We start from the raw sequence: 144,179 nt of genomic DNA, 5'->3' as shown, positions 1-144,179 counted from the left end.
ATGGGAGAATGAAGAGTGCAAGATTTACCTTGGACTGAAACATTGCTCTATTGATGATTGTGGTAAGGGGTAAAGGTGGACTCAGGCTACAGTGATAACTTTTTTAAAATTACAAATGCATGAACCTATTGATCTGAATTGTAATATGAGAATATCAAAACATTATTTTTCAACAAATGTTTTGTTCCATTAGTATCACACATTATAGAAAAAAATAAAATCTCATCCTAGTTTAAAAATACATGGGGATTACAGCTCTACTATGTATCAGGTGTAGTTAACCTGGGGAAGAGATTATAGGTACAGACATTTTATTTTTATTTATTTATTTATTTATTTTTTAAATTTTATTTAAGGAGAAAAGAAAAAAAAGCAGAGAAAGGGTACAAGTTATACAGATTTACAGAAAAAAAATGAACAGTAGGAAATCACTAGTTAATGGATTACATATTGTCATCTTAGAAATAATTGTTCAAGTCACAAAATTAAAGCTTGTAAAGTGGACATTCCATCAATGATACTGCAAACAGTTCTGTTCAATGATCCAATAAAACTCTGTGATATCATTTTCTATCTTATACACTTAAATATACATGCAGTTATATAGTTTAGAGCACTTTCTTTTCTTCTCTTTTGTACCATGACTATTACACATTTTGGGTTTCATTGCTCCCACGGTTCTTATTACTTTTTTGGAAGAGAGTAAAACCAAATGTGACATAACAGAACAGAATCGGTCAAGTCAAAAGGGTGGACATAATAGATAATGTAAAAACATAATACAAGGTGATCAACAATGGATACCATAATGGCTCCCGCTATCTCTAATAGAATTGCCTATATCGTTAGTTATAATACAATTGAACAAAACAGTAAAGAATAAAACCGACAAAACCAAAACATTGGAGACATTGTAGGGCTTCAAAAGTAGATAAAAGTCAACGAGAATGGGCGTTATAATGAATCTCATTATCTTCACAGCTGATGCCTAAACTTTCGAACCTGATACTATCCAGCAAAACAGAATAGGGGAACATCAGTTAAAAAACAGATGGTGAGAGTAATACAGGGCTTTAAATCGAGGTAGTGGAAAGTCAAAGTGGGTTACTATAATATATCCTGCTATTTTTTTCCTTTAATTAAAAGGATAAAGATAAAAAAGTAAATAATGGAGTGGAGATTGAGACAAAAGAGGGCATAACAACGAAACAGCGCAGATCAAAACATAACCATTTAAGCAGAATAGTGTTTCACCACCAGATAATCCTAACCTAAAAGTAGTTACCATATTGTCTCTTTCCTCGAAATCCTTGAGAACAACCTCGTATACTGTAGCATTAAGTACATCAAAACAATGTAAAACCATTCAAGAGAATGACAGCACCACAGAGTATTTAGAATCGACTAACAGAAAATGAACAATGGTCTCTGTATAATCTCCTTGTCTTTAAAAGGTTTTTGCTTATACTATCGTACATAATAAAATCCAATAAGATACAACCTATTTAGACCTTTGGAGACAGAAGGACAAAAGCTAGATGAGACTTCAAAACAAGATGATACTAAATCAGTATTACCTATTAAGATGTCATTTTCTCCAAAATAGCTGTTCCTATCATCCAATCTTCTCTGCCTCATTTCTATTGAGCTCTTTTTCTGGCAGTAGCTGTCAGTTTGTCTTCTTCATTTTGTTCTCTGCTCCATTCGTTGTGGCCTCTCTGCCATTATTTCTGGATTCTTTGTATTTTTCTTTTTTTAGAATATCCTGCAATACTCTCTGTAGAGTTGAACTGGTGGTTGCAAATTCCCCCAGTTCCTCTTTATCCTGGAAGCACCTTGTTTTTCCATCAATTTCCAGGGACAGTTGTGCAGGATATCTCAATCTTGGCTGGAGATTATTATCTTTCAAAGCTTGAATTATTTCCCCCCACGCTCTTCGTGATTTGATGGTTTGTGCAGAGAAATCTGCTGTAATTCTGATGGGTGTTCCCTTGTAAGTGGTCTGTTTCTTGTCTCTGACAGCTTTTAATATTCTGTTCTTGTATTGAATTTCTGGAATTTTTATTATTATATGCCTGGGTGTTGCTCTGTTTGGGTTATAGGTAGCTGGGGTCCTGTATGCCTCATACATCTGAGTATCTTTACCTTTTGCTAAATTAGGAAAATTCTCCTGGATTATTTCTGTGAGTAGCTTTTGTATTCACTTGTTTGTGTCCCTACTTCTTCTTTTATGTTCTTAATCCTTAAGTTATGAATCCTCTTATCATCTTCTTGTCTTTGTATTATTGCTGTTTGTTTCTTTGTTATTTTTAAGAAGTTTTTCATTTCATTCTCCCATATTACAAGTCTGCCCTCCAGTTCAGATAGTCTGTCCTTAGTTTCTTTCAAGCTGTTATGCCAGTCTTCGATAGACTTCTTAGTATCTTGGTAATCTCTTTGAACCTGCTTCACGTATTCTATGCTTTCTCTGTTTTCTCCATCAAACAATTCTCCCCTCTTTTTCTATTCTTCCATTCCACCATCTGTTTTTTCTTGGGTGATGCTTAGCATTTCTCTAACTATTCTGCATACTTCTAGCTTCAGGTCGTTGATAACTTCATTCCTGAATTGGTCTATGAGGCTCTCTATATGGCACTTTATGTCTATTGGTGCGGTGTCCGCTATTGCCTGTTTCTCAGAATTGGGGGCCGAGGAGCCTTTCTTGTTGCTGCCTCTTCCCATATTCTCTGTTCCTTATATATGCAAGCTTATATAAGAGGCCCAGCTTCTCTCCCAGTCAGCCACAGCCTGATCGAATTGCGCCGGTTAGGTGTTCCCGCTCACCGCTGCGCACCAGGGAGTTACGGACCAGGCAGCTTATGTGGGACCCGCCCCTCCCAGCCACCGTCAGGCTCTGGGATCTGGGTTGGGACAGCCTACCGGGTCCGCCGGCAGCGTCAAGCAGGCCAGGCACTTTTCACCAATCCCGTCCGAGAGGGGGATGTGTGGCTGGAGTCGCCATCGCGCCCTGCTCCCGCAGGACTGCTCGGGCCCAGAAAGTCCTCTGCTGGAGTCAAACTGTGGTAGAGTGTCAGTTTCTCTCTCTCACCTCACCACAAGTCAGTGCACGCCTCCCTTCCCGTCCTATTTTCGACTCCGTTCGCAGATTGCCGTTCTCAGAGCTTCCGCGTGTCTCTCTCCTTGCCGAGCCGCTGTAGAGGCAGCCAGCCACCACGCGGCAGGAAACCCAAATCACGGCTTCCAATGGTGCGGGGTCCAGCCTCCACACCGAGGCTTTTCTGTTCCTGTTTTAGCACCAGGACTGCATTCCAAGTTGGTTTCTCTCAGCCCAGGTCATTCCTGAGTCAGCAGAGCATATCTCCACCTTCTTATATCTCCTTAGTCTGCACCATTCCTGGCTTCTGAGCCGAGTCTTTTAGAGAGCCTCCGGTAGTTGCTGTTATCTGTCTGCCATGTTCTCCCGGAAGTCCCGACATTTTATTTTTATGGTCCTTTTAGAGAGAACTAGAAAGTTGCCTTAAAAAATACTGTTGGAATTAGGTCTGTGTGAGGGATAGCTGTAGGATACTTGAAAAAGAAATAAACAAACCCTGGAAATCTAGAAAGGAAATACTCCTGTCCCAGGTTCTTTAAACTGTTTTTTCCTTAAAATTCCAGTCCTGGATATGGTGGCCAGAGCCATCTGCAACCGTGCACACCTAATTGCACAGCTCTGTGGGGCTCTAAAATTCAAGAAGAGCTTGTATTTCTATAGTAGCAAATTATCAAGTCAGTGTTTATTTTAAATCACAATAAAATACTTAAGGTCCGTTTGTATCTCTTTTTTTATGGTCTTTTTAAAAACTTTAATTGACTGTTTTGACAACTTATTCTTTTTTTTTCCCAACTGTCATTTCATTTAATGGTAGATAATGATAATTTGGTTAATTCCAAGAAAAAATTATGACTTTCACTCTTCCCTCCTAGATTCTCAGTCTTCAAAAAATTAAACACTTTTTGTGACTTAATTGTAAATTGACATCCAGTTGACATTTCAGTTGTAAGAAAATGAGAGACTGACATTTCAGTTGTAAGAAATAATGGAGAGAGATTTGTATACCTTTTACATGGTTTTCCGCTGCAATTACATCTTGCAAAACTGTAGTAAAATATTGCAACCAGGATATTGAAAATGAGACAGTCAGAAGACACAGAATATTTTATCATCATATGATTGCTCACATTGCTCTTATAAATATACCCACCACCCTGTTTCCCTCTCTCTCCTTAATGTCTGACAACTAATATGCTCTCCATTCTTTAATTGTCGTATTACAAAGATTTTCTAAATCCAATGATACAGTAATGTAAACTTTTGGAACTGGCTTTTGCACTCAGCTTATCTTTCTAGCAAGTGTTCTAAGTTAACAGATATAACAAATATTCATTCTTATTTATTGTTGAACATTAGTCAGTGATATGATTATACTACAGTGTGATTAACATTCATCTGCTGAGGGTGCCTTCACTTTTTTAGTACTAGTCTATTGTGAATAAAGTTGGTCTAGACATTTACAGACAGGTTTTGTGTGAACATATGTTTTGACTTTTCCAGGACAAAGACCAAGAGTGTAGTTGTTGAGTTATATGATAGTTTTATGTTTAGATTTTTAGAAACTGTTAAAATATTTCCATATAAATGTACCAATTTATATTCTGCAATGTATGAAAGAGCAGTCCATATTCTTAACAGCATTTACTGATGTCACTAACTTTTATTTTAGTTATTGATAGATATTTAGTGTTATCTCACTGTAACTTTAGTTTTAATTTCTCTAACAGCTAATGATATCAAGTAATTTTTATCTGCTTATTGTCATCCATATGTTCTCTTTGGTGAAGATCTGTTTGTATTTTTCCCCATATTTTAATTGGATTTTTGATATTTTTGCTGTGGAGTTGTAAAAGGTCTTCATTTTAGATATGAAATCTTTATAAGATATGAGGTTTATAAATATTTGATACAGTCTGTAGTTATCTTGTCATTATCTTAACAGAATCTTTCATAAATCAGAAGCTTAAAACGTTTATAAAGATCAAATTATCAATTTTCTAATTATATTTTTTTATATTTATTTTGGTTACTCTTCTTTCATTGCTGGAACAAAATACCCAACACGCGAAATGAAGGACGGAAAGGTTTAGTTAGCTCACTGTTGAGGCAGTTTCAGTTCGTAATCAGCTGGGTCCGAGGCAGGCTGGCACGGCACCAGGGCAAAGCTTAGAGGCAGCAGCCAGAGCAAAAGGGAGAGAGATAGAGCACGTGTAGCGCTCAGAATCTCCTTGCCCTCCTTTGCACAGGATGAGGGTATTTATAAAGTTAAGAATTCTGGCTTCCTACTGAGTCTCTCAGTTAAACTTCTCAAGCTGACACAGTGTATCAACCATAACAGTTACTTTTCTTTTTTAAAATTTTTATTTTAAAGGGGCTAAAATTAAACACAACAAAACAGAACAAAATAGGACATAAGAAAGCAATGTAAGAGATATAAATTTCAAAGCTAGATGACCTGAGATCTTTACTATCTATCATAATGTCTCTTGTTTTCTTCCAAATAGTTGTCTGTGTCTTCGCATACAGAGAATTTATATAAAACAGCATAGTATAAAACTGATCTGAACTGAATGAGAAAGGTGTTTTAGGTCTTCAAAACCAGACAATAAGGAAGTTGCTAATGGCTGTCATATAGTCTCTCATTCTCTTCAAAATAGCTGTCCATACTTTTATGTATATTGAAGTTCAACAAAATAAAACATGTGGGGGTGGAGGAGTTGCTTAGTTTCCTGGCACTCCAGGTCCCAGCTTGGCTTGGGTCCCAGTAAGTGTTGGAGGCTCCCATCCTGGGCCACTGGGCCCTGCCACGCTCAGTCACTTACTGAGGAGGGGAGGGGTTGCTTGGTTTCCCAGTGCTCAAGATCCCAGCATGGCTGGGTCCCAGTAAATGCCAGTGACTCCTGTCCTGGGCTGCCACAGCCTGCCACACTCACAGCTACTCACTGTGGGGGAGGGGTTGAGGGGTTGCTTGGTTTCCCAGCACTCCAGGTCCCAGCACAGCACAGGTCCCAGTAAATGCCGATGTCTCTCATCCTGGGCCACCAGAGCCTGCCATGCTCACAGCTGCTCACCACAGGGGAGGGTTGCAAGTTGTTTCTTTCTAATGAATTGACCATTTCACTGCCCAAGTTCTGAAATAGCCAACAGATCATAGAAAGACATCTCTTTAGGCTCCTGCCTGAAACCAACAGCATCAGGAAGCTGCCAGCCTTGATTCAGGGCCTGAACAGTTACTTTTCTTGATGAGACAAAATAGCTGACACAAAAAGTTAAAGAAGGAAGGCTTTATTTGGTTAACAGTTTGTAGCAGTTTAGTCCATAGTTGTCAGGCAGAGTGTCCTGGCAGAGACACATCGGAGAGGAGAAACAGTTCATGGCAGGCAGAAGGCAGAAGGCACCAAGCAGAAAGCTGTAAGTGACAAACAGAAACCTTCTTTCTGTCCCTTGTAAATGGTATACTGGTTACCCACCCATAGGACAGGCAGCAATCATACTCAGGTGGAGCAGTTTTAATACTAGAAAAATACCATGAGTCAATCTCAGCATCACATTTTTGATCCCACAATCATACACCCAATATTCAGTCACCCATGACCATATGAGGCTTTGGGAGGATATCCAGACACAAGCCATGACAACGTTTCATGCTTCTGAGGTCAAATCAAAGAACTCTTTACCTAATTCTAGACCCTGAAAATTTCCTATGTTTCCTAGAAGTCATAGTTTTGTATTTTATATTTTAGACTATGATCAATTTTGAGTTAGTTTTTATAGAAATTGTAAGACCAAGTTCAATTTTGTTAACTTGTGAATGTTCATTAACCAAAGCACCAGTTTTTGAAAAGGCTGTTTTTCCTTTGTATGTTGTATTGCCCTTGTACCTTTATCAAAAAATCACTTGAGCATTGTTATAGTTAAGGTATACTAAGTAATAGATTTAATACAGGGCACATAATTTATAGGATTGTTTTAAATATTCACCCAAATAATCAAATGCAAAAGAGTACAGGACATCTGTCTACATACTAGAAACTCAAAAAATATAGCTGAGAGCCTAGATCCCCTGGACAATGCCCTACATGAATCCAGCTGAAGACCTAGAGTCTACAAAAATGTTGCATGCAAGTCTGTATCAAGGATCTGAACTGGGAAGGCCCAATGGTCAGTGGTGGAGGCTATAAAATCTGTGTCAGTAGGATGCAGGATCTGTCCTCAGCAGGCTGAAGGATCTGCACTGGAGCCAGGAAACGATTCTCAAGAACAGGATCAAGTTCCCCCAAGAACTGCAGCCACCCTCAGTGACAGTAGGACCCCAAGCTCTTCCAATGATGAGAAAAACTGAGTTCATATCAGGAAAACCAGAATGACAGACTTCTTCAGGAGAATCAGCAGCTCAACATCTTCTCTCCAATTCTCTTTTTTATGCTGGTGGCAACAATCCTCGGGTGGGCCATCCACACCCAGCACCATGATGACTGCTGACTCAGTTTAGCTGGTGTTACAAGTTGACCATTACTTAATCCACCACAAGCGTACTTGTGTGAGTTATTTTTTGGGTTCTCTGTCCACTGATTTATATATTTATCTTCTAATTTCTCAAAATATTTATTACTGTAACCATATACTATATGGTGATACCTTGGTTCATGAACTTAATTCTTTACACAATTCTGGTTGCAAACTGAACTGAATAAGTAAATCAAATTTCCCCTTAAGGTCAACATTGAGCCTAACCAACGAACTTGATTCGGTTCTCTTTCATTCTGTTTGCAACCAGAATCATGGAAAGAATTAAACTTATGAACAGAGATAACATTGTAATATAAAACTTGGAACATTTTTTCCTTCCCACTTGATACTTATTTCCAAAAATAATTTAGTTATTCTAGCTTCTTTGCCTTTGAATATAAACTTTACGGTAATTTTGTCTGTATTTATAATCAATCTTTGGATTTTGATCAGAATTATGATAAGTTGGTACTTCAACTTGAGAGCATTGACATCTTTACTATCCCGAGTTTATTAATCCATGAACACAGTATTTAGTGTTACAATACAGAGTCCAAAGAGCTTCCCACAGAGATAAGAAATTTAAACTCATCTTAATCATAAATTAGGTTGCAAATTCTTTGATTCCCATAGCAGAAAAAGAATTTTCAGGATGTGTCGGTAGGAGTGTAAAGGAATTTATTAGGCAGAAATTTAAATTTAAAAGTACAAAATCTGAGAAATAGAGTGTGGGCCCTTAAGAGAGAGCCACTTATGGATCTAGAGTTGAATATATGTAAGGGATTTTTCAGAGTGTCTACAAGATGCAGGATCCAGGGTGCATATTTGTACATTTGTACATTGTACATTTGTCTGTCAGGTGACACAGTTGGCAGGCAATGTTTGAATGCAAACCATTTACATGTGTTTCAAATTGAGATATACTGCCCACCAATTTTGGTGTTGCCTATATATGTTGTTGTATTTTTGATTTCTTTCATCAATATTTTGTAGTTTTCTACAAAAATTTTTCAGACCTGCATGTGTTTTATTGGATTTACACCTAAGCATTTTTTAAGTGATTGCAAGTAATATTTCAATTTTAATCTCAGTATACACATATTTCTTGATAGTACCAAGAAAACAAGTGATATTTGTATCTTTAGTTTGTATCTTGTAACCGAGCAGAACATTATTTGCTAATTTTTTTTGTAGTTTTGAACTTTTCTATTTAGATTTTATGTCCTAAAGATAAGGAAATTTCCTCTCACCTGATCTGTATGTCTTGTAGTTCTTTTTCCTTGCTTAATTGTCTTACGTAGACCTTTCAGAACTATGTTGAATGAGCCATAAGAGTGTATATCCTTGCAGGGTTCTGAATCTTAGAAAAAGAAGTTTTTCCATTAAAGATAATGTTAACTCACCATATTACTGAATTTCTGTTGGAACACTGAATAGCAGGTTTGCTGCTATTTATGCTTTGATTTTTTGACTTTGGCAACTATTTTTTAAGACAACAATGATTAATGTATCAACTAGCGATTTTAAGATTTTTTTTTGAATTTGGTATTGTTCTACCCTTCTTTTCTGTTTTTCTATTTTCTTTTCTTTCTTTGAAAAAAAGAGAACAATATGCAATATAATAACCATTGTTAAACTTCTTTCATTCTGTTTTGAAAACCTATATTGTTATTGTTTTGAGTTTGCGGTTAAGTCTTTTGCTTTTTGTTTTTCTTTTCTGATTTATCTCTTTTTAAAACAAAAAGATAATGTTAACTCTATGAATATTTGACATTAATATTCTAGATACTTTTTCCAGATGCTATTAATTAAACTGAAGAAGTCTGTTATTTATTTATTTTAATGGGTATTGGATTTTATGGGACACTTTCTCAGTTTCAGCTGATAAGATCATATGATTTTTTTTTAGCTCAATAATGTTGTGGGTTAATCTGAACCAGCCTAGCATCTTTGGAATAAACCGCACTTGGTTAATGAATAATTATTTGTATATATTGCTGTATTTCATTTATTGAGGGCTTTTGTGTGTATTCTTGAGGGATATTGCTGTGTATATTTATTGGGGGATTTTTTTGGTAATTTTGAAGTAGGATAGAAGACACAAAAGATAGGTAGAAATGAGACATGGAAATGTTAACTAAAAATTGTGCTTTTAATAAGACTGCAACTTTCAGGACCCAGCTGAAATTCCCAAGAGGATCCATAGTGGCATTAATTTGGTTCAATTTAGGCTCCTTTCCTATCAGGTCCATGACACTCAAAATTCCTCAGAAATACTTAAAGTCTGTAAATTGGCTTAATGGAGAAAGTAAAAAGCAGATCTGATCATAAGATAATGGAACATGTTGGTAAAACCCAAAGAATGATTAAATTACCTATAAAAAAACCTGGCAAACCAACAACAAAATTTCCCATACCTAGAGAGTGGGCTAGATCCTTCTAGGGGGTGGGCCACCCTTTTCCAGTGTTTTCATTCCTTTGAGAGAAGCACAAATGTTCTCTGTTCCAGGAAATAATGCATCTCATTTCTCTGAGTGCCTGCATTTCTCTCTTGAGTGCATCCTAAAATATCTGTTTAATAAACCTTTCCTGTGCCTCCTGCTGATGCATCCTGAAAATACTTTTTCCAAGATGGGAGTCAGTGAACCTGCACTTATTCTACAAAAAGGTGGGTTACATTCCTTATTTCAGCCTCAGGAACCTTTCAGACCAAGCCTGATGACAATTTCTTAGTTTTTGATGTCAGAGTAATACTGCTTTTATGAAATGTAATGATAAGTGCTTCCTGTTACTTAAGTTTTTTGAGTACCTCATACAGAATTTTAAATCTCTGGTCAAAGTATCTGGTAAAAGTCTCTAGAGAAACTATTTGGGCTTGGAGATTTTTTAGAGGTTATAAATTATGAAATCAATTTCTTTGATAGTGATAGGGCTACTGAATGTATTCCATAGTGGCATACAAAATGGCCCAGGTGTGGTAGTTTGTGTTTTAAAAGAAATTAGTACATTTCATTTAAATTGTCAGATTTGTTTGTATAGAACTTAAAATATTCACTTATCATCTTTTTGATGTCTGCAGAATGATAGTTATTTCTTTGTTCAATTTGGTTTATCCATAATGCTTTGACTTGCTCTGTGTATAACCTTTTTAGTGGTAGCTCAAGGTATTACATTAAACCTATGTAAAGTATCAGTCTATTATGTTTTTATTTTACTAATCTTAGTGCTACATAGAAATCTTGCTTCCATTATACCTCTTTATGCTCCATTGTTATAGCATACTTTCACTATAATCATTCAGAACCATGTTAGGTAGTGCTATAATATTGCTCCAATCATAATTTAAAAAACCAAAGAATGTAGTAGCCGCCCATTGGCAATAAAATGGGTTAAAAACTCTTAACCTTGTACTCTCCCCGTCTTTAGGTAAGAGGGTGCTAGTGAGGATGACAGAAGTCTCTCCAGTTGAGATCAAAAGATTGGGTCAGGTGTTGACCTTTGATGTGTTGGGAGGGATGTAATGGAAAAAGATCAGTCTTTTTTCAAACTGGAGAAGGTTGGAAAGCGAAAAGGGAACATTAACTCAGGTGAGGCCTTCTGCTTCTGCTACTGCTCCTAGAGGTAACATGGCAGAACATGATGTGGGTGGGGATTGGGTCTGAGGCTCACAAAGGCAAGAAGAATGAGTAACAGGCAGAAGAGGAAGTTGAGGCTGAAAGCTACGGGGAGAGAGCCATGAATGAGGCTTAGGAAAGAGGAGGTGGCTGGGGTTGGGGCACAGGTGTTGACCAATCAGCCAGGTCAAAATTTTAGGACAAATCAGGGTTGTTGGGCACTGGGGGAGTGGTCAGTTCATAAAGAGAGTGTGTAGGGATTTAGGGGCTCTTGGATTTGAATTGGGCTGCTAGAATATGAAAAGTAGGATGGTTTCTAAGGAGAGACCACAACATGTAAGGGAGGACCAAAGTCTGCTTCCAGTGATTGTTACATTTTTCCAGGTCCAGTGACTGCAAATCGGGCTTAATCCTAGGACTTTTAGGGTCCAAGGGGTACACTGTCACTACTGACTTACAGGGTCCGGATGATGGGAGGAGACTATCTGCATACTAGAGGTGAAATACTGACAGTGGATACAAAGCAGGTGGGGACAGGCTCTGGAGGAAAAAGAGAGTCGGTCCGTCCGTCCGTCACACTCCTGGACTTCTGCACCAACATGTTTAATTAAAGAAGACCTGTGATGAAACCAAAAAATACAATCAGTCACAAGAAAGTTTAAATGTTTGTTACCTTTGATGATCTGACACCTGGCTTATGAATCCGGAATTTGGCTGTCAGCTATGGGTGTTCAGGTTCTACTTATGGGGCTCAGGGTTTAGCGGTAAAGCGATTGGGCAGGAAGGAACAAAGCGGTGTCACCTGATCATAACTGGGTTAAGTTTTGTTTTGCTAGGTTAAGGAAAACATTCTACCATTTGTGTCGCAGGCCCCAAAATGGCGTCCTCTGGCCAGGGTTAAGTTTTGTTTTCCAAGTTAGGCTTCTCTTTTCTAAAAACTGCATGGCCTATATGTCGGCCTGAAGTTGAAGGACTGATGAAATGGTTTTGTTAAAGTTGTATAATTTTAAAACTCAATGAAGGTGCTTTGGAATATCTGCATGGTGTTGAACATCTCAGAAAAAAGTGTTCTTTGGAAAATTTGCTGTTTAGATCCTTTTTCAAACTCTTGCATAGATGCCCTGATTTCTCCCCCTATTTTATTCCCTTTAGAAAGTTGTGCGCTGCCCCCTTTTCAGTATACCTTGATCTAAATAAACTGTTATCTTTTCCACATTTCTTATCCACTGGTAAAATTCTTTTTACCACCTGAGCCACCCACTGGCTTCTGTCACTAGCCCTGCTTCTTGTGGCATCTAGCACAGCAAAGAGGAAGCTGGGCATGGTGGCACACGCCTCTGATCCCAGCACTCTGGGAGAATGATTCTGGGTTTGACCCAGTTTAAGAAACTTAGTAACCTATTGAGATCCTGTCACAAAATTCTGGAAAAAAGCCTAGAGATGTAGCTCAATGCGAAGACAGTGGCTTCAGTCCCCAGTACCTTAAAACAAAACCCCAACCAAACAATAAATTTGGGAAGACAAAGAAATTCTACTATTTATACTCATATTTTGGCATACTGTATTTTTTTCCCGGATGTTTTTCTATTACTTCCTGTTTATATAACTTCTTTTTTTGGTATTTGTGTTAGAGGGGGATTGCTGGGATAAATTCTCTCAGGTTTCTTTGGTTTGATAATGTCTTGCTTTCCTATTCATGATGAATATTTTCATGGATTATAGAATTCTAGGTTGGACTGATCTTTTTTTCGGTATTTGAAAAGTGTCCCACTTTCTTGTAATGTCCATGCTGTCATTTGAGTAGTATCGCCCCAGAGGTAAGATATAATTTGTTCCTTGTTCCTTTTATTTTTATTTTAGTTTAGAAATTTGACTAAAATATGTCTTGCTGTAGTGTTTGCTTAGATTGTAGATTTATATCTTTTGCCAAATTTGTTGTTATATTAGCCATTATTTCCTGGAGTACTTTTCAGCCTAGTAGTCTTTTTTGTCTTTTTCTAGGACTTCAATAAAAACTATGCTAGATACCTTCCCAGTTAACTTGCTCTCGAGGTTCTGTCTTTTCAGTCTGTTTTCTCTCTGTTGTTCAAATCTGGTATTTGTGTTTTTCTATCCTCCATTTTACTGATTTTCTCTTTTGTTTGCTTTGCCTTGCTGCTGAGCCATTTGTTTATTTTTATTTCAGTTACATTTTTTTTAGTTCCAAAATTTTCCTCTTTTTTTTTTGGTGGGATATCTGTTGTTTTATTTTTTTAAGTGGGTTTATAATTGGAATGATTTCCCACTGGCTGCTTTAAAATGCTTATCAGATAATTCTAACATTTCTGTCCACTTGATGTTGGCACTTGTCATTTTTTTCATTCGGTTTGACATGATGGTTTTGGGGATGATATATGATTTTTCATTTTGAGAATTTGGTTGCAAGACTCTGAGTTTTACTTTAACTCTCTGTTTTTGTTGACTTCCTCTGACTGTTCTAGCATGCGGAGTGGAGCAGGATCCTGACTTGTTACTGATGGTGAAGGCAGAGTATGAGGTTTCCTACTTTATCTCTCTTGAGACCTATACAAGGTTTCCTTCTTACTGATGGTGTTGGGGTACAGAGAGCTCCAATTGTCTGTTAAGCCTCTTCTGCAACCATCCCAGCCAGGACACAGAGGGAAAATGTATTACTGCCAATTGGGGTGGAAGTTCTACATGATCTCCACTGAAATTTTGGAAGGGGCAACCTTATCAGTCTATTGAAGGTAAATAGATGGGGTGTTTTGCAACTTTTATTGTTAGGGGGGATTAATTCTTCAGGACAGTGGTGTATATTGCTACTTCCATCTGCGTTGAAGTCTCTGGTCCAGTGACAACCTGTGATTATCAGGTCTGTGCGGGTAAAGCTATGTTTTCCATTTAACACGAATATATAATTCTTCCAGCATTCTGTCACTTCCTTTGATGTTTTAACCTTCCTTAGGAATACAGAAAAATTTAGAAGTTCTTCCATGCTGTTTTGGGCTGGGAAACTTGAGTAGTTATTGGAATAGTATGGTAAAAGCAGAAAAATAAAAATTATAAGGGGAAGTCTCAATTTAAGTGATCCATAATATATATGAGATATAATGGCCTATATAAGACAGAAAAACTATAAAGCAAGTGTCAAAGTTTTAGAAAACATTGAATCTTTTCATTTTAATGAATTATCTTTGCAATGAGAAAAAATAAAATTATGCATAAAAATGTGGTTTGTATATGACTGAAAGGCAGCAAAATATCTAAGATGGCCAAATTGAATTATCATCCATATCTCTGCATTCTACTGGTGGGTCAGTGATATTTTAAATGGATAATAAAATTAAAGCATAAACAATTCTTAAATAGTATTGATTGAGTGGAAACTTTGTATTCAATCTAGGGCAGGGCAGAATATTAAAAGCGAGGAGGCGACTAGATAAGAAAGAGTTGAATGAGGGCATGGAGGGAGTCACCCCAAGGAAGACTGTGGCGCAGCTCTCTGCAGACAAAGGGCAGGTTCTGCCCGATACAGGCTCTGATGGGGGAAGGGCTCTGGGGACTGATGTGAGCTTTATTTTGTGACAGTGCAGCGGATTGGGTAAATCTTTACATGTATGAGCTTTGGCAAAACCTTTTGGGAGGAAGAAATCATAGAGGCTTCTGGGAAGAAGGAGGTGTACATTATCATGGCACAGTTTTAAACCATCGCCATGATGATTGTGATGTCTCTCAGATGGGGGATTTATCAGTACAAAATTATGTGTTTATAAGTTTATTTTAGTAATATCAAGTTGTTGTTAACCTATGTTGCTATTATCATCAAGATTTTCATATAATTTGTTGCCCTGTTGAAATGATAGTAACCTAAATAGTCAATCAAAATTTAAAGCAATATTTAGATCAGGAAATATACACAGATTTTATATATCACCTTTAAACATTGCAGTAATTTTGCCTATATATGTTATTATGCAGTGAATCAGTTAGGAGGTTCATCAAAAAGTAGAACCAGCAAGAGGGGTGTGTGTGTGTGTGTGTGTGTGTGTGTGTGTGTGTGTGTGCATGTGTCCATTCTATCTATCTATCTATCTATCTATCTATCTATCTATCTATCTATCTGTTTCTGTTGCTATGAGACTTGGGGCGTGGCTATAGCAAGTCTGAAGTTCACCTAGCAGGGTTTTAGGTGGCTAGAAGTCTCATAGAGAAGCTGCAGATACAGTCTGCTGGTTACATTCTTTTCCTCCCAATCTTATCCACCCCTCGTCAGTGAACATGTTGCTCATTCTATAGAAAACAAAAACACCTCCACCTTTTCTTAAGGCATTTTTAGTAACTGAATCAGGCTTACTGAGATCTCTAGGATAATCTTTCTTAAGGTAAACTGATTATAGCCTTTAATCATATCAACAAACTACCTTCACGGCAGCATCTAGATTAGTATTTGATTGAATGAGGGTTATAGCCTACCCAACTTGACACATAGACTTGCTCATTCGGTGCTGCAAATAGGGAGTGTATTTTATTTTATTTTAAAGAGGAAAGAAACCCAAGGAAAATGAAACAATAAAATCAATCAAAATAAGCCAGAATAAGTGATACAGGACTTCCAAACCTTTTGAAATCAACAATAGCTACCACAGTGTCTTTGTTGTCTTCAAAATGGCTGCAGATAGCACCTTTGGATATATTAAAAGTTGAACAGAACAGGATAGAATAGAAACAACAAAAGCAAAACAATGAATGCAATAAAGAACCTCAAAACAAGCCATAAATACATAATGGCTTCCATAACATGCTTTGCTATCTTTCAAATAGCTGCCTCCTGCCATCAGAGTTAACATAAACCAAACAAAAGAGAATAAACACCAACCCAAAAGAAAAAAAAAACAATGAAAATGATACAGTTTTGGGGGTGGGGGAATCTCTTCCCTGTACCTTGTGATTCTCTCCCTCTGCAGTCCGCACATGGCGCTGACTTGTGCAGCTTGGGTCTGGCTCTCTGCAAGCTGGTAGCAGCCCTGGAAAGGTGCTGGTATTGGGGTGGGGATCTCCTCCCATGGGTCCTGGTTCTCTCCCTCCACAGTCTGCGAATGACGCTGACTCACTGCAAATGTATTTTAATTTAGTAATATACAGTGGTGTCTCATATTGCAATTGTCACCATATCTCAAAGAAACATTGTATATATATTGGGATAAATAGTATAAATTTATGCATTTTTGCATTAAGCTAGACAAATCTTTTTATCTCAGCGCTACTGACATTTTAATTCAGAAAATTCTTTGATATGGAAGGCATCATGTACACTGGAGGGTGTTTAGTTCAGTAGTAGCTTCCTATGATGTAACAAACAAACACACTTCTGGACATTACTAAAAGTTCTCCAGTTGGTGAATTGCTCTGTTTGAGAACAACTGAGTTAGACATATATGCATCTCAAGAATAATACAAATTGCTTCCGGGAGAACATGGCGGACAGATAACAGCAACTACCGGCGGCTCTCTGAAAGACTCGGCTCAGAAGCCAGGAATGGTGCGGACTAAGGAGACATAAGCAGGTGGAGATATGCTCTGCTGACTCAGGAACGAACTGGGCTGAGAGAAGCCAACTTGGAATGCAGTCCTGGTGCTAAAACAGGAACAGAAAAGACTCGGTGTGGAGGCTGGAACCGCGCCATTGTAAGCCGCGATTTGGGTTTCCCGCCGCGCAGCGGCTGGCTGCCTCTACAGCGGCTCGGCAAGGGGAGAGACGTGCAGAAGCTCTGAGAACGGCAATCTGCGAACGGCAGGGAGGCGTGCACTGACTTATGGTGAGGTGAGTGAGAGAAACTGACACTCTACCACAGTTTGACTCCAGCAGAGGACTTTCTGGGCCCGAGCAGTCCTGCGGGAGCAGGGCGCGGTGGCGACTCCAGCCACACATCCCCCTCTCGGGCGGGATTGGTGAAAAGTGCCTGGCCTGCGTGACGCTGCCGGCGGACCTGGTAGACTGTCCCAACCCAGATCCCAGAGCCTGACGGTGGCCGGGAGGGGAGACGCATAGGCTGCCTGGTCCGTAACTCCCTGGTGCGCAGCGGTGAGCGGGAACACCTAACTGGCGCAATTCGATCAGGCTGTGGCTGACTGGGAGAGAAGCTGGGCCTCTTATATAAGCTTGCATATATAAGGAACAGAGAAGAAGAGGCAGCATGGGAAGAGGCAGCAACAAGAAAGTCTCCTCGGCCCCCAATTCTGAGAAACAGGCAATAGCAGACACCGCCCCAATACACATAAGGCACCATATAGAGAGCCTCATAGATCAATTCAGGAATGAAGTTATCAACGACCTGAAGCTAGAAGTATGCAGAATAGTTAGAGAAATGCTAAGCACCACCCAAGAAAAAAACAGGTGATGGAATGGAAGAACAGAAAAAAAGGGGAGAATTGTTTGATGGAGAAAACAGAGAAAGCATAGAATACGTGAAGCAGGTTCAAAGGGACTACCAAGATACTAAGAAGTCTATCGAAGACTGGCATAACAGCTTGAAAGAAACTAAGGACAGACTATCTGAACTGGAGGGCAGACTTGTAATATGGGAGAATGAAATGAAAAACTTCTTAAAAATAACAAAGAAACAAACAGCAATAATACAAAGACAAGAAGATGATAAGAGGATCCATAACTTAAGGATTAAGAACATAAAAGAAGAAGTAGGGATGCAAACAAGTGAACTACAAAAGCTACTCACAGAAATAATCCAGGAGAATTTTCCTAATTTAGCAAAAGGTAAAGATACTCAGATGTATGAGGCATACAGGACCCCAGCTACCTACAACCCAAACAGAGCAACACCCAGGCATATAATAATAAAAATTCCAGAAATTCAATACAAGAACAGAATATTAAAAGCTGTCAGAGACAAGAAACAGACCACTTACAAGGGAACACCCATCAGAATTACAGCAGATTTCTCTGCACAAACCATCAAATCACGAAGAGCGTGGGGGGAAATAATTCAAGCATTGAAAGATAATAATCTCCAGCCAAGATTGAGATATCCTGCACAACTGTCCCTGGAAATTGATGGAAAAACAAGGTGCTTCCAGGATAAAGAGGAACTGGGGGAATTTGCAACCACCAATTCAACTCTACAGAAAGTATTGCAGGATATTCTAAAAAAAGAAAAATACAAAGAACCCAGAAATAGTGGCGGGGAGGCCACAACAAATGGAGCAGAGAACAAAATGAAGAAGACAAACTGACAGCTACTGACAGAAAAAGAGCTTAACAGAAATGAGGCAGAGAAGATTGGATGATAGGAACAGCTATTTTGGAGAAAATGACATCTTAATAGGTAATACTGATTTAGTATCATCTTGTTTTGAAGTCTCATCTAGCTTTTGTCCTTCTGTCTCCAATGGTCTAAATAGGCTGTATCTTATTGGATTTTATTATGTACGATAGTATAAGCAAAAACCTTTTAAAGACAAGGAGATTATACAGAAACCATTGTTCATTTTCTGTTAGTCGATTCTAAATACTCTGTAATGCTGTCATTCTCTTGAATGGTTTTACATTGTTTTGATATACTTAATGCTACAGTATACGAAGTTGTACTCAAGGATTTCAAAGAAAGAAACAATATGGTAACTACTTTTAGGTTAGGATTATCTGGTGGTGAAACACTATTCTGCTTAAATGGTTATGTTTTGATCTGCGCTGTTTCGTTGTTATGCCCTCTTTTGTCTCAATCTCCACTCCATTATTTACTTTTTTATCTTTATCCTTTTAATTAAAGGAAAAAAATAGCAGGATATATTATAGTAACCCACTTTGACTTTCCACTACCTCGATTTAAAGCCCTGTATTACTCTCACCATCTGGTTTTTAACTGATGTTCCCCTATTCTGTTTTGCTGGATAGTATCAGGTTCGAAAGTTTAGGCATCAGCTGTGAAGATAATGAGATTCATTATGACGCCCATTCTTGTTGACTTTTAGCTACTTTTGAAGACCTACAATGTCTCCAATGTTTTGGTTTTGTCGGTTTTATTCTTTACTGTTTTGTTCAATTGTATTATAACTAATGATATAGGCAATTCTATTAGAGATAGCGGGAGACATTATGGTAACCATTGTTGATCACCTGTATTATGTTTTTACATTATCTATTATGTCCACCCTTTTGACTTGACCGATTCTGTTCTGTTATGTCACATTTGGTTTTACTCTCTTAAAAAAGTAATAAGAACCGTGGGAGCAATGAAACCCAAAATGTGTAATAGTCACTGTACAAAAGAGAGGAAAAGAAAGTACTCTAAACTATATAACTGCATGTATATTTAAGTGTATAAGATAGAAAATGATATCACAGAGTTTTATTGGATCAATGAACAGAACTGTTTGCAGTATCATTGATGGAATGTCCACTTTACAAGCTTTAATTTTGTGACTTGAACAATTATTTCTAAGATGACAATATGTAATCCATTAACTAGTGATTTCCTACTGTTCATTTTTTTTCTGTAAATCTGTATAACTTGTACCCTTTCCCTGCTTTTTTTTTTCTTTTCTCCTTAAATAAAATTAAAAAAAAAAAAAAAAGAATAATACAAATTGTTTGTTTCAAAACTTCCCTCTGTACTCAGAAATGCTATGGATTAGAAATAGGAAGAGAAATTAAGAAAACAGTCACTTGACAAAAACAATTCTTTAGCCTGAAAAAAATCTATTGCCCTTGGTAAAGAAGGATTTGACAAGATAATTCATATTTTTTTGTAAGTAGTTGACTGCTCAAACCTTCCAAACGTAGGAGATTCAAAAAACAATTTTTATTATAGAATGAGCACAGTACTCATTGATTAAATAGGTGTTTTTTCTTAATTTCAACTTAGCAAGAGGTAAATTGGAGATTTTATAGTATCAAAGACAACAACTATCATAGGAACCACAAGAATGAAAAGGCATTGTTTGGCTTTACAATACTATCAACTGATTTACTGTAGTCTGATGACTTTAACAGTAGAAATGATTCTGTAATTCTGCTTTTTTGATAGTTCTGACATGCCAAAGTCATAAATGAGCAACAAAGATAGGTTACTGTATTGATCAGGGTTCTTTAAAGAAACAGATTAAACAGGATGTGTATACACCAGTTCCTTGGTATATGTAAGGTAACTTCTATAACATCCTTTGTATAACATAGTCATATTTGTACATAACTGACATGTATCCTCCCAAATACTTTAAATAATTTCTAGATTACTTATAGTATCTAATCAATGTAAATCCTATAAATATTATACTGTACTGTTTAGGAATCATGACAAGAAAGGAAAGTCTGTACATGTTTAGCATAGACAATTTTTTCCAGATATTTTTGATCGACAATTGGTTGAATCTGTGGCTTGTGGATATAATGATTTGATAGTATAGCACATTTATTTTTAGAAACTGGATCATGCAGTTTTGGAATCTGGAAAGTCCAAGATCTGCAGGATAGGGTGGGTGGAGGTCTTGGTTACTTTTCTCTTGTTGCTAAGACAAAACTGATCGTCAAAATTTGGGAAAGGAAAGTTTATTTAGCTTACAGCTTTTGGAGGTTTCAGTCCATAATTAGCTGGCTTCAAGGCACGGCACTGGGGCAACATTTCAAGGCAGCAGCAAGCAAAAGCAGCTAGAGCAAAAGCGGATACTAACAAGCCTCTTCTCTCAGGCTACCCCTGGCCAGGGCCAGCATGGCACTCACAAACTCTCTCTGCCTTCCTCTTGCACAGAATGAGGATATTTACAAAGTAAGGACCCTGACTGCCTGCTGAGTCTCTTAGTTAAATTTCTAAACTTCTTAGGTTGACACAGGTACCAACCATAATGGTGGCCTATGCTGCAGTTCAAGTCCAAAGGGCTGTCAGCCACAGGATTCCCTCTGGAGAAAAGTCAGTCAGTCTATCCATATCTTCCCTTGATTAGATGAGGCCAAACTACATATGGAGGGTAATTTGCTTTATTCAAACTTGCAGATTTAAATGTGAATGCCATCTGAAAACACCTTCACAGAAATATCCCAAATAATATTTGACCAAATATCTGGGTTTCATGGCCCCATTAAGCTGATTTATAAACTGCACCATCACAATCATGTCATAGTAACTTTGTTATACTTTGTTAAGTATAAAGTTTGCATTGTGGGCTAACTTAAATTGTGGGATGAGCGAAACTTCATTCTGAATAAGTTCTGCCACTTGGGTAATTCACTTTTCTGAATCTCAGTTCTTCATCTTTATAACAGAATGGGCAGAAAAATATTCACCTGTTAGGATTGTTGTGAATAAGTGACTATGATGATGTATATAAAGCATCCATCTTCCTGCTGGGCTTCAGGCTATGTTTTTCAGTATTAATACCTTCATTTTCTTTCTTGAATGCTAGGAAATTGAGTTAGGTCTTGTACCCTTGATCAGCTGGGGTTAATGTATGCAGGAATTCTAATTTTGGCATCCTAGTAAATTTAATGTGTGTTAGTGCTGGTCACTGTGATGGAAGGCATGCAGCAGAAGCTGGACTTCTCAGTGATGTCTTTATCACATAGGGCTAGGTGTCCATGCTGCTTGCTTGGCTAGGTCTAGATTGGTCAAATAAAACATGGATCTCACTTAAAAAACTGCAGAATTCTCATAATGATTTGCTTTGGCTTTGATTCAGCAAATTTATCAAAACTTGTGAATGTTAATGAAATGTATGGAAGAAAAACTGATTTGACAGCCTCTACTTCATAGGAAACTCAAGAAATTGTATAGCATTCTGAAGACTCATTTTAAAACAAAGTTTCAGTCTAAGAACTGCTTAACAATTTCTGAAAATAGTTTTTATTTTTGTTTTCGTTGCATTTCATCCGCCCATTGTGCCTTTTAGAATGTAAATGTATTGCATTCCTGTAAAGGTTCTATGGAGATGAGAGGCATTGAATTTCAAACTTTGGGAGTAAATTCCATTAGTCCTATTTTATATTTTGTTGAATAATGACTGAGTTCCACACAGGAAAGATACAAATTCCTTTTTATCTTTGTATTCCCAACTCTAAAACAGTCTTGCTGGTAGGGGACAGCTTCACATTTTAATAAATGAAAATAATAATAATAATATATAACATTTATTGAGTGCCTGATATATTCTAGGAAGTGTTCTGGAAATTTCACATTTAGTTGATGTGGTATCTTGTTATGCATGGGGCTAAAAGGTTTTCTGAGAAGCAAGTGTTTGACTGGGAAAACTGGAAAGACCCCTGAGAAACTTAAGCTATTGGTTACCTTTTCCAAATCACATACACTGATTCTTAAAATCTGTAGTTCAGAGCATCAAGTATTTTAAAAGAACTGTCCTCAAATTGACTGTCCTTAGTAACACAGCATCTGTATGTCTTTGATAAATTTCTTACAATGCACTGCTTCTCTAAAGTTGATTTTTAAATTCCAAAATCTGTGTTTCTTGGAAGTGTACCATAGGCCAGAATTACAAGCACTACATTTGCTTCTTTATTTGTGATTATAATTACTTTTTGTCAAGTTTCTCAGGTCTTTTAATATATTGTCTCATTTAATTCTGACAACCACTGTTTGGGTTAACAATTATTATTTTTGATGATCAATAAGGAAGTTCAAGGAAGTAAAATCATCTACTTTAATTTGCAACTACACGCATGTTACATGGCCGGGCAATGAACAAGCCAGTTGCCCTACTCCTGGGCCTTCGAGGCTGCACAAACCTGACTCACAGGTAGTAGAGCGGTCTGCTGTGAAAAGCACGTGTCTAAGACTTGTGCTTGGACATTACCGACATATACAAATGGTGCCTCAAACTAAGGTCCCACTTCTGGGCTTCTCTAGGTGAAGGGAAGATACTGATCTTGTGATCCCTAATTCAGTGAAGGCTCCATTAGGTTCTCCCAGCTGTGCTCTTCTTTTTCTCTCTCTCTGGAAACCAGAGAGGTCCTGTGTTCTCTAGCTGAGCAGGCATGTAGCTGAGCAAGCATGTAGCTTGTGTAGGAGGTAAAGATCCCTGCAGCCACTGGTTCAGATGGTTCCGATTACTTTGAGTTTTCTGAGAGAGGTGAAATGCCCTATAACAGCCCATAAATTTCCTTTGTACTAATGTACAGTCTTTGCATTCAAAAGAGCTGGAAGATCACAGTCACTAAATTTGTTTGCTGCTTCTTAGTCAAGTTCTCCAGGTCTATGACCATCATGTACAGAAAGTGTGGAGTGGAGGCCACTGAACATGTCCCTGCTCTTGGATGGCCTGTGGACCTGACCGCCAGCCTCAGGTGGCTGCTGTAAGCCCATCATTGCATGTGTGCCCAAACCACACTTCCCACGGATGCTCCTAGCCAGGGACCAAGTGTGTCAGCGACAGTGAGATGGAGAATTTTTCTGGAGAGTGACTTAGTTTTAAAAACTTTCCTCTGGCATACCTCAAATCTTAGAATTTTGGGGCAGGCTGAGGATTTTCTCCCCAACTCTCCTGTCTTCCCTCCAAGGTTCTCCATGCCTCTGCAGGCGCACTTCTCCTAGAAGACATTACCCCCAGTATATTTCTTGCACATCTCTACCCATCTTGGTGTTCACTTCTCAGAGAAACTAAACGAACATATGCTGGTTCTTAAACAGTTATTGCTTCTGGCTTTAAGGATTTAGGCAAAATTTTAATTGGAGACAAAAAAAATTCCATTTAACATCTTGCTAATGGCAGATATCTAAAATCAAAACTTTTGGAGGAAGAGGAATAGATTAGAATAGTTGAAGAAAGATTATTTTAGTGTAGATTCCTCATATAATTTCCTAGGGCTCTAACTCACTTTACCTGTATACATGGGAATGACACAGTCATAGAAGAGGATTTATTTGGAACTCTGAGGCTAAACTTATGACTCTTGGATTTTTTCTTTTCTTTATTGTAATGGCCTTGAATACATGTTTTTATCTCTCCCCATTATGTTGTCTTTATTTTGAAAAATTATTTTATTATACCTGAAGAAAATTTCTATTACTCCCATTAAACAGATGATGAAACTAAGGATGAGGGAGAATTTAAATTGCCCAAGTTAACCTGGCTAGGACAAAACAGAATCAAAATTTGAATAGAAGGGATTGGAGGCTAGATTTTTTTTACTCTTTTCATCTATTTAGAACTACATTCAGTAATCTTTTACAGTTTTTTCAATTATTTAATTTTATGGATTTGTACCCTTGAAATTAAAAAATAGCATTTTGTCTAAACCCATATTTTAACTGTGCTTACATATTTTCTGTTAGTGAAGGCAACTGTCTTATTGGACTATTTTAGTTTATTTTTCATTGGTTGCTTTACTGAGGCTCATCAAATGTGTTTGCCTTGCAGAGCTAGAGTGGATTAATCCTGAATAAGTAATTTGGAAATGTTTTTATTCATTCCTATGGAAACCATCTATTTGGATTTTCATACATCAAGATCATAGAGATTTGTCCCAGTCCAATTGCACTCTTAGTCACAGCAGCGTCGGCTTACATATTAAGGGCACAGCTTTGCTCTGATGGCCCTTCAGAAATCTATAACTGGTGTGGAACACTGACACTAACAGAATGTGTCTTTTGAAGTCCTGCGAGTTAGGTTTCTACAGATTAGTGGAATCTTTCTTGATGAAACCAGACCATCGGAATTTATTAACACTGTCTCTGCTGCTGCCTGCTCAGTTTTCACATTACCCACTGGGTCTGCCGCTGCTGGCATTTTAGAGGGTTAAATTTGAATCTGAGAATAATTGAATGTGTTAGGGAATGTATACCAGGGATGTCTTGACTTTTTTTTTTAACCCCTCAATAGGATTTAGAAAAAAAACATACTTGCTTTTTAGAGACAATCCTTATTTTTTTATTCACAGAATATGTCTTTTACTTCCAACATTATACTTTGACCTCATCCCCCCAGTTTTAAGGCTCTTCAGGCTATGGTGTGTTCCTTCTCAAGATTTCTGGAAGGGTTGTATGTTTGTTGGGGGTCATGAGTGCAGACTTCTGTGACTATACCATGCTTAACTGAAGTCTAAGTCACACTGGAATCTGAAGCTTGTGTAATTTTTTTTAGGAAATAGAGCCTTCATCTATTTTTCTTTCCTCATTTTTACCTTTCAATATAAACTATTTTTCTACAAAATCATTTCTTAAAACATTAGTCAGGTACAATGATTTATGATATGTAAAAAGGGATCTAATATGTGAAAAGGTTATATTATGTTTTTATCAGTCTCATGAAGTAGTTAATGTGGGAAAAAGTTATGTCTATTTTGATAAATTTTGTTTCTTCCATCTTTACATTATGCCTAGTGGCCTAACTACATCAGCTTTTTAAAGATACATCTTTGCATTTGAAATCTGTCTCCTGTAAGGGTCATATAATAAGTGTTTAAAAAATCAGTCTGACAATGTTATTTCTTCTGTCAGCATATTTAATCCATTTATCATTAATAAAATTACTGATACATTCTGGTGTTCAAGTCCCATTTTATTATATGCTTCCTATTTGGGGTGTTTTATGTTCTCCTTTTCTGATCTTTCTTGAATTAATTAAATAATTACATTACTTCATTTTCTATTTTATTAATTGTACATCACTATTATTCTGATAGTGGTTAACCTAAAGATAACAACACGCATCCATGCTTTACAAAATTTTTCTTTTGTCTGTTTCCATATATTTGTAAAACTTAGAACATTTGTATTCCTACTATTACTCTTTTGACGTTTAAGTGTTTCTTTTTACACATTAGTTGGTGATGGATTTTCACTTTTATAAGAATTCAACAATTTTACAAGAATACAACAATTATTTTATCAAGCCAACATTCATCTATAGTGATGCTTGTAGTTTAGTTCCTGTGCTTTTCCTTCCCTACTGTTTGTTCCATGTTCACATCTGTGATCATTTTCCTTTTGTCTGAAACATCCCCCTTTGGTGTTTCTTTGAGTGCATTTCTACTGCTAATGAACTCTTTTAGCTTTGTCTGCCTGAAACTGTCTTCTGTTCATTTTCAATTAGGAAAGAATATTTTCACCAGATATAGAATTGTGGGACAGTTTTTATTTTCTCTGAGCATTTTGACAGTGTTGTCCTAATGTATCTGGCTTCTATCATTTCTCTTAAGAATTAAATTGAAAACCACTTTGTTACAAAATTGAAAACAATATGACTTATTTCCCACCAGCTGTTTCTGAGAGTCCTTTCTTTGGCTTTCAGGAGTTTCATTAAAATTTTTATGTTGTATATTTCAGGAATATACTTTGCATTTTTCTTTGTCATAATCCTGCTTTGAGCTTCTTGAATCTGTGTATCAATGTCATTTAGTAGCTTTGGAAACTTTTGGCCAGTATCTCTTAGAACACTACTTTCTAATGATCTCTTCTTTTTTGAGCTATAGTGATACACTTTGAGCATATCTCAGAAATTTCTTTCATTTCAATGTCTTTTGTTTGTTCTTTGCTTTATTGCACTTTATTTTGTATATTTTCTATAAATTTTTTTTTTCAGTTTACCAATCCTATGCTCTGTTGTACTATCTTCTGCTAACATCAATCGTTGAAATCTTGATGTAAGATACTACAGATTTTAGTTCCAGAATAAATATTTGATTTTTTATTTATTTGTGTACCTTTACTAGCATATTTGTTTATTTTCTACCATAAAAATCTGAATCAGGAGTAGGCCTATTTCTATTCTTTGTCATTTTGTTGATTGTAGGTCGTATGATGAATTTGTGACATTTTCAGCTCAATGCAAAGCTTTGTATGAAAGAACTCTAGGCTTCATATGATTTCATTTTCTATCAGAGAAAATTTCCCTTATTTTCTATGATGCAAGGTAAGGAGGTGATCATATCAGTTCAATCAGGGCTTGAGTTTGGTACTTTTAAGTAACCTACAGATGTGATTTCTGGTTTGTCTCTCAGATCCTTCCAGGGTTTGGTCAAAGATCTGGTTTTTGTCTTCTCTGATCTAAAGTTTACAGGAAATTTGCATCTTTCTTGAGAGGTTTTCAGCTCAACCCTTCATCCTCTTAGTGCATAGAGCTTTAAAGTTTAAAACTGTCTTGAGGCAGTGAGTAATTCTGCTTTGGAAGCTGCTCTCTTTACCTTACAAGTCTAATTCCTAAGCATTTAAGGTTGTTGAAAATTTTTTTTCTGCTCTATGGAAGTTTTTGGTTCGGGTATCCCTCTTATAGAATTCTAGAATTCTAAAAGTTGTGTTTTTAGAAAGCTGACAGTGTTTAAGGCCCCTTAAGTTGTTATTTTTGTCCCATTTGTTTTGCATGACATGTAAAACTTGCGTGTTTCTCTTTCTCATAGAGTGATCCTCAGCTCAGCCAAAGCTAATCATCTTCTGGGCAGATCTGGAAAAATATTCTAAAAAAATTAGTGGCTATCATTAGCTCATCTCTGAACAATGTTCCTCTTAGAAATTTACATAAATTTAGCCTTAATTGTTTTCATAACTCCCCAATGTCTCAAAATATGTAAAAAACAACTTATCTTCACACAGAGGAAAATTTGGACTTTGTTATAACATCATTCAACACATTAATCTGGAGATGATTACAGTAATATCTTTGATCTAGCATTTTGCCATATGAAAATGGCATAGTTATTTTTTTCGGTATTTTTAAGGATTAATTTTTAAGCATTAATGGAAGCAAAAAGTTCCATTGATTTTTCTACCTAGTCCTAAGGAATTATGTTAATATTCTTTATTTGCCATAATCTTTTCTGATTCCCTTGATTGGATGTACACTCAACCTTTCTAGGATTCTTACCTAGTCTTATTTGTATATTTTTATTGTACAAATACCTTGCATTATGATTACTTATGTATATTTATATTATTTGCAGGGCACAACAAATACCTTTGTCTACAGTGGAAGGAATAAAAAGGCTGACAGCATAACACTGAGGATCCTGTACTTTTGGGGGGATAACAGGAGAGGTATTACTTGTACGTGGCGAACAATATTTTCTGAGCAGGCAGCCAGAGCTACATTAGTACTATCCCATTTGTGTGTTAGCGCAGCAATTTTTCGTAACAATAGGGTTAAAAATTCTGGCTTTCAAAGCCATTAACTGGATATGCATAGTTAACATAACTAAGGTAGCTAACTCGCACATACAGACCCTATAAGAAAGGCTGTGGTAGAGTTTGCGATAGTGGCAGAACAGAGAAAATCTGTGTACAACTTACACTTTCAAGACTTTAGAAATAAAAGTCACAAATGATGCTGCTCCTTCAGGAATTCCAATACTTTTAAAATCAACCATCATTCATTTACTGTGCACCACTATGCATAAGACACTGGGTAAAGGCAACATTTCAACATTGCTCACTTTATACCAAGAGTCTCTGGGACTTAAAAGAAGTCATAAACACAAGTCATCATCAATGTAAGAAAACATGCGATAGGTGCTATACGAAAGTAAGCTCTTAAAAGTTTGAGCAGATGACCATCCTAGGGGTGGTCTAGCCAATATTTTGTCATCAGACCTCATGTAGCTTATTTAGCTTCAGGAGATTTGACTTTAAAGTTCTTTCTTTTCTCTCTTTCATGTGAGTTGGATTAACTTGACCATTTATGTTAGAAGAGAAATTAATATATTTATTATGGCACGTCATCTCAGATGGCTTTAATAGTCTGAATTGGTTATAAGAAAAAATTGTAAGGCAAATAAAGACTTTTTTGACAATCTGCATGAATACCATGTGGCCTGAAGAAGTATCTTGGTGGTCTAAATCCATTCACAAAGAAAGTACAACTTATTACAATTACTGTGAAAGAGCCTCGAGGTGGAGGAGTTGCAGCATTTCCCATCAGAAATGTTAAGTGAGGAAAAGGGCCAGAGATGAGCTGCATAAGCAATCTCTGGAGAGACAGAATTTTCATACATGTCGAAGTGTTATGGTGAAATAATTTGAGTAGCTGGGTAGGACATAAACTGTGGAGTGAAATTGGTGGGAGGGAATCACAAAGAACACATAGGAATGCTGTTGGAGGAATATATGTGAGTTAAGAGAACGTAGCCCAACATTTCCCAATGTTTGGATGTTCTGTCACCATACTGCTCAATTATTAAAAATTACGAGAAAGGTACCGTCATCACAAGAAAGCATGCATGTGAAATAATATAATAAAAATTTAAAATTAAAGTCAGTTATATAGAATGCAAAAACTACAAATGAAACAGACTGAAAAGAGCTCACACCAAAAGATAAAGTTGTGCTGGCTGGGAGACTAGTGGTGATTTTTTTCCCCTCTTTGGACTTTAAAAACTTTCTGTAATTATATGCATAGATAAATTTAAAAAATAGTACTTTTATTCAACAAACATGTCATGACTTTATGGTGGACTCATAGGTATATTACATGTTATCTTTAACCTCAAGGAACCCTAACTGAAGTAAGAAGGAAAAACATAAAATCTCATAAATAGTATGGTTTTGAAGAGCAGAGGAATTTGGATGACACTCAAGTAGGTCTTGTGTGATTGTAAAGGATTAACAAATGCAATAGAGTTTGAACTGGACTTGGAAGGGATTTTAATAGTTTTGAACATAAAATGACATTCTTTGGGGAGAAAATGCGTAAGCAAAAGGGAGAAGACTTCAGACACATAGCTGTATTTGTGGAACATCGCCTAATGACAAAGCAGGAACGCAAAATATGACTTGAAAGTGAGGTTAACGTTGGATTTTATGGCAACCTGCATGCTAGGCTAAATGTTGGACTAGTATTTGATATATGTGTTTTATGAGGTATAACTTGTTTTCAGATTGTTTACATCCGGTGTTCATAATGTTTTGAAGAAGAGATTATTTTCCCAGACACACATGACACAACTGAATTTGGAGAAACTAAATGATCCTCCAAGATCACAGAGAAAGTCCCTCTAATCTTCCTGGTTATCCATTCATTCTAATAAAATACCATTTGTTAGAATACATCATAATTGTGCATTTTTTCCTCCAACACATTCTACTTATGCTTAGAAAAAGCAGTCAGCCAGAAATACTATATGATTTGAAATGATTGATTTAAGAAATTTCTTTGTATGCAGATGAGTACGGTGGTCTGAGAAGGACCTTAGATTAAAGGCCTGGTACAAATTCTAGGTTTGCTCTCTGTAAGCTTTTTAACCTTATGAAAGAGTTAGCTGGGCACAGTGTCACAAACCTTTAATCTCAGTACTCGGGGAGAATGAAGTAAGATTACAAGTTTAAGCACAGCCTACACAATTAATCAAGACTTGATAAATTAAATTTACATAATAAAAATTATTAAAAATTAAATAATAAAAAAAGGATTGAGATGTAGCTTAGTGCAAAGGTCTTAGATTGAATTCTCAATACCACTGGGGGACATTTGATACTCTTTCTGAGCGTTAAGTGTCTTTACCTTCAATATTCTGGCTCATATGACAAGAGGGCTCTTGCCCGGTGCAGCATCTTGATACTGAACTTCTCAGCATCCAGAACTATGAACCAATAATTTTGCTTAGTATAAATTACCAAGCCAAACTACTTCAGTTAAAACAGCACAGGTGGACTAATATCATCTGTCTAAGAAACTCCAACCAAGGTGTGGTAAATCTTTGTTACTCTACTGACAGCTACACAAACCAATATACTATGGGGCTGGGCATTTTCTTCTTTCATCAATCATTCTGCTGCTTTTATTGCCATTTTATTTGTCACCCATTATATTCTGTAGGTCAGTTTTTCTAGGAAGTCAAAATTGATCCAGGGTGATCAGTTCCATCTATAGGGACTCAGCCTAACTATATACAGTATATATTAGCCAGCATGAGTACGCTCTACTCATCTCATTTCAGTTGTTTTTATCTTTAACCTTTAACAACTGATGTCCTAATTTTATATTGCTTGATTTGTGATTGTTAACTATGAAATGGTGTGAAAGCATGTAGAAACTATACTTCAAATTTTGAGTTTTAATTTTTCCCCAGGTCAGGGATCTATAGTGATATTTTTTTTATAATTCTGGCCAGCAGAAGGCCCTGTAGGTCCTAGTCAATCACATGATCATGAAGCAAACAACTGATGCTCTATATTGGGTTGCTCAGCTAGGATGTTTGGTAGGTAGAGAATATTAATTGCATTTCTAATTTACAGTATTTTCAACTAACAGTGGGTTTATTGGGACACAGTTCCAACATAGGTCAAAGAACATCTGATTATTTGTCTCAAAGAACCAGATTTAATCAGAAGTCTGACATTTGTAATTATACCCTTTGGGATGTGTTCAACAAATACTTTATACCGACCATGTTGACAATGATGACAACTTGTAGAGTTGTACATGTTGTACAGTGGGGAAAATGTAAAGTTAGCCAGCATAGGACAGATCCTCATTTTAAGGGCACAGATGCAGCTTAATTAATTAAATAATCTGGTGCCTATTCCTGTTCACCTGGACATAAACCATATTCTTAGAAAGAATTATCTTTTGTATTTGGCTTTTTCAGTATATTTTCTCTTTTGATCCCAAATTCTTCTAAGTGTTAACTAACTAAAGATATAAAATATGTAGTCTGCCTATGGTCTTAAAATAGGAGGCTCCTCGAAATTTGATAATTTCCTTAGCAACTCATGATGTTTGGTCAGCATGAAAGTTTTAGGGATTTCAGGGTATTTGAAGGAAGCCTCATAGCAACTGGCTACTGGATCAGAAGATTGCAGTGGAGGCCACTTTTAGGAAGGGTCTTTCTCTGGTGTGCACGGAGAGCAGAGTAACCTCCATTACTGTTGCTTTCATGGGTGGTATAGAGGATCAGAAAACCTCTCAGCTCTACTTCATCATCAACACTGAGACACTGAAGTGGATTCTGGGAAGCATCATAGTAAATTCTTTCCAGCTTATTAGCTGCAGACACTAGCTCCTGACTTTGTATAGCTCTCTGCATGGAGAGCTGTCCAATCGCTACATTCCGAGCCACATCTTGATGCTTCCTGTGTAACCCCTGGTCCTTCAATTACCCTACACAACTTCTGTCATCCAGATATTTAAAAAGAGAATTGAATTAAATTAAATTAAATAACACTGTGTATTTAAATAATTGATTTAAATATGTGATTAATTTATTCTTTAAAAGTTTGTGTTTTTAATACATATCTACATATACCATGATTGTAGTTATGAAGCTTATAATAATGTTTAAATATTTAGTTGGTGGATCCTGAAGAAGTTGTGTCTTATTGCAACATTCATGTAGTGGAAAAATCAGATTCAACTCCTGATATTTTTCTTTTGGTTTTTGGTACCAGGAATTTAACTCATGACCTCGAACTTGCCAGGCAGACACTCTACCACTGAGCTATATCCCTAGCCCTCAACTTGTGATTTTCAACTCACAACACTGTTCCAGAATAGTTCATAATTTTTAGCATCACTCATGCTCCATATATTTATGTACTATAAGAAAGCAAAATTTATGTACTATAAGAAAGCATATCTGCAGAAACAAAATACTTAGGTGTTTATATATTATAAATTTTCAAACACTTTAATGTAGAAAGCATTATGTGCTTTATAAGTAGGACAGTAAGATTATTGAATTAGTACATAAAGTTTTTATTTAAAGTTTTCCCCTTCCAAGCAAGCTTCATTTATACATTCTAATACTATACAAAATTTACATTTTCTGTGACTTATTCACTTTTTACTTTCTAGTAGTTTGTGTCTTTCTGAAATACAGAAAGTTTTACTTATAGTTCTCATAAATGCTTTTATTTATTTTGGCTAGAGAGAAAAAAAGAAAATGAAGACAAGTCTAATAAAAGCAAGTATTTTTTGTATAAACTGTGACTTCTAAAGGAAATGGTGACTTTTGACAATAAAAGGTTTTGAAACAGATCTCGTTCTCTTCATGGTGTTAGCTGAGATTTTCCCACAAAGTACTGTAGGTTTCTTTCTATATGTTCATATATTTTGAAGGAAAAAAGCAATGAAAGTTGATTGCACTGGATATATATATATATATTTTACAACGGATCCTTTGGATCTGAACGTACAAATAAATACAAAAACAAAGAAGATTGCACTTTACTGTAGAAACAGCATTAGATTCCAGTGTACCCATCCATCTTGATGTGCTCCACAACGAAAGCTTATGATCAAGGCATTTTTAATCTGTCACTTTCCTGTATTGTTTTAAATGTCACATTTGTCAAAGCATCCGTCATTTCTGGGTGATTAAAAAAATATTATAGGCTTTTATTTGCTTCTAACAGTTACTAGTTGAGCTCTGAAGAGCTTGAAAGTCAAATTCATGTTCCTGCCAGTTTCGCTCTTCTGACTGGCCACACTGGGACTACATCATACACTTCTGACTTTCTGTTCCTAAATTCCTCATGCTCCTAAAGATAAGTAGCCATTGCTCACTTAACTGAGTGCAGGCATCTGTGGCGATGACAAACAACATATGATGAATTGGAAGAATTGGAAGAATTGGATGAATTAAATCAAGTGTCTGGAGCCAGCCACAAGTGAGGAAGAGGAGAAGTATTTCATTAGGTGCTATGATGCTGTAAGTTGTGTGTTTCGGTTACAGAGAAACAATTGAGATTTTACTTAAAAGAAATGATTCTTTCCCTTCCTCTCTGAATTTTTGGAAGCAATCTCTAAGTTTTCATTATGGATCAGGTTTGGGTCAGATGTTTTTCTAACAGAATCTCGAATTTCATAAGACCAGATTTGTCAGTTCTGTCTTTTGAAGCCAATAGTATCTATGTTTACTACTTAAATATGGCAGAAAACATCCCAAGAAACCATAAGCCTCTGTGAACCGAATAATGACATGGTTTGTTTTTGTTTGAGTTTCAGGTGTGTGAGGACATAGAAATTAGCACTCTGGCTATCCTAGAACCTGGAGGGCACAAAGAAATTGGTAGAAGAGCCAACACCTTACTTTTTTTCACTTTTACGAGGTGCTGTAGGGTAGAAGGTATGGGAAGTACAGTTGCATACAAACAAAAATGCTTCTCTTTAATCTTGTATGATTTTCTATAACTGTATTGCCTGTAGAGGCAGTGAAGTAACCAAAGGTTAGGAATACAGAATCCAGTGGCAATATCTGTAATGCAGTGAAAGTATTTTGGTGGGTTAGATTTTGATTTATCCATGTACACAATATCCCCAAAACTTTAACATCGACCACATGCAGGTAGACTACAATGCACAATACTGATCTTAGGTCTCTCTGGGGCCAGTATTCTGTATTTTCTCTTTCTCCTTTTGAAAGTTAAGATGTCCATGGGAAATTTTTGTATAGCTGGGACAAGTTAAAACCAGTCTGAAATGGAAGAGTTTGTCACCATAGGAAGTCAGATGTGATCTGAATTACAGACACAATATCTGCTCCAGAACAAGTCTCTTTCTTTTGTAGTTATTTGCAAGTCATCAGAAACCAAAGGTGGGTTTTGGAAATTGTACCATTCAAATGCACAGTTCCTATGGGAGAGTGACATCACCAGTCAGCATTTCCCAGTATGTGACGTTGTCCATTCCTAGGTGTGTTGGTATTATTTGTTGTAGGGCACACAGGCAGGCAGGATGACCGTTGCACAGGCTGGGCCTGCCAGGGGTTCTGCTACATCTCCTTCAAGTTCTGTCCAGGTTCCTTTTTCTGGACAATAACATATTGTAGATGATTTATAGGCCCCCTGTAATGACAGAGCAGGGGATTTAGAGAAGGGTTTTCTGAGGCAAGCAACAGTAATATTCTTTATCACATTCACTTGGAGACAAAAGATCTCTGCTCATGCTACAAATTCCAGAAGCAAATTCCAAAGCAGAACGGTCGACTTAAAACTGTTTTATTCCAAGCAAAAATTTAAAATGGACATTTCAAAATCCTTTTCTGATGACTCGTAATAAAATTCAAACGAATATCTAAAATGTCATAGATATTCAACAAATCATTTCAGATAATTCACCAGAATTGAAATTGGCTACCTGCTTTACATTAAATAAAAAGATAAATTTATCTTAATATTCAAATAGTTAAAGTAAGTTGGATTTTAGTTTATTATCTCATTTCATCAATTTTAATTTGCTACTGTGGAGAATCAGAGCTGATTTTGAAAATCAGTTTAAAGTAACCTGTAAGGGAGGGTTTGCCTACTTCTTCATGCAATGATTTGCATATTTCCAAAAGGATGCATGAGAAATAAAAATGTCTTTAGTTTTCTCCCTTTTGTCAAATTTAGGGGCCACTGCTTGTGTAAAATTTTCCCTCCTTAAACCAAGCAGCTTTGTTTATATGCTAGTTAACAAACGAAAGACCCAACTGCCTGGTAACATTTTCTGATTGCTTCCAAGCACATATATTATCGTAGCTAACAATTTGCACCAGCAAACATGCATATATACAAATATCTAATGATATATGTCAGTATCTATTTGCCTTCAAGTAACTAATACTTTCATAAAATTCCCTAAAATTAAATTTTGTATTCTGTCACAAAATAAAACTAATGTTATTAAAATCTCAAAGTTTGAGTTCGATCCCCAGTACCAAAACAAAACAAAACAAAACAAAATAACAAAACCTCAAAGTGACCTTATAAAATGGACACTATATAAATGGAAAATATAAAAAGTTATCATTAAAAGTGAGTATGTAGACCAAGAAATTTGATGTGCGTTTCAGTGTGATGTCATTTGAAATAGAGAGCCTCCTTTCAGGTATTCTTGCAGAGAAAAAGAGGAAGAGGAAAAGAAGAGGAAGAGGAGGAAGAAAAGTAAGAGGAAAAGGAAGAGCAAAACAAAAGTCTGAATTTAATCGTGGTCTCTAAGTTTGGGTCCACAGAGAATACCAAGATGAAAACTGTTTCAAATGACACCAGGAGAAAATCATCATCCAATTTCAGAGCTAGGGTGTTTTGTCTAATAACTGACCTTGTTTTGGGAACAAATCAATTGCAGAGAACAAAAAGTGGGGCAGAGGTAACATTCCAGATGGCAAAGAGAACTGTAATAACCAATTATGAATGAGACTTGCTAGAACCTGATCTGAACACGCTAAAAGTGTATCTTTGTCTTTTCTAAGTCAATGGGGGAAATTTGAATATGGACTGTTGTAAGGGAATTATTGTTACTTTTGTTGGGTGTGAAAAATGACAGTGTATTTACAATTTAGAATTTTTTGCAATTTAGATGTTTTAAGAGAAAAATACTGAGTAATTTACAGTGTAATAATGCTGAGATTTGCTTCAAATTTCTTCAGCCAAAATATTTAAAAAGGGGGTTGATGAAATAAGCGTGGCAAAACATTGATAGGTATTAATGCTAGATCATGAATTATTGAGGACACACAGTAATGACAACTTGTGCATGTTTGGGAATTTTCAAGAGAAAGAGGGAAAATAGTGAAATGAAAATTACACATTCTAGAGCCTGTTTAGCTGCCGCGCCTGGCCATAGGTCTGCAGAGGAGGAGCTGGGCAGATCTGGGGCGCCCTCACTGGCCTCTCTGCGTGTCTGGAGGACTCTGGATTTCTGCGCCCAGACTGCTGGAGTTCCCTCAGGCTTCCAGGTGCAGTGAAGGAGAGAGGTGGGTTTGAGGCTTCCACATCAGCCTCCCCATTCCCGGCTTCATTTGGAGACCTGCTGAGCTCCCGATAGGTGGGCTGGCCCACACTACCAGCCTAGCCCAGCCTGTTTAGCTGCCGAGCCTGGCCATAGGTCTGCAGAGGAGGAGCTGGGCAGATCTGGGGTGCCCTCACTGGCCTCTGCGTGTCTGGAGGACTCTGGATTTCTGCGCCCAGACTGCTGGAGTTCCCTCAGGCTTCCAGGTGCAGTGAAGGAGAGAGGTGGGTTTGAGGCTTCCACATCAGCCTCCCCATTCCCGGCTTCATTTGGAGACCTGCTGAGTTCCCGATAGGTGGGCTGGCCCACACTACCAGCCTAGCCCAGCCTGTTTAGCTGCCGTGCCTGGCCATAGGTCTGCAGAGGAGGAGCTGGGCAGATCTGGGGTGCCCTCACTGGCCTCTCTGCGTGTCTGGAGGACTCTGGATATCTCTGCAACCAGGGAGGGTCCACAGGTTCCTGAAGCACTGCGGCCTGTGGTGAGTACCCTAACCCGGCTGCGATTGAAGAACTGTGGAGCTTCCAAGGGGCAGGTGGGCGCACAGTGTCCCTGAGGCCCAGCTTGTCTGGAACTGCGGAGTTCTGAGCAGGCAGAGGAGGGCCACTGGTTCTGTAGGCCTAATGGCTTGGAGTAGTGCGGCGCCAGAGTCTCAGTAGCTCCAAACATAGAAGGGGATTTTCAACAGATCCTGAGGAAGCTTTCAAATAACACTTGAAACACAGAAATATAGGAAAATGACAAAACCAAAGACCAAATTACAACCTCAAACCTCCAGCCCATCTCAAGAAACCCTAGGAGCAATGTATATAGAAGAAAATATATCCCATCCACCTCATATATTGGACACAATAGCCACTGAAATTGACAAGCAACTCCAGGAAGCTTTAAAGAAATTCAAACTCGAAATAATCTCCCAGATAAAAGAAGAAATGATAAAAGAAATGAAAGAGACTCTAAATATATCTAAAGAAAACACAGATAAAAAATTGGAGGAACTAAACAAAAAGATAGAATCCCTAGACGAGCAATATAAGAAACAAACAGAATACATAATGCAGATGCACAGAGATATACAGGAAATAAAAAACTCCACTGAAAGTTGTAAAAACCGCCTTAATGAAAGTGAAGATAGAATTTCAGACCTTGAAGACAGGATTGCAGCTAGTGAACAGGAAAGGAAAGATCTTTTGAAAATAACAAGGAACCAGGAAACAACAATTCAACAACTGCAAGACGATGCAAAGAAGAATAACATAAGAATGATAGGGATTAATGAAAGAGAGGGAGACAACATGAAGGATGTCAGGAGGATATTTAGAGAAGTAATAGCTGAAAATTTCCCAAGCATGAGATCAGAAACTGACATCAGGATCAGTGAAGCATATAGAACTCCAAACAGTCATAACCAAAATAAAACTACACCCAGACATATAATAATCACCATCCCAGAAATCCAACACAAGAATAGATTATTAAAAGCTGTCAGAGAGAAAAGACAAATCACTTATAAAGGAAAACCTATCAGAATCACAGCAGACTTCTCAGCACAAACAATAAAGTCAAGAAGAGCATGGAGTGAAGTATTCCAGATCCTAAAGCAAAATGATTTCCAACCAAGACTGATATATCCTGCAAAACTATCATTCAAAATGGATGGTGCAATACGATACTTCCATGACAAAGAACAGCTGAAGAACTTCATGAACACCAAACCAACCCTGCAAAAAATATTGAAAGACAGTTTAGATACACAAAGGAAAAAACCACAAAGCAAAGCAAATAATTAAACAGAACCGAAAGATAAAGATGCAACAGCAGAGAGATAACATTCCTACAATTAACCAGCATTTAACAGTAATAACCATTAATGTAAACGGTCTCAATGCACCAATCAAAAGAAACAGACTAGCAGAATGGATCAAGAAACAAAATCCAACCATATGCTGTTTACAGGAAACCCATCTAACCCAGAAAGATACTCACAGACTGAAAGTCAAAGGATGGAAAACAATTCTTCATGCAGCAGGAATCCAAAAAAAAGGCAGGAGTAGCCATTCTGTTTGCAGACAACGTGAACTTTAAACCAACAATGACCATAAAGGACAAAGAAGGTCACTACATACTCGTAAGGGGAAAACTCCAAGAGGAAGAGATAACTATCTTAAATATATACGCACCAAACTCCAGAGCACCCAGTTATATAAAACAATTATTAACAGAAATGAAAACTCAAATTATCAGTAACACAATTGTAACAGGAGACCTTAATACACCACTGACACCAAGGGACAGATCAACCAGACAGAAAATGAGCAAAGAAATAACAGAACTGAATCACACCTGTGAACAAATGGGTTTGATAGACATATACAGAATGTTCCACCCAACAACATCAGAATACACATTCTTCTCAGCAGTACATGGATCATTTTCTAAAATAGACCATATATTAGCTCACAGAACATATTTAAGCAAATGCAAAAGAGTTGAAATCATCCCTTGCATATTATCGGATCATAGCGCTCTGAAATTAGAAATTAATGACAAAGGATACTGCAAAAATTCCGCAAACACATGGAAACTAAATAACACACTCTTGAGTAATCAGTGGGTCACAGAAGAAATTAAAGAAGAAATTAAACAATACCTAAAAGAAAATGAAAATGCAGATACAACTTACCGGAATCTGTGGGATGCAATGAAAGCCGTTCTGAGAGGAAAATTTATTGCACTGAGTTCCCACATCAGGAAAACAGAACGAATACAAATAAATAACTTGATGCTACACCTCAAACAGCTAGAAAAAGAAGAGCAAGTCAAGCCCAAAGCCAAAAGAAGAGAGGAAATTATAAGAATCAGAGCAGAAATCAATGCAATAGAGACTAAGAAAACAATCCAAAGAATCAACGAATCAAAGAGTTGGTTCTTTGAAAGAATAAATAAAATCGATAAGCCCCTAGCCAACCTTATTAAAAAAAGGAAAGAAAAAGCTCAAATTCATGCAATAAGAAATGAAAAAGGAGAAATCACTACAGACCCAATAGAAATACAGAGGATCATCAACACCTATTTCGAAAACCTCTACTCTCAAAAGTTTGATAACACAGAAGAAATAGACAGATTCTTAGAAGCATATGAAGTACCAAAGCTAGATCAAGAGGATATAAAACTGTTGAATAACCCAATCTCTGCTAATGAAATTGAGAATGTAATTGGGTCCTTGCCCACCAAGAAGAGCCCAGGCCCAGATGGATTCACTGCAGAATTCTACAAGAAATATAAAGAAGACCTAATGCCGACACTCCTCAAACTATTCAATGAAATTGAAAGGGAAGCAATCCTTCCTAAGTCATTCCTGGAAGCAAATATTACTCTAGTACCAAAACCTGAGAAAGACCCAACTATAAAAGAGAACTATAGACCGATCTCCCTAATGAACACAGATGCAAAAATCCTCAATAAAATATTGGCAAATAGGATCCAGCAAATCATCAAGAAGATTATACACCATGACCAGGTGGGATTCATCCCAGGAATGCAAGGATGGTTCAACATACGCAAATCAATAAATGTAATCCACCATATCAATAAAGCCAAAAATAAGAATCACATGATCATCTCTATAGATGCAGAAAAAGCCTTCGATAAGGTCCAACACTTATTCATGATAAGAACTTTACAGAAAATTGGAATAAATGGTCTTTACCTCAATATAATAAAGGCCATTTATGACAAACCAACAGCCAGCATCATACTAAATGGCCAAAAATTGAAAGCCTTTACTTTAAAATCGGGTACAAGACAAGGATGTCCTTTATCACCACTCCTATTTAATATAGTACTGGAAGTACTAGCCAGAGCAATTAGGCAAGAAAGAGAAATTAAAGGGGTAAAGATAGGAAAAGAAGAAGTTAAATTATCATTGTTTGCAGATGACATGATACTCTACATAGAAGACCCCCTAAACTCCATTGAAATACTCTTAGATACAATAAATAAATTCAGTAATGTGGCTGGATACAAAATCAATACTCAGAAATCAATAGCATTCCTATACACGAACAACAAAATTACAGAGAGGGAAATAAGAGAAACTGGACTATTCACATTAGCAAGCAAAAAAATGAAATATTTAGGAATTACTCTTACGAAAGAAGTGAAAGACTTATACAGTGAAAATTATAATACACTGAAAAAGGAAATTGAAGATGATCTCAGAAAATGGAAAGACATCCCTTGCTCATGGATAGGAAGAACAAACATTGTGAAAATGGCCATTCTCCCAAAACTGTTATACAGATTCAATGCAATCCCAATAGAAATACCATCAACATACCTTATAGATCTAGAGAAATCACTCCTAAATTTCATCTGGAACCAGAAGAGACCTAGAATCGCAAAGGCAATTCTAAGCAGCAAAGACAAAGCAGGAGGCATCACAATCCCTGACTTGAAGTTATACTACAAAGCAACAGTAGTAAAATCAACATGGTATTGGAATCAAAACAGAGCTGAAGATCAGTGGAATAGATTAGAAGATACAACCACAACTACGAACACACTCAACCACCTTATTTTTGATAAAGGAGCCAAGCAGGTTCACTGGAAGAACGACAGTCTCTTTAATAAATGGTGCTGGAAAAACTGGCTCTCCATTTGCCGAAAACTAAAGCTAGACCCATGTCTATCACCATGTACTAAATTAAAATCTAAATGGGTCAAAGATCTGAATATTAAAACAGAAACACTAAATCTATTGGAAGACAAAATAGGTAGAAACCTTGGAGACATAGGAGTAGGTAAAGAATTCATGAACAGGACTCAAACCGCACGGGAAATACTTCCCAGAATCAATAACTGGGACCACTTCTTATTAAAAAGTTTCTGCATGTCAAAAGAAATCTCCAGCATAGTGAAAAGAAAACCCATAAACTGGGAAAAGATTTTAGTGAACTCTCTCTCAGACAAGGGCCTCTTGTCTAAAACATACAAAGAATTAAAGAAACTCAGACCTCCGAAATTCAAAGATCCAATCCAAAAATGGGCATCTGAGATGAATATGCAATTCTCAGATGAAGAAATGCAAATGGCAAATAAATACATGAAAAAATGCTCATCATCATTGGTCATTAGAGAAATGCAAATTAAAACCACACTGAGATACCATCTCACTCCTGAAAGAATGGCCAGGATCAAGAAAACCGACAACAAATGCTGGAGAGGCTGTGGGGAAAAAGGAACTCTCCTGCACTGCTGGTGGGAGTGTAGACTGGTACAGCCTTTGTGGAGATCTGTCTGGAGATTTCTCAAAAAGTTGGGACTGGAAATCCCATTTATTCCAGCTATTCCACTTCTAGGCATATTCCCAGAAGAACTGAAAGCATCATACCACAGTGATATATGTGCACCTATGTTTATAGCAGCACAATTTGTAATTGCCAGATCTTGGAAACAACCCAAGTGCCCATCAACTGAGGAATGGATAAAAAAGTTGTGGTATTTCTATACAATGGAGTATTATTCAGCTATAAAGAAGGATCACATTGAGATATTTATCAATAAATGGGCGCAGCTTGAGACCATACTCATTAGTGAAATAAATCAATCTCGCATGTGTGAATACCGAATAGTTTCCCTAATGTAAATAATGATTCAAATATATAAAAATATGTGGTAATCATGATTCCCCATTAGGTGGCCTTGAAGCCTTATAAAGTTTTCACTCATCAATTAGAAAGGCTTTATTCTGGGCTTCTTGATATGAAAATATTTGAAGCTAGAGTATATGAAGTTTTACCCAAATATTTCAAGGAAAAAGACACTATGGTAACTACTATTAAGTCAGGTTATAAGGTGGTGAAGTACTAGGTTGTTGAAACAGTCATGCTGTGACCTCTATTGTTATATTGTTATGTCCTGTTTTATCTCAATCTCCCCCTTATTGTTTCAAAAAAAAATTATTTAGTCATTTCTTATGTTTGTCTTAATTAAAGAAAAAATTCAAAAAAATTAGGATATATAAATAGTAACTCTTTTCGATTTCCTATTAACTTGTTTTGAAGTCCTGTAGTACTCCCACGATCTTGTTTTGACTGATTAGACTCTGTTCCATTCTATATGATAGTATCAAGTTTGAAGACATAGGCAACTACTTTGAAGACAATAAGATTCACTAAGATACCCATTCTGGTTTGACTATTGTCTTCTTTGGAAGTCCTGTAATGTTTACAATGCCTAAGTTTTATTGGTCTTGTTCTCTACTGTTTTGTCCAACTTTATAATATCTAATAAGATAGACAATTCTTTTTAAGGAAACAAGGGACAACGTTGATAACCATTGTTGATAAACTTGTACTCTGTTCTACACCATGTGCTATGTCTATCCTTGGTATTGACTGACAGCTTTGTTTTGCCATATTTGACTGTATTCTTCCCCCCCCAAAGAAAGTAATAAGCACTAAGGAGTAATAAAATCCAAGATGTGTAAATTTTGTTGTAAAAAAGAGAGGGAAAAAAAAAAAAGAAAAGAAAAAGAGCTCTAACGGATATAACAGCAAGTGTGTTTGGGGGTGTTAAATAGCTGACTTTATCAATGTTTTTGGAACATTGAACACAGCTGTTTGCAGTCTCCCTGTTTGAATGTCCACCTTGTGTTCTTTGATACTGTGATTTGAGGAATTATTTTCAAGAAAATAATGTGTAATCTACTAGCAGGTAATTTCTTACTGTTATGTTTTTTTGTTTTGTTTTGTTTTGATTTTGTTTTGTTTTGTAGTTCTGTATTGCGTGTACCCTTACGCCGCTTTGGTTTGTTTTGTGTTTTTCTCTTTTTCCTCTTAAATAAAAAAAAAAAAAAAAAAAAAAAAAAGAAAAAGAAAATTACACCTTCTAAGTCAAATTCATGGGTATTGAAGAATTAATTTCCATTTTTCATGCCTCATAGTACTTTTCAGGCTCTCCTATTCAATTTCTGCAAAGCATTTGTAAAATCACATCAGTCTGACTTTTAGTTGGAAAGTCAGACTCACAACAACATGGGAATAGGTCAAATCCAAGGAGAAACCCATGTCGTGATGCACTTGATCAGATGGCATTGCCTGTTCACCAGTATTCCTGTTAATTCTGCTTTACCACTTAGAGTAACTGATAACTGTCACCTAAACATGATATTCTTAAGAGGCACATGTGTAGATGATAATGCACGTGGAAGGAGTCAAACAGAAAAAGTTGAGAACAAGCAGAGAGGAGGAGAATGTGATAGATGTGGACATACCATACTCCAGCTATAGCCTCCAACAAGGTAAATGCTGTCATCAAGCACTGCACACCCGGGACCACTTCGACCCTCCAAAATGGGAGTTTGCAGAATATTCCACTGGTCGCCTTTAGGGTCATAGCACTCGACAAGCATTACATCGAGGTGGGAGAAACCTAAGTAACGTCGGAAGACAGAACCACAAAAGAATAAACTGTCAGGGCTCACGTTTAAGGTTTGGTCTTTTTAGTTTTTAAAGGTTCAAGAAGTAGACTAAGAAATAGTCAACTGTGTCTTTGAAGACACATATGTAGAAATTCATTGGTGAAGTTGGGAGCCATATCAGAAAGACCTACAATTGTACCAAACAAATTCTGTTTTGAATTAATTCAAAGCAAGAAAGCCTGAGTAAATGTCATTAGTAAAGGTTGATTATATAGGGAGTTAGATCATATTGAAGTGCTTTATTATAAAAGGTTATTTTGAAAGGTCTAAAATAAGAATAGTGTTAGGAAGCATTTTTATGAAGTACTTACAGTAGGCCAGTTTCGTTTTCTAAGTGCTTTGTCTAAATGAAGTGATTCCCCTCGATTACTCTGTGAGATCGTTACTATCATTATTTTTACTTTATAGATAAGGGCATTGAAAGACAGAGAAAGTCAGTGACTCTCCCTTCGCTAGTGTGTAAACAGGCTAAGATCTGCACCCAGGTAAACAGACCTTAGATCTCAGACTTACTGTATTCACAGTACTGTTTTTCTTCAATGAATTTTTAACTTGCTCAAAATATTTTGAGTAATTAATGATATTATTGATATAGCTTACCATTCTTACAGTCTGTATTTGTATACAGTTCTAATGATGTAAACAGTTTCCAAGATCAAGATTTGGAATAGGGGCTGAGGGGCTTCTATTTTCACTTCTGACATACAGAGATGAGGGCACTAACCAGGTCAGCAAGAACAATACGCAGAAATTGACAGACTTCCCCAGAGTCCTACTTTTAGTATAGGATGTGGAAAAGCCCTAGTGCGAGATTCATGGTCACTGAGCAGATCAAGTGGATTTTATTCCCTTTAGTTAAATGTACGCTGTGAATATTTACTAGCTGACAATCACAATGCATATGTCACAGTAACTAATATATTGGACTGTACCAAATAATTCAGAGGACTCTTACTGATAGGATTAGTCCTCTACTAAAAAGGAATAATTTTCATTATTGATAGATTATTTCAGTTAATACTTCTTACATAAAATGAATCACATAGATAGCTGATGGTACAACAGAGCAATGCACCCACTTCACTATTCGAAGCATAATGCATTTAGAATGGGGTCTTGGGGGAAGCCCAGATTCTGAAATTCTAGAGGCATTGTTTCAGGGTATGTGTACCTTCTCTGTGGCAATACTATGTATTACTAGATATGTAATCCTTATAAAAACCATAAAGGAAAGGTTAATTATCCACACAACTAGTAAATGCATCACCAGGATGCAACTCTAGGCTTAGATGAAAAGTTTTTCCTTACCCTTGGCTGCCATGATGTCCCTGAGCCAAGCTACTCTCACTGCATGTATGTGCTACTTCTCCTTTAAGTTGTCATTAACCAGCTTGTTGTTCACTTACAACCCTGAATATTAAAAGTTCCTAAAACATGTTGGTAATATCTTGTGTAAAAGGAATTAGAAGAAATTACACTTAATGTAAAAAGCTGTAAACTCTACATAAAACATGTTGAGATGAAGTGAAACAGGAGCACTGGTGAAAAAGAGGAGTCAGGAAAAACAGAAAAAATTTCTATGTTCTGTTTTTAAAGATGCATATATTGTAAAATAAATGCGCCAGATGTGTCTCATCTATTCTATTATATTGGGACAGCATGTTAAATAGTTCAGACTGAAGGATCAGAGGGGAAAAGATTTTCAAAATTCCACCTGACCAGTTTGTTCATTTTCAGATAAGGAAACTGAGTCAAAGTATGTCAGTAATGTTTTCCATACCAGCGACCTCTCTGCTTTCCTGTCAGATGCAGCGGTGTGTTCCACACACTAACGTTAGAAATGTGCCACAAGCCCTCAAAAGTCGCAGTGGTACACAGATCCAAGGAAGAAAAAGAGTCAAAATATGGCTCTGAAATACTGTGCTTTAAGTTTTTATTTTAAAAAAAGCAATTCAATTTGAAAATCAGAAATGGTTTGATATTTAATACTAACCAAATAATTTTACATTTTGACATGAGTCTACCAAATGTCTTCTTTAAGAAAAATAATCACATATTTGCTTTGTATAGCTATGGCTAAAGTTCTTTGTGGTAACTGCAAAAAACAATTTTCTGGGAAAAATTCATTACTGTAACTTTGTGATAAGAAATAATTCATTTCACTGGATTCATTGTTAATAACAAATTGTTTGTGCTTTTAAGTTATTAATGCTCCCTTTTAAAAAAATTTCAGTAGACATCATTATTCATTTCTTTAATGTGTATGGTAACTCAAAAATAATCCTATCTGCAGAAAAGTCAGAATAAATGCTTGCTCCAGGATACTGCTAATTGACACAAAGTAGATTTTATTTGGTCAACATGTTTTTTACTTGGTTAACTGATTATCTAACGAGAAACCCCCTTAGCAAAAACCATGAGATGCAAATGCTATTGTGATTTAGAAAGAAAAGAAGACCTTTCAAATGATTTCCTCCAATTGCATACAAGCGATCATTCATTACAGCCAAAGTGTGGATTGCGCGTTTTGTATTCATATCTTGTTTTCGAGCCCAGACATCCATCACGGGGTCATAACAATACAGCCATGGGACATATTCTCCATTGTGTACTCCCCCTGTGAATTAAACATACACATGCAAATCAAGCAAGTGCCTTGGAACTGAACCTGGGAACGGCAAGTAGAGGAATGACTTGCCTGAAATGTATATCTTCCCGTTGTGCACTGCTCCCGCATGAGCTGCCAGAGGCTGTGGCAAAGAGGACACATAGCGCCATTCGTTGGTGTCCAGGTTATAGCACTCCACACTGGACAAGTAGCCGGTTTCATTCCTCCCACCAATCACGTATAAATGCTTGTCCAACCGACATGCATAGAAACTGGCTCTTCTATAATGGAAACAACAGCACACAGTGAATCACAGAAGGAGCTGTGAGATGCTACCTTTGAAACAGGATAAGGACCTTCAGTCCTTCAGGGAAAAGAGTACAGCTTGCTTCACAGAGGCTGCACACCTTCAAGCAGTGCACATCCACCCTTGACACCTAACGCTGGCTGCAGTACCCAAAGGCATTGCCCATGCTCTTTTTATGTTGCTTTTTATACACTGAAAGTGTTCATTAATGTTTGGGATATTTGGTACCTTGTAAGGATATCACAGCTCAGTAAGACAAAGTGAAAAATGAGGTAGATAATGTAAGAATAATAAATTATCTTGACATTCACTTTCTTTATGGTCCTTCAAGGGTCATTGTTCCCAATTTATAAGAGAACTACATCATCAAAATTTTTCTTCAATTATCATTTTTTTCCTTTTTTTTCTTAGTCTTACTGCAAATAGAATAACTTCTGTGAACTTCATATAATGTTCAAATGTTGCTCTTCTATAACTGATAACAGAATTGTCATCAAGGTAGCTTTGGTATTGATTTTTATAAGGCTATGGGTATTTTTAAAGTTTCTTTGCAAGAAAGGCTAAATTTTCCTGCTGTACCACCCAAAGAAAGTTGTGTGAAAGGGTGGGAGACAGGAAACAAATTTTGAGGTACGCCATAACAGAGGAATGGGACCCTGAATTAGTAGAAGAAGTGGAAAGGGCTGAGGCAAAATGTACGTTACCAGAAGAAAATGTAAGATTTACAACTAAAAAGGTGTGGGAGGTGAGAAAGAATATAGGTTCAAGGAGGACTTAGCGGCGGCACAGTGTCTGCCTGGCAAGCGTGAGGTCCTGGGTTCAATTCCTGCTACAAAAAATTAAACAAACAAACAAAAAAACTTGAGTAAATTCTTTACCACTGTGTTTCTGCTTTGTTTTGTTTTCCCTAATTCTATTGGAATAATATAATTCTCCAAGATAACATGTGGTCCGGTACTGAATAAGTATAATTGTTAAGTGTCAAGTCCCCTGGAGAACATAATTTATGTCAGAAGAATTAATGATCACTATAAAATTCATGCCAAGATTCCTGTGTAATGTCAATTACAATATGAGGCATGTTAGAGGTTTATATCTGGTAAATCTACATTCACTGGAGATTTTCCAGGTTGTGTTTACAGGGTGCAAAAATGATACGGGAGGATGAAGAATCTGGACTAACAATTGATTTTTGGGTGGGCTGGCCTGGCTCTGTGGTTGACTGGTATGTGACCTTTGACATGTCCTTAAGCCCCGTCTGTCTCTGATTGCTCGCCACCGACAGGGCAGCAGGAGCAGGGTAAATGGGGGTGTGGTAGTGGTACCTTCTTCACAAGGTATTTCTGAGTGTGTGTAACTGCTTGTCACTGTGTGCAATATCTGTGACTCTCAGGAGCTATCAATTAATATTACCTGGAAAAAAGTTTAAAAAATCGAATATTTGCATGTGAACTTCTCCTAATAAAAGTTAAGTGACCACTCAATTCCTTTATGAGACTTTAGATGGTTTATTGCCACGTAGATATAGCATTTATTATAGATGGCGAGGTATTCCGTTTTCCTTTTAATTGGATAATTTCAGAGTAAGATTTCACCTACTTATTTTTTCTAGACTTTCTTGACATATTTCAAAGAAAGTACATTTTTGAAAGAAGGAAGGAGAATGAAGAGGAAGCAAGTCAGATTTCATAAAGCAAGAATTGTTAACATGGATCCAGGTCTTCGAAGGGGTCCGTGGAGCTGAAATTGTAAAAAGAGTTGTAATATATATGCATATGTTATATATGTTTTAAGTACATATAAATTTTGGAGGGAAATATTTCATCAGATCATTGAGGGAATATCTGATCTAAAATTTTTGATTTTCTGAAATAAGATAGTGAAAACATCTAACTATAAAATTGTTTAAAAATACTTGCAAAAGGGGTTAGAGGTTTAACTCAGTGGTGTAAGTGCCTGCCTGGCAAGCACAAGGTCATGAGTTCAATCCCTGGCACCGTAAAAAAAAAGGAAAAATAGTTGCAAAATTAAATACATACAGATGGACTATTCATTTCTTGCATTTCTCCAACCAGTTTTCACTGGCTTTCTCATTAAATACGATACATTAAAGTCATTTTACTATTGCATTTACCTTCTCAAGTTAAAATATTTTATAGAAAAGAATAACATATTTCTACAAATATGTTCTAAAGTAACATATTTCTTTGCAAGACTGACTCAGAGTAGATCAATGTACTTCATTTATATGGTTCTATGACAGGTGTTGGGGCTGCTGAAATAAATTTACTAATTTCTCTAATGGACTACCTCTAAATAATTCAGATTATGTGGTTGAAAGGTATTAATGGTGAGGTGAGTTCCATGCAGTACTTTAGAAAATGCCCATTAGTCTACTTTCTATTTAATTGAGTTTAGATTTTGAGGGATAACAGAAAGATCCCCTTAGGTAGTATGAATCCCTTTAAATCATTTTACTTTTCCTGATCGGGTCCCTTCGTCACCGTGACAGAGTCAGCCTGTCAGGAGGTGCTTTTGTTTAGCCAAAACAGTGACGTGATGATCCATGTGTACTCCTAGCTTTATCCACACAGTGTCACTGTTAGGATCTTTATGGGAAAGAATCAGTAGGTTTTACTTCCTTCCTGAAAGTGCATTTTTATGTAGAAATTCCAGTAGTGAAGACTTTTTCTATGGCATGTTCCAAGACAGAGTTCCTGAAATTCATTAGAGACACACTGGATTGTTAATGATCTGTCAGCAGCTGTGAACATGTATTTGTTTGTTCAAAGTGAAAATTTTACAGACCAGATCTCTTTTGGAAATGCTGCTCCCCCCCCTTCCCACATGAAGCATATACTTGATTTAGGCTATTTTGTGTTTCTTGGAAAGTAAATTTAAGACTATTAAAAGTGCTTTAGTGGGATCACATCATATGTGTTTTAAATTGGTCATTTTACTATCTTTTTCCTCTACCCCACTGCCAGAAACAATATTCAATGTTTTTATGTTGAAAGAGTCTTAACAAATAGCTTCTACTAATATACATTAGACCTTGTTTATCTTACAGATCTTTATAAACCCTTGCTGGCCTTTGGGATGATCAGATTACGCCCTAAAGCATGAGATTAAATTATCATAACCTTATCTCAGCTTGGATTGTTGACTTTCCTTGTCAGGTTAAAAACAACAACAGATTTTTCAAACTGAATGTTACCTCCTATGGTTTCTTGTAAGACTGCTAGAAACAAGATCTTTAATTTGAGAACATTTTTGATATGTTAGCTTTTTAGTCTTTCACTTATATTGTGAAACAGGCCTCACTGTTGCTCTACAAATTGCCTTTTCTTTTTTCCTTCTTTGAAACTAGCTAAGGGGTAAGATCTACATAAAATAATACTTAAAATGTCTGTTTTATTGAAAAAAATTGAAGTTACCAAAGCATTTATACTGATCCAAGTTTTAAATGTTTTTCTCTTTCTTACTGCAGAATTAAATCCTGAATCTAAAACCAAAATAATTCATCAGTATTACATTTAAATGCATGTTTACATCCAATCATTTGTCAATAAATTCACAGCTAGCAGGTAGTCCATAAATTCAGGAACTGACCCATGACTGAATAAGCCCAGAGGCCATGTGCCCACTTTCCTGCCGGGTTGAAAGGATACTCAGCGGGTTATTTTACTTTTCTGGGAGCTCTAATTAATTAAAGTATCTCAGGAATCTCTCCAGCCAGCTCTGTAAGGGTGAGTCATGCTGGATGTGGGTTACAACGTGTTTTTATTTTCTCCATCAGTTTGGTAACTTCTCAGAATAATTTCTCAGTAGTTTGGTAGCAGCATAATGGAAAGAGGTAGATGAGGGTGCTTCTAGTTTGATTTATGATCTACATATTGTAACATTAACTCAATAAAATGTTTCCATAAACTTCCGAGTGTGTCATATATTTTTGTATTTTTCTTTTACATTTAACCACCAATTAGTCCGCTGATGGTCCTTGCTTTGTTGAACGGAAATCTGGCAATGACAGAAAAATTCCACTTGAAGTTATGGATTGCTGCCTGGGTCAGCCAACCCATAGGAGAGATGGAGCTCGAAGATTGACTGGGCATTTGTGAGATCTGCCTTTTCCCACTCAGCTCTGTAAGGAGCTCTTTATTTGGTCTATCAACTTGATTGTTCTAAATCTAAAAAAAAAAAACTTCTTTTACTAGGGACCTGACATGATATACCATAATGACTTCGAAAGAAACGTTAAACAGTCCATCCTGTCAACGGTGGCTGCCGGGCGCCGACAGACCATGGCAGGTCTTTTTATCAGGTCAATGAGCTGCTAAAAATTGTCTAAGTAGGACCCTGCCATGATAGGCCATAGCGCCTCAGAGGAAGTCATTATAGACTATCAAGTAAACAATACACATTTTAAAAAAATTACTAATTAGGTTTTGCAGCAATACTTCCCATCCTCAGGGGCTCTACAGTGAGATAATTGACCGCAACGTGAGTTATGCCTCCCCAGCCGATGGCGTGAGGGTTAATTATGATGGTGTACAGCCCCCAGCAAAGGGGACCATGGTGATGAGATGATCACATTTCAGACATATATTGATAGTTACTTTTTAAAATAAAACTTTTTTGGATGGTTTTGATTAAAGACAAAATCACGCAGCTATGCTAACAACAACCAAGAAATCCCCTTGCATCCCAAAGAAACAGACTCCTCTGGATGACATTATGGAGATTCTGGTTCAAGAAGTTTGACTTACAATTGTTCCTTGAGATGTCTTCTAATGAGACATTCCTAATATGCCTAATTCCTTGGTGTATTAAATCTCATTTTTGGTGTATAGGTTTTAGTCTCGAGAGTTTTAATATATTTATATGGGCAATATTGATTATCTTTAGAACATAAATTCATATTATTTGCTGTAGTAATCTGTATTTCAGGACAAATGACAAATTCTGAAAATTTTGTTTTTACTTGGAATTTATGGGTAAGGTCTAATTCAATCTCAGTTTAATCTACTGCAATGTTAAGGAGAGATGCTAAGAACAGGGATCAAATCAAAAAGGGAGAAAGAGTGCTGCTCTTAACTTGGTAGAGAAGAAGAAATAGTGGGCTGTCACTACCATATTGGAGAATTTGCTTAGAAAGATGTCCAGATGTTATTTTAGTAGAATCAAATGTTCAAACTCTACTACACTAACTTGCACATGCATATAAAAACATGGCTTCATGCCTCTGTAACAGCCGGAGAAACAAAGCACATATAAATACAGAGCCATCTTATCATTTGGTAGTGAGGACACTTGGGTGAGATAAATATTCCATACACAAGAAATGAAATGATATTTTGAAAGGCTATTTTGTTTAAAAGTAATAAATTACCAGTTCATGAAGACAATTAGAGAAGCAAATATAAACAATCAGTTAATGAGCCTTAAAATTTATTAAGGAAATATTAAAATTTAAGTACATATTTGAATTTCCAACCTTACTATTGAATATTAAATACATTAAATAATTTGATGGCTAATATTGAAATTTCTGCATTGAAAAGCCTATCATTGTGAGAGTGGTATTTGAGACATTATAAAAAATAAAAGTAAGTTTTTAAATTTAAAAAATTTCACAGTAAGAGACACATTGCCATTAATCTCTCTCAATACACTTCCCCCTTATTTAAAAAAATGTCACTTTGCCACTCTCTGAAGCAGTTCCAGAATTCCTTTTTTTGTGAGTGTTACACGTGTTTAGTTGCACTGTCTTAGCTACCTGGGTGCTTTGAGTTGCTTCAAAATGTTTTCTTTTCCTGGCCATTTTGACTTTGGAGAAGAACCAGAAGATACAACATGACAGATCTGGTTAAGAAGGTTGAGGATGCACTGTAAGGTTTTTAGGAGCCTTTCTTCTGGATAGCGCTTGGCAACTGCATGCAGTGTATTTTTGGTCATGCCTTGTAAAAATACTCATGAAAGACTATTTCCAGAACTGCTTCAGCAGGTGGTAACAATGATGGGATAAATGTAGAGGAAAATTTCAAGATGGGTTAATGCCAATGTGCTTTTTACTGCAATATTTTTTCTGCTTAAACATTTATTATATATTTTGATAACTCCTTATTTTGGTTTTAGGATTTCAATATTTTGTCACTGAGTACAGTCAGTAAAATTATAGCTCTGTTTGTAAAACACAAATTAATGTGCTCAAAGAACACAAGTCACACGAGTTTTTTCTTTCTACATAAAGACAAATAACTGACATTTTAAATGATTTTTCTGTATTGAGTTGAGAATGCAGGTAACCTAAATTGACAGGACCAAGTTTGTATTTGCTTCTCCTGTCTTTCATTAATTCTGCTTAGTATTCCTTACCAGTCAGAACCATCTAAAGCTCCTGTGAAACAGTCCCAATCTTTCACACACAAGAAATAAACACTTACCTTTCTTGCATAGGAGGAAGTTGAATCCAGCTATTAAATCGAGGATCATACCGACTCACAAAATTCGTACTATGTTTTCCTGTAAAAATACATTTGAGACATCTAAAACTTATATTCCTTTATTGATTTTCATTGTTAGCTGCCTTCCTCTGTCCTTCGTTTCTTCTTCTCTTCCTCTCTGTTTTCTTGATCTTTCTGTTCTCAGGTTTAACAAGCAGATGAATTAGGTAGAGGGATTAACAAACAGCATGAAAAGTAATCTGTCAGAAGAATAAATATACTTCTTTGAACAGTTCCTCCTTTTATATTTTACTGCTTTTGGCATGAGTTAGAGAAAAATAAATCAACCAAACTATAAGCATGCATGTTCACCTAAACTGGTTTTTATCACAGTGTTAGGGTAAAAATGTCAATGTTTTGGTGTTTCTGTGTTTTAAAAAGAAGTTATTGTGTATAAATATCAGTTCCAGAGACCATTTTGTATGCTGTCTCTGGTTAGACTCTTAAAAAATCTTGTATATTCCCTTTTTCATTAAACAAAACATTTTAAAGACTTTTTTTTCAAAAAAAGAAGTAATCTTAACAGCAAAATAGAAGTGTACCGATTTCCCACTGCTCCTTGCCTGCACATCTGTCCGACTAGCCCATTCTTAGAACCATTTTTACTGACCAGAAACCCAGATGTGGTAGAGCCTTGTGTCCCCAGAGAAATAACAGCAATAACTATGGTAACAGTCTGAGCTGGGAATCAGCTTTGTGCCATGTGTGTCGTGTAAGTTCTGTGTGTGCATTTGAAGGAATATGGCTGCTGTGATGTCTGCATAAGCACATTTGCTGAAATGGAAAGCACGAGCCTTCCAAGCTGCTTATAATCTCTGGTGAACCTCAGAAGCACAGTTAGGGCTCCAAGGTATTCCCAGGAATTTTGTTTCGCACATATATCAACATCAAAGCAAAAAATGGAAGCAAAAGAGCCCATTATATTTTCCATGTGGCATCTGAGATGATAATCATGGCAGGCACCTGATGCCTTGACTCTGATAGGCTGCCTCTGTTCTCAAGTGTGTGACTACACACTGAGACCTGGGTAGCAGACTTTACCACCGGAATAAATAGATAGGGTGCATTCATGTGAGTCTGTGTGTCTGTATGTGTGTGCATGCCTATCTCACAGGAAACTCAATTATTAATTGCACAAATACATATTGAGCACCTACTGTGCGTCATCTATTTAGGTTGTAGAAATGTATTTGTGTACAATAAAGACAAGATTCCTGTCATTGTGAAAAATGAAACTAACATGTAATATGGAGAACAGTAAAGCCAGGAGTGGCAGAGAGGAGGCCAGTTGGAGCAGTTGGTCACCTGTTTAAAGATGTCTGCTGGAAGCTATGCCCACATCGCAAAATGAGTCTCACAGGAAGTAGGCAAGCAAGTATAAAATCCTTGGTTGAGGATGAATCCCAAAATAGCAATACTGGGGTGACTGAGTAGAGAGTTGTCAAAGTTCAGAACACAGTGTGTCTTGTGGACTGATGTAGGATTTTATATTTTCTTATAAGCACAGTGGGAAGTCAGTGGAGGGTTTTAAGCAATTGGGGAACACGTCTCATTTATCACTGTGGCTGGTGTGGGAAGCATAGTCTGTAGAAGGGCCATTATGGGAGTGGAGGAACTGCCTGAGTGAAGTTTGAGGTGGTGAGACATGGTCACAGATGAAATGCATTGTCTCGGTCAAGCAGGGACTGGATATTGATATGAAAAAAGTGAGCCTTCAAGGGCAGCTTCTGGTTGTTTAGTCAGAGTAATCAGATAGAAAGTTATGCCGTTTATGGGCTGGGGAAGGTCAAGTGGGTGTAGGCTAAGAGCTAGGGGCGGGGAGAGGTTGTGAGCTCTGTTTCATGCTTAACTTTGAGAGACCAATAGAATCTCAAATAGGAAGCATCAGGTAGGCTACTGGCTAAGTGAGGCTCCACTTTCAGATTGTGGAGTCATTCGTTCAAGCTATTGTTTAAATCTATGTGACTCAAAGGCCAATGTAAGGAGAGGGTATGGAATTAGAAGATATTAGGTCCTGAGAATGAACCATGGGGTAGAACATAAAAAGCAACCAAAGGGAAGGATTTTTCAGGAAAGCACCGTATTTTAAAATCCAGGTCAAAAAAAGAAGGGGTTGAGCAACTGAGACTTGACCATAGGATCTGGCAACCAGATGGGCACCCATGAGCTTGACAAACGTCATTTCAGTGAACTGGTAGGGATGAAAGCCTGAGTGGGTGCTACTTAGGAGAGACTAGGATCTAAGAAAACAGAAGTAAGAGGATAGGAAATACTTCCTAGGACTTCTGCAATCAAAAGAAGATTACAGCTAGAAGATGTAGCATTGGGGAAAGGCTTAAATCCATAAATACAGAAAAGTGTTCAAGCAGGCATGGAGGTGGGAAGAGCAGGCATCGAGCAGGCATAGATTGGAGGAAAAGGAATACAGAGTGGCAGTGAAAGTAAGTGCACAGGGGTGATGACAGCGAGATGAAGCATTTGATTGCTTCTATTGTGAACACATTTCACTAAGAAGCAAGAATATAGGTGAAAATGAGAGTGGGGATTTTGGAGAAGGGGGCATTTGAAGAGAAAGAGAAAAAGTAAAATAATTTTGTTGGATGATGGTTTAGTGCACTGACCATGGCAATTTAATAGTTTTGACTAGTAGTTAGCAGTGGCTGTCTGGTTTTCTTCAAGTTTACATGCTCCAAAGCAAGGCACAAGTGAGAAGAGTTGTATTTATCCAGGAGCAGAATTACCAGACAAATATAGAGAAAAGGAGAGGGGGAGAGAGAGAGAGAGAGAGAGAGAGAGAGAGAGAGACAGAGAGAGAGAGACAGACAGAGAGAGAGAGAGAGACAGACAGAGAGAGAGACAGACAGAGAGAGACAGAGAGAGAGAGAGACAGAGAGAGACAGAGAGAGAGAGACAGTCAGAGAGAGACAGAGAGAGAGACAGACAGACAGAGAGAGACAGACAGACAGACAGAGAGAGAGACAGAGAGAGGAGGGCTGCGGGTGTACACACTAGAGTGACGAGAGAACTAGGTCATGCAGCTTAAGCTCAGTGAGGATGGTGGTGAGGACATGCGAGGGTGATGGATAGAGAAATGGTGGTCAAGTGAGTGAGATATATCACCAGGAAAGCTGTGGCTGGTTGTCACCTAAAAGGCAGAAGGCGGCATAACCTGAAAATATCTTCTAAAATTCCTGGGTTTTAAGCATGCAGGAGTATTAACGAAGACAGAGAAAAATTAGCAGAATTCAATAACATGAAATATGTGGGAAAAGGAGAGCAAGCAGGCCCTTTTCGAAAGGGTGGCCCAGAGAGCTCAGAAAACGGCATGGCTTTCAGTAGAAAGGAAGTTCAGTAGACCATTCGGAGGAGAGACTAAGGATTTTAGGGATTCTGCTGATGCTGAGATCAGGCGTTCTGGAGGTCGTATGGGAGGGTGGCATGGTCAGGTGCATGTTAAAGTAAGTATTTCTGGGAAGGCACAGGAAGAGACAAGAATATCAGAGGTGAGAATGACTCAGAAGGCTTGGGTTCCACATCAGGAGGCTCCACATCAGGAAATGGTTATGTGTAGAGTTGGATTAAGAGTAAATTTTTATACAATTTTTAATCATTTCCTTTGTAGGAAAAATATCATTCTTGATAGCCAAGTTCAAAGATGAATTCCCAAAAGCATCTTAAGACTAGCATGTTTATAGGAGTGTAGAACCTATTCTTCTCCATGAGAATTTTCGTTGTGAATTCGGGTTTGGAATCGCCATAGGAAAGAGGACACATGCCTAGCAGAAATGGGGCAGAGAATGCTTTCTTGTGCTAAGCAGCAGTGGTGGAAACTAGCAGTGCTCACATATAACACTGGTGGCCTTGGCTCGGAGAAAAGCCTTCTGATGTGAAATGAAGAAATGGTTTCCAGATGCAGGGCCAGGAGTGAGAAAGAGAGATAGGGATGGGAGATCAGCCAGTGATAGTGGGGAAAGAAGCGGGCAGGAAAGAAGTCCCTGTCAGCAGCTGTTTGGGGAGCCAGTCATTAGTAAGTGACAAATGTAAATTAGGTTTCTCTAGGTGGGGCGCTGACAGAATATTTGCATATTTATTAGAATTTTATAATACATTCCTGTCAGTAATGACATGGAATTGATATTTATAATGTACCTGAGTAGGAAAACTATATGTATTTGCTTATGTGACCAGTAACTAATATGTTCTCTGATGTTAAATTTTGGTCTGGCAATTAAAATTGTTCATAAATAAAATTACAAATTTGTTGGACGGCACATATTTGTGCTTTATGAGCATGTATTGAAACTTATAATCTTGTATTTCATGTACAGACACACATTTCAGGTACTATTTTAATAAGAACTAAAATTTAACCTAATATTTTACCTTTGGAGCTGATGTACACATAATGCTTGCATGCATAGATTTGAAATTTTTCTCCTTGTGAACAATTATATTAAAGCATGCTATTATATGATTGTTATTCTTTATACATTTTGGCATTAATTTCCAGAAGTATTATAAGAACATCCTATATTTTTGAGATGGTCAAGTCTTTTCATGGATTTCTAAATGTGAAATTACATAGACTGCATATATTTTATTGTTTATTTTATTGTTTATATATTATTTATTTGATTCTTTTTGAGCGTAAACACTTTCATTCTGGTATCCTGATTTAATTTCATGTAATCGATGGCAAAAACATGATTGACCAGATGAATGGGCTAGCAATGTTAAATAGCGGTTGAAACTGTGGAGTCACACAGACCTGTGCTGGAATCAGTTCAGCTTCTTGCAAACTCGGGATCCTGGTTAGTTGCTTAACCTCTTTAGGCTTAGTCTCTTATGTAAGCTATCACAGACCATGGTTCACCACACAGTTGTGAGGATTAAATGAAATGATACAGGAAAGTGCTTAGTAAAGTTTCTGGCTAAAATAACACTCAATAAATACTGCTAACAATACAAAAGAAGTTTTCTGTGGTTAATCAGGTGGCTGGAATATGAAGCCTTATGGAAAACATTTATGAGATTGTGGCAGATTCTCTTGGTATTTAGTCCAGATCTCTCTATAAAACAGGTGCATGCATTCCCTAGCCGTAGTGTTGGTTGCTCCTGGTCATGGTTACTTCTTCAGCCGAACAGACCACTTCGCCTTCCATCCACCTTCATCCTCCTCCTGGGGAAGGGTTTAGCTAATGACTACATGAGTCACATAGGGCGCAACAGGCTAACCCACTTGCCTCAGGGATAGCCAATCCTCTTTATTTAGGAGAGCCACATCGATGGTCATTTGGGAAAAGATCTATGCTAAATGACATCATGTGGCAAAGAAGTCAGGGGCAGAATGACTCAGCTTTCCATGTGGACATTTTCAAAATTCAAAAAGAGATCTTAAAAAAAACAGAGAGCCACCAGGTCTATACTGAGACTGAAAGTAAAACTAAAATAAAGCTTTGCTAAAATTTAACTCTGGGCTTTCTAGTGGCAGATGCAGAGAGAAGAGGCACAGTCAGTCACTTGCCTAGCATTAGTGATCATCTTAAAAGCACACAGTCTCAGCACCTTGGTTTGCCAAGAATTTGTCATGTGCCTCTGCACATGGAGCACACTGAGTGCTGATGGTGAATCACGTCCCTGCAGTTAGGGCAGAAGTGGGTCTTCACGAGTCTTTTCTCTTAGCTTAGTCATGCAGGGCTTCACACCCGATTGCTGCTTCTTTCCTGGGTGAATGGAGGAAAGTCAGTATAGTCCAATGGTAGAGTTTTATGAGGAGTTCACATTATCTCCTAAACTAGAGGAAGAATGTGTTCTTTAAGCTCTGCCCTGTCTCCCACCCAATTCTCTCAGGTGTGGTTTTGATCAGAAGTTGAAGAGAAATCAGGTAGGAATTTTTTGTTTTTTGTTTTAATCATGAGGAGCAGATTCTTCTGAGTCAATTAAGGTAAGATTTATAGGAGTGGGTGGTTCACAGTGTTTTTGAAAAACTGAGTTGTCGGACCAAGGCTGGTTATTTTAGCAGAGGCCTGGCTCACTTAAGAGGAGGGGTAGGATGAGAGCCTCGTCCTCTGAATTAGGACTTCCCTGCCTTTTCTTGTCATGTTTGGGCTTTAAGATGCCTTCTGAGAGAATTTTCTCTGCAGAGTCTTTGCTTAGATAAACTCTATGACTGTGCAAAATAGTCTCTGCAGTACCCAATCCGTACTGGGAAAGGATAAATTAACAGCAAATGGGAGTTCACAGTGGATTATACATAAGTCAAGGTCTTCTGTCCTTACAAAAGTAAGCTGGAGGAGAGATGTTAAAAATCATTTTTGCTCCTGTTTTAAGTCTCTTTCTCACAAAACCCCAGGCAATATCTTTTTCCTAACCCTGGGATACTAAACACAACAAAGCCACAGCTTGTGAAAGAATAACACCCTCGCCCTTGCCTTTCTTAAAAGAACTGTGGGTGGCTTGGAGTATTTTCCTTTAAGATTCTCTAAAGTGAACAGATGTAACCATTTTTCTATAGTTTGCCTTGGTGCAGATGCTGAAAGAGAGGACTCACAATAAAATATATGCAGTCTATGTAATTTCAGCTGGATGTTCTGGGGTTTTAAAGTAAAAATGTGTACCTGTAAGCTGTTTTATGGTTTCTCAGCCATAATTATCTCTGTTACACAGAAGGCTACAACTGCAACTCCTCCTTACCCACAAGCTTTCCAAAGATACCTTGATAATGTTGCATATTCTATAAGGCAGCATTCTCCTTGTGTTTGGCTTGGGAAGTGTGTGAACAGGTTTACTTTACCTGTGCAGAGCATTTATGAAATCACACTCATGGGAGGATGAGGGTGATCCATGGACAAAGCACTTGCAGAAGGCACCATGGTGCAGATGGAGCTTTAGGACAGACCCGCTATGAAATTACTTCAGTGAGGGTCACATGTAGCATGCCTAGAGATGAGGCTTACGGATTGCAACCACATGATCATATTGATAAAATGGGAAGACAGTGGTGGGGAAGATGGTGAGGATTCTTAACAGTTGTAGCTTGATACCTTCCTCTGGGGAGTTTGTACTGAGGCTGTGGTTTTCCTTAGGGGAATGCCTAGGGAGAGGGGTTGGGTATCACTGGGAAGCTAAATCCCCAGAGAGAGGATGAGTGATTGCTCAGTGTCTTTAGTTAGCTCGATGATTGACCTTTCTTCTTACTGTCAGCCCGATTGCTTGACTACTTCACTTGTCTCTGTCGCACACAGATAGTTTCCACACTAATGCCAAAATGGACTGACTCACCCTTGAAGAGTGCTGCTGTGGTTTGGCAAGTGTCTCCCAGTGGCATCTAGGATGAAGCTTTGGTTCTCAGGATGGTGCCATAGGAAGGTGGTGGAACATTCATGAGTTGAAGGCTTTGGGGGAGGTGCTCAGTTCATTGGAGCCATGGACTCAGAAGGGATTGGGGGACCCTGCCCACCTTCTCTCTGTCTTCCCCCACTGGTGATGTAACTGTTAATGTACACTCATACTTTTTTCACCAAGATGCACCAGCATCTGGTGCCCTCACCATAACTGAGCCATGCAGACGCCATGCCTTGGGACCTCCAAAACCGTGAGCCATGTAAATTTTTCTCTTTAAAACTGTTTGCCTTGGGTATTTCATTGTAGTAACGTGAAGCTGCCTAATACAAGCATCTACAATTAAAGTTGTTCAATAGTTACCATTTGGATTCCATTGGTCCTCTCCACCCAGCACGAACAAGAAGTTTTCTACCTCCACAACACAGTGGTGAGCACTGTTGTATGGCATAACTGGAATTAAGAAGAAAACAAAGACTCATAAACTTTTCCATTTTAAGAGTCAGTGCTTCACCACAGTGTATAAAATGTGAGCCTCCATCAGAAGGAGGGAGATGGCAGAGGTGGCAGAGCAGCTATGCACCCATCCTGCAATCCCCGTACACTTGCTCAGTGATGTGTTCCCAGCGGTTTCTAACCCAGCCCCTTCTGATTAATTTTACATAATGTTATTCCGCAGATTAGCCAAGAACAACCTGTCATACTGCTTTCGATTCTTAAGTCCTCTTCACCTGCCTGATGATGGGGATGGCATCGTAAAACAATGACTGACACTCCCAAATGGCCAGGGCTGGTGGTTACTTCTTGGAAGAAGAAACCCTGAATATACTTGGAGCCATTAAGATGTTCTGCCCAAACTTAGTTTGCTGGCAGTCTTTCCATAAACAGACTCAGGGAGCTTGGTAGCTTTCTATTCCACAGCAATGAGCAAGCTACATTTCCATACAGTTTTAAGTTTTTAAATTAAGGTCCTGCTGATTTAATGCCTTCTCCAAATGTATACGCTTAATTTCCTGTACAATGTCATTAGCAGCACAATCACACATTTTCTATCTCTCTGCATAGGAGCTCTTCTGTAACAAAGATGAAAACTGTCAGGAACATCACAAATATCCACTCTCCTCACCTCTCCCTTCTCCCTGCACAATGGCAGTGGCTTCAAGGAAGGGTATTATTCTTAAATCCACCATCGCCTGGTTTGTCTGTATTTGTCCTCATCTGCATCTCCTTTGGGGGTGTCACCATGGGCAGCACCCTGTTAGCTTTTGTGATGTGCAGTGTTTGTGGCTGCTATTATAGGATCAGAGGGTAAATGCATGCGGCATTAGTTATCATGGCACATGCAGTGGCTTGGGCCCAGTGACACCAGTAGGAAAAATGATGTCCTTGTTCAGCTCATCATATGGGCACCTTAAATCTATGTGAGGACAAATGGGGAGGTGATGTGCATGTTCAGGCAGGGAACTTATTGCTTGACACGGATCAGCAGAGCACTTAAGAAACCAGTGCAGTGGGAAATCAATATGAGTCAGGGCCAACTCTTACTCTATGCCTTCTTTCAATGCAGAAAGAGAGAAAAAGAGAGAGATGGGGTGGGGAGCTCTGTCACACTTGACATTATTTTGGGTGATATGTATCTTTTATTTCATTTTGTTTTTATTTTTCTCTGAATGCACTATACCGGCTAAGCTATAGAAATAAAATTAAGAAACTGGCATAACTTTGAGAATGATAACTCAGCAAACAGTTTTGAAACAGCAAGTCAGATCATGTAAACTTCTTACCAAAAAGAGCTCTGGGAGTTTTGATTAATTCATTAATTTAGTTTTACTACAAATACTTACTGTTTTTGAAATTATGTCCACAAAGGAGAAGGTATTGATTGGCATACACAGCCAATTTTTGAGGATGCTGTAGAAATTGGGTTTGTGTGGTCCATGATTTAAATCAATAAATTTAGAGAAGCATCACAGGAATGTCCTCAGTCTCTCAATCCTCAGTTTACCTTTTTGGAAAATACTTTCAGTTCTATAGATCCTACTGGTTTCATCACTCAGAATTCATCAGGGCATGGTATATGCTGAGTTCCTTAAGCTGCTAAGGTTGCATATGCTTTGAAGTTTCTTAAAATTTAACTCATATCTTGAATTATTCTGCTGGTTTCTGAAACCAAAGACAGTCTGCCCCCTTAGTATATTGTGAATGGCCTAAATCAGGCCAGTTCATTGGAATGACCTCTGGCCAGTGTAAATTTATACATTACTTGTGATCCATACGGCTCCTATGGGATGTAGCACAGGAAAAGACCACCGACCACAGTCAACTGACTGTCACCTCCACTCCTCCTCTTCTTACTTTAAACTTTTGTTTAGGCCAATATCCAAATTTTTTAAAATAATGAAAATCTGTGTTTTCTTCTCTTTAAGCAGAAGTCCAGCCTCATAATAAAGCTCAATCTCGAAAATATGACAATGCTTGTGTTTTGTTCTTACCATGCATTTACTTTTATTCAAGCAAGCAGAAATTAAGTGAAAGAAATAATACATGATTTATTTTTAAGCCTCTTTCTCATTTGATTACCCCTATTGTTATGCTTTATGCAAATAAATGAAACTATTGCACTAAGCTTACTACTAAACTCTTCAAAATAAGAGAAAAGAAGGTTTTGAAGTCCCTGTATAAAGACTATTGAAAGGCATTCTTTTAATCTACATAGTTTTACTTTTATTTTAAAATGGCATATGTCATATTTCTTGGTTGAGCATTTTAATATTCTCATTCCTAAATTATTTTCACAATTAGTACCATGAAGTGTGAGGCTATAAGCATACACAACTAAGCTTTTGAAATTATTTAGAGTGTAAAATGCTCCTAAATTTGTTAGTAAAAAATTAGTCAATTAATGTTTATTATTCGAACAATGTTCGCATTTCTCTGATTTCTGAGAAAAGCCGAAGGAAATAGGGCAATGAAGAAGGTCACACAGATGTGTTTAAAATGACACTGGGTGCTGCATTGATGATTCTCTTCTAAATAACACAGTGACATCCCAGCTTCTTTCCAGATTTCTCCAGAGATGGACACCTGCCTCGCCCTCCCAGCAGGTAGCGGGGGAGGTTTGTACGCCACGTGCATGAACAGCCCCGTGTGAGTTTTTAGCGTGTCAGTCAGTGAGTTAGAGGGAAAGGGGAAAGAGAAGCTAATCAGGATGAAATGAGATTAAAGGCTGTCTAATTTTACAGCAACTGTGATCCATCAGCCACTGTGAAAGTGACAGTGGAAATGAATGATGGAGACAGACAGGTGGGGCTGTACATTTCACTGATTTATCCTCAAATGCACTGGGCCTTATTTTATTGAGTGAACATGACCGCATTTATCATGACTGTCATCTAAAGCCACTTCCCTCCATTTAAAAAGGTCACTTTACTCAGAGGGAGTAGGAGAGAGGCACTTTCAAAGCAGATTTAAAATCTAATAACACATGTTTATAAAGCCCTTTGTGAGAATTCTCAACTTTATTAAACAAACTAGTACAGCTAGAAGGAAAGAGAGAAGAAAAAAGCCCCAGAAAAAAAAAAAAAAAGAAGATAGATTTGGTCATCTGAGGAAGCACCTTCCTTTCGTCTCTAAATTTGAAGCAGTTCATACTATTTTTGCCTTTTCTACTTCAAACACTTGACATTGTGTTCTAGTCCGGAAACCACATGAAACACTTACATTTAATATTTTAAATTAAGAAAGTAGGAAGCAGCTAATACCATGACATGACAAACTTGGAGATCAGTCAGATTATTTACTCTGCCGAATGAGTAATCTTCGTACATGAAATAGATGTTAGCAACTGGCACAAGCTGATCGCTGCTACAATTAACTTCTATACCTGCTAATTGTTTTCCCATAATTCTAAGGCCATAAAAATCTCAGTCACACAAAATCTTTTATCCCTGCCTGTACTGATGCAATAAAATGTTTGGAGTGTTATACACAAAATTATTCTTCATGGATATGAAAGGGGAGATCCAACCTTCAGAAGTATTATCTGCTATTTTCACAATAATAACTGCCATTTACTATGTCCCACATACACGTGAGTTAAAGATGTAACTGTATTTCATAATTACCTGAAGTATAGATCTGCAAATAGAATATCACTTTTGCTTAGTTCTTGCTACTCTGTTGCTTCCATGCAGGCAAGCAGAAATGAAATGAATGGGATAATTCATGACATAATTATAATACTTAGTAAAATGTGATATAGGATAACCTACACTAATCCTATGTGTATTTATTTGCATCTTTCACTGAATATAATCAACTATGAAGCAGATGTTACTCATTCATTTTATTTCTGTAAGAAACATTGAGGCCCTGAGAGGCTAAGTCACTTGTTGAAGGTCACACACAGTTAATGAATGGCAGGGATCGAATCCAACACAGGCCTATCTGGACCCCAACCCACACTCTTATCCATTTCACTCTACTGATTTTCAATAGGTATGTTCACCCAACCAGCAAGCAATTACTGAGTACCCGAGTATTCAGTGAGGATGTTCCTGAAATTTGTATATAATTTTTTACACTGAATCATATTTTTAACTCTATTTATTAGTGTGATATTTAAAGGAATCTTTAAAATAAAGCAAGAAGGCACTTGTTTACTCTTTTCCTTGTAAATCTAGGCATTCAAATAGTCAGTTGTCTTAAAATGGAATACATTTGTTTCCTGAAGTCAGGAACACACTGAGAAAATCAGCCAGGTAAGGATGGGTAAGGTCTGTGTGGCAGAGTTATTATTATTATTTTTAAACAGCGAGTGCCTGTTTTAACCCTGGAAGTGGTTCGCGGTTACGGCAGGCACAGAGGCCCTTTTCCAGGCACAGGAGAATCCGGGACACTTGCTTGCATTCAGGAAAGCCTGGTGCTACCTCTCTTTAGCTCCATACTGCATTGCCTCCTCCCACGCCCTAGCTTAGGAATGTAAGCCTCTCACAGCACAAAGTACATGTATCTTTCTCAACCCATACGTTGCCATAAATGTGCAAAGGAGAGACTGAGTGGGGCCATAGGGCAAGAGATGAAGACTGCTATTTAAATGGGTACCGAATGTTTATCTCTTAGGGATGATAGTTAGAAGGGTCTTGAGTTATTTTGGGCCACATACACAAACTTGCAAAACTGTCCAGAATGATGTTTGTTAATATTTTTGCAGAGGTAATTAAATACCATGATAAAAATACATTTTTAAAAAAGGATATATAGATCCAATAAATCCGCCTGCTCTCTCCAGACTCTAGCAGCTCTGTTTTCTGCCATGGGGGCCATCATTGTGGACCTTGGTTTCCCTTCCACAGAGACTATGTATAGGAACTGCTTTTCTCTAACGTATAGCAACATGGTACCGTAGACTCACTCTTTGGTAACATACTCTTTTGGGATAAAGAATACACTGCATGCTAGGTGATGCTGTTCCTGTGGAAGATCCCTAAGAGCCTTGGCCAGAGCCAGCTGGTCAGAGGAAGCGCCCTGCAAACCTGTGCACACACAAACAGGGCCTTCTGTACTCAGTGACACAGGATGTAAACAAGCAAGTCAGAGTTCGGGAGCGGGAGTGATGGCTTGGGGAGTTCCCCGCAGTGACCTGAAAGCCTTTCTGAGTAGAGGGCTTGCGAGTGAAGAGAGTGCAGCAGCCATGCAGAAATACAGGGTGCAAAGGCCTTGAGGCGTGGGCTTGAGAGGCCTCAGGGCAGCAAGGAGGCACAGAACCAGGGATCTGAGGTGGGGTCTGGGAGGGACATCAAGGGCACCTTGGTGAGATATTGGAGGGAATGAAAAGAAGACAACACTGGGACTATCTGCCATGGCACTGTTTGAATTTTTGTACCAGAATTCGAACTCAGGGCTCTACACTTGCCAGCAGGTGCTGTGCTGCTGAGCTACATCCCCAGGGGCATTATTTTAAATGGCTGCACAATGCTTCATTTGATACGTGTCCTATAATTTATTTTGCTTGTTTCTGTTTCTTTCTTTCTTTTTTTGTTTTTTTTTTTTCCTATACTGAGAATCAAACTCATGACCTTGTGCTTGCCAGGCAGGCACTGTGCCGCTGAGCTATATCCCCAGCTATTTTGTTCATTTCTGATGACCATTTATTATTAACTGCACAAACACTAAGCGTTCATTGTGTACAGACACTGTTCTGGCTGCTGTTAATGTAGCTGTGAATGAAGCAGATATTATCCCTTCTCTCATAGAGCTTATCCTTGGAAGCTATGGAGAAAGAGAAGGAAGAACATAAACAGAACCTAAAGAAGAACACAGACAGTGCAAAGAGAAATAAATGGCACAGCGGGCGAGAGAGTGAGTGTATGGTAACTGATCTAGCTGGGGGGTAGGTGTGGTCTGATTGGGGAGAGACTTTGAAGGGTGTGCAGAAGCCGTACTGTGCAAAAGGGGGCAGGGAGCATGAGGAGAATCTGTGCAGACCTCCGTAAGCAGCTGTGCCTCAGAAGTTGAGGCTAAGCCCACGTGTGAGGAACCCCAAGGGTAAGAGCCAGGCTAGAGAGAGGTCTGGAGCACACAAAGGCAAGGGGTTCTTTCTGAGCTAGAGTGGTATAGATTTTATTCTAAACGTGCTACAAAGACACTGGAGGGGTACAATCAGCAGAGTGACAAGTCTGACTTAGAGTTTAAAGACATCACTCTGGCCACTGCTGATGAAGTAGGAGCAGAAAAGAGAAACCTTCCACGGTCTGGCTGGGAGAGGATGAGGCTTGAGCAGGGGAGGTCACTAGAGATGGAGAGAAGGACGTGGACTGAAGATCTGCTACTGCAGCCAGCACAACACTGACCGTGGACACACAGTGCGCACAGGCAGGAGTTTATCTGCAGACGCATTGCTCGAAATAAAATTTCTGGGCCAAATAATGGACGAGTTTTACATTGCAAAGTATCTGGTCATGTTGTTCTTCATTTTTCATCTGTGTCTTTGCCAATATGGCAGATGAATGTTTGATGTCTAGTTAAAATTTAAATCTGCATTTGTTTATGAGGGTAGAGGCTGAGCATCTTGTCATACATTTGAAATTCATTTGTATTCTATACACTTTTTGATTGGGTTTTGATTTCCTGATGTAATTTATTTTTTATATAATGGCATGGTTTTTGTTTTTAACGTATTCTTTTCTAGGGAGTTATCTAAACAGAAAGAAATAAATGATATTTCAGAAGCACAACCTTGCTAGCACATATATTTGTGAAATATTTACTCATTGAAGCAAATTCAAATAGCAATTACATGCTGTTGAAAACAAATATAACCTGAAAGAACGATGCCTCACTTTAATAATGTCGAATGAATATACCTTGTCATGGGATCCTGGAGGGGTTTTTTAAAAACAGTTTTTCTAATTTTATAATAAACAATTGAAAAACATAAATGTTAAAAATTTACTAGTTAGCTTAAGTCTCCCATTCAGACTTTCTGCAAAGATCTCCCAACTTGGCCAATGCACTTTTGGTGATAGAAACAGATTGAGCAAACCACCTAACACACTAGCAAATACTGGATAGATGTTAGTGAAAAAATAATCTACAGAATTCCTCTCCTCTGCTATTTTTTTCTGTTATATTTGGGCTGTGCTGTACCTGAAAATGACATAGAAGTAGAAACATCTTGTGTATCTGGGGATGATTTGATTATTATGGACAGTTAATTTGGAAATTTAAACCCATTAAGAGAATTGGTTGTTTGGAGTGTACTAATGAGTTGGCAGAGGTTCTGAATTCACTCAAAGTTTGCTGACACTTTCTCTCCCCCTATTTGTTCTAAACCCAGTTAGCTAGGGTTCTTGGAGGAACTAGATACAATATTATTTAAGTATGATCAAGATATACAAATCTGAAAAAAGCAAGTATACACATCTCAGGCTTTGGAGGCTACATGGCAACCAAAAACTTATCTAAGGAAGAATCTTTCTGACAGCAAGGATTGCTTTATCATCATTCCTCTGCGCAACAGTTAGGCTAAATGTATGGTTTTACTCCATCATTTGCCAAATGATGGTACAATACATTGAAATTATCCATCTTTATCACCCTCAGAGAAGAGCTATGTGCTTCCTGATGCCAGACCCAGTCATCTCTATGGCTTTAGGCTCTGCACAGCACCCAGCACACAGTTTTGGCTTCCATCTGGCAACTCTCTGGCTTTCATGCCTTACACAGTCACTGGAGATACTAATGCATCAGGAAATGTTAGTATGTAGGAAAGGAAACGAAAGCAAAATTGGACAATGGAATTTACTTTTTGGAAGGTATAAAAATGACGGATCTCAGAGAATGTGAAGGAGGGAGGAGGTAAAGGAAGGAAAGAGAATACAGGAAGGAAGCTGTCTAAAGCAGGATCTTATGGCTTCTAGGACAGATGTCACCCAAATGTCAACTCTAAGCAAAGGAGGTTCATAAACTCTTCTCAGACTAGACATATATTTCTTTAAGAAACTATAATGGCTCTTGATTGTGCCAAGTTTTCAATAAAAAGTTGCAAAAGTTTTCAATAAATCCTTACTGATTTACAGTTTTAACTCTGCATATTTATCTTGAGGAAGTGCTAATAACCACTGTGTTAACTGAGTGACATTATATAGACTCTGTATTAGCTATCCAAATAAAATGTTTGAAGTTTTAATTTTATTTTAATTATAATGTTTTCACTAATATGTTCCTAAAACATTGTGGTTTTGTTATAATACGGACTCTTTTATTTTGGGCACATTCAGACATGTTAGAATTTAAATATAGTTTTATTTCCACCTCGAAAAAGTAAGAAATCTCTGAAAATTCAAGTTGCAGTCTCTTTGAAATATCATTTTTTTCCTTTTAATAAAGTGTGGTATATTTCTTAAGGGGCCTTCAGAGACATGCTGAAAAAATATACTAGTACTTCCTAATGCCAGCACAGTGTCTTGCTGACTGTAGTTTCACAAAGGAATCAGAAATAGCACCTTTATTGTTCTATTCTCAAAATGAGTAAACCTTCTACATGGATTAAGCAGTAGAGTGACACATATTTAAATGTTTGAGATAAAATCCTTGACAAAGGCCAAGAGTAAGGATAATTTTTATTGTAGATAATATGGCAACAGGATAGCAAAAGTGATTGTTACGTAATTAAATTCACTTAGATAATGGTTCTTTACCTCAAATTACCGAGGGCAGAGGGAAGGAAGGGAGTGTGGGCCATGCAATGAAGACTGCTAATGCATCTTTTGGACTCAGATCACACATACTCAGCGTTGGAAAGGAAATGCCAAAAGTTCACATTAAAATCTATGAGACATCAAAAGATCCAATCAAGAATTATTCATTTATCAGCTTCTTCACTCATTTATCTTATTAAAAATTTGTATTGAGTAACTTCTGATTATTGTGCCAAACTCTGAGTATATAAAGATTAATTGGACAACATTTCTGTTCTCCAGCGCTGACAGTGTGTAGGGTGGGGAGAATGAGGAAAGGTACACAGGCTGCACAGTGCTCTAGAAGAAAAGCAATAGATGCTCCAAGGAAACTCCATGGACAATAAAGTAAGGTTTATACCAAATCATACAGCTTAAGAATTTTTCCAGGTATTTTTATGGTCAGCAACATTGCTTCAGCAAATATTAACTGAGCTCCTGCTATGTGTCAGCACTTGGGCTAGTCCGTTCAACAACATTAGCTGATTTTGTAAAAGTGAGCTATTAACATTAGATTCATTTCTAAAATCTGCTGATATTAAGATCAGATCATCAAATATCAAGTTTTATTAAGGCCAGAGAAAATTCATTTGGGGAAAGTGGACCAAATGAGAGGATCAGATTGTTGCCTACACTATCCTTTAAGTAGCTTACCTCCTCCCCTCTTAAAGTCCTTCTTGCACCACTATCTTCTTAGATAATCCAGCAGCCACAGCTCGGCACTAATCCACTTCCTCTCAATACAGAGAACCATCTGCCCATTCTGGATGCAGTTGGTAGCATCCTTGGTTCCTATTAGATCACCTCTCACTGCATTTGTTCGTGCAAATCCTGTGTGATAATGGTTTGATTGCATTTATCCAACTTGAAAGAATATTTCACTAAAGACTTAGAAGGTTTTGTTGTGCAGTTCTCTGATGGCCATGCCAAGGTGTGTCTATGAGCCTGTTGTGTCCAGTGAGCAGCTGGGCTGGGATACCAATGCTACACTGAGTTAACAGTGTATACTGCACATGGGAGATGAAAATGTGGCCCAAGACCTTAGGCAATGAGCTGAAAATGGTGGTCCCAGCCATGAAGAGTCACCCATAGCTACCTTTTGAGAAAGTTCTAGTCTCTAATGTTGGGAAAAGTAAAATCATGCAGGTCAGAAGAGAGTTGTGTAGAACAAAGTGATGAATTTCTGGTCTATTTTGGTATTATTTTCTATTGCCAAATTTAGATATCCACTGAATATTAAGTAATATTTGTTTGTGAATATAAGTATGAACATTCATGAATATTTGGCACTTTTCCTGCCCTAGAATTTACGTGGAAACCTTAATGATGAGGCTAAAATGAAGATATGTGCCAGGTTATCTATGCAGGATTTTGTGAAATGGCCCCTGAGCTGGTTCCAGCTGTGTGTGTGTGTGTGTGTGTGTGTGTGTGTGTGTGTGTGTATTCATCCCAGATATGTATTCAGACCATAGCTACAATAAAATGAAAGACACTTAGTGAATCGGTCTTGTTTTCCTCTCCCTCTTCCTCCCTTTCTCTCTCTCTCTCTCTCTCTCTCTCTCTCTCTCTCTCTCCCCCTCCTTTCTTTTTTCTTCAGGTATGGCTTTGTGAAACTGTGAGAATGTTGTCCATTTTCCATCCACAAGAGAGGAAGAGAATATTCCTCCAATCCTCTCGCCCAAAAACAAAGCAGAGAAGAATATTTGGGGCCAACGTGTCCATGTCTCTTGGAGTTTGGTAGGCACAGGAGAGCTCTGAAGTGCGGAGGCTCGTGAGATCCACCCATGGTAGGAGAGTAGAGGGAGTTAGGGGGAAATGGCCTGCATGTCTGGGTTTGGTAGGATGATGGGATCCAGGAACTTCCTGTGCGCCAAGCTTGTGCTCTGGAAGCTTGTTTATCCTGAGCTATCTTGGAAGGACTTCCTTCCTGCCTTTTCAGGTCATAGTCACCCTAATAGAAGCCATGTGGTTGATAGCTCATGGTGTGCTGGAAAGTCTTCAGAAAGAGACTCTCAAAAGAGTACATAAAGGCAGCTCATGGCAAAACAAAGTCAGCTTTAAGGCATTTATTTCCTGATGAGCAGAAAATCCAAGTTCTAAAAGCACCAGGAAAATAAACTCTTTGTTTGCCTCCTCATTATCTGGTTCAGTCCCTGGTGGAACTGGAGTTTTCAAGATGGCTGATGCTGCTGTCAGAGCAGCCAGCCTTGCCCACCTTCATGCCACGTGGTCATGTGGAGACAGGTTAACAGAGCAGGCCTGAGACTGCTTCCCCACAAAGGCCTGGCCTGGCTGCAAACCTGGGGATTGGCTGGCATCTGAGAACTTAAATTTCAGGAGTGTTTCCCTCCCTTAAACTTGTAAGACTATCTCCATGGACCCAAATTGTTTCTATAAATGGTGATTTATGCTGAACCCCTGGTTTTCTTTTTGGAGTTTGGAACTAGGTTATGTCCTAGCAGATGCCCACCTAATCAGCCTCAGGTCATAGTCACCCTAATAGACAGTGGGCTTGAGGCTCTAGTGAGCTTCCACAGTAGACAGCATCAAATGTGTTTGCAATTTGAGGTTGGAGCAAATAAGGACAACTTGTCTGCCTTGGCTGGCACAGGGCTCTGGAGAGCTCAGTGGGTTTCCTCTGGACTTTGCTGCGTGCACTTTTTGCCTTTGCTGAGTTTATGAAACTGGAGTTTTCATAAATCATAGGTGTAAATATGAGTAGGTAGTCTTCCTTGTGAGTCTATGAACCTGGGAGTGGTCATGGGGACCCCTATGCAGTAAGAAGCAGAGAATCTCCAGATGTATTTGAGGAATATAGTTCTGATTTAGAGGGACTGGAACTGCTGTGGAAACTTTCTGAGGTATAGTCTATGAAGAAATAAGGCATCTAACAGAAAGAGTTTGAAAAAAATCATTAGATGCAAACATCTAGTTGTTTTCTGTTGGCTTTGTATGCAAAGTTCATTCAGTGAATTGACTACATGAAATACCCACCAAAAGTCATATGTTCAGAAGTGGTGCTTTTGAAAGGTGACTGAGTCATGAGGGTGCTATACTCATCAGTGCATTAATCTAGTGATGGGTCCATAGCTGAATGTGCTAGTAGGAGGTGGTGATTGCAGGAGGTGTCACTGGGATCGTGACTTAGAAGCTTGTGTCCTCACCCCCATCTCCTTTCTCTCTCTTCCTGGCTGTCTTGCTCTCTCTCCTTCTTGGCTGCTGTGGCTTGAGCAGTGTTCCTTCACCACACCCTTCTGTCACGATGTTACTGCCTCAGAGCTAGCAAACCATGGACTGTGAGCCAAAAATAAATCTCTCCTTCTTCAATTGTGGATATCAGCTATTTTGTTCCAGGGATGGAAAAGCAAGGCATATACTACAGATTATGTATTTCTAGTAAAACTGCTTCTGGACTTCCAAGGAACACTTTCAGCTGGCAAAGAAGAGCTCCAAATGCCCTCTGGATAGAAGCGGTGTGCGTGTTTCTCCTGAAAATCTACCAGTGCTAGAGGAAAATCTATCAAGAAGTGCTAGAGGATTTGCTGGAGAAACTGACACTTCTTCCTTCCTGCTGTCCCTTCTAGTTGCCAGTGGAGAACCCATTAGCTGGGGCGCAAAGCCAGAACCCTAGGACAGCAATTGGCATGGTTAGCAATCAGTGGGCAGGTCTTTCGAAGCGGCTGTCGCACCAGAGCGGAAGGAAGACCCTTTCTTTTTGTTCATGGAATGTGGAGCTGCTTGTGGTAAGAAATAGGTTTGAGCAAAGATTGAGCTCATGTTGTGGGGTAAGTGAGACCTACAGAGACAGAATCCTGATGAGATTCTGAACTTTTATTCCTTAGTCATCCTAAAGCTAGCACTGCCCAGCCCTTATCATTAGGTAGCTCAGTAAGTCCTCTTTGTCTTTGGGCCCTTGAACTGTCCCCTCATTTTCCTTCCTTTCTCCTTTGATTTGTTCTTCACAAAAACCTTCATCCGTCAATGACAGTCACTGCTCTTCAGTCCTTTCTAAATCTTCGTTACTCAGGGAATACACTGCAATGGTTTCAGAACTGCCTGCAAGGCTGTGGGGTTCCACCCCTGGACACTACCCACACCTCCCGGGGTCTCTCTGCTCTGGCTGGGGGTTCTCCTTTCCTCTGACACTCCAGGCATGGTCTTGTCTCAGGCTCTCGGTACCTGTTTTCTCTATCTCGTATGGACAATCAGTGTTCTCATCACTGAACTCAGATTTCTGCTAGAAAGAGAGACTTTCCCCCCAGCAATCCCAGCTACAAAACCTCCCCATCACTCTCCTTTCCTGGCTCTACTTTAAAACCAGGTTTTTGCTATCAACTATTTTTACACTTACATATTAACTGCACAAGTAAGAAAAAGACTGTCTTGTTCACCACTGAATCCCCAAAGCCTAGACAAATGCTTTGTACTTAGTAGGTGCCCAATAAGCATTTATTAAATTCATGACAAATAAGTTTAAGTTATATTGAATTGGTATCTTTTATTTGCAACCAAAACTTCTAAATTTCAAATAGAGAAAGGGAAGGAATTTGGCTAATTGGTAACTTAAGAAGTAGGCAGTTTTAACTATTTGGCTCAATGATTGAGACTTATGCACATGTTGCATTTTAAGATAGAATAGTTTTTGACAGTGGAGATGGAACCCAGGAGATTGCACACCCTAAGCACGCACTGTACCACTAAGCTACATCCCAGCCCCAGACCAGGTCTTGATTTTCTTCACCAGTAAAATGTTGATTATAATATCTACCTCACAGGGCTATTTGGGAATTCAATTAAATTGGGTAACATATAAAGCACAAGGCTCATTACAGACAAACTGTAAGAGGTAGGTCTCTTATCGTCCCTTTTCTCTAGTTCCTCTTCCAGCCATTCTTACACTGTTTAATTTGACAAAGGACGCAACATCTCCAAACAAGCAAAGGTCTTTCACTTGAGCCACTGTTTAATAATTGCATGTAATTTTTCAGGCACGTTTTGACATAGAACAAAATAGAGTTTTGATTACATATTGGGGCACAAGTACATGGCTCCCAGAAGATGATTACGTCTGATATGCGTGTAGAATGAGGGAACATGATGACACTGGTCCCCACATTTTCAAGAATTATGGTGATGATATTCAAAGGGATTTAAACTCAGTTCCTAACACATTACAGAAGAAAGATAATAAATACAATTTAATTTTTAAATTAAATGTCTCAAACACCTAACATGTGCTTTACATAAAGCAGAATCAAGAAGATAACTGTAGTCTCTGACCGTCTAGAACTTATATCCAATGGAGGAAATTTTTTCATGAGAGAAAAGGTGTCTAGACCAAAAAGGTGTCTAGATGTTGAGAAACAGGAACATTGCGCTCAAATGGGAAGGAGAAGAAGGGAAGGGGAGAGGGAAATGAAGGAAGGGAAAAGGATTAAAAGTAACAGAAGAAAAAATAGGAAGAAAGTTTCCCTAAACATGGAGGGAAGAAGGGTGCAAGGGGGGGGGGGAGGGAACGGGGACGAAAGGAACAATTAAGATGTATTAATTACAGGTATAAATTTCCTATGATGATGTGGACACCATGTATGGCAAATATGTACCGATGAAAAATTGTAAAGTAGGAAATAAGAATGAGTGTTTTTATGCACATGTAAAGTTAACACATAGCAGCTGTCATTACTGATATGTCAGAAATCCAAAGTGTGTAGAGACATAAGAAGGGAGAAGAGTGATGTTTTTAGTTGTCTTGGAAACAGTAGCTACAGGTGGACTTGTGTGGGACCCTTGAAGGAAGGGTAGACACGGACAGGGGCTTGGGGAATTCAGTCAATGCACGTGTGAGCAAGAAGGTGTAGTGGCTGAGGAACAGCTAGGCAGCTTTGCGGGGCTGGAGCATTAAGGGAGGTTTGAGGAGTAATGGGACTTAAAGTGGAAAAGTAGTGAGAGAAAAGGCAGAGGAGGTCCCCAAATCTGAAAGGCGTGGCTGCTCTCAGTAGAGAGGACAGGAAGGCGCTGAGAAAGTAATGACCACACACACCATGTGAACTGGGACTCGATCCTCTCTTCTTTCATCTTGCTAACATTCTTTAACCATCCGGTATGTTTGTGCTAAAATAAAGCAGCCATCATTTTAAAGTGCAGAAATTCTACAAGACAGAAAGGTCTGTAGGGAATAAGGCGGGAAGGCAGAGTACAGGTAATATCTTCAAGTGTCAGCCCAGGAAAAGTAAGACACGGCTGCTGTAAAGACCAATAGGCAAAGCAGGATGAGGGGTTGGCAAGAGAGAAAAACGGAAGACCTTTGACTCCCACATAATGGTGAGTGTGTGTCATATTTGGGAAGAGGCAAGAAAACTCTATGTAATATGGGGGAGGGGAAAGCAGTAGTTCTGATAATTTAGCAATAAGACTTTCCGGTAAACAAGACTGCTGTGGAACAGCACTTCCGATTGGATTTGGACTCACCCTTTGCACTGAGAAGCAGAGTCACATCTACTCTGCGGAGTGATCCTGCTCTGTGCATTTTCAAAGTCTGAATCACGACGTGGCTTCCCATCTTAAATAACAGCTCATCAGCTGTCCTTCTGTTTTCCCATTCAGGAAAAGTATCTGAGGGTCAAATGCTAACAGCAAGGCTTAAACCCATCAAACCTTTTCTCTTTTCATTGTTGCTTGTACCTGATAAGCTTCGTACCCTTATCTGTCTCCTGACTCGGCTTCCTTCTTCTAGCTTCTCTTTGTAATAATTTCTGGCCCTCACCACTTACTGTCTTTCCCCTCTTTACATTTCTCATAGCAGGCTTACAAAATATCCAGGCCCCTGTCAACGGCTACCTAGCTAAATGTGGTGGGAAAAACTTATTATGTGGATAAACCATGGTTCATGGCTAGGGTGGCTCACGACCTGCTCTTATAAATAAATTTTTATTTGCACACAGTTCACATCCAAAGCTTATGTGGAGTGGCTGCTTTCCTGCTACAACAGCAGTGCTGCAAATTTGTGATGGAGATCTATGTCTGCAAAGTTGAAAATACCACTTTGCCCTTTATCGAAAAAAGTTCACTCATTTCTGTCCTAAATGACTACTTTACACCTTGTTCTTACTCCTCAACTCTAACATCTGCTCCCTGATTTACTTTAAGCTGATCACCTTGTCTTTTGTTCCACTAAGAAATAGACATATAGCACGGAACTCCCACACGCTCCCAGTTTCATACCTACAGAATCGCCAGTGGCAGGACACATCCCCTGCCTTGCTTTTTATTATTATGGATGGACTATGTATGTTGATTTCTAAAGTCAAGCTCTCTGTTGTGCTTTAGGTCTCATTTCTTTTCAACCACTCAAGGATATTTTTTTCCAGCAATTTTATCATGTTTTGCATCATTAACTTTTCCCTCTTCATCAGATGTCTCCAACAGCAGAGAAGCATGCTGTTATATTGCTCGCCTTAAAAAGAGGGCATTTCTTGAATCAATATTCTCTTCTTTCTACCTATCTCATTTCTCTTTCTCTATAGACATAAATAATCATCAAAAAAGTGTGATTACTCAAAGTTTCCATTTAGTTTTGGCCCCATTTTTTTGGTCCTTCCAGTTTTACTTTATCCCTTGCCAGTTAGGCTTCTGTCTTTGTCATCCCACTGACAAAGCTGTTGTCAGCTTAACCTCCTGGTTGCACAGTAAGAGAGGATTTCTCGGTGCCCATCTCCGGCAATCTGAAATACCTTCTAAGCTGGGTCTTTCCTTCAGAAGCATCACTCCAGGGAGCTATTCTCTCTGGGTTCTCTTTCTGATCAGGTGCTCCTGGTTCTAGTCATTCTGGCTATGAGTCCCATTGTGTCTTCAACTTAAAAACTTTGCTTTGTCCTTAAATTTTTTCTCATGTCCATCCATATTCATTACCATGCATATGGTCCAGCCAGATGACTTTGAAAATATCAGTACATCTCCAAATGGGTATCAAATAGGGTTCTAGCTTCTCTTTGTAATAATTTCTGGCTATGGGTGGACATATTCATATATCAGACTATACCCCCAAACAAAACCCCTTGCCACACACTAATTTCCACCTTGATTTTGTTCCCCAACTTCATCAATGTGACCTTGGGGTCATCCTTGACTCCTTTTTCTCTTCTATTATGCTTGATAAAGTAAACCATTTCTTCCTTTTGGCATTTCTTCTCTTTTAGACTTTTTTGTATATTCACAAATATATACATGGATTATGATATATATGCTTTTATAATCTATTTGTCAGCTGTGGATATATAGTGACTTTTGTTTTAATAAATATAGATATTTATTAATATTTTTAATTGTGGCAGGCTGTTTTTTGCATGGCTAAACTAAGTTACTCAATAATCCCTAATAGTAAAATGCTTAGGTTTCAGTTATTTGTTGTTATAAACAACACTGAAATGAACATCTCTGAGTAATGAATGGTTATTGCCTTAGAATTAATTTCTTAAAATTGAATTATCGATTATGTTTCCATAAAAAAATCTAGCTTTGATATGATTTAAATGCATATAAATATAAATACACAGTTTTGCACATTCCTGAATGGAATGATGTCAATACTAATATTTGTTGTTAACAGTTACATAACAAATAAGTTATTGACAACTTAGTAATGCACTTTTAATTAACTACATTTAAAACTGCTGCATTGAATACAGGCATTGCAGAAATTATGTGTTCATTAGAGAATGTGGCCTCTCACTGTGGATTTGAAGACTCCTTTTCACTGGGTGTCAGCTCCAACCTGTCGTGGAGCTTATAGATTGGCAACCACAATTTTGCTGCTGCTAAGTGAAAGCTGCAGTCCACTTAGCATATTATCACAGATGGAACCTGTTTCCTCTTCCTCCCAACCTGCTCACTGCGGAGTATAATAATGTGTTACTGTAGTAATATTAATTCTGGTACTAAGCAGGCAAGTAAAAAGTTTTCATTAAGGCAGAATAATTTTAGATACATAATGAAATAAAGTAGGATTTTAACTGTGGTCTATTTAAATTAACTTCCTAGGCTGAACTAACTTCCTGGGAGGGCCTTTCTCCTGGAATTTGTGGCTACCAGTTCGGTGCTTCCCAGGCACTCGAGAGAAGCTGAAGAATGATGTCTGTTAATTACCACCATCCACCACTCCTGCCTGTTCCAAGTCGCTTCTTTCACTGCTGCAATTTTGTGCTGAGCCACTAGATGGTGTGCACTGTTCTTTGCTCACCCCCAAAAGGCTCAGATGTGGGGTTTCCAAGGCCAACCAAAACAAGGAGGGAAAATATTGCCACCGCCGTGGCACAAATTAGGATAATCTTTCTGAAAATGCTTTTATTTATTCATTTGATGTAGATTACACTGATTTAGAAAATAGTATCACTATTATTTTCTTTATTCTGTTTTTTCTAATTCCAAATACTTGAGTAGGACCAAAATCTACCTAGGATTCACTAGGTACTCATAGCATCTTATCCCCATTTCTATGATTCTTGGCATTCACCACTTTGCTCTTTATAGAGAGTTGCGTGCATGCTAGGCAAGAGTCCCACAAAAGTACATCCTTCTCCCCTCAACTGCCTACTTTGAATTTCATATTTTGGTCCTGAACACAATCCTTCAAAACCTCACATACACAGATATTTAGGGATATCTTATGCTGATATTGTTTATGATAGTTTTTTTAAATGACACATTTTCCAATATATTTAAAGATGTTTACATTATTCCTGTGGTATACATGTGGCAAAGGGGTAATGAACTAGAATTTATTGATGCCTTATATTCTATAGGCAATTTGCTCTCATTTTAATACAAACTAGCATTTCCATATATGCTGTTTATGTGATTGGGAAGATGATATGGGCTGTAAATGTGAGTGTTATGTGGTTATTTTCTTTTTAGGGACTAATTCCACATATGAGACCAACATAATTAAATTTAATTTTCTTAAAGTGGTCAATTTCTTTAATTTTGGAAACAAATATTTTAGAGGAGTTGACAGAATAAATTCCTGTTCCTTGTGTTCAAGTGGTCACTTGCATTCTTATAAATAAACAAGGATTTACTAGTGGATGATGTGTTTTCAGTACTTCAGCATCTCTTTTACTTCTCATTGAGTTTGCTTTTTATAGTAAATTACTTTAAAAAAATTTTACTGACGTTGAAGAGCTAAAGTCTAACTTAAAGTGCCATCTGAGATTTTTTTTCAAACACACATACATTTAAACAGAATCTTTCTCTAAGTAGTTTCAACAAATATCCTGCACTTTTTCATCATCTTCACTCAGACCCTGTCTGAATTACAGCTTCTCATCTAAAGGAACGATCAGTTTTCTGAATTCTCAACAGTCCATGATGATTGTAACAAAACAGTGCGCTCGTCCTTTGTGAAGCAAATAGTATTCAAGGCAATCAGGGCCTTGGAGCTGACAAGATATTCAAAGTCCATTTTCAGGGTACAATAATGATGTGAAAAAACGCCTAGAGAGGGATCTTCAGTTGGAAAATCTAGAAGGCAGTGAAATTTCTAAAAGGCCATAATGGTTCTTCTGAAAACATATTAATTTTATGTTCTCATCCTTTGAATTATATTCATTTGACATTTAGAATTAATTTTAAGGGGAAAATTTTATCAACTGAGATCTCTTGATAATGATAAATGATGACTATGTTTAAAAAATATAGTCAACTCATGATTATTCAATGACTAGTGGCCTGGTTTATGTATTCTTCCATTATTATCATTTATTCTGTTACTTCCTTTCAGCTTGTCCTTTGGTTATTTAATTCTCCAGAGAGCAGACAAAGCTACAGGGCAGTGGTAAATGCAAATGCAAACTGATCACATATCAGTCATAAAGGAATGTTTGATTTTTATTTTGTGTGATGATGAAGGAATTGGCTGATTAAAGTTAAAAATGTTATACATCATGATGCTTTTTGCTTTCTCAACTTTGTCTCTCTTTCCCCTTGAATCGTTGGTATGCACTCATTTCTTCATTCATACAGTCAAATAATCTTCATTTATTGAACTCTACTTCATGCCAACCATTGAAATACGTATGCTTGTTTTCTCAGAGTTGAGTTCTCAGTCCTCTTTTTACTCCATCTCTTCTCCCTCATAGATCTCAGTGGTGCTGTGAGTTGAAATGCTGACATATGGACAGATATTTTCTTGTCCTTTCTGCATAACTCCTGTTGAATATTTTATTCTGTAATGCTTCCTTTTTTTATTGATACACCAAATATTTATCGCACACCTTGAATGTGCAAGACACAAGGCTGGGTATGATGGATTTAGATACCTCAATCCAACATGTCCAAGACTAAGCTCATCCCATCCTCTTCTGAATGTACATCTCCTTGGTTTCTTCTTTCAATCAATGGCATCAGCCACTGAGCCAGGCAAACCATAGCACCTCTTATGTTGTAGTGTCCAAGCGATACTTAACTCTGTTTATGAAAAGAGTCTTAAATTCTCCATTCTTACATCACTTCCATAGCTATGGCTGTAAATGAGACCCTGAAGAGTATATGCCTGTGTTATGCAATAACTCGTTACCCTGGATTTAATCTCTCCTTTTGCAACTCATCCTAAATTAGCCTTTTAAACATAGTTTTAATTACGTTATTTCCCTGCTCAGAGATATTTGGTCATTCCCCACTGACTAAAGAATAAGATCTAACTGGTTTTCATACAGTCTTTTACACCTGATCTCAACTCACCTTTTTGTTTTTCTCAACTCTTCGCCATTTCCTAAATTTAACGCACAATGCCACATTCTGCCTCTGCTAAGGCTGTTATCTCTCTATGTAGAACAATAAGGACATGTCACATTTATTTGTTACTTTCTAGCTTAGCAGAGACTCCCCCATAACACCTTCTGGGTAAAAGATAGGAATTTTTTTTCCTGAATTAAAAGCCAACAGAACCAAGCTCAAAACACATAAATAACTTACTAAGCAAGCTAATCTGATTAATCTTATGGTTAATAAGAAAATCTAGCTACTAAATATCCATAGTCAATAACATCCAAACCAGATGATGAGGTGTGGTATTTTATGGTATGAAATGTTTCCATTAGTATTTGGTCACATCCATTTTAAACTAAGGACTTTAAGGACAGAGCGCCATTTAAAAAATTCTGCATGATTTTATTTATAACTGTAATTAAAACTTAAAACTTAACCAACATTTCATGCCACGATGATGAGCTTCACCCTTTTTTTAAGCTTGGTTAGTCTAAGGATGTAGATACTCTCAAAAATATTGGTGTAGAGATTTCATGAGTATATTGTAAAAATAACACTTGCTAGGTTTCATAAAATTTATAATTTTGGGCCTAACTCTGTTGGACACATGTACTTTCAACATGTATTTAGCTAATGCTTGTTTTGTGTAATAAGAATAAGCACTGAATTAACAGTCCACATGAAAGAATACATTGGAAAAGTTTGCCCACAAGTTTTGAACTTGAACTATGAATGTCTCATAAAACTATACCTCAAAAACCCACTTGTGAACCAAAGATCAGGATGGAATGGGTATTCTTCTCATCATTAACAATATGCTGAAGCCTTGCTGCATAAATTTGTATATACTTATCTATTTATCTATATCCACATTGTTGATTTCCTATTGTCCTGTTTCAAGGTCTTGTATCACTGTCACTGTTTTGTTTTCATTGGCTTTACTCTGTTTTGTCTAGTTTTATTCTCCTTAAAATATGCTTTCATTCTTTTGTTTTGACTGGTTTTGTTTGATTGTTTTTATATCTCATAGTATGTACATCTATTTTAAAACATCTATTTTAAGGCATCTATTTTAAAACAGTATGATGGCCATTATTGGTTTCCTATTGTTTGTTTGGAAGTCCTGTATCACTTTCATTTTTCTGTTCTGGTTGGTTTTATTCTATTTTGTTTAGTTTGATTTTGTTCTCTTTAAAAATTTAAAAAATCCATATCCATATATATCAAATGACTTGAGGTAATACTCATCCAAATTCATCATAGTATAAATATAATATAAAAGTAAACTGACTTTAACATCAGTTTGTTGATTGCTAGGGCTGCATAAGCTGCATTCTTATTTAGAGGCTATTCATTTATTCCTTTAATAATTAGTATATGTGCCTGGCTATAAAGACAAAGTGCACAGAATCCTTGCTTTCAGTCTAGGAGGACACATACCCAAACAACTATGGCACAAAACAATTAATGTTCTAAGGTAAGTGTGCACTGTGACAGGAAATGGCAATAATTTGTTGGAGGTGGTCTGGGAGTTACCCTGGTTCTTGATTGAGGATGTGCATGGCCAGGTATCTATAATGCTGTGTTCCCTCTTAGTATCCTGTATCTATTTCTTTCTCACTGATGGTTTTATATAGAACTGTTTCATTTGTATTTCCTGTGAAAGTTATGGAGACCTTGAGAATATGGGTCGTGTTGTACTTGTATCCAAAATCCATGTCTCTATAAAGCACCGTCATATGTAGAATGAAATGGAACTAAAGAAAATTTCATGCAGATGAAAGGGCACGGACCCTGGCAAGTTTTTGTCAGGAGAACTACATTTCAGAGATCTATGTGTACTTTGGAAAACCTAGGAGTAAATGTGCGGGGTAGGAGACACAGCAGAAAGATCTGAGGAGGCAGGGTTTAGAGCTGCGCTGAGGCACAGATTTTAGCTGTCTGTCCCGAGGATTCACTCAGAGGCCATGCTTGGGCTTGACAAGGAGAATGGAAATGAGGCAATGGATCAGGATGAGTCCAGCAGATGACAGTGACAGCATCTGTTGATGGGGTGAGGAAGAAGTTAGGGGAGAAGAGGAGCCCAGGGTGACACTTATGCTTTCAAGGTGGGGAGGTGATGTCATTTTCCTAGGAGAGAATGATGAAACCAGAATGGGATCAAAGGCCCAGTAGTGATATTAAGGCCAAGTGGAGGTGCTAAGAGGGAATCAGAAACAGGGTGCTCTGCCTCCAGGGAGAAGACTGGGAAGGAGAGAGAACATATTATGGGTGCCAGGGCACAGGGAGAGTTTTCAGATCGGAAGAGGACTTGCAATGACATTCTGCCATGCATGGGTGCTTTCACAGTAAATAGAAAAAGGGACACACAGAAAGGTCCCTGAGGAAGTGCATTTTCCACAAAGTTGTATTTCCAGAGCAAAAATATAGCAGCCACACTGATACGACTTTTCACTGAGATGAAGGGTATATTCTCAGTACTACAAATACAAAATGGATTCTCTCTGGAGCAGAAGACACTGCCAAGTAAAACCTTGTGTTCTTCATGATTTCTGTACCAAGTTCTCCAAGCCTCTTCACTTGTATTAATAATAGATGTTTACTCACCCTTTCCCTATGTTTTTCTTCTTGTTCCCTGGAAGTGTATATATTTTAAGACTGTCCACTTTTGTACTGCTTTCATTAATGGAAATATGGAAGAATTGCAAGGTGGTAAAGAAAGAAGGTTAAAATCGCAACTGCAAACTGAACCTATTTTGCACAGAGAAGTTTCTTTGCTCTCTCACTGGATCAGAAGTGTGCTGTGCTCTCTGGCTGGCTATTTCTGAGCCTTTCTAACAAATTTTACCAGCGATGGTCAAAAATATGATGAATGTTAAATTATTTAAAGAAACATACTGTGGTAAAGGGCACATTGCCAAGAGTGTGATGGGATAAGTGTGTTGGAAGCAAAGGGGAGGATTTTGAGAGGAGTGTCAGTGTGTTTTACTGTGATACATTTTTTAATTTGAACAGTCATTGCTGATTTTGATCACTCTATATTGATTGGATGTTTATGGCAATTTCTGTCAAATAAGAACATTACTGTACATCTTCATCCATCTTATTCATTGAATCTGGCATCATGCAACTCCTAGTTCTTCCCTAAAATAACGACCATGAAAGCAAACATTATGGTCAACTTAAGACATTGATGCAATCCCAACAGTGCAACCAGAGATGCTCAAGAAAGAGGACTTCCAGAACAGCTTCTAAAAGTTGCAAAAACGATGAGACAAGCATGTTCAAATCAAGAGACAGTATTTTGAGGGAGACTATTGGCAACATGTTTAATTGTAATAAATGAAAAAAATTAAAAAGTTTTTGAACACACCTTGCACATTCAGCCTCAAGCTTCTGGATATTTAGATAACATCAGTCAGAAGTGAACAACAAAAGAACAAGACCCACACCTGTACTCCTGCTGAGAGGAAGCCTGGGCTTGTATGGGGAGCCTGCAGAGTGGCGTTCACCTATGTGCTCTTTAGAGGAGCTGGGCGCATGCACCATCTGTCCTCAGTCCTGGTGCCCTGGTGTCCTGCATCGCAGAAAGTTAGAAGAAAGAGGGAAGCTCCTCCCATGGGGAGCCATCTTGTTAAGGGATAAAAGAAAGGAACAGAGTGACTTTCAAGCTTGAGTTTGTTAAAGTTAACAGTATTTATTAAAAATGATTCATTTTGATGTCTACACTTACTGAGCATTTGATCAGCCTTGGTTCACATGAAATTTACATGTCTACTTGTTTTCTGTTCCCTCAAGGGAAGGAAACTTTCCTTCGACATTGATACATTTTTTTTTTAAATGGTTAACTAATTGAACTTTTAGTTTTCATATGACTGGTTTTCCTTAGTTAAGAATCTGAAACTGTTCCAGGTGGTGAAATTTTTTTTAATTTTAATTTTTAGTAGTGCATGTTTTCAGTACATAATGAGTATTTTAGAATGTTTAATACTCTAGTGTAAACAAAATTGGGGAAAACTTTTCAAAAGCCATTCTATTTTCAGATCCTGAATACCATAAACACATTCACCTACTTCCCCCACTAAAGTCCACAAATACCCATCTGACCTACAGCCACATGCCTGAGACTCTGGCCTGACCTAAAACAATATTCCTGGCCCTGATTTCTTCCCACAGATCTGGTGTCTATCAGGAAGTCTTAGCTCAAACCTTCACCATCCCTCTACCATGTAATACCTTTTTGTTATCAGAAAGGGCCTCCATCCATCCAAATTGATATGAGAGACAATGATAAAAAGAGAACCATCCCCAAAGAATGTGGGCAAATGGACCGATGCACTGGGAGAGCTATGGTTTGCAAACAAGTACATCATGGAGCCCAGCAGGGAAGTACACTACTGGAGGCATGGTGGTGTCTCAGTCACCACAAGTGCTATTTGCACCTTCTGGTAAAGCTGCAACCAATCACTCATGTTCACTTACTAATCATTAGTGTGTGCAAAATATCTGCTCTATCCTGGACAATGTTGTTAGTCGGTAAAGAAAATCATGGTAGGGGAAAAAGTAATCCACTTTTAATAAGAAATCAAATGCACACTTGTGGTCATTCTGACTGGAGGATGGGCCTGGGGTAACTGGTTACCTCTTTATTTGCAGACATTTTCGCCTACGCGGTAGCATCATATCACCCCATCCATTGCTATCTGCCTCTGCTACAACTTGTTTATTTGCTATTGAATCAGTTGGACTCAAATAAAAGATCAAAGCAACTAAGGTTTTAAGGAGCTCAGGCAAGCCAAAGTAGATGTTACAGGTAGCCAAGAACTCAAAATAGAACTGTATTTTGACATTTTTATTTATTATTTTTATCTGCAATAGAAGATAGTACTCACAAAGAGTCATCTAAGTATGCAGAGCATCGTGACAATCCCACAGATCCACAGCCCACTCCATAACCCTCCCCGCTCTCCCAGGTACCAGTGGTACTATGTTTACTGTCTCTTTCTTCTCTCTAGGTGGCTTTCCTTTACTGGATATGTGTGGGTTTCCTGCTTCATTTGAGTGAATGTACTATTAGTTGGCCCACTCAACATAGTGATTCAGGTAACTTGTCCCTTCCCTTGACTTTCAGGTCCATGATGGTAACAGTGCCCAGTTGCTAGTACTGGGGTGCAAGGTTCAGGTAGAGTACCCTCCTTTTGGGGCATTCCTCCCTCTTGACTCTATTTCTCTAAGCAGCCCCTCGTTATTAGGCATGTCATGTTTCCTGTTGGAACCCTGGGTTATACACTGCCAGCCTGTCTCAGTTTTAATATGGCATGTGTATATCACCTGTGTATTCTTACCTTGGTGATATTTGTAAATGAGGATTTAGTTACTTCCTATTCATAGTGGCTGAGCTTCTGATACATACATACTTTTCTAAATAATGCAGTTGGAAAAGAATCATCTTAGAAAGAGATCAAATAATGTCAGTTACAGGTCAAAGAACGCCTAATAAGGTTTCATAGAACACAGCTTAATAGAAAGAACACTGAACTAAACTAGGTCAGAAGCCAAGGGTTTGAGTCACATATTCATCAATTATTGCATGACCCTGACAAGTCACTTAACCGCTGTGAACCTTAGTTTCCTCATATGTCAAATAAGGATAATAAATGGTGATCTGTTTATCTCACAGGGTTATTATGAGGGAGCCAATGAATAATAGCCTTGAAAGTGTTTCCAACTGCAAAGATTACAGAGACATTACCCAGAGTGAGTATGGAGATAAACTTTATCCAATAAACATAAACTTCTATTATCCTAGAGAACCCTCGACACATGACCAAGCTGATGTTTAAAATAGTAGGCATAAGATAAAGAACAGCTCAGTGCTGGATGGAGGCTGTGAGCCAGATGCTTGTGCCCAGAACGTGGCTCCCCCATGAACTAATGTGGACGTGTTCCTTGATCTTGGTTTCTTCATTAATAAAATGGACAAAATGACATCACTCTCACTTTGGGATTTTGGGTGTTTAGCATGGTAATCCATGGAAGGCGCAGAATACAATGTCTTGGCACACAGCAATTCTTCACCTGTGTTAGCCTCAAACAGTTGGAAATGGAGAGAGGGCACCACCGTGGAGAGTGCCTTAGGGTGGTTAAATGTCTGACTTTCAAAGTACAAATTTTAGGCTCTAGAATATGAGTGCATATATTCCCTAGCTGTGTACACTTGTACAAGCTACTGAGCCTTTCTACCAGGTGTTAGTTTTCCTCATAAACGTCCTTTATCAGGATATTTACATGTGGCTTTGGAGAACTTAATGAAACATCACAGTGCCAGATACTTACTAAGTGCCCGCTTAACGTATTTGTTACCATTTTGATATTGCTGAAACAAAAGTTTCTTTTCCTCCCTTTTTCATTGCTTACTTCTTTTATGTACATAGTCTTCAAGTAGGATTAGTTAATATAATCAATATTTGCAAATTCTGAGACAGAATTAAAATAAGCAGAAAAATCTACACACACTTAAGAGCTGGACATATTCTTGGCAAACTGATGTCTTAGCATGAGTATATATGCCCTTCTGGAGAACCCTAGGGCTAATGAGCCACTGATTTGCCTTTTTGGTGCTTGCCTATTCCTCGGAACACAAAAAAGTTATTTCTTCACCCAGCCATGCCCAGTGTCTGTGTCTATGACTAACGAGCCAGGTGGGGAAAGCTAAATTAGTCAGCTAGACAGACACAGTATCTGCCCTCACGCTGCTGACAAAGAAAAAGTTCTGCCAATACTCAGAGCAATATCTGTCTTGGAAGTTAAAGATGAAGATCACAACATATCCCCTGAAAGTAGTGACTTTCAGTGCACATTGTGACTGAAGGGTAAGAACTCTACAATAATGTTATGTGAATTGTTGGACAAGTTATTTTATCACCTTTTGCCTCGGTGTCCTCTTCTATAAAATGAGAGTCATAGTAAAAGTTGTATTTATACGGTTGATGTGAGGATTAAAATGAATTAATGCAATAAATAGCTTAATTAGTTTAATGAATGTTACTTATGACTGTATTACCAGATGTATTATTTTTCTACCACATGGATGGTATGATTTTTGGATAAAATGATAAATCTGCAAGCACGAAGAGAACTATAGTCTGCTGGCCAAATCCAGCCTATTGCCTGTTTTATGAATAAAGTTTTATTGGAACAAGGCCATTCTCACTCATTTGAGTATTGTTTATGGCTGTTTTGTGCTACATGGTTAGAGTTGAGTAATTGTGGCAATGACCTTATGGCTGCTGAGCTCCAAATAACTGCTATCTGCCTCTTTACAAAACAGTTTGCTTACACCTGGATAAATAGAAAAATAAACACATTTTTCTCAAAAGGAAAAGTTAGTATATAAATTATTCATTTTTAGAAATATATTAATGTTTATGCATTTGCATTCTTTCAAGTGACATATTTTACTCTGCAAATAAGTGAAACAGAAGACCTCAGATAGTACTGCTGTGTGCTCTCTCTGCCCCCATCAGTTCTGCTTAAGAAATCAACATGCATGCGCATGACATTAATAACCACTTTCAGCAGAATGAAGGCTCTGCTATTTTCCAGTGATATAAATGGATTTACACTGTTTTATTCTTTCAATGGACTTCCGTTATCAATAGCCACGTATGCTTATAGGGAACTGGTTGGGGTGTGGTCTGTGGTTTGCAAAAAGCATTTCCCTGTATAGAAAACCAGCTGAGTTGCGTAGGGAACTGAATTCTCATCTTTGCTTTTATTCAGCCCATGATCATATAGGCATCAGCTATTAGATTTATATCAATAAAAGGAATAAAAGCCACTTCTTAAAAAGATATACTTTAAATTTCTGTAGTTCTTTTTTTTTTTTTTTAAAAAAATAGAGTATGGGAAACAATTTTCTAATGGTACAAAAAAGCTTTTCTGTCTAGGGGAGGTGCTTGATCGTGCCAACTTCCTGGTTTTGTATTGTACCTATGACTACTTGATTCAGGGCTGAAGCCAGCTGGAAGAGTCATGGAAGGCAAAGCTCCAGCACTTGGGGTCAGGGACAAATCAGCTGAGGACCACCATGCGTTGTTTTCTGAATTACAGCCGGAAACCTCTTTGCATATATTTGTAACAAACACAATATAGTATACCAAACAATGCAAATTTAATGATAAAATCAAGAGCAAATAACCATTACACGTTACCTCTTTAATGTACCTGCATCTATATCTTTTGATTATTGGCCAGATGAAGGAAATGACTTAGGTTTTTGGCAAGAATAAAGAGAAAAAGATGACTTATGTTTGATTTTTAAATGAAAGCTTGAAAGTATAAGCAACTTAATCGTATGAAATATGTGTACACACATAAGAGCAGTTACTAATATTTAGTAAAATTAATGATTACACTAATGAAAATCTTCCAATAAATTTATGAATGTACAGAAAGTACAGAATTGAGATTTGCCCATATATCAGAGAAGAGTACTTCTATGCCATGAAGACAAGATGAGACAGTCAACTGAGCGCATAAATGCATAGCTTTTCCTTCTTTAGGATATCTTGGGCCACAGACCTTACAGTTATGGTGTTTGCATGGGAGGAAGTACACAGACAGCAATCCTCTGGAAATGAAAATTGTCTCATTCTAAGACAACTTTTATCAGAATGCTGTATCCCTTCTTTAGTCTTTGTGTGACCTTGAGTGCATTACTTCATGTCTCTATGCCTCCATTTCTATATCTGAAGTAGAAATAAAAACTGTGCCTACTATTGTAGAGGCTGTTGTGACCAAAAAGGAATAAATGAAAAAGAAGTGCTTAAAATTTTATAATTTTTTGTATCTCATTCTTGCGATGTGGTGAGTTGAATTGTGTCCCTAGGAAAAGAAAGATCAAATCCTGGCTCACATTACCAGTACATGTGACTTTATTGGGAAATAGAGTCTTCACAGATAAAATCCAGGGAAGATGAGATCATAGTGGATTAGTGTGGACTTTAAAGCCAAGCACAATGGTTTTTATAAGAGAAAAGAAAAAAGATTTAGCTACAGACACAGGAAAATACCCAGGGGAAGAAGAAGACAGGGATTGTAGTGATGGCTGTAAACCACAGAATGTCAGAAATAGCCAGCAGCCAAAAGAAGCTAGAAAGAAGCACAGAACGATTCTGATGTACAGTCTTCAGAAGGAGTCCAGCCCTGTTGGTTTCAGACTTCTTGCCACCAGACTTATGAAGAGGCAAATTTTTGTTGTTTTTGGCTTAACAGTTTGTGTCACATTGTTATGGTAACCCTGGAAATAAATATACCAGGTAACCTAGAGGTTGATAGAAAAACATAGCCTAAAGGTTTAGAGAACAGAAGGAGAGAATGAGAAGCCAAAAAGTGAATTCTAGTATGCAGAATGAGGCTTTCATGTGTTTCATTGGGTGTTCTTTTAATTAAGTTATTTCATTGGGTTACCTGTTTTTTTCCACCTTAAGGGGAACAGGTTAGACCCACAAGGGTGGGAATGACAGACCTCAGCCCCGCCTGAGTGTGAACAAACCTCCCAGCTTCCTACTGCTGAGAGCTGCTTTATTTATCCACTTACCATGGGGAGGGGGGGCGGAGGGTGATTTAAATTAAAATTTATTAAAATGAAGTTAAGTCAGAAATTTACATTATTGGTCAAACTGAACTCATATTCAGTGCTCAGCAGCCATGCGTGGCTAGTGGCTACTGTGCTGGGCTGTACAGTGACAGAATGTTCTGTCACTGCATATGGTGCTATTGGAAAATGCTAGATGATACTTTTATTGGAAAAGATTTATTTTAGAGTCAAGTAAAGCAGGTAGACAGGTCGTGTGGAAGGCAGGCGTCATATTCTTGCAATATAGATAAACATTTTTATGATTTATTTAGGAAAGAAGTGAATATGGAGAATTGATACTTTGACAGCTGCTCACAAGTCAGGTCTCACTTGTTGAATGGTCTATTGTTTCCTTTTTGAAATTCTCTATATCACCGCTTTTCTGTACATTGGACAAAGGATATTTATTGTATGCAATGCTTCAGACTGCAAATCAGTACAGCTACCAGCTTACATCTAAGATCAAGCATCACCATGGAAAAATGATAGCCTGCTTTCTTTTGTTGTGGTTGAGATCTACCTTGTATAGAACTGGTTAATATTTTAGTCTCTTAACACTGTGAAGGAGGTAAATGCTGTAAAGCAACAAATAAAATCAAGAAATCCATGAGCTACGATCTCTCTCCTCCTCCTCCTCAGATCTAATCATACAGATGAATAAATTGCTATAAAAATACCAAAAATAAAACTTAAAAACAATGACTGAATCATTTTTTTTAATCTCATGTACTTTGTGTTCAGGTAGCAGGAAATTTAATTCCAGTCCAACCAGTCTCCTGTGATTTTTTTCCCTTTCATCTAAGATATTTTTAATGCTCAGAGGCATTATAATGGAAAAGCATGTATTTTTGCCTGGTTTATACCCATCATCCTTACCATTACAACAAGACAAAAGCATTAAAGTAAAATTAATCATGTCAAAAGATTTTAGCAAAAACAAGTGAGACCATGCATAAAGCATCGCTTTGTCTAGTGTGAAGTCACGCTCTGATTAAAAACATATAATGAAAGTGAAAGTGATACATCATTGCCTTAGCAGTAGGGTTTTTTGAAAGTGCTTTGCAGTTCTAAACACAAAAAAATGTGCGAACATTTTAGTCTTTGAAACTCACAATGATTATTGTTCTAGCTAAATAACTGAAATTTAATCTTAATTTTCTTTTAATAAATTAAGACTTAATGACCACACAAGGCATGTCAGGATGATTAAAAATTAGAATACACTGTAACAGTAGTAGTCTTCCTTGACATGCATGCAGAAAGCTGAGAAAGTGTCTGCTTTGCACCCTTTTTACAAAAGCAGCCTTAATGCTGAATAAATGTGGCCAGGCTCTTAAGGTACCTTCTATGAATCACACTGTTTTCACTATCAGAAGCACTAAATGAATATAAAGGTGGCCTAAAGCATAGTTATATATTCCTAGCAAAGAAGTCACTTTGTGTATGATACAAAAACCCCAAATACTAGCCATTTAGATATTTAAAAAGCATAGATTCAGTTAATGATATGATCCTACGATCATTTCATGAATTTGGAAAAAAAAATCAAACAAACAAAAAACCAGTTTCCTTATACAATAGCTACTCACTGAAATTCTCTTTCTATTTGTGTGTGTTGTCATCAAACAAATCTTTACATTCTTTTTTTAAATAAGAGATTGATGATAAAAAATCACTTAGTTCTGTAAGAATTATGAGTACCTATACAATTTATACTTACAATTACCTGTATATCTGTATACCTGTACTCAGAAATATAATAGCTTATAAGTAATAAACAGAGATAATTAAGGTTATATGAACTCAAATACCTTTAATTTATTCGAGGAGAGTAAAAAAATTGAAAAAAACCCATCCTCAAAGCATCCTACTAATATTAGGAATGAATTTTAAACATTTCCTGAATATAAGGCACTTATTCTTCTGAGATAAACATCACTCCTGACAATAAAGTCAAACCGAGGCAAAAAATGTAGAAAAGACACAATAGGTATCTATCTGATTAATAACTTTCACTGATGGAATGATAATATTTTGCCCGCAAAGAGGGAACGAAATATTTGTTGAACATGAGGTCACACCGCTGCAGTCACGAGGGTTTGAAGATGAACGTTTCTCTCCTCCAAAACTCATATTGCAATTTAATCCCCATTGCAGGGTATTAAGGGAGTGGAAACTTAATCTGACTATGGGGTTTGGAGATGGGGCCTTTGGGACTTAACTAGAATTAGGTAAGTTCACCAGGGACAGACTCTCATGCTTGAACACTGGTGGCTTTGTAAGAGGAGGAAGAAGCCAGAGTGCATGTGTGCCCCCTCTCTAGTCATGTGGTTCCTTGAGTCACTTCGGGTTTTTGCCAGCAAGAAGGTCATCACCAGGAGAGGTCCTTGCCCTTGGACTTGAACTCTAAACCCAAATAAAACTTTTAAAATTACCCAGTCTATGATGATCAAGTCACTTATTAGTAACAGATGATGGACAAAGATAGGCTAGTGAATAAGTATTCTAATTATTCACCTTGGGAGGACTGCACCTCTTCACCAATGCTGGAATTAGGTGAGGCCCTGTAATTTGTTTTTGACAATGCATGTTTGGATTCAGGGCAGAAGCTTTAAGATTCAGTGGGAAATTTTCTTCTCTCTTCTCATGACAATGATAATATGCCAAATACTAGAGTTTCTATCAGTCTGAGTACAAGAATGAGAAGATGTGGGATGGATCCCAGTTAATTTGACATAGATGTGTGAAATGAAATGAATCATTATTTTTATAAGTCACCATGAAGATGTTGATGTTATTGTTCCGATTGCTACTGATACAGGTCCTGGTACCAACTAGGTCTGGTGGCTGACGACAAAGAAAGTGATCGTAGAGGTGGAGAGGTGTAATGCATGCTGCGGTGTGGAAAATCACTTGGTAAAACTATTCTTAACTTCAAAGCTAATCGGTTATTTAATGAACTTCCACCTCCAAGAGAAGAGATTAGAAAACAGAATGTTGATGGTATATATTGCTTGCTGCTAGCTGCACTTGGCAAAGTCTACGAAACAAAACAAAATAAATGAACAATTAAGCGAAAAAAATGTCCCATTTATGAGCAATAGTGAAAGAGTCCAAAAATCTAGGGAAGTGCAGCCTTCAAAGTGATGATTTTCATTCTTGTATGGAAAAAATCTTATAATTGAGAAAAAATTTGAACACAAATGAGAAAAATTAAAGACATGGCTTCCACAGTAATTTCATTGAGTTAAGATGCCTTTGAAGAAAGTTAAAAGAAATTAAAGATAAAATACCCAATCCAAAAGGAGAGAGTAAGAAAGTCTTTGTATTTAAGCTTGATACACAAAGATAGAGAACACTTGTGTGTGTGTGTGTGTGTGTGTGTGTGTGTGTGTGTGTACATGTATGTGTACAAGAAAGAGAAAGAAATAGAGTCAAGTGAACAAAAGAAAAAAGCAACCTACAAAGTATACATACACATGAAATATGAACATGGTCATTGGATTGAAACAGAAAACAGCTAAGTTTTACAGAGTTTGATGCCAAAAGGTCTTTCAGCCTAGTCTCCAAGAAGGCATTGATAATTATAGACTTACAATTATAGACTTAGAAACCACCACTTTTCTATAAATATTTACAGTTGTGAGATGTCCTTAGGAAGTTGTTCTGCTCCTAGGAAGAGCATATTCCTCATGCTCACTTCAAATACTGCCTAGGCAGTATTTGATAATAGGGAAAAAATAGCTTTTCCATAGAGCTTGGGACCCTAGGGAACAAATGATAACGGGCAGTATTGGACTGTGTTTTGTTCAAGCAACACAACCAACTGTGGATAGGAGTTCTTCCCCATGTCTGTGTGGTAGGATTGTTAATTTGGCATGTTTTATTTAAAGGAAAGTATTCATTTGGGTGAATTCCATTACTGTAAGTTCTGTATGAAGGGCCAGATAATTTGCCTTTAATCTCTGTCCAGATTAAGAGGAATATCAAATAAGCCTGATGTTAAGATGTCCAGCTCCCAAAGGTCTTTTATAACAAGCTTAATGGTTTGGAGTGATGTCCTCTTGGGGTGAAGGTGAGGGGATTTTGAACACCATGACAGGAGGACACTGAAGATTTGATGTCTGACAGGACCACTAGGATCCACACTGCCTTGCTGCCAAATTCTCTATTTTTTCTCCTCCTTAACCATGGTAAGACTATACTTTACCACCACTCTCTCTCTAAGCAGATGTAGCCCTGTGACCAATCCGATGTGATAAAAATTCATGCAAGAGCAGCATGTTCTTCTTTCCTACTGTGTACACGTCAGGATGGAGCCCCACAAGCCTGGAGCCCTGGGTGGCTCTGTGGAGCAGATGCCCTTGGTCTGCCTCTGTTAGATATATAGCATAGGTGAGAAACTAATTTGTTCTTAATGCCATTCCCTGAGATTTTAGGGTTGCTTGCTGTCATAATACAACCTAGTCCCCAGCTGATGCATACAACCTTCATGCTAGAATTAAAAACTTCATTCTGAATTATGGCTTGTGTTTTCAAAATTTCGTTGAACACAAGACAAGGGTCACTCTTTAGTTTTCTCTGCTTGGTTGAAAAGAATGCACATTAAACAAAAATGAAATAAAATTTACTGAGGAACATCTACCTTCCAGATATCAAACCTGAACATTAATTTGTAATATTTAATTCTCACAATAAACATTATGAGGTGAGAATAACTGTTTTCAATATGCAGGTACAAATAAAAAAAGGTAAGAGAGTAGGTAGCTTTCCCAAGTCACCCAATTAACAAATATTTAGAGGTGTATTGTAGTTTAGACCTATTTGTCCCTTGTGATGTTATTCTGTTTGTGTGCTTAGTTTCATGTTTGACAGTGTGCAGCTTCCAAGAGATAGATAAAATGTCAAGAAATTTGCATTGATTATGGCTTGTTGGTTATTTTAAATGTAAATGTTGTCACACATCTTAATTTGCTATTTAGTCCATAGGCCCATATTATATACTTGACCAACATGTGTGGGTTATGAATTTAACTAACCTACATACTAGTTTTGGTCTATGAATGTGGTGTTATGCCAAGAACAATGGATTCTTCCAAGTGTTCATACATGAAATGGATCAATGTAGATTAAATCTTGTTCATCTCCTTGGGCATTTTTGGGGGACACTTTTTGGTTAAGTGGATTGGTGTAGCACTGTTTAATAGAGGTTCAAAGACCACGGTTCTATCTTTTTCTCTGCCAGTAAGTTATCATGAGATTCTGGGTATAACTTCTCTCTTCAATTCACTTCAAGTAAAGGTCAAATTGTGAGCAGGCCCGAGAAGTTCTCAAAGGTTAGTCTTTGCTAAGATCTTTAGCTGTATTTCATTTTTCTTTCTTCTTTGACTTTAGCCTAGATTTTATTTTGCAAGGTCTTTGTATTTCTAGCTAACTATTGTAGCCAGGGAAAGTGCAGGAAATCTGTCCACAAACTAAAGACCTAGAGAATTCAGTCGAGGACCTGGATTCCATAGCAAAATTTTGTGTGAGTTTAGCTGTAGACCTAGAGTCCATGGCAATGTCTTCCATGAGTCCAACTGGAGGCCTAAAGCCCACAACAACATCTCAAGCAAGTCTGTTTCATGAATCAGTGCTGGGAAGACCCCAAGGTCAGTGATGGAAGCTACAAAGTCTGTGCCAGTGGGATGAAGGATCTGTACCAGCAGGCTGAGGAACCAGAAAGCAATGCTCAAAGTAAGGACCAGAGCTCCCCTAAAAGACAGTGAGGTCCTGGGCTCCTCTGACAGTGAGAACAGCCAACTTCCTATCAGGGATCCAGCGTGACAAGCTTCTCCAGGAGATTGAACAGCACACCATTTTTCCCTCCAGGGCTGGGAAACAGTAAAGACCAGAGCTCCCCCAAAGTGAACCGCAGCCATTCTTAGCAACAAGGTCCCAAGCTCCTTTGAACCATGAGAATAGCCAAGTTTGTATCAGGAAAGAAACTCAGCAAGCTCCTGCAGAACACCCACAGCAACAGGCGAACCAACAGCACCAAACACAACTCTTCCTCTCTAGGTCGCCTTTTTATGCAGGCAACAATCTTCAGGTAGGCCATTCATACTCAGCAACACAGTGACTCAGTTCAGGCGGTGTTTAAACTGGCCATCAGCTTTCAGTCCACCACACCAACCCAGAGCAGCCTTGTCTCACATCCTAACCAAGGCACATGCTTAACTCCTATTCATCCTTCATCCTCAGCTCAACTCTAGATACACAACTCCTAAACTATATCAGGTCTCTCCATTACAGGATCTTCTATAGTTTATAATTCTCCTTCAGAGCACGATTATATTTTGTTATTATATACTGTTACCTGGGATTATTGATTAATGCTGGTTTTCATCCCTAAACTCTTAACTTGGTGAGGACACGATATTAGTTTTATCTCAGCACTGAATTGTCTGTTTAGCACAATACCTGTGAAAGAAGACAATTCCATTTGCTGAGTGAATAAAATGAGTGTGCAAGATGAGAAGATTGGACAAGGTAATTAAGTCTTTCAGTACTTAATGGTTTGCCAGACTTTGTCTATAATTTGCTTAGGAATCATACAGAGCAAATTTAAGCAGTCCTTATGACTTAAATCTCCTTTATGCCAGAGTCAGTAGTGAATAACACAGATTGTGTGTGAAGAAGGCATTGGAATTATTTGTACACATTCTATTCCCTGGAGAAAAAGTAATTACTATATTCAAAGGAAATACAAACCAAAAATAATGAAAGATGGTCAAATAAAATCAACTGGCTTTTCTGGGCACCCAACTTAACTTGAAATACAGTATTTGGAGTGACCACTGCACATATTTTTTAAACAAAATCTATGAAAAATCCACTAATGCACTGGTGCATGAATACACAGAAGCAAATAATTCAAGATATATAGCAATGTGCAGCCATGTATTTCAAATTAGAATTGAGCTCATTGAAGGTAAAATTAGATGCTAATATATTTAAAAAGCCAAGACACAATTCTTCCTTCTTCTTTTTTGTCCAAAGTCATGGAAACAGTTGCTCCATAAACTGAAATTTAAAAAAAGTTGTGAGCTAAGAGAAATCATCTGCTAGGCTAATACATAAAATCTTTAGTTCACTATATTTTTTACTAACATTCAAAATTAGAGGGGTTTCCTTACTCAGAATTTTTTTTCTACTTTTTTTGATAATTCTGTGGAGCCCTTGCATATGCCAGGCAAACAGTCTGTTGCTAAGCTATGTCTTAGGCCCTGAAGTCTTAATTCTTGAATCTATCTGGACACTCTAAATAGTTTTCACATTATATAGTTCCTTTGAAAAAAATTGTCTGGCCACATCACTTACTAATTCAATCTTAGGCTCCAATATAGACAGCCACATTTATATAAATTTTTAGAAGGCATTACAGTCTTTTGACTTTTGACATTTTCAAAACTAGACCCTCTTACTAAAATGCACTCCCATCCACTCTGCCCAGATAATTCTTACTAGTTTTCTTGGAATGAAAGAAAGTCTAAGAGTGCTTCCTTCTTCTCCTATGTCTAGATCAGTGGCCTATTTCACACTCCCATGGTACTCTGGGTTTTCCTACCTACCTCTTAATTCACTGTATTATAATTGCCTCCTTAGGTTATTGAGAGAGGAGATGATTGTATGCATGTTCTGCCCTACCATCCAACGCAGAATGGCAATTCAGTAATTGCTTGCTAAATAAAAGAACGAGGTCTATAAATAAGTCTCAATTTTCCCTAGGCATTTTCAGAGTCATTCTAGAAGTTCTTCTGCAATGAGAAATGCACTAGATACAAACTCTGCATATCTGTCTAGAAAGTAAATAATTTGTGGGGTTTGGTTCTTGGTAATAAAGATAATATAAACAAAGGAAACTCGCCAATACAAAACCCTCAATTGAGCTTACCCTTTTTTTTCCTTGAAAACAAACAATGATGAGAAAGTATTGCTACTTTTTGTCTAACTTGGCTTTCTCTTAGTATATCCTCAAAGAATAGAAATGGACCAAAATCAGGAAACAAAAGAGCCAAGGGAAGAAGTCTTAACAAACGTATCTTCATGCAGTCATATTATTCTCTGAATAACTAACAAAGACACCTACTTTCATTGCTCAGATGTTGACTATGATCAAACCTATATTCAACTCTTGGGACTGAAGTTCAATATCTAACATAATGTTTGTTTTTCATTTATTATTCCTTTAGTATTTATTGAAAGTATATTTTTAAAAACATATGCAATTTCCATTAGTTTTTGGATCTTTGTGACTCTTCCAAAAGCAACTGGTGACAACCAGTTCTAGGGCTTTCTGTGTGAATGGAATCAACCTAACTTTCTTCCCTGGGCTGAAGCACAAGCCAGGAAACTGGGACATAAGCATTTTATTTTTTGTGACTGAAAAATAGAAGGTCTCCACATCTTTGCACTAAAAAATAAAGGATAGAGTTGCCAAACAACTGAAGATTAGAGGGGGAAAAAGGCATTTCCCTTGCTTTTAAGTTCTTAAAAACTTAACAGTGGTCAACTCAGTCGGCTCTGTAGTTTTTAATTCTAATGTTATTAAGGAGAGATCATCATTAGCACAAGGAGGGATAAATTTGTATTTTGATGTCCTTCTTACTGATATTGTTTGAAGAAAGCCAATAAAGTAGCACCTCATAAATAGATCCTCTAATCTGAAACGTAGAAAACAGAAAGCCAGGGCTTGGGAATTGCCTTCACCCATCTCTCCAGGGCTCCCCCAGAGAAAAGCGTTAAGAGGCCCTTCCAAAGTCCAGCTTCATAGAAACTCGGGCACGTAAGATATTGTCACATAGAAGCATACAGTGACCCTGATGGATATTGTTTCCTTTGATTTTTGTGATGAGGATTTAGAGCATGCAGAATCAAGGCGTTTTTTTTGCATTGGCCATTTTAATATTCATGTCTCCCATACTGCTTTCTAATAAGTTAAGAATGAAACGGGAGACTGCACGCAGGAGTGAGAAGTGTAAGAAAAGCAGTACTATAAAATAAAACTGAACCGAAGTGCACCTCAACTTCCCCTTTATTATTAGTGGGCAACAACAATGTCCACTCTTTGTTATTACTGAACACCTCACATTGACAAAAGGGCTTTGTAGTCATTTTCATAGGTTATTTCTTAAAACTTTTCAGATAGGGGCTGGAGAGCTCTGTCACTATTCTTAAAGATCAATTCTATAAGCTTACATTAACTGATTGCTCCAGAAAGGAAGTTAGAATGCAGACTGTGTCCAGCATGCTACCCAAAGAGTATTATGCTTCCTTTGGTACTTGGATGGAGCAAACCACTGTGTGGCTGATTATTTGGATTGTGGCTCTGATGCTACACAGACCCACTTTCCCCCTCTCCCTTACTCCTTACTGTCTTCAGTTTATTACTTCTTAAACTACCCCTCATGTAGTGGTTTAAAATCCTTCAGATTCGTCTCCGGTACAGAATGGTGTAAATAGTGAGACTCCAGGGAACTCAGCAAGGTTCCAGAGTGTCTGCCTGGGAATGGCATTTCATGAGGGGGGTCCATGTGCCAGGCACAATGAGAAATGTCTGCTCGAGGTGAGTGTGCAAAGGATGCTAAGACTCTTAACCTTTAGGGGACCTCAGTTTTAGAGGCGAGTTAGTTCACTTGTTAGTCTGTATGGAAATATTCAATTGACAAGCAGACCCCACACGAGGAGACTGTCTCCTACCTTGAACTGTCATCATCACCTTAAGAATGACAGTGGGTTCTGCATTCTTGATGTTTTATCAGATTTGGGGCCAACTTAAATATTTTCAAGTTTTCCTATGAAACATTTCTTTATCTATTATTACAAACAGTATAGAAATCTGCCAGTTACTCTTTATTCAAATTTAGCAAGTAAAATGCCCTAATTAAAAAATACAAACCACCAACAAAAATGTATCCAATTCTTCAACAAACATAAACAATATGTCCTTATTTAGGCCTATGTAATTGCAATCTTACAAGAAATGAACTCCAGTTTTTAAAAGCGCAAGTTCCAGAGAAATGAAGAATGTATATAGAGTAGATGTCTACCTCAAAGCTTTGAGTAGGGCCACCTATTGAAACAGGGTCAGGGTCACTAAACATGTTCCTATTACATGAACTTTTCTTCATTTATACATTTTTTCTATGTTTGTAATCTGATGGGTTGAATCAATGGATATTCATATATTTTTACTTCTTAGCCTATAGCTTATTGCATCTGGCATGCAAAAACTATGGAAAATAGACCTGCTCTGGAGCAATGTGAGTTGAAACATCAGGTTGTCACATCAGGTGTTATTTTTCTCCTTTTTGCAAGGGGAATCTGGGCTGACTAATGCTTGTAAAGTACAAAGATACAATCCTTATGCTAATATCGGCAGTGGTGCTAAAATAATAGCAATAATACTGGCAAGTAACTGCATGTATGCTGTCTGTGAAAATGACTGACAAAACAGAAAAATTATGAGTTAGATATTTATATGACGTGCTCAAAGTTAGAGATTTCATTATGAGCCGGGATTCGAAGTTCATGCTTTCTTACTAACTTCTTGGCCATGTAAAACTGTAAGTTGGGTGACAGCACGGTCCTGTCTCTTACCACCGTCCTGGCATAACTAATAGACCCACGTTCATGCTCAGCAGTGTCCCAGTTTGGGTTTATTGTCCAAAATCAGTTTGATGATGAATCTACTTCTGAGCAAGGTTTAAAATAGACACAAGACTTTCTGTAGGTATTGTTCACAATGCTTTAATCAATCTTTCTTGCCTGTACTCTAGAGTATTTCAAATAAGTAGCAATTTGGGAATAAGTTTATGTATTTGGAAAAACAAGTACATTTGTGAATGCATGGCATTTGTTCATTGGGTCTAATATTTCCCTGTCCCTTATGCTCTGATTTTCGGTCTCTGTCTCTGTCTGTTTCTGTTTCTGCCTCTCTCTCTGTCTCTCTCTCTCACAGAAACATTTACCCTTTCTCTTTCTTCTCTGCCCCTGCTAGTCCCCTGTGTTATGCCGTGTAGGCTTTCTCTATTGACCAAATGTCAAATAATTGATTCTTTGGTTTTATTTTAGCTTTGGTTTTTGATACATAAAATATTTTATGCATAAAATATATTTAAAAGGTAGCTTGATTATCCACTCAGACGACTAAACCACTATTAATAATATTTTCATCAAAAAGAGAATAAAAACCATTTTAAGACACTACTAACTTATTTGTCTTTCTTTCTTCTTACTCTTGCTGTTACTAGTCTAACCCTCCTTTACTACAGCTGTAGTATAGTGGCATCCAGGGAGCTTTCTCACCGCAGCGCCTGGGCAAGGCTACCGCAGGTTTTTCTGGGGTACGCCATCTCCAAAATGTATTATTTCAAGCTCTACCTCACATGTCTTTTCTGCTCTTCTGCTCTTATGGGCAAACTCTTGTCCTGTTTCAATTATTGTAAACACCTTTCAGGAAGAGCAAAGGAAATGAGTTTTAAAAACAATCTGGTAAATATATATAACTGCTTAAAAGACACACATGCTAAGAAAATCTAACTTTCACTTTTGTAGTTTTTAAATGTATGGCTTTGATTTATGGATCAAAATTTCTCATTTATTATTTTATCTATACAGCTCCGGGCGATTTTGACAGTTAAAATTTAGTTTTATTGACCAGTGCAGCCACTGTGCCCACGAGGGGACTGGGGCACACAGCCTGCTGCACTCAAGAAACGATGATTTTTGATTCCATGACTGAGTCAGATTGGGAATCATAACCGATGTAACAATAAGTTCCAAATCTCAATGCCCAAGGCAAGAGTTTTGCTGTAAAACACAATCAGGCTGCAAGGCGGGAAGGAGGAGACCCTTGGCTGGAAGTTTGCCAGCACAATTTAATGCAGCTGGGACAGGCTGTGAACGCGTCCACCCCAGCTGTGGTGCAGTCTAAGGGGATGTTTCAATAAGACCCAGTTCTACCGAGTCAAAATTAATGAACAAAATGCCCAAAAATCACAATGAATATTAGTTTCAGAGACAATGAGCTAAACAACTATTTTAATGTGAGCAAACTTACTAATGCTGTTAACCAACATTTCATTTTTCAATCAATGACACCTAACAAGCATTTTTAGGGGAAGATTCTCTCTCCCCCACCTCATCCCATCCATCCCAACGCACATGGTAACATAAACCAGTACAGTGATGTTAGGCAATTTTAATTTAGACCTATTTGCCTACCAAATTGGCCACCTCTGCAATGTTAATTTAGTCTTTTACTCCAAATCCCCAGTGCTACATAAACAAACCTCCTAAGGGTAACAAATCAATAAAATGTCTAATTTGATTAAACATGTTTTTTAATTCATCAAGACAGCTCTAACGTAAAACAAATAGGTGAGTAAATAAATAAGTCCACTCACTTGTGAGTATTTTCCATGTCTTCTTTTCATCATCATAATATTGAACCAAATTGCTGGGGAGCCGGTCTGGTCCAGGAGGCAACCCTCCAACCAATAACAGCATTTTCTTGTTAGAGCGAATTCTTCACCCAAAACAAAAGAGGAGATGAATAACCACATTATTATAGAGTCTTTTTAGTGGCAACGAAATCATAACCATCAAAAGAATATTCCTTGCTTGCAGATTTGTATTTCACTTTTTCCTGTTTCTTCTCCCATTCATGTCTCAACAATTTTTTTTGAACCAAGCAGAAAAATGATCAGAAGAGCTGCATATCTTTATACTCATAGAATAATAAGCTTCCCTTTATGCAATTTGTTAGAGGTTCATTCTAGAACGACCTTTTTCTTATATTATCCCTTTAAATCATCACTCTTTACAGCTGAGTACACATGAAATGCTCTGGAGTTGTACTAAGGTTAAGCATTAAAGTTGCATGTCAAAAATCGTATTAGTCAAAATCATTATTATAAGCCATTCTCCACTCAAAGAACCTTGAAAAAATTAAGGTTATGCAGAGAGTTTGTGAGCCAACTCTTTAATCACCCAGGGAACTTCAAATACCAGTTTGGTACAATTAGTAGCTCAGGACTAACTGGGGTGGGCTAACCAGTTTGAACATGAATTTTTTTGTTTGTTTAATTTAGCTTAGACTTCTGGCTCCAGCTCCTTCCCCCTCTCCCAGCTCGCCCTCCCCTCTGCTCTCCCCCTGTGCACCACTGGCAATACAGCAGCACCAATTGGTAAAAATGAGACTGTGAAGTTGTTGTGAGCCTCCCCAGAGTGGAGCCCTGCCAATGCTTGCCACTGATCCAGCGGCATGAACCTGCTCAGCTGTGCAAAGTCACTCTAATTCCCTCCCTCTGTTTTTCTACCTTCTCCCCCAGGGGGCAACCACTGAAAGGAGTGACTACCCACCCATCAAGAGCTGGCAATTCGCTGCTATTAACCGTGACTGTGATTCCCAGTCTGCCTGGCAGTTCCTGAGAACAGGCCTGCAATGCCTCATATGCAGTAAAAGCTATAAGATGCACCCTGGCCAGCACACACGACCTGATGGATGGATGTACAATCCTCGGGAACAGTAATGGATTGAGCACACATGGCACTGAAGCAGGGCAAGGAGGCCCAGACCCCCACAAGGGGCCTGCTGATTTAACAGTCACTTTACATATAATTGAACTTTTCATTTACCTGAAGGGCTCAAGGTGGTGGTGGAAGAAATGGAACAACCATGATGCAGGGGAAAATGTCAATAAATAGAAGGAGTTCCTCTTAAATATGATCACAATCCATAGGCTGGCTCTGAATCTGTTATTACGTACTCAACTCATTTGGATTCAAGGATGTTTGGCAAAATAAGCCACGTGGAAAGGCAGGGTTTGTCATATAGCTAATGACATTACCCTACGAAGGAAGGGAACTTGAGAATTCCTTTAATGAAACTCTGGGGCCATTGAATGTATCCTGCATATCTCAGTAGAAAAAATACTTTTTGGAGAAACGTTTGTGTTCCAGACTCACCGATAGAGGGAGCTGTACTAATAGAAGAATGAGATGCAATAACAGCTTGTTACCTTAATTTTGTCACCCTGTGAAGACAGTTGAACACAAAGAGAAACAAACATTCAACTTCTCTAAATTTAATGCACCCTCGAACTATTTACACTTTACAGATCACCCGTTGGTAAGAAACAACACAATAAAACAGCGAAGAATCCCAAACATTGAGCAGATCAGTAATTGCAGTGGATTTGTGAGAAGGATTATGGAAAATCAGAGCAGTAAGCATCTCTTTTATATTTGGAAACAATACACACGTAATTCATGTGCCATATAATTTCATAAATGCATGGTCTCTGAACTGATATATGGTTGTTTCTTTACTGTAGCTTTTAGTCCAATAATCACTCTTTGTGTGTAAGAGAAGTCACAACAAAAGCAGAGTCTTCTTAGGTTGCCTTAAGTTACCAGGTAGAGCCAGATCTGTCCAGCTACAAGTCAGGATTCTGTGGCTGTCTGGACATCACACATACTCATGCTGCCAGACTGCACAGGAGCAGATAGAATAACACCGGATAGGCAAGGACTCATGGAGGTGGTGCTTGTGATATAAGCACTCTGCTTTAGTTGATAAACAAATATACTGCTGTAAAATGTGTCTGTTGAGTGACAAAAGGATATGAAGGCACTACTCAAACATGTTTGTCAGGTCATCTTGTTCATTGATAAGATCAGCTTTCCCGGTCTCACCGATCTCAATGGTGATTTCCCACACGATTCTCCGAGTGAGAAGAGGATCCAGCCTTTGTGCTCGCTGCCCATAGCAATAGTCATTTCCATCTGTCCTCTAAGAACTGGACTGAGACTTGCAATACATAAGCTACTGAACAGTTGGCAAATGGTAACGACTTCCACCCTTGCCAACAATGACATGATTCAAGGGCTAGCCAGCCTTTGAAGCAATGTAAGACAACAAATAAACAAGGCAGACCCCTGAACTACCCAAGTCTCCATGGGGAATGGAGTGGAGAATGACATGGAAGAAGGGGAAGTCTCATCTACCCTCTTTGGATATACGTTTTCTAATAAATGGAAGTCTAATATGTCCATTATGTTTGGCCTTCTTAGTGAGTGCAGACACAGTCCATATCTTTTGCATGGTTATATTTATATCATCACTTATTTAGAAGTATTACTTAGTATTATTTTGTCTGTGTTGCTCACTTTTACAACACAGCATCGATATTAGTTAATTCTAAATGAAGCTTAAAACTCTGTGTCATGTAGGTGAACCACATACAAGTCAAAAATAAAGTTTGCGACAAGCTGCATGATACAGAGCAAAGACCATATAAAGTAGCAGAGCATCTGAATGTTTTTCTCACCATTTTTTCCTTTGACTCTCAAAACAGACCAGTATGGCAGGTCTAACTGCCTATTTTACAGAAATATGAGAGAGATTTCATATATAAGGGAATATACATTTGAGCACTATGTAACTATGAAACATTATAGATCTGCATAAAGGGATCTAATAGTCTACTTCATATTTCTTGTTGCTAAAGAATCATACAAATGAGAAAAACTGTTGCATATTTTACTTTGATAAAAATTCAGTGTCAACTTTTCAGTTACTCCTAGAAAGTAATTCATGTGAATAATTTCTATGGCAAAGCTTTCAGTTTTTACTACATGCAACTATAGTAATGACTATGACAGATAATAGTAAATGTGCACTAGATACTGAAACCCTGATTTACATGCCATTTATTTGATGTGTGTGAACTTCAGTTTCAAAATGCCATGAAGCAAAGATACCTTGTGAATTAGAAAAATAAAATTAAGAGAATCTCAACTAACTAACTCTGTTTAAGGGATTTTCAGTTATTCATTTCAAAATAATTCCAGCAGAGATTTGCAGGTTGCCTTGGTTACTTTTCTCTCGTTGTTGGGTCAAAACACCTGACACCCAACATTAAGGAAGGAAAGGTTTATTTAGCTCACAGTTTGTGGAGGTTTCAGTCTATAATCAGCAGGCTCCAAGGCAGGGTAGATGGCACAGGGGCAACTCTTCAAGGTGGCAGGAAAGAGAAAAGCAACAAGAGCAAAAAGTGGGGAGAGCAAGCCTCTTTTCCTCCCTTATACTATATGCAGGCCACACCCCCCCCAAGGGTGGATGTAGCCCTCACAAAATCCTCTTGCACAGGATGAGGATATTTACAAAGTGAGGATCCTAGCTCCCTCCTGAGTCTCTTAGTTAAATTTCTAAACTTCTCAAATTGACACAATGTATTAATCACAGCACAGGTTTAATTTTAGATAAAAATCTACAAATCTATTTTATTGTGATAATGAGGTCCTTTATGTGGCAACATGGTATATTTTTTAGAAGTCCTTTACATAGGAGACCAGTTTAGTCAAAATTAATAAGTTCATTTGATAGCTTTTATTATTGTAAAAATATTCCTTTCATTTCTCACTTTAGCAGCACCAAGACCAAAATAATGTATTTAAAAGATAAGAAAGTAGAGACATTCAAATAAATCAAAGATGTGGTATGTCATAATTGATAATAGTATTTGGATATCTTTAACTCAAATCTGTAGATTCTTGCATCCCAAAATACACGGTGATGGAATTTGAAGGTCTCCTTTGTTCCATGTCAGTAACCACCCAACATTTACCATGTGTCACATTTGGGTGTGTGGGCACGTGTGTGCTCACATGCATACTTACTTTGGTTCCGGGGATGAATGATTGAAAGATGACCTAAAACCTACTGGTGTAAACAAATTTTTCATCATAGTGGTGTTCAAAGTAGGGCAAAGTCTCATTTATTTGTATTTCAGTGATTTGGAACTGTAATAATTGGGAAACAAGCCAGATAAAGTTACCCTTCCCATGATATATGAAAAAAGTATTTATTCTGTAGATTGCAAAAAGAGCTTTACTCTCTTGAAGAAATAAACTCATTTGCAAGTGCTTTAGAGGTACCGTATACATTTAGACAAAAATTCATTTAGGGACTTTAAATGATTTTCATTTATTTGTAAGAGAAGCTATTTGTAAGAGAAGGTATTGCAGCTGGAAGAAAATTTTGAGACAGTCTAGTTCTGTGATTTCCAGCTCTGCAAGTTACCAAGATCATCTGAGGGAATTAAAAATTTTAGATTCTTGGTGGGGATCTCAGTTTATAACTCTCAAAGTGTGGTCCAAGGGGAAGAGACCTTAAAAATCAATTTATTCCACAGTCTTTAAGATGATTCTAACACACAGCCAGATGTAGGGCCACTGACTTGGTCCATGATGTGGGGCCACTGACTTGGTCCATGTCTTTACATCATGTAGAAATCCTTTTAATATTTTAGTAAGTAATCATTCTTACCTATTTAGAAGTATATAACATAATAGATCTTAGCTCTCTTGTTAAAGGTTGTTAATATATATTTTTGTCCATATGCTGAATTACATAATCTACTTAGGTCTTCTAGACAAGAACCTACATAGTAGCGACAAACCAAAGGCACAGGTGTTATTCTATTTTTCTTCTAAGACAAAAGATGCTAATGTATGAGTCATGTTTTCTAGATGAAAGCCTCAGTATTCAGCCTCAGGTTTAATTGCAATGCTGGCGTTTTGGGATAAATAAGTGAGTTTTGGATTACAGTTTTGACACTTGGTCTCCAAAAAGTTCACCATCCCTGCCCTATAACATGGAGAAACTCAAATACTGGAGACAGTTGCCAGGTGCCTTCTCTTCCCTGTGTCAAAAATCCCCATTGCTTTTTGAAAAAGCTTCTATTTTCCTTACCATTCTGGTTACCTCCTTTGAGTATATTCTAGAACCTACCTAGACTTGAAATGTGAAAGTCAAAAACTATACAGAACATAACAAATATGATACGATAGATAACAAACCATGTCCTTCTCAAGCCACACTAGGCCTTTTGCAATCACAGTGCAATACTATATTCTCAGTTTCTAGCTGGCTACAAATGAGGATTCTTTTTTTTTTTTCTTTGTTTTTTGGATTTTGTTTTTAAAGCAAGTTTTTCAAGACAATTTTTTAATTTCATATTTCTTCTAAAATATTTCAATAGTCATGCATGACTAATATTTTTGAGTTTTTGTGTTGTGTATGGACTTAGATACTTTGTTTCAGTCCATTTATTATTTAGAAATTGTTAATTGAGCTCTTGCTATGTTCTAAGTACTGTTCTAAGGACTGAAGGTGATAGAAAGAAGTAGTAGTAAATTCCTTTTCTTTCTGGTATTAGATTTCATCTTCCTGGGGACAGTTATGGAAGCTATCATCTATCTAAAGCTAAAACTTCCCAGTGGTTAGAGTAGTAGGCCTCACTGCTGAGAGATGCCTTTGACCATCTTTATATATAAAACAGGAATAACAATAGACCTGAAGCATGGGCTTCTTTAATTTTCAGTGTGAAAGAAATAATAAATGTAACATTCAAAACACTGCTAACCTAATCTCCAGTCATTGTCATTATCGACATCAGTATGATCCTTTCCTTTGGGCTATTTACAGGTTTAACAAGCAGTTGGTCTCTGTCTTTACCAAAATCTTATTACTAAAAAATAATAAAGAGGGTTCGTTCCCATTTTTTTTGATTTTTAAAATTATCCTAACATGTTCTTGGAAATGGTACTAAGTCACTGAGATTTTTAATTCTCTGCATGAAGACTTCAAGAGTGGGTGACCATCTTTCCAAAAGAAATACTTGATGGGAAAATGAAGCAGTTTTGAAAAGATAAGTACACAAAAGTGTTTAGTCATTGTCCCATCTTTCCAAATTCCAAGGGTCAATCAGATTTGAATTTAAATTGTCTTTCTACCATGTCTTGTGTTATGTCTTCAAACTGACTCAGCCTCAGTCACCTTATCTATAATGTGGGACTGAGCATTCTTTTTGCCAAGAATGCTGTGCAGTTTAAACAGTTATCAGATGTAATGGGGAAGTAAATACTTGGTGCTTATAACCCAAACCACCTTCTAAAGTCAGATTCTTCAGCCAAAAAGGGCCCATTGTGATGCAGTGTTGCTGGCAGCTTGAGAGGCCAAAGTCTCTGACCAGTGAAGAGAAGGAAACAAATGGGTGCTTTCCATGTAAATCAGTAAGAAAAGGCTGGGGAAAGACTGAATGAAGTTGTGACTCTTTCCTGTGACCTTCTGATTTCAGTGCACATAGCTAAACTCACGATGGCTGAGCTTATTTCCTTTTCTTTGCTTTATTTCTTTTTTCTTTTTGATGTTTGAGCATTTTATAGACATTGCATTTGGCAATTTTCCATTTGGTAGTTTGGTAACTATATATAAAAGTGACCTGGGAGATAAAAAAGGCCAGAAACACACAAGCCTCTGGAGATTCACAGGCATGAAGACTGGTGTCTAAGTGAGTTGAGGCTGCTGTGACAAAAACACCTCAGATTAGATGGCTGTGGCAACAGACATTTGTTTGGGAGACGGAAATATAAGAGCAAGGTGCTGGTTCCCAGTTGGGGCTCACTTTCCAGTTCTGTCCTCACACAGCAGAAGGGGCTGAGAATGGCAGGTTCCTTCCTGTCTTTTCCTATCAGAGCACTGATCTCATTGCAAAGGATCATCCTCATAATCTACTTATCTTCCCTATCCAAAAATGGTGACATTGGGGATTTGGGCTTCACATGTGAATTACAAAAGATCTGGAATCAGATATTGTGTCCACAGCAATGGGTGTGGGATTTCCATAAGCCATGGGATTGGAGGGTTGTAGCAATTTTACCAAATATTTAATAGATGTAAGAAGCCCCTAACAGCATCAGAGCTACAAATGAAAAGTATGTTATTCCTACAGGAATCAATTGATAAATGATAATGATAGCTATTATGCATAATTATTGACCTAATAAAGCTCTCCTTTGAAAATAATATTTGGAATTTTGGAATTTGTTTTATTGCTTAGAAGCCTTTCAGATACCATGTGTTTCATTGTTTATCAATAGCCAGAATGTATATTGCATAAGTAAGACTAACAAAATATAGAATCTCTGGATTTCCTGCAAAGGTAGTGATCCAGATTTCATTCACAAATTTTGCTTACTCTCTTGGGTTCCAAGTGTCTCAGTTAAGATAGGGACCAAAACTTAGGATACTCAGGTACCACAATTTTAAAGTTATCTTTCACTTTTCTCACACTTCCTTGCCATATTCTGTGGCCTCTAAAGCTCTAGTGCTTTTTAAATCTTGCTTCATTCCTACAGATCCACCAGCTGGGGTGTTTCTCTATAGCAGGTACTAGTGGTGTCCCTGCTTGCTGTGTCCCCATCCTCATTTAATCTGTCTAGGTAAATTGCCAGTGAATTTTAACAAAGCCTGACATTAATGATGCATCCCTTCAATCCTTTCATAAAACCTTCAAAGACTTCAAATTTTCCCCATATTGCAACCTCTCTTTCCTTTTTCAGAAGTAAATGTCTTGCTTTGTATTCATTTCAGGGTCAAAAGAGTTTGGGAGTCAAGATCTCAAAAATTGGATTAGGAACTTTAAGTGGAAATTGCTTAGGCCACGGGGAAAAAGCAGGCAGGAGAAGAGAAGATCCTGAATCCTTGACCTGGAGGAGGCTTTGCAAGTCAGCTGGCCTCCCCTCTACTCTTAACCAGAATGGTATCCAAAGTTTTCCCACCGCAGAGCTGCTACCCTTTTAAACTTTTCCAGAGACGCAGACTCCCTTGAGAATTTGTTCCAGCTGATTTGCTGTTGTATTTGGGTTTCTTTATCATAGCTGTTCGTGGTAATTACACAGCAGCTTTCATGGGAAGAGCCTTTAAATAGACCTGATAATGCCTCTCTGAGGTAGGTAAACACGGAGTATCATTATCCCCATTTAACAGATGAAAGAGTAGAGGAAAGGGTGCTTGGGTGTCTTTTTCAGTGCCTTGGGATGTTTTATTTCCTCCATTTTGCACAGCAATATGTCTACAGTTTTCTCACGTGGCTCTTTTTTGACTCTCAGATTGGGCCAGGTACCCTAGTTTTGCCCTCTTCTTCCTCCCACAAGTCAGGCTGTGTGGTTACTGGGGAATGACCAGTGATCCACATGCCCTAATTTCCTTAAGACAGAATTCAGTGTAAGATTAATTTGATCCCATCCTAACAACGATATCTACTCACACTGAGAAAGTCTGTGACTGTACTGAAAAGCAAAAAGGACTTGGTGTGTGTTCTATCAATGCTTGTTGTATGAATGAAGCTATAATGAATAACAGAACTACTGAGTAAGATTAACGCTCTACCCAAGAGTATGTTATAGATGCTTTACATTTTTTTTTAAATTTTGTTTTCAGATCAGGTTAGTGGAAAGAGGTTGGGGTGTCAAAAGGCAAATGGGAGAGAGGAAAAGTTGCATTTCTAAACCATGTGGCAGAAGAATCCAAGGGCAGTAGACTGGGGAAGGACAGTCAGTGCTGTAGTTTGGATCTGAAGTGTACCCCGAGGCCGGTGAGTTAGAGGTCTCGCCCTCAGCTTAGTGCTATGGGAAAGAGGTGGGAAACCTTTACTAGCTTTTAGGTGACTGGTGGTGCACCTTGAACGGGACTAGAGGATGCCAATCTCTCCCCTCTCTTATACTTCAGAGCTACCATTAAGGGAGCAGCTTCTTCTGCCATATGTTCCCGGCCACAGTATACTGCTCACTATGGGACAAGAGCAGCGGGGCCAAGTGACCATGGGCTGAAATCTCCACCTCTGAACCCAAACAATCTTTTCCTCTTTCCAGTTATCTCAGGTATTTTGTTACAGTCATGGAAAGATAGCAGTCATATTGACAAACTCCCAAATCCTATCTGTTAACTTTGCTATGCACTGCCCTTAAACTCCTCTTTTTTAATCTTTAGTTGGACTAGGCCTACGTAGTTAAATTTGCTCTTGTCATCCCTCCCTATCTGCTGTTTTTGTTGGATATCTCTGCTTTTCTTTTTGTTATTTGGGATTAGCGTTGTCTCATACAATAGGAACTACCAAAGATGGAATGCAGTCTTAGCAAACTTCATTCACTAGCAAGATACAGGCTCTTCAAGACTTTTACCAAAGCTGAATGTCATGACAATATTTACTTAATATTCTATTTGCAAGTGCTTTTTAAAGATTCCAGCCCTAACCCTAGTGATCCCCAGTGCAGGCCAGAAGAGTATACACAATTTCTAGGGTATGTGTACCTCCTAGAAGGGAATAAATGCTAATTTTTTTAATAAAAAGTTTTCTGGGGATTCTAATATGAAATCAGTTCTGAGAATCATTGTCACAAGCAATTCTATTTATAAAGTCACAGGCTTTATTAGTTGATTGTGTTTTATTTCTAACGTATGTTAAACTATAGTAATAAACAGCTTATTAAAGTAAATTTTTAAAAAATGGTTTTTCAGGTACCATCTGAAATTATCTCACACTTCACTATTAAAAAAAATAGAAAAAGCCAAGACTGTAAAATTGGAAGCTCTGAAACTTGAGTCACATTCCAACCCAGCTACATCCCCTTTTGTGTCACCATGAGAAGATCAACACCGGGGGCTGGGGATTTAGCTCAGTGGCATAAGTGCCTGCCTTGCAAGCAGGCAGTCGTGAGTTTGATCCCTGGTACCAATAAAAAGACAAAAAAAAAAAAAAAAAAAAAAAAAAAAAGAAGATCAACACCTTTATTGGTAGTAGCCTTACACCCTGCAATTGTAATTGGGTATTTCTGCACCTCTGTACTCTTTCCAGCACCTGTAGGTCACAATGTGACTATGTATTCCAGGATGCAGATGGAGTGTTTTTGCCACATCTCCCTCTAGGCACCAAATCTGCAGACTGACTTATGATGGCAGATGCAGAAATGGGGAAAAAGATTTCAGGCCTTCATCTGACTCCATAACATTTATTGCTCTCAGGCTTATATCTCCAGCCTCAAGGCCAGGACAGGTCTACTTTGCTAAGGGACATAGTTCTTGATACTCCATTCTTTTTTGGTCTTTTTTGTTTTTATCGGTACCAGGGATCAAACTCACGACTGCCTGCTTGCAACGCAGGTGCTTATGCCACTGAGCTAAATCCCCAGCCCCCAATACTCCATTCTTGGTCTCTTCCTTTATGAGGGACAATGGATTCCTCACCTCCCAGACTGAAACTTTCTTTGGTAACTAGAAGCAGCTGAAATCTTCTTTGCTTGATTACTTACATAATCCCTAATTTTAATACCCAGTACTAGGGCCTTTCTTCTGAAGAGCATAAAATGCTCTGGAAATAGCATCGGCAATGGAAATAGCATCTTATTAATCCCACTCACATCCTTAAGAAAAAGTTGCATGGTACAATTTCTTAGACTAATCCTCTGGCTGCAAATGGGGGGCAGCGGCTAGCACAGGTGCTTGCTACCATGCTAACTGGTGGGGACAACCAATACTTGAGTGACAGTAGAAAGCACTGAAGTCCCAGAGAGAAATTGTTCTATGTAGCCTGTTGCAAAGGAGCTGGGTAATGTGACAAAAGGAGACAAAGCATCACTCTCACACCTGTGAGAGACTCTTCAGTAGTGCTGGCATTTAAACTCCAAAGAAAGCCCAATTATTACAATATTCTGCCTCCTGAGAACCAGTCTCATTACTTTCTCCTTTTCATTAGCCTGGCTTTTGGAAGAGATAATAATGCCTTTCTGACCTGAACCAACTGATCTGAGGAAACACAAGGAAAAGTGGAGGGGGCTATAAGGTCATAGAATAATAAAGAAAACTCAAGTTCAAGAGAAAAGAGCACACCCCACTAAATTATGTCTCTAAGAGTCTGAGACACAATGGTAGAAATAAATATGTTAGCAACATGATATTCTGAAGAAAGCAGTTCAGTCATTCAAGATGACACTGAAAGGGACAATGGCCAGGGCTCACAATCTTGAGCCCAGTTTTATCCTTTACTCTAACTCCAGGGAGCGATTCCTTGTGGGGAGACTGGGAAGCATGTTCAGAGGGACTGGAGCCCGCCTCCTGCTAAGCAAGCTCTTTCCAGCTGGAGAGTCACTGCATGGCCACGCGGGGAGACAGTGGGCAAAGTTCGTTAGTAACTGGGGATGTTACTGCAACTTTTCCTGGAATATAAGCACGTGGGGTTCCATCTTAAAATCTATATATCTATATCTATATCATCTATATCTATATCTATATCTATATCTATATCTATATCTATATCTATATCTATATCTAATCTGTATCAGGTGATACTTTCTAAAAAGACCTAGAGGTTATTTTGGGGAAAGAATAGTTCTGAGAAATCATCCAGGCATTAGGTAAAGGAAAATGTTCTTATTTTGGGTAGATCTGTACCCCAAGAGTGAGGCAAGCATGGTTGCGTGTGCTGCAAAAGACAGTGAGGCTTGGCTGGTGGGCTCCAGCTTAGGAATCTCCTGCTGGTGTGGGTGAAATGAGAATCTCTTATCTTTCTCTTTGCCTTTCCTTTACTAAAGGGAGCCAGTTCATTCTATTCTTTGCTGCTTTGCCACACTGGGCGGGGTGTCTTGGTACCAAAGAGAGCCCTAGGTCTTGGACCCTGTGATGTCTAAGAGGCCCCTGGATGTCACCCTCTGACAGAGCATTCTCAGAGGCCTGTGAAGACCGTCTATCAGTCAGTCCATGGCAATTTCCTTTCTATCATCAGATCTTTGACAGCAGAAACAGATTACTCTGGACACATTTTCTACATTCCCTGAGGTTGAATTATGGACATTAGATTGTGTGGCTTGAATGAATCTGCAAACTCTTCCACATAGTAGGTACCAAAATTTCATTACCAGGCAATAAATCCCGTAGAGACTGATAATTCTCATAACTTTCCCTTATTCTCATGTTAGTTAATCAGATTGTAAAAAGTTGCAATACAATTTCTCAAATTTACCATTTAATAGTAGTTTCTTCTCTCTTCCACAGATACCTAGTAAATTATTTTTATACTGGGATTTTCAAAGTGTGGTTCAAATTCCACTGGTCATAATATCACCTCAGGATTCTTACTAAATATGTAGGTTTCCTATGACTGTATTCCAGATCCATTTATTTAGGATTTGTAGTGTAGGAATACTTTATAAAAGAGCAATATGGTTGATTCTTAAGAGAACCACTGGTTTAGGGAAGATTTTCCAGGATAGAGGAAGGAAAGCTTGCATTTCTTTTTCCCTTCTAGTTTTGTATTACTAGATGAAATATTAATATATTGCTGATTTGAATAGTTGCTCATCTACTTACAAAACTTTGCCTGTCTAGATCTAATTGAAAGAAACATAGTTAATTTCACTAAACTGTTTTATAATTCTAAATGCCCTATCATTGGCCTCTGTAAGGGACTGAATTGTGTCTCCCTCAAATTCATTTATTGAACACTGATGTACATGAGTATAACACTGCACTGTGTGTGAGTATAGACCTTTTAGGAGGCAATTAAGGTTAAATGAGAGCATAATGGTGGGGTACTAATGCAACCGGACTGCTACCCTTTTAGGAAGAGGCATGAGAGTTCTCTCCACAAACACAGAAGAGCAGGTGAGAACACAGCGAGGAAGCCTGCAAGCCAGGGAGAGAGAATAACTAGGAATCAACCCTGCTGCCATCTTGGTCTTGAACTTCCAGCCTCCTGCCATCCATTCGGTAGGATCTGTTGTGGCTGCCCAAGCAGACTAACACAGCCCTCTCTAACAGAACTGTCACATCACCAGGAATATAGGCTGAAAGGAACAATAAGTCGCACACCCCGTTTTGGAAACTGACATTTGAGAAGGAGCACTATGATAAAATTTATATAACTGCTTTCAGAAAAGATATTCTTAATTTTACCACATAGTAGTGGAACTTTACAACATCCTTTCAACTTTACTCTGTATGGGGAATGTAGAATATGCAGAGGCAGGCTCCTCATTTACTCCTCTGTTTGATGCCAGGGGAGGGTACATATACAGTCAATGTCAATGGGCAGGGAGATTGCCCTGGAGGAAGGGGAAAGCAGAAGAATAAGAACAGATAAAGCTTGTGTGCAGAAATGCTTCTCATATGCTTTAGTTAACATCTGTAAAGCTAGAGACATGAATTTCTTGGGGCATTCAGAAAAATTTTAAATGTTTTTCATGCTCTGAGACTAGAGTTTCCTTACCTCCAAAAGAAAACAGAAAGTGAAAAAAATTTTTGGACAATAAGATTATTCTTTCTGGGTTTCTAAGTCAAAATACCACTGTATTCCGGAACTTGGACTTAGTTTGATACTCTTGGTGGTAAGGTTGACGGGTTCTTCCCAGAACAAGGGACATCCCTTTCCTTGAGACAGAATTTTACTCAGATCACTTGCTGCTAGTGTACTTTGCTCCTTCCTAACTCTTGAGAAATCCCAAGTCTTGATTTCAATGCGTTAGGGGATGTGTTTATACATTTCAGTCTTGCACTGTCTGCTTTCTTTCTAAGGTGAATATGAGAAGACCCAAGCAGCATCTAAAATTTGTAAGACCTCTAGGTGTTGTAAGGAGACCTCCCAGAATTACATCCCTTCTCTATGTGACTAAAACTTCCACCTACAGGGGAAAAGTCACTAATTTAGAAGAGTTATCTGCTTTGTGCTTACTTGGCATCTTAGTAATTCATTCTAAAAAGCTGTAAATTCACCATATACTTTAGATTAACATTTTGTTCCTTTAAATATTCAGCTAAATCCTCATTAAAATTCCTGCCAACTTTCACTTAGACCTGTGATATTAGACTAGAATCTTCTTTACTATGTTATAGAGCTGTCTACCTTTGTAACAGAAAGCAAAATTTATTGATAGAGGTTAATATAGAAATAGAAAATTTTCTGTCCATAAGCGTAAACATTAGAAATGATTTGCTGACCTTTCTCCATATTCACACACCTCAAGCCACAGTAAGTTCAGTAACGGTACCTAACCTTCTAAGAGTAGTCAAAGTCATTACTTGTCAAAAGCCACAGATATTTTTGTTCTGAGGAAAACTGCAAAGACACTGATTAAAAGAAAGATGAACACACACAAGTCATCCTTATGATGAATTTAGCTTTTCCACATCAAGATCTGCCTTGGTGGAAAGTGTAGTGAAGCCCTACGCTGAATCCCAGCCATGACTGAAGATCTTACGCTTTGCTGTGTCCTATTCATTCTCACGAGGAATGCTGCTCAATCACTGTTAAACTGCGAACTTCCACTTTTATAGTTCTGTTCTCTTTTGGCATATTTTGTCTTCTACTGTGGCGATTCTTATGAGTTATCATTGTGTTGGCAGTCAAAGAATTCCACCTCATTTCCCTAGGATAATTATTAGGCGAAACTTGTTGGAATAAACACTCATGTGCTTTTGAGAACACTTAAGTAAATAACTTGAGTAATGAAAATTTTTCTTTAAATAAAAACTTGGCTTAATCAAGTATAAACTACCATTTGAGAAAGACAATATCCAAGTCAACAAAACCAAAATAATGACACAAAGAAGGAAACAAACAATGTCAATATCTACCACAAGTATTTTTTTTTCTGTGTCACAACAAACACCAAGATTTTTAGTAATAGTCACATGTATCATAAAAAGATCTAGGAAAATTTCCACTATACATCTGCATGGATTTTCTTTTTCTTTTTATCAAAAAGAATACCCAATTTCTACAGAAAGTAGTCTCAGCTTTTATTTAGGAACCATAAGAATCTATATTTAAAATAATTGAAGGAGTCTTACAATTCAATAACAAAAATGCAAACTCAATAATAATAGCATGACTCTAAAATGGCCAAAGATGAGAGAATTGATAATCAAAACAGCACTGAGATTCTCTCTTAACCTCTAAAAGGTGGTTATCATCATGAACTCACAAAACAGTACGTGCTAGCAAGATTGTGGGGGCAAGGAGACCTACATCATGGGCAGGAATGTAAACTAGTATAATCACCATGGAAATCAGTATGAAGATTCCTCACAAAACTAAAAATAAACATTCCACTTGACCCAGCTATCCCTCATCTGATTATATTCCAGAAAGAGATAAAGATGTCATATGACAGTGATATATGCACACCTGGTGCTTACAGCTAAGTCTTGGAGGCAGACTATATGCCCATCAACAGATGAATGGATAAATCAATGGATGCAACTCAAGACTATAATGTTAAGTGGAATAAATCATACACAGAAGTTTAAATATTACATGGTTTCTCTTATATGAGAAATCCAAAATATAAATAATTTAAAGAGCCAAGTGAAAGGCAGATCATAAAAGAGAGGGATACAGGTTTTGAAGAGAGGGACAGAGGATATGGGACTAGGAGAAGATGGGACCTAATGGAGGGCAAGGGAAGTAAAAACCATCAAGATGCAGTGTGTGTATGTACCAGTTCCCTATGAAGCAATTTTGTTATGTATCACAAACATAAACTAGTACTAATAAAAAATGGCCAAAGGATTTGTATAGATATCTCTCATATACACATATGTGTGTTTAAATAGTCCTAAAATCATGAAAAAATTCTCAACTTGATTAGGCACTAAACAAATGCAAACCACAATGAGATAGCATTTCACAACCACTAGGCTGTCTGTAACACAACAGTTAAGTCTTGATGTGGTTGTGGAAAATTAGAACCTGACACACTGCAGGTGGCAATTGCAACATGGTATAGCTGCTTTTGAAAACCATCTGGCAGTTCCTCAAGGCTAACTTGTTTGCTATATGGTAACTGAGTTACCATATGAGCCAGTAGTTCCATGCAGGCAGGTACCAAGATAAATAAATACATATGTCCACACAAAAATTTATATACAGAAGTGCATTTTTTTTGGTACCAGGGATTGAACTCATGACCTCGCACTTACCAGGCAAGCACTTGAGCTAAATCCCCAGCTACACACAGAAGTCTTCAGCAGCATAATTAGTAATAGCAAAAAAGAGGAAATAACCAAATTGTCCATCAACTAAAATAGATAAACAAAATATGATACATTTGTAAATAGAAACAAAATACTCTTACATATTGTAACATGGATGTACCTAAAATATACTATGCTGAATGAAAGAAGCAAGTGAAAAAAAGACTACATATTGTACTATTTTACTTAAATAAAACAAATGGATCTGGAGACAGAACATAGATCCATGGCTACCTAGGCCTGGAGCTTGGAGAGATGGTGGTGATGGGTTACTAACAGGTGTTGAATTTCAAGGGGTAGTAAGTGGATGACAGAATGATTAAAATGCACTAAAATTGATAGAAGTGACTGCTGCAAAGTTTTTGAATGTAATAAGCCTATTGAATTTTATACTTTAAATTAGTGAATTGTACAGTATATAAATTATACTCATAAAGCTGTTCAATGTGAATCTGCCATGATCGTTCCAACTTTTCTGATTGCTGACACTCCTAGCCTGAGAAGATGCAATAGGCTGAGTAGCTGAGGTTCTGTAAGTAACTAAAGTGGACAAAATGAATGTAATACAGAACATGAGACAATGAACAAGGCAGATAAGCTTCCACAGAGGCATTGTCACAATCAGAGCAGCATTGAGCTTGAGTTGGAAATCCAGCTTAGAATGGATGTATTGGGTGGAATTAGGAGTTCTGACTACCAAGTGAAAAAAAGGTAAATCAGACATGAATAAAACTATTCCTATAAAAGCCAAAGCTGCTGATTGTTAAACATTCATATCTAGGCTCAATACCATACTAGATGTTGTACACACATTATTGCAACACTCACAATTGAAATCTTGATTTTGTGAATTTTGTAGGTGGTGAATCTGACAGCAAGTTAAGCAAATCACCCAAGGAGAGACAGTTTGTCAGTGGTTGAGGTGGGATTTGAACTCGTATCTGTTTGACTTTTCAGTGCTAATAACCATGCACCAGAACTGTTTAAAAGATTACATGTGGTATAATCTGAACCTTTTTATTTTACCTCTTATTACATTTCTCTGTTTCTCCCTCTTGTCATTTTGGAGTGAATGCTTGTGAAAACCTTAAGAGAGGGAGATTACTGAAATTGCCACTGACAGTGATGGTAGAGTTGCTATAGTAACCAATCCACCAAATTGGTTTGCGCTATTAGGCACACACTTCTGCCTCTGTAATACACTCATACTGATTGGGATCCCTTGCAGATTCCGTAAACTCCTGTTAATCGGAGTGCTGAGGGCCTGGTGTATATCTCACAGCATTAATATATTTCCTTCAAAGTTTCCCTCCCTGACTCATTGATTTTTATATTCCCTTTCCCAATCCCTTCCTTTTGTACAGAATGCTGTGCTATGGTTGATTTTGAAGGAAGCTCAACATTAGGGGCAAACAGCAGTCTGCTGCTTTGTTCTAAACAGGATTTGCAAATAAAACTATTTTCTTTCTTGGTGGTAATTGGGCCCTTCCATCCCAAAATTTCTCACCAAGTGCTAGACTGTGAACTGACGACCATCCCGTTCCCACACCCACATACAAAATAGGCCGTTATCTGAGAAACAAAAGTGTCTAAGAAGTTACTGTACAGAAAATTGGAAGCCTGTAATGATAATGTGCAGTCCGGGGCACAAAACAGGCACACGTACACACACACACACACACACACACACACACACACACATGTACACACACACACACACACACACACACACACACACACACCCCAAGCCATATTTTTCAACAATGCCTCTACGTTTCCTGGTACTCTTTCTTCTTGGATACTGATGCTTTCTCTCTTCCTCCTCCTCTCCATTTCACTGGCCTCGCCTGTCTTCAGAGGCACCTGAAGGCACATAAGGCAGGGAAGTGAAACCGACTGTAATTCTTCAGTTCACTTCTCTGCAGCCTCCAGTGAGCTCGTCTCCATACGGTGGCCCAGCTGAGCTCTGAGAAGTTCAGAGTCCCATGCGCAGGTGCAATTTAGCAACCAGCTCACAGGCACTCTGGGAGCAAATAAGCCCTGTGTGTGAATGTGGGAGGTTCTAGGAGCTAGCAGCATCAAGAGAAGTGGCTGAGTTCGAGCGCATGAGATTAAAAAGAATAACTCTTCTCTATGAAAGAAGGTTTTTATGCCTAAAGTGGCCACCATTCTCCCTTGGAAGGATTAAATATAAGTTGCTGAGAGTCATCAGAAATTCTAATTTTCCTACTTCTTGCTAACGCCCTTGATTTCGCCTTTGTATTTTTCAACTTCATTCTTCTTATTGTATAAGTCTCTGATTTTCTGCTGTCAGTGAAATCACAAATACGTCCCAGAATTTTCTGGATAGGCAAAAGTGCGTTGGAGTAAATTTTGCTTAATGCAATTTTAAAAAATAATAATGCATCAATTTTAAATCATGCTCTATATTTAGTTTTTAAAAAATTATCTTAGGGAATCCTTACCTGAACCCTGAAAAGTAGAACTATAATTATTTTTTTTTCAGAATGATAATTATTAACCCATCATACTGATACATGAAAAATGGAGCTTAGACATTCATGTAGCTTTAAGGTTTTAAAGGTAGCCATGTTTCCACAGTTGTATTATTTTTCAGGTTAACTAAAAAAGAAATTCTGAGTTTTCCACTACCAAGGCTGTCTCCGCAGTGGCTGACCTTTAGCAGGGCCTACAGCTTCCCCTGTGAGTCGGACAGTCCCGCAGCCAAGTCTCTGGCCGTGTACCTCTTTTTCAGTTCCTGGAAGATACTAAACTCTTTTCTGCCTGGGGTCTTTTGCAGGTGTTCTTCTCACAGCTTTGCCTCCCACAACTGCGCCCAGCCTTTCCCCAAGACCCGTTACCCTAGATAGCTCCTCTTTCAAGGTGCACCTTCCACTTTCTCTGCAGAGCAAATCTCTGCCCATTCAAGCAAGGTCACAGCCCTCTGCTATACATACCCATACGGGTCTCTGCCTATCGCGCTTCTCTCAGCTGCATATTGCCACTGTGATTAACTGGTGTCGTTTTTTATTTCTTACTGTTAACTACGTGAAGTTAGGAATGTGTCAATCTTAATTGACTCTTTGTCTTGAAACTCAGTATAAAGCTTGGTGCATTGCACAAGCCATTGCAAATTTGGGGATATTCACAGCATAACTTCTTGTTGGTGGTACTGTGTTATTCATTACCACAAGTTCCCACTGTGGGTGTGATATTCTCACAGGCATGAGTAAGAAGAGCTGTTAGAGGTTGTGAGTGCTTTGCTTCTTAGATTTGCTCAGATTCCACTGGAGGTTGACACAGAAGCAGTTACATTTTTACTTTTATTGTTGGTATGACACACTGTCATCCTTGAACTCTGACATCTCTGAAACTACATTACCTAGAATAAGAACAAAATTCTCCCCCAAAAATCTAATTTTGGTAATAGTTCTGTAATTACTGACCTGAATCTGATTAAGGGTGTAAAGTACCACGATTTACTAGGGGCTTTTTTGATTTTTGTGGAAGCATTTGTTCTTAATTCTGAGGGTTGACATTTTCCTTTTTAATGGAATTTTCTTAGTACCTCTGTAAATTCTATAAGACTGACTATGTAGCGATTTAAATATTCCTTACTTTGTCTTTATTTGACCAACCTAACTTTGTATTTATATTGACCTCCTAACTTCTCATCTCTAGAATTTTCTTAACCATCTTCTTTTATTGTTTGTTCTCTTTTCTAAGAAAATTTACCACTTAATTTTAAAATCTCTATTCTGTATTTCTTCATGCTTTCCTTGTAGCTTGTTTTTTAAAAAAATTTTCACACTTTCTTATGAGTTACTTTCTGTCTTTTCTTCACTACTGCAAACTTTCATAGTACCCTTCTGCTTTACTTCTAATATTGCAAACTCTTCTTTAAGCCTATTTCCATTGATTTCATTTGTTGATAGACAAATTGCTATTTACAATAAAATGCATATATTTACTCAAGTACATTTTAACTGATAATTCCTCCTTTAGTAACTTATCCTTTTGACTATAACAAAATACTGTTGCTTCCTTTTTAAAAAAAAAACACTAGTAATTCATTCATTGCCACATTTATGGAAGTAGTTAATAGAAAGGACATAGGAAATGAATGTATTTTCTGGAATTATATATAAATAATAGAGGCATAAATCTTTATGGCCTTACAATTGTTAAAGTGATTTTCTTGAAACAAAATGTAAACAGAATACATTTCCAGTGAGAGTAATCTTATTTTATGTTACTAAAATATATAGACATTTCATAATTCTGGCTTCTACCTGCTATATTTATCATCTGAAAGCATTACCACCATAGAAATGGTTCCATTGTCACAGGAACAAAGGTCATTTGGTACCTTCTACTCTCCAGTGCTCAGTAATCCAGGGAATAAAACTTCTGAGTCCAATGCAAGCTTTAAGGTTGAGTTTCATTTTTATAATTAATTAATTTTCATAGTTACACTGAAAGATCTTGTATTTATTGGTTTAACTGCATTAGCTCATTCTGCTTTTAGCAGTTCTATACCATAGTGACAAACCTCACTATTTAGCCACCTACTTTTAGAGCTAACAATTAAATGCGGTAACATACAGGGACAGAATTCTAACTTTGAACTGTATTCCTTTCACTATTCTTCATTAGTTTTATAGCTGGAAGAGTGAGAAGGTAGGGACTTTTCATCACCTCTATAAAACAAAAACATTGAAGGCGTTGATTAGAATTTGCTTTTTCAATAAGCTCTGAGTACAATCTGCCTTCACAATGAGAGGGTTAAGATGCCTAACACAGCTGGGGGTGGTGGCTCATTCCTGTAATCCCAGCATTCGGGAGGCTGAGGTGGGAGGATCTTGCGAGTTGGAGACCAGCCTGGGCTACAAAGTGAGCTCAGGGACAGCCTAAACTGCATGGCGAGACCCCGTCTCAAAAAAGACAAAAAAAAAAAAAAAAAAAAGATGCCCAACACAATGCTATTCAGATGAGATGACTGGACAAATAACTTATCTTCTTTGAACCTTGGATTTCTAATCCTTAAAGGGTCTGAAGGTTTCTGTAATATTGTGGACAACATGTCCATATGTCAATTCTTGGGGGGGGGTTCAGTTAGTGATAGCACTATTACTATCGATAATAGATACATATGTATATAATCATCTTTAAAACTACACCCACCATTTTTATTCCATTATAGCTTTGTAATTCCCACATACTTTGCCAAACCTACAGGGTCAGTCTCAATCATATGTAAGGTCAACAGCAATTCATACTGAACTCACATTTTTGGATAAAAGTCATTCATTGAATATTTTGGTTCCAAATATTCAGAGAAGTCAGTGTTAGTGAGGAGACACTGACATAAGAGAAGCCTACCTGAAACATGTGTATTTCTCTAAGGATACTCGCTTTAGAGAAGAAAGGGAAAGTCCACAGATAAACTCAATCCAGTTGATTAATTCAGGTGTCAGAAATTCTGACAACACATGCCCTTTGATCAATGTAGTTGGAAATATATAGGATGATATTTAGAAAAATAATGTTTCTATGCTCATTTGTATGCATATTAGTAAGCTGGACACATGCCTGTCAATCTCAGACAGCCATATGCTAAACACACCTGCTGATCTGACTTTCTAGGGAAAATCACTGAAACACCATATAAACAATATTTAAACCACATTTGAATAGTGGCCATTCTATATTAGGCAGTTCTTGATTTAGCATATTGAAAAATGGAGCAATTTATTCATTGTTTTATTAATTACTGTTAAGCTTCCTGGGATCACTACTAAAATTCTTAACTGTTATTGTACAAATTTGAAATTTTAATTTGGCATGGTAAGATCATTTTACTTGAATTGTATTCAAATGAAAGGAAAAAAATGAAATGAAGTTTTTTCTACAGAATGAGGTCAAAGTTTTTGTCTGTTTTATTGCTAAACCCACATTCCCAGAATGGGTTGGCAAACCATGACCCACCAAATAAATCCTGCCCAATTCACCTGTTTTCACAACAGCTTGAAAACCAAGAATAGTCTTTGGATGGTGGAAAGTCATCAAAAGAAGACTAATTTTCATGGCATATGTAAAGGTATATGCAATCTCAGTCCCTTAAATGAGGGTTGATTATATCACACTTACGCTTATTTCTCAACACACTGGCTGTGGGTGTTTTTACACCTGAAGTAGAGTGGAATAGTTTCATCTGAGACCTTTTAACCACAATGCTAAATAAATCACTACTTGTCATTTTATAGAAAAAAAAATTGGTAAGCCCTAGAACAGCACATGTTCTTGAATTCCTTTAAAGTCAGATCCATTGTTATTTGACCCTCACAACTTTTTTCCCAAAAACGAAGTCCACGTGTAACACTAAGGTCAATCACCATGTAGCCTAGCAAAGATGGAGTCACAGTAAAAGCAGCACTGTGTGTAAGAACACACTCAGTGCCTGGCTACTTGGGCTCAGCCAAGTAATCATGGGCACAGTGCTTAACTTCTCTGTGCATCTGTTATTTTGTTTCATTTGAAAAAGGTTATTCCTTAGGGCAGTTATGAAAATTTAAAAAAAAATGTCTTAAAGTGCTTAAGAATATCATCTGGTATATAATAATTGTTGTAAATAAGGTAACACATTTTTTACAGTGGTTTTTAACAAAACTCAGATATTTAAAAATTAGCTAAGTTAAGGAGTAAGCCCCAATGTGTTCATAAATTGAAAAAAAACACAACTATGAAATAAGATTTAAAAATGTTCGCTTAAGTCAGTAAGTTGTCTATGCCAATAAACTGCATTAATATCTACACTAATTGCCTTTTGATTGTAAGATATAGTTATTTGGCTCCCATACCTATGATATAATTTTGTAATCAATGATCCTGTTTCAGATAATAAACAAGTTGTATTCTGAATGGTTGAGTAATTTCTGATACAAAGTCTAACTACCTAACAACATATAATCTGAGGGTATCAAATTGATGTAAAGGGAAGTAACAAGAGAATGCATGGATACAAAATTAGTTTGCTTTGTTAAGGTTATTATTCAGTTCTTAGGAAGACAATCAATACAAAAATATTGTCCTACATTTAAAGAGACATTCTAAGCACCAAAGAAAGGAAAGCATTAAGAAATCTGATGGCTCCTTAATCATCACAAAACATTTTAGCAAATAGATGAGTACACCTGATTATAAATGGATTTTAACATTAATTTATGTAAAAATTTAAAATACAATATGTTTTTCTAGAAAATGAAATTTTCATATAGGAGCTTGTTATTTGCAAAATGTGATTTCCTTAAACTACATTTTGGAATAGAATTCTATGGAGAACTGAATAGCTGGTGTTTAAATGTTTAAAAAGATCATTTTCATGAATGTTTTTCTGCTACAGGTGTTTTCCTGTAGAAAGTTCAATGGATTTTTGCTTTGTACACTACTAACATAGATTTAATAATGTTTTGGTGAAGTGCATCACTTAATCTTTCCTATTTCATGATTTTAATTCATTGAACTTTTAGTAAGCATTTAAACTGCCACATTAGGTATGATGTACAGTGAAAAATGTAAAAAAAAGATGTTAATTATTTCTCTACAATTTGAGGTAGTTGGATCAATTATTAAATTATGCATTGAAATTTACTTATAGATATTAAAGAAACTTTTTATGCTACTTAAACTAAATTAGATTACTACGTCTTATACAGTAAGTTACTAACTTGCAACTCTATGTTCTAAGACTATAGTTTATCCTACAGATCTCATTAATTACTTTTTAATATATTAAGCATTACATATCAAATTACCTTATAAATTACAATTTTATGCTTTAGAAGATTTCAATATTGAGTTTTATAGAAACTTTAAAAAAATTAACATATTTCCTCTTCATAGTGTGAGTTTTATGCTTGTTATAATAAAAATAAAATAATCAAGAAACAACTTTGAAATATTTTAATTTTACCTACCAAAGTTCTGTAATCCTTTTTAAAAGTTAAAAAAATTAATTTATAGGTGAATTTGTCTGTCTGTCTATCTACCTAGATATAAATGGACATATTGGGTACAGTAAAATATTTTGCTATACATGTACATTATAGAATGATTAAATCAAGATAATCAATATATTAGTCACCTCACCTACACATCAGTTTTTATCTTTTGTGGTGAGAATGTTTAAAATCTAACCCTTTGCTGATTTTGGGATACATTATTGCTAACTATTACCACTGTGCTGTGTAATTAATTGATCAATAAAACTTATTCCTTGTAACTGAGACTCTTTAAACACTGTCAAGTCTTGCAACGTTTAATTGCTTATGTATGTATCTGAGTACAAAGTGACAAGTTTCTTATTTTATTTATTGTCCTAATTTTGTTAAAACAAAATATGAATATGAGTAGACATTAAGTAGCTAGAGCAAGATTTCAATTGATTGAAATATTTCCATAAAGATTTTATATTTGGGATGCTTTATTTTCCCAGAAAATAAAACTCTAAAGTGACTTAATAATCTTCAAAATCATATTTAATTCATCATTATTGTACCAATAGTTTTACTCTCCATAGATAATATATAGTTTTAAACAAGTAGATTCTTTGAAGTTCTTTGCTTATATTTGTACTGACTCCAACAGACTGGTCAATTTTAGTTTCCAATCTCCCTCTCTGAATTTGAGGAATGCTTTCATATTCAGACTTTAACTACAAGCATGTAAAAAGTAATAAACATAATGTTCATTCATTCATCTTCAGCAAAAGTGATATAATCTCAAAAACAATAGGTTACTACATTTATTTTCCTGTTAAACTTATGTAAAGCTGAGAAAACATTTTTATATTATGCTGATGCTATAATAAATGGATTCATTTAATACTATTGATTTACAACTTGCTGTATTTTTTTCTACATTAAAGTTAAGATCTGGATGGTTAGTTTTGCATTCTCCCTGTGAATTAAAAGTAGAATAATTTGATTAGCCCTTAAGATTTGAAATGTTACAGTTGCTAATAATGTAACAAAATCTAAATTATATTAATTTTGAAATTAACAATAGGTTCACATGAACTATTTTATTTTCTGTATTTTCTTCTTTTAAAGGAGAATGCAGTTTTCTTCCTACCACAGAAGTATCAGATTCCTGCAGCATCCATGACACTTGTAAGCATTTAGTGGTCAGATTCCACTACATATTCTTCAAATGATGTGGGCCAGTGAAGCTGGAAGGTGTCTCATGGAGCCAGGGAGCCTGGTATCTCAGCCATCCACCAGACAGAGCCAGTGGGCCCCAGCTGGTGTGCTGAATCCAGAGGAAGGCAGGAAATAGATTTTGTATTTTGAAAGTCTACTTTCTCACACTGAATCCTGGGACACCCAGATAAAAGCAGATTGAGGGCTCCAGAAATTATTGTGTTATATTTATAAAGCTCATCTGCCCAAATTATTCTAGGAGAAGTCGTCTTAATTTCATTATCTCTCTGGGTTTCTGAATTTACATTAAAAAAATACACAAAACCTGTCTGTTCAAGATTGTAACTGTAGTCTGAATCCTTGGATGATAGATGTATGATAGACGCTAAATGTTGTATATTTGTAGGTGCTTTAAAAATGATAAAAATTAAAATAACAGAATGTTAATCACCAAAGCCCACTGACGGCTAATGACAGCCCACCACACGGAGCTTGTCATTTTGATCTTTGGGTAGTCTGAGAAACTTAAAAAATGAACACAGTTTTCATGCCTTGTTTTCAAGTTGGACTCCTGTGTTGGGGGTTCAAATTCAAGTGGATCTGGGATTCTAAATCCTGCTAGCATCTTACTGTCATCTTCTGACACCACAAGACATTAGTTCTCTCTCACAGATATTAGAAAAATCAACTTGTGGGGTTTCTTATAAGTTCAAGTTCCTTATCCCTCCTGCTGACATCATGCTTCCTCAGCCATAGATAGTATCTTCCATTCTGCAAAACTTCAGTTACCCAAGTCTGTGTAAATACCATGAAAAAAACTTTGACTTTTCCATTTAATACCTTTTAAGACTGCACAAAGTAGATTTAGGCACTAGCCTGCCTGAAAACATGCCATGACAAATTTGAAATCATCCACTTTCCTAATGTACCACTTGGATGGTTGTGGCTGGAGTAGCCTAACATCTGGAATCATGGTGCTTTTATCATGAGAAACTGAGAGGATACTGTTTCTTTTTTCTAAAAAGAGAAAGAAACCTTTTGCTAGGGCTCATTAAAAAGAATTTAAAAATTGGAGCCTATAAAACATGACTGTCAATTCTTACAGTCTTCTCATCACAGTAGCATTTTAAAAAGGCATCCTTCCCCTTTTTGACATGAAATTCTATTAGCCACATATCCTAAATAGCAACACCAGCATCAACAACTCTTAAGTCCTTTGTGACTTGGAGACAAGCTCCAGTCCACTAGGAAGGAGATTCCCCACTCCTAATTTTCAACTACACACCTCTTTGACATGGAAATGAATGGGAAGATTCACCCACCACCCTGAGATCTTTTGCTCTACTGTCCCTTAAAAAGTAAGAAGGAAAGGTTTTCTGCAAGATGGAAAAGTTTGTGTGGCCACAGCAAGCCAGCATTTCCAATTGCAGTCCTGGAGTTCCAACCTCCAAAGGGAGCCGGCCTCAATCAGGACAACAAAACAAAACAAACACACAACAAACGCAACTGGAGTGTGTGCTGGAGTATGAAAGCTCGTCTCTGCCAGCATCCCCTGGGCACTTCTACTGGCCCAAGGCAGGAAAGAGGAAGGATAGAGTCTTATTACAGAATCCTTTTCTTGAAGCAAGCCCACCGCGAGACTGGGAAGCAGGGGTAGGACAGAAAGGCTTCCAAAGCTGCACTTCTCAGGTCTCTGGCCTTTGGCCCCACCTGCCTGTCAATTTCAGTCTGAGCCCTCAGCTCTGGGCGGGTGAAGAAGCCGGGCTCATTCGCACTCAAGGATGCCGTTAGACCAGTTCCCTACTGACCTTTCAGGCACTCTGAAATCAACTTTTCTCCATGTCCTCTGAATTGTTTGTATTTGTTTCCAGCCTGTGGGAGCCTCCTCCCCAGCCCAACCTTCTCCCTGCTCCTCTCTGCCCCCTCCCCCTCCCTCTGGCCTCTCGGTCTACCCCCCACCCCGCCCTCCTCTTTGTTGTCTCTTACCTGCTGGCCAGGCTCTGCCTGCAGTGCTGCCTGAAGGGCATCAGGTGGTAGTTCATGGCGTCCAGCAGCAGCTTCTGGCAAACAGGGTCTGTGCGCATGAAATCCACCGACTGGACCCGCTCCACCAGCTCTGGGGCCGGGATGAGCGCGAAGCGGAGGCGCTTCATGAGGTCGGGCGCGTACTGCATGCGGGTCTCCCGGTCGTGCTCCAGCCACAGCACGGACATCTGGAAGAGCGCCAGCTCCGACTCCACCGGGGGCGGCAGCGAGTCCAGCAGGGCGCGCATCTCCTCGAAGTTGAGGAGCAGCACATCCTCCACCAGGTACTTGTTGGCCAGCTTCTTGGTCTCCTCCAGGCCGTGCAGCGCGGCTATCTTGCACACCTGCTTGTAGTTCTGCACAGAGATCTGGTCGTTGAGGAACTGCACACAGAGCTTGGTAACCTGGGGGATGTGCAGGATCTTGCTGACCGACAGCACCTCCTCCACCGTGTCCAGGGAGAGGGTCACGTTGGCCGTGTAGAGGTACTCCAGCACCAGGCGCAGCCCGATGGACGAGCAGCCCTGCAGCACCAGGTTGTTGATGGCCCTGGGACTGGTCAGCAGCTTGTCGTCGGGGGAGGAGGAGGGAGTCCCGGGCTCCTCCTGCGGCGGCGGCGGTGGCTGCTGGGTGGACTGCGGCTGCGATGTGGGCTGCTGTTGGTCCTTGGGGGCCCCCAGGCCGTCCTGGCCGCCGACCCCTCCCCCGAGAGGGGGGTGGCTGGAGAAGAGCGATCGGAAGTACTGCGAGCAGGAGGCCAGCACGGCCTTGTGGCAGTGGAACTGCTGGCCCTGAGCCGTCAGGGTCACGTCGCAAAACAGCTGCTTCCTCCACAGCAGGTTGAGGCCGTGCAGCAGGTTGTCGCTGTGGCTGGGGTCGAAGGTGGAGGTCCTGTCCCCGGATCTGGACATGGCGAGCAGACTCGGCGCACCTGGCTTTAAACCCTCCTCCAACCTGGCAGACAGGGCTGGGGGATGGGAAGGGGAGCGAGGTGGCGGAGGGGTGGGGTGTGGTCAGTGTGGGGAAGGGTGTGAAGGGAGGGGGAGGGCAAAGAACAACAATCAAGGCTCCGCTTGGCCCCCTCCCGGCGCTCTGGGGACCCCGACCCTAAAGCATCCACGGTCTGGGGTCTGGGCGCCCGTCTGCGGCTCTCTCCCTCCCACACACTTGTCCCTCACTTTCCTAAAACCGCCCCGGCTCGGCTTTCGGCAGCGACGACGGCCAAGTTGCAGCTGAGGCCGAGGACACCTCGTGAGCTCTTGTCCATGCCGGGCCAGAGGAAGGGAAAGGCCGGGAGTCGGGGACGCGGGCGCCCGGAGAGCGCAGAGGCGACCGACGGCGGTTCCGGCTCAACTCTTGCTGGAAGCTGTGCGTTTTGTAGTTGGCCCGGTTTCTTTCTTTTTTTTGGGGGGGGGGGACTGGTAGGAAAAAGGGCCAGACGGGGACGCGGGTGGGGGGATTCTTGGCTCTCCAGAGCAGGAGCCCCTTGGGTTATCCGCGCTGCCCCGAGAACTCCTAGGCTAACAGTCTGAGGCTGGAGATAAAGCCCTTTCTTCTCCCGGGAAAGTGCAGCGGAGCGCGGTGAGGACGGCGGCGGACCGGCAGAGGCGGGAGCTGTGCTTATCAATTCTAGCTCATTTCCCTCACCCGCCGCTGCCCGCTTCCCTGCTTCGCAAACTCCAGGCTTCCCCGTCACCACTCAGTTTTGCTAATTTCCAGAGACGCCTTTAAACCTGGCAGGAGAGTCCTCCCACCCCGCTCCGTCACCCCCGGGTCCCCCACCCTCGCCTCCCGCTGCGCCCCGCGCGGAGTTCTGACCCCGTCTCCCCGGGGTGCGGCGGGGCGGCCCCGAGGACCGGGGGAAGTGGGGCCGCTCGGTGGGTGCAGCGCCGGAGCCGAGGCCCGGAGGGACTGGCGTGCACGGTTCTCCCTGCCGGCCGCGGGCGCCGTCGCTGAACTCCGGGAACTACCAGAAGTTCAAGTTTGCAGGCAGGTGCTGGGGAGGGGGCTGCCCGACGATCCCGGTGCAGCGCCCAGCGGGGGTCAGCGGCTCGCCGCCCCGCCCCGGGGCGGTCACCGCAGCTCCCCCCGAGTCCCTGGGCCCCGCTCCCCAGCCCCCCACTCGGGTACCCCACACCCCCGGCCTTGGAACTACTTCTGCGAAGTCTGAGCCGCCCGCGCCTAGGAGGAGGAGGAGGAGGAGGAGGAGGAGGAGGAGGAGGGTGGGGTGGGGAGGCCAGGCGAGGTCTACCCGCCCGGTCCGTAACCTGTGATTGCACCTTCCAGGACGCAGCGGAAAGGGACCCTCCGCCCGCATCCCGCCGGCCCGCCCGGGGGAGCCGCCGCCCGGCTCCGAGGGATCCCGCCGGACCTGCCCCTTCCTTCCTCCCTCTGCGGCTCACTCTGCCCTGCTGGCCGCCGGTCCTGGATCGCCGGCTTCCCATTTCCGCCGGACCCGGCTCCTCTCCACTCACTTTACCATCCCGTGCCAGGTGGACCCAACCTCCCTCGCGCTCCCTCCCCCGGCGGCACCCCCATCCCCGCCCCCCAAGCTCGGGCTGCCGGAAACATCCGAGTCTCCCTGGAAGTGGCCCTGGTCATACCTCTGTCGCGCTCTTCCCGCTTCGTTGTCTCGCCCCCCCCCCCCCCCCCGTCTTCCAATTCTCCTTCCTTCTTGTTCTCCTCCTTTGCCCCCCCCCCGTCTGCTTATTTCTTGCAATAGGAGTTTTATTCTTTACAACCTTTGCCACATAACTGCCCCCCACCCCTTTCAAAGACTCCCTCCCCCCTCCAACAACCCAAAAGACAACAAAAATACACACAAGGCAGACAACAAGGCCAGAAACTTACCTGCTGTCAACCAGCTGCAAAGTCAAGGCTCACTTAAGCTCCCCCCAAAAAATCAATTGTCCTTCCTTTTAAAAGGTTTGCTCTCTCCTTGGGGGGGGGGCACCTTTTGGTTCCCAACTCCAGGCAATCACTCTTTACAATTTATTTTGTCGTACATCATTTGATCACCATGAATTAGCAACAACAAGAAAATGTAGGAGAGGGAGAAAAGAGAGAAAGAGAGAAGGAGAGAGAGAGAGAGAGGAGAGAGAGAGAGGGAGAGAGAGAGGGAGCAGAGCTTTCTGCAAGAGAAGAAGAAGAAAAAATGTACGTGTGACAAATTATGCTACCAAGAAACAACACATCATTATCCTTGGGCCTGGGGCTCAGTGAGTCGTAACGAGAGTAATAGGAAATCCACGGTTGGGGAGAGAAACGGTCGTGCTTGGCCAGTAGAGAGAGACCATACAGGGGGATGGATGCTGGAGAGACTCGCAAAATTATGGCTCAAGGCTATTGTAAAAATTGTCGAGCGTAAATGACTGCGATTTCAAACATCTTTGGAAGAAAGAAGGGGAAAAAGCGAGCCCCCCTCCCTCCCTCTCCCTCTCTCTCCCTCTCTTCTCTTCTCTCTATAAAGAACCGTCAAGTTTTAGTGCGCATTGCTAATTAGTCAATTTCTCTCTGCCTTCACAGGCTGGCGACTTCGCTGCTGAGCTGAAACTGCTAATTTCTGTGACCAGCTTTTTTCTTAGCTGTGATCTGGATGAATGAGTAGCTGTCTCACAGAGATGACAAAAATAAACTCTAATCCCCCCCAAAATTTCCACTACATCTTTCTCATGCATAGATTTATGATCTTCAAGCGCTCTGTGCAATATGCAAACTTTTTTTTGTGTCTGTATATCTGCTGTTGTTTCCAGATTTCACTACATTGGTATGCTGCTTTCCCTTCCGCCCCCCTTCCCCCTCACACCAGGAGATGCAGAAACTGTCTGATCTCAAAGTGTGCTCAGATGCCACTTTATCCTGTCTTGGTATTTGGGGTTTGGGGTTACCTTTGGGGCTTAAGTGTGCAGACTGGGGGTGGGGGAGGTAGAGCTGATAGGCAGAAGGAGGAGGACAGTCCTTGGCTTCACATTTGTTTCCTTGCACTATTCAAGCTTCATGGTCTTGTTTAGAGACATTTTATCTATCATTTTGCCTGGTTGAAACAAACGAACAAACACCTTTGGAGTTCTCTGCCAGCTCATCAACAGAGAAGAATTCAGAAATCACATTTTTTAGGTTGAAAGATTATCAGATTGTCAGATTTGTATTTCAATTACGAGTGAGTCCTTGATTTACAGGAGCTGGAATCAAGTTCCTGGAAACCCAGCTGCGATTTTACAAATGTAACCTTTCAACTTTGGAGTCCACCTGAAATAGAAGGGCAATCACAGAGTGTTCACATTTTGACTCTGCTTAGCATGCGAAATGGACCTCAGCGTGTTTCTGGGATTTTAGCTGTGCCAGAGATTCATGTGCATTTTGGTAGAGGACATGTTCTCCAGACTTATCTCATGATGTATTATGCCCTTACATTTATAGCCCTGCATTTCAGTTGTCACTGGGGCTTGGAGGTGTCCAAGAAAGGGAGAAAAGAAAGCAGAAAAAGAAAGGTATGCCCTTGAATAAAACAAACATGAAGAAAGCTGGACACGAGTTAAATTAGGTTTTGTTTGCTATTTAATATGTTACTATGGTTCATTCTAATTTACCAGTGCTTTGATTAGTGAGCTTCTTGAAACACACATCAACGTACCCCCAAAAGGCTGTCCTTTTACCTTCCCCTTTGATTTATGAGAGATGGAAAGACACCTGCATAAAGGGGGGGGGGCTGAAAATTCTGAGGTTCAGAAACAGGGACTTCCCCATCTAGAATAAGCATCACATGCATATGGAATACTTATTTTCAAGTAAGTAAGGAAGGATCCAGCTGAAGGATTTACCCCCTCACAAAGGCCCTTTTCTGTTAAGGTCTTAGATTATCAAAGAGTAAGATTTCCTTACTCAGATGCTGTTGACATGCATATTCATGTTTGTAACAAAAAAGCCCCAATATGTAGTAAAAGAAAACATTTTGTCATGTTTTTGTTTAGAGCAGGAGGAAGAAAGGTTATCCAAATGTCCTGGTCCTATTATTTACTTTTATTTTTACTTTTTCTTTTTTGAATTGCCTTATGGGGTCTTGAACAGCAAGACCATGGCTGTAAGATAATGTTTTTGGGGGGTTCTGGGTCATTAGCAATTAAAGCTATCAAGTAAGGATGTGGAGTGCCACCAAATTCTCATACATATAAAGTGGTATTTTTACATTATGCTTTTCATGTTGATCTTTTCTGAACTTCCAATTATTTGCAACTAAATCCAAAGGTTAATACTGTAGTAGTGATCACTTAAGTTACTGTCGTCTTTCCATTTTGATCATTAAAGAGTTAAAGTATATTTTGTAGGCCTCAAAATATTTTAGTTTTTAATTTCTTTTTTTGCTGATAGAATATACTGGCCACTAATTGCTAGATTACTAGATTATTCCTCCTAACCAATACAAAAGCCATATTTCCAAAATTTCAATCACCATAATTTTAATGTTTATTTAACAAGTAGGTGGGAAGGGTATGGAGTAGGGTTGGAGGCTTGCAATTCTAAAACAGATGTAAAAATGAAGTAAATTCCTCTGTTTTCTTTTTCATTTTAAAGTTACCCTACTTGATAAGTAACCCTACTTGTTAAGTTGTATCACTTAACATTTCAGGGAAAGAAACTATAATTACGATTATCTTGTAAGCAATTAAAAAATAATATCGATAATAAAACAATTCCTTCACAATCTGTGCATAAACTAGCATTATACATCATGTAAATCTCACACCTCCAGTATCTTGCACTGGCTTCGGCTGAAATTATTGCAGAACTCACAAATGCTACAACACTATTTACTATAAATCCCGTTATGAAAGATTCAATTTGCGGCAATCAGATGCTAGCTACTAAGCGATTGTAAGTATTTGATTTTTATCCTACTTCACTGTTCAACGTACAGAAATTGCATCTGTGTGTTTGATCTGTCCTGCTGAGCACTATCAGCAGCTTGCATCTCTGCCACTATTGTTTTTAAAATGGCAGGAAGGACGACACTAGTCAAGAGCACTCAGCAGGATGGATTTCACATGGCAGAAGGGAAGCCAGAATTATCTTTGAGGAAAAAAAATATATGTATATGTATACATACACAATCATATAGTCATCTAATTCAAGTAATCCTCATACTTTGACAGAATTATCAAAATTATTCATCGGTGAATCTGCATTTAAACTACGCATGGTGGAAAGATTCTGAAGCTATCACCACCGAGCAGACCAGTAGAGCTGCCATTAGCACCGAGCGGTCTTGTCAGCCTTAAACGTGGCAGAGATCCAGGGATATCAATGGCTCCAGGTGCTCCTGACCCTCTCCTGGACTGGATGAATTGAAGATTATCTTTAGTGCAATTCTAGAAGTGTTTTGTGGCTTAACATGTAGGAGTAGCCACACTGAAACTTTATTTTCCTCACTCTTGACTTTTCTGATTCAGATTTGTGAGTCATCACTGAATTGTATAAACATCAGAGCCTGGCCTCCCTGCATTTCTTTTAGTTAGTGAATGTTACTGACATGTGGGCTGACCTTTAAGATTGCTGTCATTGTGGAATGGTTAGATAAAGGGATCATTCCTTTTATAGACGGAATGAAACCGAGTGACAAAGCATCACATAGTTTTCTCTATGTCAGAGACTGGCAAAATCCAGATACGATTAAAGAGATTTTAGTTTTTTGTTTTGTTTTGTTTTGAATCTTGGATAGATGTGACCAGAGATATCGCATAGTTATCAGCATCAAGCTTATTAAAGAGCAAACTTGAAATAACAATAAAAGACAAGAAATTGTTCTATTGGTTAACAATCAAAAGCAAATGGTTTATTATTGCTGTGTGGTCAACTCCAACTTCTTGGCCTTGACCTCCGAGCATTTCAGGTTCCTAGGATGCAGTTCGAGCTCCCTGGGCAGCTTGCTGTTAGCTGGTCTCTGGATATGCCCACTTGTATGTGACAGGAGCTGAGCTAATCTTGCCTTTTTATGAGAGATCTTGGTTCTCCACCCACATAAACCTCATCTGTCTCTCAAGAGTAAACTCGTATTTCCTCCTACTATGAAACTTTGGCAGGCAACTTTAAAAAGGATAATAGCTGCTTTTGCTTATTGTGCCCATTACTTGCATGATGGGCACTATTCTAAGACCTTCAGAAGTTTCCTTAATTTGCTGACCAATCCCTTGGGAAGGAATGATTAATGGCACATATGACCCTACCTCTCCACCGTCCAGGTAGTTCTGATTTTTCCTGTTTAAAATGGAATCTACTCTTTAAATGTGAACTGTCCATGTAACTTAGACCATAGAACATGCCAGAAGTGTCGTTGTGCCAGTTTTGAATCTAAAGTTTAAGAGGCCTCATAGTCTTTAATTCTCCAAGTTCAACTACTTTGGAATACTACTGCCAGCTGCCACGTGAAAAAGTCCATGCAAGCTCAGTGAAGATAAATGCCACATGGACCAGGGATTCTCCAGCTCATCTGGGAGCTGAGCTCAGATGTCCGAATGAGCCAGGATGAGACAGGAGACCCAAGGTAGATCATATTGCTTACTTACGAAGTCCTGAGCTAAATAAATAGCTTCAGTTTTGTATTATTAGTTTTTTTGGGGGGAGGTGGTTTGTACCAATTAATTGAAAAGAAAGTTACTATTATAATTTTACTGATAGGCAAATGCAATACAGAGAAATCAGATAAAATTTTCATAATCACACAGCTTTTCAAAGGTATAGTTGAGATTTAGACTAAGAGCTTAACACCGGAGAGTAGCCATTCTACCGTACTGGCAACTGCTTCCCATTAACATTCATTCATTCATTCATTCACTCATGTATTATATTAAGTATCTATTATATACCAAACAACATGCTAAATATTGAGAGTCCAATAACAATTCAAATTAATTACTTGTTCTCAAGGGGCTAACATTCTAGTGGAAAAGTTGAGTAGCTAAATTAGACATTAGCAAGTGAATAATTACAATTGAAAATTGCTCTAATAAGTGGGTATATAAGGAAGTCCTAGAGCAGAGAAAAACAGATACCTAAGTTCCTCATAGTACTTATTATTTGTAACACTCTTTTGACACTTACGACTTACTGCCTTGTTAGTTGCTTATTTAAGGAAATCTGCTTTGTTCTTACAGCTTGATTGTAAACTTCTACAGAGGAAAACCTTTTGCTCGGTTAAAACCTTCCATCAAACAGCTCGGCACCTTGTTGGTAGTTGTTATTCAGTAAGTTTATTGATGAATGATTGAATGTTAAATTTTCAAATTGACCAGAGAAACAGCAGAAAGAATGAGGGGAAGCATTTCAGAATTAGAGACTACTTTGAGCATTTAACCAACGTGATGCGAGGCAGTCCCAGATGACCCTGAGCTACTGCTTTATGGTTAAGAAAATCTTGATAATTTTTTAAATTTATTGCTCACAGCACATAGAGAAGAACTTGATGGGATCTTACTGAGCACTTCTCAAATCCTTCACTTATGACAACTGCCATCCAGGAAAACTCTGAAAATTTAGGGAGTAATTACTCTTATGCAACTATTAATTAAACTATTAAAGAAAGATACCACAGTTATATGATTCTGAGCACCAATATTGGAAATGGACATTCAAGTTTTGAATCCTGATCGTATAACTTTCCATTTTGTGTGACCTTGGCAAGTAACTTCTGTCTCCCCACATTCCTCATCTGAGAATGGGATAATTGTAGCATTTACCCCAAAGGTCCTCAGGGTGTTAAATTCCTATAAATGTGTACAAACTGCCCAGAACCATGTCAGACATCATAGTGAATGCTATGTGAATGATTGTTAATAAAAAATAAACAGACATAGCTACAGAATTCTCTTTTCAGTTTTCCCTTTGTTTCTTCTTTTTTGAAGACAATGCTAAATGCTCAACAATTGCTAGATAGATGAAATTATAAAATCTATTTCCTTTGGGGTTGCAGTAATTTATAATGTTGTTAAAAGGCAACTAATTGCTTAACCAAAAGTACCACTGTTTTTGACTTTTCTTTTTAAATGTTATGTTTTGTTTAGTTTACTTATAATTTTGGAGACAATCACAATGATGTTTCATGTATATGTCTTAAGTATTGATTTTTTAAAAATAAGGATGTTTATTATAAATATAGGTTGGACTCTGAAAAGCAGATTTTTGTCAGTTTGCCTTATGACAATGATTTGGATGAAAGAGATGTTGCACGTTGATGTCTGTCTCTGATGTTACTTGTGACTCTAGGCAAGTCTCTAGCTTTTCTTTCTCAAGTCCCAGTTTTGTTGTATTTGGAGAGAGACAGTATTCCTTAATTTCAGTACTGTAAAGGGGTGCATTGAGGAGAAGTGACTAGAATAAATGTTCCCTAAAGTACAGTTGAGAACTTTTCTAGTGACTTGAGGAATATGTTGAAGGTTTAGGCAGGAGAGGAAGGGAGAATGTATTCCTCTCTTGAAAATAGCCCAAAGGCATGGAGACAGAAGTACTTACCTACTTATCTTCGTGAAAGTAGTTAAACAAAAACAACAAAAATGTGAACACATTTTGAGTATAGTGACAGTACTGTGTATTCAGAAATTATTTTACATACATCAAAAGATTTTTTTTTTTTTTTTTTGGTCTTTTTCTTTTTCTTGGACCGGGGATCGAACTCATGACCACACACTTGCAAGGCAGGCGCTTATGCCGCTGAGCTAAATACCCAGCCCCAAAAGTCTTTGTTTTTCAATTAAATTTTATGGGAGATTATTTCTTCTACTCTAGAAATGCCATATTCTGAATGCTCATTGAAGATAATCATGGACTCTCCCTATAAGCCAGACAATGCATTCTTATCACAAAGAATTTTTATCTACATTTGCAAATTATTCTAATCATATTTCCACCCTCAATTTTTCATTTTTCTTTCTCTTACTAATTCTTAAAAATGAAGATAAGGGGTCAGAGATCTAGCTCAGTGGTGCAGCACCTGCCTGGCAAACCACAAGGCCCTGAGTTTGATTCCAAGTACAAAAAAGAAAAAATGAAAAAGAAAAAGAAAAAGAAAAAAAGATAAGTACTACTGTGTTTTTAATAGTTAATAGAAAGCAATGATCTAAGTTTCTTAGCCAAATACCTACGTAGTTAATAGTCAAATATTGTATTATTACAAGAATTTAACACCTTGTTTGAGGTTCTAGATTCCATTCTGTGTGATTTGTTTAGACCTGGAGTTATTTATTTATTGCTGTTCTTAGCTTCTGTGGAATAACTATACAGTTCTTCAGCTTTTCATTTTAAGAATAACCTTTCTCTGCTGTGCTCTTTGTTCTTTTTCACTGCTCCTGTTATTCCTCCCTCCCTCCCAGCACACTCTATGCTATGACTATTGTTTTATAATACAGTATTTCAGTAACGTTGTTATGCTTCTGAGTGAATGCTGTCACGTTGTCTGAAAGTTTGGGCAAAATCCTGAAGTTGCTAAGAAGTCTGTTGATGGCTTTCTTTTCTTGCTTTTCTATTTTAAAGCTAAAGGACATGTTCTCACAAAACCCAATGGTAGCATGCAGCCATGGCTAATCAACATGATAAATCTGAATTGGAATCTTTTCATTTTGTCTGTATATCTTCTGTGGCTCAATAACAGAATGAGTCAGGATATGGACTGATTCAAATTCTTAAGACTTCAAATTTTATCTGCGAAAGTATTTGGTCCTGTTTTAAGTACTCATTTGCTTTGTTTTCTAACTGTAATCAGAGGAAAGTAAATGTTTCAAGAGACAACATTAAAATACTTTTATTGTGTCAGATGCAGATCTTCAGGGTTCTCATGCTTAGAGATACATTTCCAATTATGTCTTCATAAACCCTAAATGTGTACATTGTTGACATAAAATTCTATAGCATATCTGAAGTGGGTGAAATTTGTCCACTGAATCTTATATGTAACTGTCTATTTTTCCATTTAATACATGTGTGGTTTATATGTTTTGTGGTATGGGAACTCAAGTATAATGATTTCAATTTTTATTCACAGTTTTTAGTTCAGGAGGTAAAATTATATACATGTGTATATTTATTGCTATTTTTGTTCCCAAAAGTTAGTATTTCTCACCATGGTTTACTGTCATTGGGTCCCAAGTTTATTTTTGGAAAGTATTATTAATATAAAATTTTAATTCCTTTTCTAATTACATAGAGTTTTAAAAATATACATCTTCCATTATGTGGTACATTCAGTGTAATTAATGAACAATGCTGATATATTACTATTAGCTAAAATCCAAAGATTATTAGGATGTCCTTCAATTTTATGTGCTGCTTTTGTTGTATGTTCCAAGACCCCGTCAGTAGGCCACATTATGTTTAGTTATCATATTTCCTTAGGTCCCTTTTGGCTGTACAGTTTCACAACTTCCCTTGCTTTTGAGAAGCTTGATGATTTTGAGGTGCATTGGTCAGGTAATTTGTAGGATGTCTCTCATCTTGGACTTGTCTGAAGTTTCTGCATCATGCAACTGCGGTCACGAGTTCATGTGAGAGGACTACAGTGCTAACTCTCATTTGTACTACATAATATCAGGGTTTGTGTGATTGATATGAATGATGATCATTGATGCTGGCCTTGATCACTTACTTGATGTAGTGTTTGTCAGGTTTGTCCATGATAAAAGTATTTATTCTTACTATTCTCTACTTTTATTCTTACTATGTATTTCTTGAAAAGAAATGTGTAAGACCAACCATTTAGGAGTAAAGTGTCATATCCCCATTCATTGAAGGGAAGGATCTACATAAATTATTTGGAACTCATCTGCAAAAGAAACTTACTGATCCTCTCCCATTTATTTATACATTTAACCATTTATTTATATCAATATAGACCCTTAGACTTTGGGTTATAATCCAAAACTACTTTATTTTTCTCCTCAAACTATTCCAGCCTTGGTCATTGGGAGATTTTTTAGTTGACTCCATTAACCATCTTTCTTCCTCCCTTCCTCCTTTTGTCTGATTTCTCCCCTCTCCTCTCCTCCTCTCCCCTGTCCTCTTTCTTCTCTCCTCTCTCTCTCTCCTTCCTTACTTTTTTACACAGCAAGCTTTTGCAGGCTCATTTTTAAATATTTTATATCCCAGTCTTAGAATTAACCATCTCTTCAAGGAACACTGCTTCATTTTATTGGAGAATTGTATTAGATATGAAGATCTGGGCATTATATGTGCTTATTGTTTATGGGATGATGTTTCTTTTAGAATCTCTGAGCTGAAAGCACAAGGAAATGTGTGCCCTG

The 144,179-nt window shown here is 38.2% G+C and overlaps 2 protein-coding genes and 1 non-coding gene across 3 annotated transcripts; 1 reads left to right on the top strand and 2 right to left on the bottom strand.

The window, feature by feature from the left end:
• Positions 1-6,182: 6,182 nt before the first annotated feature.
• Positions 6,183-6,319, bottom strand: LOC111758095 (small nucleolar RNA SNORA2/SNORA34 family). The gene has a single exon (XR_002792328.1). It is a non-coding gene; the product is annotated as a small nucleolar RNA SNORA2/SNORA34 family (small nucleolar RNA).
• Positions 6,320-32,832: 26,513 nt separating this feature from the next.
• On the bottom strand, positions 32,833-132,809 carry Klhl14 (kelch like family member 14). The gene is made up of 8 exons (XM_003474097.5): positions 131,860-132,809; positions 104,205-104,326; positions 61,480-61,569; positions 53,716-53,794; positions 47,053-47,243; positions 46,813-46,971; positions 44,148-44,305; positions 32,833-34,946 (listed from the first exon to the last, which is right to left on the bottom strand). Exons 1-8 carry the CDS (start codon positions 132,807-132,809, stop codon positions 34,806-34,808), a joined length of 1,890 nt encoding a protein of 629 aa, XP_003474145.1. The 3' UTR covers positions 32,833-34,805.
• A 354-nt stretch (positions 132,810-133,163) lies between these two features.
• LOC106028558 (collagen alpha-1(I) chain-like) lies at positions 133,164-138,718 on the top strand. Its single transcript, XM_063232029.1, has 5 exons — positions 133,164-133,319; positions 133,532-133,887; positions 134,185-134,390; positions 135,424-136,388; positions 138,048-138,718. The coding sequence occupies exons 1-4, from the start codon at positions 133,164-133,166 to the stop codon at positions 135,441-135,443; spliced, it is 738 nt and encodes a 245-aa protein (XP_063088099.1). The 3' UTR covers positions 135,444-136,388; positions 138,048-138,718.
• The last annotated feature ends 5,461 nt before the right edge of the window (positions 138,719-144,179 follow it).

The sequence above is a fragment of the Cavia porcellus genome, unplaced genomic scaffold, assembly GCF_034190915.1.
Source record: "Cavia porcellus strain 051 isolate PalLab524CR breed Dunkin Hartley unplaced genomic scaffold, mCavPor4.1 scaffold_20, whole genome shotgun sequence".
NCBI lineage: Eukaryota > Metazoa > Chordata > Mammalia > Rodentia > Caviidae > Cavia > Cavia porcellus.
This window is presented reverse-complemented; position numbering and strand designations above follow the sequence as displayed.

Bases quoted from the DNA above. Each gene is read 5' to 3' on its own strand.
- Klhl14 (XM_003474097.5), bottom strand. From the start codon at position 132,809: ATGTCCAGATCCGGGGACAGGACCTCCACCTTCGACCCCAGCCACAGC. The intron at 46,972-47,052 runs GCAAGTCATTCC...TTTAATTCACAG, and splicing joins CGGGAAGATATACATTTCAG to GGGGAGTACACAATGGAGAA. The intron at 34,947-44,147 runs GTATGTCCACAT...CTGTCATTACAG, and splicing joins GAGGCTATAGCTGGAGTATG to GGGGCCTATAAATCATCTAC.
- LOC106028558 (XM_063232029.1), top strand. From the start codon at position 133,164: ATGCCGGGCCAGAGGAAGGGAAAGGCCGGGAGTCGGGGACGCGGGCGC. The intron at 133,320-133,531 runs GTAGGAAAAAGG...TATCAATTCTAG, and splicing joins TTTTTGGGGGGGGGGGACTG to CTCATTTCCCTCACCCGCCG. The intron at 134,391-135,423 runs GTGGACCCAACC...CTGCCTTCACAG, and splicing joins ACTTTACCATCCCGTGCCAG to GCTGGCGACTTCGCTGCTGA.